At 65.0% G+C, this 134,229-nt stretch overlaps 6 protein-coding genes across 16 annotated transcripts; all 6 read left to right on the top strand.

Annotated features, from left to right (window-relative positions):
• The first annotated feature begins 15,267 nt into the window (after positions 1-15,267).
• Positions 15,268-52,948, top strand: PACS2 (phosphofurin acidic cluster sorting protein 2). 7 transcript variants are annotated; one of them, XM_080648256.1, is made up of 25 exons: positions 15,268-15,579; positions 34,881-34,968; positions 35,528-35,617; positions 37,486-37,611; positions 39,353-39,515; positions 39,991-40,064; positions 40,243-40,323; positions 40,967-41,026; positions 42,634-42,791; positions 43,474-43,564; positions 43,773-43,847; positions 44,213-44,355; positions 44,539-44,671; positions 44,992-45,096; positions 45,191-45,297; positions 45,460-45,614; positions 45,853-45,963; positions 46,384-46,492; positions 47,122-47,154; positions 49,144-49,186; positions 50,164-50,206; positions 50,471-50,606; positions 51,160-51,386; positions 51,506-51,619; positions 52,252-52,948. In XM_080648256.1, exons 1-25 carry the CDS (start codon positions 15,461-15,463, stop codon positions 52,368-52,370), a joined length of 2,703 nt encoding a protein of 900 aa, XP_080504382.1. In that variant the 5' UTR covers positions 15,268-15,460; the 3' UTR covers positions 52,371-52,948. The 7 variants fall into 7 exon arrangements, 4 of the variants coding, with proteins under 4 accessions (XP_080504382.1, XP_080504379.1, XP_080504381.1 ...); XR_013959434.1 differs by having other exon boundaries at positions 15,347-15,579; positions 40,243-40,299; positions 51,302-51,386; positions 52,252-52,945; XR_013959435.1 differs by having other exon boundaries at positions 15,347-15,579; positions 51,302-51,386; positions 52,252-52,945.
• A 2,005-nt stretch (positions 52,949-54,953) lies between these two features.
• TEX22 (testis expressed 22) lies at positions 54,954-68,048 on the top strand. The gene is made up of 4 exons (XM_080667115.1): positions 54,954-55,075; positions 55,907-56,149; positions 67,289-67,408; positions 67,733-68,048. Exons 2-4 carry the CDS (start codon positions 55,985-55,987, stop codon positions 67,907-67,909), a joined length of 462 nt encoding a protein of 153 aa, XP_080523241.1. The 5' UTR covers positions 54,954-55,075; positions 55,907-55,984; the 3' UTR covers positions 67,910-68,048.
• Positions 68,049-72,011: 3,963 nt separating this feature from the next.
• Positions 72,012-104,927, top strand: MTA1 (metastasis associated 1). 4 transcript variants are annotated; one of them, XR_013960772.1, is made up of 21 exons: positions 72,012-72,137; positions 86,637-86,704; positions 88,809-88,902; positions 90,286-90,333; positions 90,429-90,555; positions 90,641-90,704; positions 92,185-92,302; positions 93,678-93,780; positions 94,004-94,103; positions 95,022-95,210; positions 96,274-96,348; positions 96,880-96,938; positions 97,277-97,392; positions 97,624-97,775; positions 97,865-98,054; positions 99,532-99,621; positions 100,370-100,522; positions 100,664-100,710; positions 103,844-103,875; positions 104,054-104,205; positions 104,392-104,927. XR_013960772.1 is itself a non-coding variant. In XM_080671599.1 (21 exons), exons 1-21 carry the CDS (start codon positions 72,110-72,112, stop codon positions 104,540-104,542), a joined length of 2,145 nt encoding a protein of 714 aa, XP_080527725.1. In that variant the 5' UTR covers positions 72,012-72,109; the 3' UTR covers positions 104,543-104,927. The 4 variants fall into 4 exon arrangements, 3 of the variants coding, with proteins under 3 accessions (XP_080527725.1, XP_080527724.1, XP_080527726.1); XM_080671599.1 differs by having other exon boundaries at positions 100,664-100,699; XM_080671598.1 differs by having other exon boundaries at positions 100,370-100,699.
• Positions 104,928-108,383: 3,456 nt separating this feature from the next.
• Positions 108,384-113,765, top strand: CRIP2 (cysteine rich protein 2). Of its 2 annotated transcripts, XM_080676955.1 has the most exons (8): positions 108,384-108,504; positions 111,003-111,097; positions 111,231-111,288; positions 112,026-112,166; positions 112,245-112,313; positions 112,400-112,494; positions 113,093-113,150; positions 113,239-113,765. In XM_080676955.1, exons 1-8 carry the CDS (start codon positions 108,462-108,464, stop codon positions 113,304-113,306), a joined length of 627 nt encoding a protein of 208 aa, XP_080533081.1. In that variant the 5' UTR covers positions 108,384-108,461; the 3' UTR covers positions 113,307-113,765. The 2 variants fall into 2 exon arrangements, with proteins under 2 accessions (XP_080533081.1, XP_080533080.1); XM_080676954.1 differs by having other exon boundaries at positions 108,390-108,504; positions 112,026-112,313.
• Positions 113,766-121,015: 7,250 nt separating this feature from the next.
• CRIP1 (cysteine rich protein 1) lies at positions 121,016-122,961 on the top strand. The gene is made up of 5 exons (XM_080676940.1): positions 121,016-121,156; positions 122,278-122,372; positions 122,451-122,508; positions 122,661-122,707; positions 122,833-122,961. Exons 1-4 carry the CDS (start codon positions 121,117-121,119, stop codon positions 122,699-122,701), a joined length of 234 nt encoding a protein of 77 aa, XP_080533066.1. The 5' UTR covers positions 121,016-121,116; the 3' UTR covers positions 122,702-122,707; positions 122,833-122,961.
• A 4,036-nt stretch (positions 122,962-126,997) lies between these two features.
• Positions 126,998-133,061, top strand: TEDC1 (tubulin epsilon and delta complex 1; the record flags this gene model as incomplete). Its single annotated transcript, XM_080679588.1, has 8 exons — positions 126,998-127,138; positions 127,235-127,313; positions 127,765-127,967; positions 128,240-128,395; positions 129,426-129,524; positions 129,826-129,912; positions 130,423-130,596; positions 131,803-133,061. 8 exons carry the CDS (start codon positions 126,998-127,000, stop codon positions 132,136-132,138), a joined length of 1,275 nt encoding a protein of 424 aa, XP_080535714.1. The 3' UTR covers positions 132,139-133,061.
• Positions 133,062-134,229: the final 1,168 nt, after the last annotated feature.

Here is a 134,229-nt window from a genome sequence, read left to right as displayed (position 1 = left end):
GGGATCTGGAGGCGGGGTCAGGGGCGGGACCAGAGTGGTGGGCGGGGCCTGGGGCCTGAAACGGTGGGCGAGCCGTTAGTGGTGAGCGCGGCCCGTGAGTGGACCGGGAGCTGTGGGGGGCGGGGTCAGGGGCGGGACCAGATTGATGGGCGGGGCCCCGGACGGGCTTTGGGAAGCAGAGCGTCTGTGCTGGCTGGGCGGTCGCAAGGCTCTCCCGGGCTCCGGGCGCTGTTCCTGTCGCGTCCCTGCACCCCATGCGCCTCGGTCCCTGTTGTCGGTCCCCATAGGACTCCCTGTGACAGTTACATTTCGTGTCCCCCCCACCCACGCTCGCCATTCTCAGTGGTCCCAACACCCTTGACGGCCCTGGGAATAACCCTAAAAAGAAGTGTGCAGCCCTAACCGGTTTGGCTCAGTGGATAGAGCATCGGCCTGCGGACTCAAGGGTCCCGGGTTCGATTCCGGCCAAGGGCATGTACCTTGGTTGCGGGCACATCACCAGTGGGGGGTGTGCAGGAGGCAGCTGGTGGATGTTTCTCTCTCATCGATGTGTCTAATTCTCTCTCTCTCTCTCCCTTCCTCTCTGTAAAAAATCAATAAAATATATTTTTAAAAAGAGAAATGTGCAAGATTGCATTTTTTAAAAAATTTGAATTTTAACTATAGGAGCTGACGGGAGCTTAAAGTAAATCGGAAAACTGGCAAAGTTGCAAATACAGGAACCCTCCACAATTCAGTGGTCAAGTCGATTGAATCCTCATCATAGGGCAACGAGATTTTCGGATACCTTGATGAGCTGGTCCTCGAGTCATCTGGAAGCGGTGCTGCACAACACGCAAGAACATTCTCAAAGACAACGGAGGCCTGGCTGGCGTGGCTCAGTGGTTGAACCTCCACCCATGAACCAGGAGGTCAGGGCTCGAGTCTCGGCCAAGGGCACACGCCCGGGTTGCAGGCTCCGTCCCCAGTAGGGGGTGCGCAGGAGGCAGCCGATTGGTGATTGTCATCATTGATGTTTCTATCTCTCCCTTTCTCTCTCTGAAATCAGTGAAAACATATTAAATAAATAAGTAAATAAATAAATAAGGAAAACTCAAGGAGAGCACCATGCAGGGTGGCCCTGCAGCAATGCAGGCAGGGAGCTGTGGGGATCAGGGAACCACACTGGAGAGGGGGTGGGGGGTGGGGTTGGAAGGGGCTAGCGGGGGCGACAGAAGCCCACAGTGCCAAGAGGTGCCACCGAGATGAGGACGATAAGACAGGGTGTGGGGGGCCCTGACCGGTGTGGCTCAGTGGACAGAGCATCGGCCTGCGGACTCAAGGGTCCCAGGTTCGATTCCGGTCAAGGGCATGTACCTTGGTTGCGGCACATCCCCAGTGGGGGGTGTGCAGGAGGCAGCTGGTTGATGTTTCTCTCTCATCAATGTTTCTAACTCTCCATCCCTCTCCCTTCCTCTCTGTAAAAAATCAATAAAATGTATTTTTAAAAAAAGAGAGAGGGTGTGCCCTAGCTGGTGTGGCTCAGTGGATAAAGCATCGGCCTGCAGACTGAAGGGTCCCAGGTTTGATTCCGGTCAAGGGCACATGCCCGGGTTGTGGGCTCGATCCCCAGTAGGGGGCGTGCAGGAGGCAGCCGATCAATGATTCTCTCTCATCATTGATGTTCCTATCTCTCTCTCCCTCTCCCTTCCTCTCTGAAATCAATAAAAAATATATATTAAAAAAAGAGAGAGAGAGAGGGTGTGGGGGGCTGGACCAGCATCCCTCCGAGTGTGGCGTGGTCAAGCCCCCAGCTGCCTTGGGAGGTAGGGGCGCGGAGGGGAGCAGCTGGGCAGCGGGAGGGGCGGGCGGGAGTGGCCTAGGACAGAGCTGGAGGCGCCGGGAGGCTGGTGGTCAATGTCTTGGGCACCTGAAAGACCCTGTTCCACTGCCCTCTTGCTTCCATCATTCCATTGCATCGTTTCTATTGCACTTTGAAGACAATGTGCTTTTCTCCCTGGATGCTTTTAAAACTTGTGTTCTCAGCAGCTTGGCTGCATGCTCCCACGTGATGTCCTTATGCTAACTAAAGTCACGGTGTGGCTTCTGCACGGTTCTCCCCCACTCCGCCCGGACGTCACGTGCACCTGCGTTGGGTTCTTACCACACCCCCAACGCCTCGTCCTCTGACTTTTCTCCTTTCCCCTCCGTGCTTCCATCCGGGTGTTTGGTGTGTTTTTTTGTTGTTGTTTGTTTTGGTTTTTGTTTTATAAAGTTAGATAACTGTTCCTTTTTTTAAGTATTTTTTCTTATTGATTTCAGAGAGGAAGGGAGAGGGAGAGAGAGATAGGAAACATCCATGATGAGAGAGAATCATGGATCGGCTACCTCCTGACTGCCCCCTACTGGGGATGGAGCCCGCAACCCGGGCATGTGCCCTTGACCGCAATCGAACTTGGGACCCTTCAGTCCGCAGACCGATACTCTATCCACTGAGCCAAACCAGCCAGGGCTGTTTTTTTAATATTTTTTATTTTTTTTTTTTAAATATATTTTATTGATTTTTTACAGAGAGGAAAAGAGAGTTAGAAACATCAATGAGAGAGAAACATCAATGAGCTGCCTCCTGCACACTCCCTACTGGGGATGTGCCCTCAACCAAAGTACATGCCCTTGACTGGAATCGAACCCGGGACCCTTCAGTCCACAGGCCGATGCTCTATCCACTGAGCCAAACCGGCCAGGGCTTTTTTTTAAATATTTTTTATATATTCTTATTGATTTCAGAGAGTAAGGGAGAGGGAGAGAGAGATAGAAACATCCATGATGAGAGAGAATCATGGATAGGCTGCCTCCTGCATGACCCCCACTGGGGACTGAGGCCCGAACTGGAGCCTGTGCTCTGACTGGGAATCCAAGGGTGACCTCCTGGGTCATAGGTCAATGCTCAACTACAGAGCCACACCAGCCGGTCTTGTGGTTTTACTTAAACACCTTTATTGAGGCCTCAATGACACACAAAAAGTGCACAGATTAAAATGCACAATTTATAAGTTTCCCCTTTGAATTCTTCTTGGACCCAAAGGTTATTTGATAAACGCTCGTAAAGCTTATCAAATGAGCTAAGTGTCCCTCCTGTCCCTCTCACACTCACGTTGCTCACTTCGGTCATTTTTGTCTTGTCTCTTTATTTTCCAGACCAGCCTAGAGCAGCCGTGGGCAAACTACGGCCCACGGGCTGGATCCGGCCCGTTCGGCTGTTCTATCTGGCCCGCGGAGCCGAAAGAGCGGAGGGTTCTCTTGCTCTCCCCTACGCTCCTTTACTTTGAATTTATATTAGTTCACACAAACACTCCATCCATGCTTTTGTTCCGGCCCTCCGGTCCAGTTTAAGAACCCATTGTGGCCCTCAAGTCAAAAAGTTTGCCCACCCCTGGCCTAGAGCTTTATCCATTCAACTGACCTTCCTAAAGAACCATATTTGGGCCCCACGTGGTTTGGCTCAGTGGATAGAGCATCGGCCTGCGGACTGAAGGGTCCCAGGTTCGATTCTGGCCAAGGGCCCATGCCCAGGTTGCGGGCTCAATCCCCAGTAGGGGGGGCGTGCAGGAGGCAGCCGATCAATGATTCTCTCTCATCACTGATGTTTTTATTTCTCTCTCCCTCTCCATTCTTCTCTGAAATCAATAAAATACCCTATCTAATAAAGAGGGAATATGCTAATCGACCGTCACAGCATCACAAAGATGGTGGCGCCCATAGCCAATAAGGAGGGAATATGCTAATTGACTGCCACTACCTCAAAGATGGCAGTGCCGCCCTAACCGGTTTGGCTCAGTGGATGGAGCGTCAGCCTGCGGACTCAAGGGTCCCAGGTTTGATTCCGGTCAAGGGCATGTACCTTGGTTGCGGGCACATCCCCAGTAGGAGGTGTGCAGGAGGCAGCTGGTCGATGTTTCTCTCTCATCGATGTTTCTGGCTCTTTGTCCCTCTCCTTTCCTCTCTGTAAAAAATCAGTAAAATATATTTAAAAAAAAATAAAAAATAAAGATGGCGGTGCCCACAGCCACAAGACGGCAGCGCCCAGTCCCCTCAGCCCCACCAGGGCGGCAGGCACACAACACGGCCAGGCCCGCCTCCAGGGTCCCCCAGTCCCCTCAGCCTCCAGCCACCCAGGGCGGACCCAAGGCGCAGGCAAGCCTCGGATGGTGGCTGCCCAGCTTCCCAGGGCCACCTGAGGCTCAGGTAACCAGGGCTGGCTGAGGCTTGTGCTGCCGGCAGTGGCAGCAGCAGAGGTGTGATGGGGGCGTCACCTTCCCCTGATCGCCAGGTCACTTCCCGCCCCTGAGGGCTCTGGGGTGAGGGACCGCCCTCCAGTGCATTAATTTTCATGCACCGGGCCAATTATATATATATATATATATATATATATATATATATATATATATATACACACATATATATATGTATATATATATATCTGTGTGTATATATATATAGTATGTATATACATATTATATATATACATATGTATTATATATGTGTATATATATATATATATTTTTAAGAACCATATTTGGTTTAATAGTTTTCTACTTTCTTTTTTTTTTAATCCTCACCCGAGGATATTTTTCCCATTGATCTTTTAGAGAGAGAGAGAGTGGACGGGAGGGAGAAGGGGGAGAGAGAGAGAGAGAAAGAGAGCGAGAGAAACATCGATCGATATGAGAGAGACACATAAACTGGTTGGGATCAAACCTGCAACCGAGGTACGTGCCCTTGCCTGGGAATCGAACCTGTGACCCTTTGGTCCGTGTGCCGACACTCTAACCACTGAGCCAAAGCAGCCAGGGCTATGGGTTTTCCTGTTTCTCTGTTTCATTGATTTCCACTCTGATCTTATCATGTTTTTTCCTTCTGCCTGATGAGGGTGTTTGCTTTTTGATAATCCTCACCCGAAGGTATTTGTTTCCATTGATTTTCAGAGAGGCTGAAAGGGAAGGAGGGAGGGGGAGAGAAACATCGGTGCGAGAGACACACACGTCAATTGGTTGCCTACCGCACGCGCCCCACTAGGGCAAGGGATCAAACCTGGAGCCCAAGCCAAAACCGGTTTGGCTCAGTGGATAGAGCGTCGGCCTGTGGACTGAAGGGTCCCGGGTTCGATTCCGGTCAAGGGCATGTACCTTGGATGGGGGCACATCCCCAGTAGGAGGTGTGCAGGAGGCAGCTGATCGATGTTTCTCTCTCATCGATGTTTCTAACTCCCTATCCCTCTTCCTTCCTCTCTGTAAAAAAAATCAATAAAATATATTTTAAAAAAAACAAAAACAAAACCTGGAGCCCAGGCCCGTGCCCTTGACTGGGAATCAAACCCACAACCCTTCAGGGTGCGCGGTCTGACTCTAACCATGGAGCACACACCACCCAGGGCCTAATTAGGGTTTAATTTTTTTCTTCCCGTTTGTAAGGTGGGAGAGGTCAGGGCGAACCTCGCTCTTCCCAGTGTCTGGAAGGTTCCTGTGTGACGTGGTAGCTTAACGGCCGAATCCCCGCGCCTCCCGCCCCACTGACACACTCCTGTTTTTGTGTGTGTGTTTGGCCTTCTGTTCTTGGTCTCCCCTTCTGAATTTTCTCTTTTTTTAAATTTTTTATTTATTGATTGATTTCAGAGAGGAAGGGAGAGGGACAGAGAGAGAGAAACATCCATGATGAGAGAGAATCATGGATCGGCTGCCTCCCGCCCGCCCCCGACTGGGGATTGGACCCGCACCTCGGGCCTGTGACCTGACTGGGAATTGAACCCTGACTCCCGGTTCACAGGTCCACGCTCAGCCCCTGAGCCACGCCGGCCGGGCTTCCCTTTGGGAATTTCTCTTTCTCCCGGGGCTGGCAGTCTCTGCACCGGGGCTGGTTCTGACTCCTCTCTGCTCCTCCTCCCCGAACCCAAGGGGTGGCCACGTCCTGCCAGGACACCTGCCCAGTGGCCCTTGCCCACTCCCTCTCCACCTCACAGCACCAGCCAGGCCAGGCCAGAGCCGTGGGCAGATCCCGTGGCCTTCCCACCTGTGACCAGACCCCATGGGCAGACCCCGTGGCCTTCCCACCTGTGACCAGACCCCGTGGCCTTCCCACCTGTGACCAGACCCCGTAGGCAGACCCCGTGGCCTTCCCACCTGTGACCAGACCCCGTGGGCAGACCCCGTGGCCTTCCCACCTGTGACCAGACCCCATGGGCAGACCCCGTGGCCTTCCCACCTGTGACCAGACCCCGTGGCCTTCCCACCTGTGACCAGACCCCGTAGGCAGACCCCGTGGCCTTCCCACCTGTGACCAGACCCCGTGGCCTTCCCACCTGTGACCAGACCCCGTAGGCAGACCCCGTGGCCTTCCCACCTGTGACCAGACCCCGTGGCCTTCCCACCTGTGACCAGGCCCCGTGGCCTTCCCACCTGTGACCAGAATCCCTGTCCGTGCCCCTCACGGCGGACGCAAACCTTTGACAAGTGCCCCCCGTGGCTCGGTCTCCGTTGGCCCCAAAGTGCACAATGCCTCCTGATGCCGATGCAGGACCCCGCTTTCGGGAACCTCTTCCCTCCGTTGGCGGAAGGTGACCAAAATCATTTTTGCGAATTGTAAGACGTGGCTCCGCGGTTGAGCGTCGCCCCACGCACCAGGAGGTCAGGGTTTGATTTTCGGTCGGGGCACAGGCCCGGGCGGCGGGCTCCATCCCCAGGGAGGGGCGTGCGGGAGGCAGCCGGTCCATGATCCTCTCTCATTGTGGATGTTTCCATCTCTCTCCCGCTCCCTTCCTCTCTGACATCAATACCGTAAGTAAATAAATACAAATAAGGAAAACCGGGAGCCATTTCCATGTTCGTGTGGCTGGCACTGCGGGCGGGCGTTGCACGCAGCTCACGCGGCCGCTGGCGACTTCCCCGCGCGCGTCCTCTGCCGACTTCTGCTGCTCCTTCTCCCTCTTTCCAACGTTTCACGTGCACTGCCTTATTGTGACGCTGCCTCCGTTGTAGCAAACACAGAGGAGTATCAAACACAAAGGTGCCCCTTGTTCTCGGGGCGCCCACGGCTGGGGAGCGCGAGGCCCCTCCTCGGCACGTGGTCCCTGAGCCGGGCTGTCCCGCAGCGACTCACAGGGCGCACCTGCCCCGTGGGTGGGTGTCCCCCACCACCCCGGCTCCGCGCCGTCACTCCTCTTCTGCCATCGGACGTCCCTTTGGTTACATTTTGCTCCTTGAAATGCTGCCACACCTTCCCCACATGCCGGGGCGCCTTTGGGTTTCTCCTGCAGGACCCGTGCGGGGCCGAGGGCGGCTGCGGGTCCCTGAGCCTCACCCGCCAGCCGTGAGGAGCGCGGTGTTCGGCCCGGAGGCCCTCGCCAGCCTGCACTGGTCTCCGTCAGCTATTTCCTTTTCTCTTTTTATAAAAAGAGGGTTCAGTGTCCGGCTGCTGTGCTCCGTGGTTGAGGGTCAACCTATGAACCGGGGGGGGGGGGGGGGGGGGGGTCCATCCTTAGTGGGGGGCGCGCAGGAGGCAGCCGATCAGTGATTCTCTCTCATCGTTGATGTTCCTCTCTCTCTCCCTTCCTCTCTGAAATCAATTTAAAAAAAAATACTTTTTAAAAAGAGTTTTTATCGATTTCTAGAGAAAGAGGGAGGAAGGGAGAGGGAGAGCGAGAGAAACATGGATCTGTCGGCTGCCTCCTTGCACGCCCTCTCCCGGGCACTCAGCCAGAAGTCGGGGGCACGTGCCCTGACGTGGGAATCGAACCAGCAACCTTCCAGTGCCCAACCAACCGAGCCACATCGGCCACGGCTATGTCAGCAATTTCAGCCTGTGTGGCCCCTCCCCACCCCCAAATGTTTACACACGCAATACCTGTCTATTTAGTCAGGGGCCCTGATCTCCTTTCCTTCGATTGTCACCTTAAAAAATGGTAACGGCCAGCCCCGGCCGGTGTGGCCCCGTGGACGGAGCGTCGGCTCTGTCATCACTGATGTTTCTCTCTCTCTCTCTCTCTCTCTCTCTCTCTCTCTCCCTTCCTCTCGGAAATAAAGAAAAAATAAAAATATATTAAAAAGAACAAAAACGGAAGAATCGATGCTGCTCCATGTGGAACCACACAGCTACGACCCAGAAATACAGCCGGACACACTGGCTGGCCCAAAATTGGGGTGGCCTGGTGGTGCGGGGACCCGGTGGCCAGGCAGAGGCTGCTGTCTGTGAAGACCTGTCGTCGGGGACGGCTGAGCCCGGGGTGCCCGTCCATGTGGCGTCAGCGTAGGCCTCGAGCGGAACCGGCTCTCGGGTGGGGTTCGAACGTGAGCAGCTGCACCTCCAGGAGGGGCCTCGGGGCCGGGAGGGAGGAGGGCGCTGTCCCCACAGGCGAAGGAGGGTCAAACCACTCAACCTTGCTGCCTCAGCCCTGCTTTGGGGCAGAGCCTCCATTTTTCGTTCTAGAAAGGGAATCCCGTCCAGTGCTTTTTGTTTGTGTTTTTTTAAAATATATATATATATATATATTTTTTATTGCATTTTTACAGAGAGGAAGGGAGAGGGATAGAGAGTTAGAAATATCGATGAGAGAGAAACATCGATCAGCTGCCTCCTGCACGCCCCCTACTGGGGATGTGCCCGCAACCAAGGTCCATGCCCATGACCGGAATCGAACCCGGGACCCTTCAGTCCGCAGGCCGACGCTCTATCCACCGAGCCAAACCGGTTAGGGCTTGTGTTTTGTTTTTGTTTTTTAATATATTTTATATTTTTTTACAGAGAGGAAGGGAGAGGGATAGAGAGTTTAGAACATCGATGAGAGAGTAACGTCGATCAGCTGCCTCCTGCACACCCCCCACTGGGGATGTGCCCGCAACCAAGGTACATTCCCCTTGACCGGAATCGAACCCGGGACCCTTCAGTCCGCAGGCCAACGCTCTATCCACTGAGCCACACCGGTCAGGGCGCGTTCAGTGCTTTATAAAAAAACCACTTTCCTGGCCCTGAAAGGGTGTGTTTCGCAGGGGATCTGCACCCAGAGACTCCGACACTCCACGGTGCTCGCTGCAGGCTCGGTGGTCAGCCGGCGGGAGCCTGATTGCCAAGTTCTCGTGCGATGAGCCCCCTGGGTCCTGCCCTTGAGAAGCTTGTCTGTAAACAGAACAGTAAATCAAGCGACGCTTCGTTTGCCAACATCCGTTGAGCAGAGTCTCCCACCTGGGCCAGCCTCCAGCGGCCAGTGCTGGTCCCCGCGTGCGGAGCCGGAGCCGGGCGGGACGGCCCGTGGCACCCCCTCCCCCCCGCCCCCGCCCCCATGCACGCACCACAGGCCGGAAGACCTCAAGGGCACAGATCATCGTAAATGTCCTAAGATTGTGAGGAAGAGGGCTGTGTGCCTATTACCTGTATTTTTGTATTTGATGGTAATTTCTAGTTTAATTCTTTTTTTTTTTAATTTTTTAAATATATTTTATTGATATTTTACAGAGAGGAAGGGAGAGGGATAGAGAGCTAGAAACATCGATCAGCTGCCTCCTGCACACCTCCCACTGGGGTTGTGCCCGCAACCAAGGTACATGCCCTTGACCGGAATCGAACCCGGGACCCTTCAGTCCGCAGGCCGACGCTCTATCCACTGAGCCAAACCGGTTTCGGCTCTAGTTTAATTCTTAATGGTGGGTGTGAAAGGGGGGTCCTGCCTTGTGCAGATTGTCTGTGATGGTCGACTTGTGAGAGTGATGCATGTCTTAAAAGGCCATTTCCTCCCCGTTTTGCTGATCCAGAGGCCCTCCTGGCTCCAGGATGATAAACGATTTTCCCAATTTTTAGAGATTTTATAGTTTCATCCTTCATGATTAAATTTCTGCTCCATCTGGAATTTATTTATTTATTTTCTTAATATATATTTTATTGATTTTTTTTTTTTTTTACAGAGAGGAAGGGAGGGGGATAGAGAGTTAGAAACATCGATGAGAGAGAAACATCGATCAGCTGCCTCCTGCACACCCCCCACTGGGGATGTGCCCGCAACCAAGGTACATGCCCTTGACCGGGATCGAACCCGGGACCTTTCAGTCCGCAGGCCGACGCTCTATCCGCTGAGCCAAACCAGTCAGGGCTGGAATTTATTTTGGTATAAGGAGTGAAGTAAAGATTCAGCTAAAAAAAAAAAAAAAAAAAAAAAAAAGTCTAGCCCTGGCTGGTGTGGCTCAATTGGTTGGGCGTCGTCCCGTGAACCAAAAAGTTTCCAGTTCGATTCCCGGTCAGGTTAATATTTTGGGTTTTTTGTTTTTTTTTCCCATTGATTTTTAGAGAAAGTGGAAGGGAGAGGGAGAGACAGAGAGAAATACCGAGATGAGAGAGACACATCCATTGGTTGCCTCCCGCATGCCCTGGAGCCTGCAACCGAGGTACGCTGCCTGGGTGGGGGGCTCCGTCCCCGGCCGGGAGGGTGCAGGAGGCAGCTGATGATGGTTTGCTCTCACTTTGGTTTCTCTTTCTCCCTCTCCCTTCCTCTCTCCCTCAAAATCAATTTAAAAAAAAATCTCCAGCCCTAACCGGTTTGGCTCAGTGGATAGAGCGTCAGCCTGGGGACTGAAAGGTCCCAGGTTCGATTCCGGTCAAGGGCATGTACCTTGGTTGCGGGCACATCCCCAGTGGGAGGTGTGCAGGAGGCAGCTGATGGATGTTTCTCTCTCATCGATGTTTCTAGCTCTCTATCCCTCTCCCTTCCTCTCTGTAAAATATCAATAAAATATATTTAAAAAAAAAAAATCTCCAGCCCTAACCTGTTTCGCTCAATGGATAGAGCATCGGCCTGCATACTCAAGGGTCCCAGGTTCGATTCCGGTCAAGAGCATGTACCTTGGTTGTGGGCACATCCCCAGTAGGAGGTGTGCAGGAGGCAGCTGATCGATGTTTCTCTCTCATCGATGTTTCTAGCTCTCTATCCCTCTCCCTTCCTCTCTGTAAAATATCAATAAAATATATTTAAGAAAAAAAAAAAAAAGAAAGACGTGCGTGGACCGACCACTCCTGCTACATGGCGGGGGCCTCTCCAAGTCCCGCTCCCCCGTCTCCCGGCTCCCAGGTCCCGGCCTCCTGTGCTGGCCAGGCCCGCGTGAGCCGCAGCTGAGCGGAGGGGGCCCCTCCATGCTGCTCCCTCCTCCCAGTCTCTAGTCTCCCTGATACCGGCTTCCCGCCTCCGGTGGGCGGTGGCGCCTGAGTCCCGACGCCTACCGTCTTCACCTGTCCGTCTGGTTATTAACGTGCCCGCTAGTGACATCGGCCCCCGCCCCTGGGGTGGCATGCCTCACCCTTTCACCTTTCACCTTTCACCTGCCCGCTGTCCCTCACAGCAAATGGCACACCCTCTTCATTTCACACCCTCACACGCCGCCTTACCCATTCTGTCTGCCAGTCTGTGGACTCTTCCTCCAAAACCCACCCACCTGCAATCACGTGCCCGCTTCCCGGCCTCCACCTCTGTCCACGCCTCCCTCTCCTCTTATTTCTTCTTCTTCTTCTTTTTTTTTTTTTATCCTCGCCTGAGGATATTTTTTCCCCCATTGATTTTCAGAGAAAGTGGATGGGAGAGGGAGAGACAGAGAGAAATACCGAAACGAGAGAGACACATCGATTGGTTGCCTCCTGCATGCCCCGGACCAGGACCCGGAGCCTGTAACCGAGGTAGGTACGTGCCCTTTGACCAGAATCCAACCTGGGACCCTTCAATCCACAGGCCGATGCTCTATCCACTGAGCCACACCGGCTGGGGACCCGCTTCCTGCTATGGAAACAGTGTCTCTCCTCCCCCTGGGCACCTACAGCACCGGCAGGATCAGAGTCGGACCCGGACTGTGCAGGTGGGCTCCGCCCGGGGCGCCTCCACGGGGAAATCTGAGGCTTTAATTCATTTAAAAAACATGGCTGGTGCCGAAACCGGTGTGGCTCAGTGGATAGAGCGTCGGCCTGGGGACTGAGTGGTCCCAGGTTCGATTCCGGTCAAGGGCACGTACCTTGGTTGCGGGCACATCCCCAGTGGGAGGTGTGCAGGAGGCAGCTGATTGATGTTTCTCTCTCATCGATGTTTCTAGCTCTCTATCCCTCTCCCTTCCTCTCTGTAAAATATCAATAAAATATATTTAAAAAAAAAAAAAAACATGGCTGGCAAGGGGCACACGAACGCTGAGCAAAGGTGGTGCCCTTCTGGGACCCCAGGGCTCTGGAGGGCACTCCCCTCTGACTTCCGGCCCCACCACACCCAGCCACCCCGATGTCCAGGGGGGGTTCCTCTTGAACTACGCTCCTGCTTTAAAGAAACAGCCACCAGCTAACCAATGGACACAGACAACAGGGGGGTGAGGGCATGAGTGGGGAGGATGGGGGGTAAAGGGGGATAAGGACACATTAATCAAGAAATTAAAAAGAAAAGAAAAGGCCCTAACCGGTGTGGCTCAGTGGATAGAGCGTCGGCCTGCGGACTGAAGGGTCCCGGGTTCGATTCCGGTCAAGGGCATGTAACTTGGTTGCGGGCACATCCCCAGTAGGAGGTGTGCGGGAGGCAGCTGGTCGATGTTTCTCTCTCATCGATGTTTCTGACTATCCCTCTTCCTTCCTCTCTGTAAAAAATCAATAAAATATATTTAAAAAAAAAAAAAGAAAAAAAAAGAAAAGGCCCTAACGGGGTTGGCTCAGTGGATAGAGCGTCGGCCTGCGGACTGAAGGGTCCCGGGTTCGATTCCGGTCAAGGGCATGCACCTTGGTTGCGGGCACATTCCCAGTGGGAGGTGTGCAGGAGGCAGCTGATCGATGCTTCTCTCTCATCGATGTTTCTAACTACCCCTTCCTCTCTGTAAAAAATCAATAAAGTATATTTTAAAAACAGAAAAGAAAAGAAACAGCCACCAGAAGGACCAGGCCTGCTCCTCACATTGGGGGGTGTCACCCACGCCAGGCTCACTGGGGGGTGTCCTCTCGCTGTCACAGCGCGGCACCCTCCTGGGTCCCAGAGTCCACTGGAGGAGGATGCGCACGGTCCTTTCAAACCCAGAAGGTGCCCGTGCCAGTGAGAGGTTCCGGCCGAAACCACAGCCGCGGTCCCCAGCGCTGTCTGCCCGTGGGGGGCATTCGGAAAGCAGAGGCCCCCACCTCACCTCCACCGTTCGGTGTCCACACGGTCCCAGCTGCAACCAACGAACACCGCCCGGCACAGCGCCGACACCGTGTCTCCGCGTCCGCGTCCCTGCCTCGCACAGCGGTTCATCTATTTAACTTTTTTGGAAATGTGTTTTTGTTGATTTCAGAGAGAGGAAGGGAGAGGGGAGAGAGAGAGAGAGAAACATCAGGGATGAGAGACAATCACGGATCGGCTGCCTCCTACGACCCGGGCCTGGCTGGGAATGGAACCTCGTCGACCTCCTGCGTCGTGGTTCACGCTCAGCCACGGAGCCACCCCAGCCAGGCGGGACATGTTCACCACAGTGGTGACCTGGGCGGGGGGCGGGGCGCCGGGGGGAGCTCGGGGCAGACTGTGTGCCCGCCACCTCCCTGGCTCCTCTCTGTGGCAGTTGCACACCCTCCTGTGCCTCTGTTTCCCCAACCGTCAAATGGGGATGGGACCAGGCGGCTGTGGCCGGGACAGGCTCCCAAGGGTGCCTGGTGCAGAGGAGCGACCCAGCTCCAGGGGGGCCGCCTGCCAGCAGCCGGTGTCAGGCCCCCGTGTGCACGGCTTAGTCACCCTCATTTCCTCACTTGACCCCCCCCCCATTGTCCTCCTGGCCAGGGTGCGATGCTGGTGCACACAGACCCAGCGTCAGGCGGCCCATTCATCTGACCGCGCTGTCAATGGGTGTCTGTCCCCCGCTGTCACCAACGGCCGCCTGTCCTCGCCAGGGGCGGCCACCCTCTCCCTGAACACCCCCATCTCGTAGGTACAAGACCCACAGGTGCCGGGGTGGGGGGGGCAGGAGCTGCCATGTAAGACAACACCCAGTCAGCTGGCGGAGCGGAGCAGACCCCCGGTGCTGTCAGCTGCACCCCCAGAGGAGAGGGGCAGGCACACGTGGGAGACACAGCTCCTCTTGTTCTCTCCAGAGCGCGCCCTTGGCGTGGAGCAGCCGCAGCTGTTTTCCGCTCCAGATACCGAGTTCCAGCTGGAGGCCGGAGGGTGGGGTCCCTGCAGGAGCAGGAGCAGGAGCAGGAGCAGGAGCCGGCGGGGCCCCGGAGGGCAGTGGGAGCGCGCGGATTGGGTTTATTTCAGTAAAACTATTTGAGGCCACAGGACACACACCCGGGAGGGAGCGGGCAGAAGAGCAACTGTGATCCGCTGAATACAAAGAAGCGGAGGTGCCAGGAAGCTCTCCCTAAATCCCAGCCTCTGGGACTGACCGGACCCGCCCGAGGCTGGGGGCGCGGACGCCTCAGCCCCCCAAACCTAGCTGACCTTTCCTAGGCCCTTTCCGCCTGCCCGGCCCCGTGGGCCCGTGGACAGCTCTGCCCATCGCCTCCTGCTAGCCTGGTCCCCAAGTTCCCTGGGAGCCCGGGGCCAGGCGCTGCCCCTGCACCCAGCCATTTAGCCCCGGTCTTCGGTCAAAGACGCAGAAAGGGCGCCGCTGGGTAGTAAGGAGGCTTGGGCGGCCAGGGGACCCCCGGCGGGGATTCACGGAGGCTCAGTCCCACACCCCGAGCGCGGGGGGTGCCCCGGGGCTCCGGCAAGCGGAAACCCCTCCGGTGGCGAGGCTGTGCCGCTGGCGACCCAGATCCTCCGGCGGCACCGCGTCCCCAGGCCGTCCGCCAGGCCTCGTGGGGGACCGGAGGGGCGCGGGGCCCAGCAGTCTGGGGGTTCGTGGGAGAGAGACGGGACAGGAGGGCACGGGAGGACTCCGGGACGCGCCGAAGCCCGGGTTGGTGCCTGGGCACAACGACTGCGCCAGGGGGGTGTGGGGGGTCGGGGAAGCGCGCTCGGTGGGCGCCCCCGCGGGCGGACCGAGTGGTGCCCCTCGGCACCTCCGCCGCTCCCGGGGGGCGGGGCGGGGCGGGGCGTGGGGCGGGACCTTGCGCAGGCGCGGGCGCGCGCTCCCGCGGGGGCGGGTGGGGTCCTCGCGCGGCGCCGGCGGGGAGGGTGTGCGCTCACCTCACTTCCGGAGGGCGCTCGCGGGCCGTGATTGGGCCTGAGGGGGTGAGCGCGCGCCCGCCCAGCCAATCGACGGCGCCAGCGGCGCGCGGTCGTGGCCCGGGGGCGCGCGGCGCGGTCCCGCCAGCGGGGGCGCGCGAAGCGGGGCGGGGCGGCTGCACTTCGTCGCCGCCCGCGGGCCCGTCCGCCGCCCGCCCGGCCGTTCCAGCCGCCCAGCCGCCATGTGACCGCGCCACCGCCCTCCGCGCGCCCGGCCCGCCCGCCGCCCGCCGCCGCCGCGCGTCCGCGGCCCGGCCGCAGCCCCAGACCGCCGAGGAGCGGGGGGCCGGCGCCATGGCCGAGCGGGGCCGCCTGGGCCTGGCCGGCGCGCCCGCCGCACTCAACACGCCGGTGCCCATGAACCTGTTCGCCACCTGGGAGGTGGACGGCTCCAGCCCCAGCTGCGTGCCCAGGTACTCCGCCGCCCTTCCGGGCGCTTTGTTCCCGCGCGCACCTGCCGGCCACCGGGGCCCCCACCCGGGACCGGCCACCCAGGACCTCGCGCCGGGGCCCACACCCGGGGCCTTCCCCCCGGAATCTCCGTCTGGGAACTCCACCCGGGACCGGGCCACCCAGGATTCCACCGGGGACCTGGCGCGCGGGCTGTGGCGTCTGCGCCCCTTTGTGGACACACGCGTTCCCTGCGAGGTGCCCCTGAGCGCGGACGGTGCCCCAGGTCCGCGTCTCCCAGGCTGTCCGGGGCGCTCACCTGGTTGGCGCCCAGCCGGGTCCTGGCAGCAGCCTCGTGATGGGGTGCTGGAGGAGCGACCCAGGCTGCCTCCTCTCCACGGGGTACCACAGATTCCTTTTACATCCAGCCACACGGAGGGCTGAGTGGCCTGGGAGTGACCCTCAAGGCACCCTGTCCAGTGGACACCCAGCCTGGGACCTCGATTGTGTGCCTTCACCAGCACATCCTCACCCCCCGTCCTGGGGTACGGGACCCCTCGGCGCTGGTGGTGTCAGGCCCCCCCCCCCCAACTTTGCCCTGTGTTTGGTAATCTGGAGCCTCTGCTTGGACATGTCCCTGCTCTTTGCATCCTGCTGGTAGTTCCGCCATCGCCAAAGACACTTGCGTCGCCCTTGGGGAAGCCCCTTGCCCAGCGGTCACAGCTGGACCGGCCAGTGCTGTGGCCAGCCCCACTCCACTCCACTCCACTCCACTCCACTCCACTCCACTCCCAGCTTCCCCGGTTCAGCTTCAATCTCCGCTGTCTCCTCCCGATGGTGGTCCCTGCTGATGCAGCTCCAGGCTGGTGCGGAGAGACAGGTGGCTCTGGAATAGACGCGGGCTGCAGGGGCTGCAGGGAGGAGCCTTGGGGCGGCCGGGGGGACCTACTGGGGGGACCTCCAGGCCCAGGACGCGGCTGGGCCCAGGCCCTCTGCCACGGCTCCTCAACAGGTCTTGTGGAGTGAGACGTCGGGTCGCAGAGGTTCCCCCCACACCCTAGGGCGCAGGGCCCGGCTGTGCCAGTGGACAGGGTGGGCCTCGACGCCAAGCTCAGGCCTGGACTCCCCTCCTTTTCCTGCCCTGGAAGTTGCCCACAGCCGGGGGTCCTGCTGGACCCTCCCCACCCCCAGCCTCTCCTGTCCGTCCCTCTGCCTTGTCACCAGCACCCCTGGGCCTTTATGCTCCCCTCGTCCATGCTTGCCTCCTCCCGGCCACGGGTCCCCAGACTCCGTGCCGAGGGCAGCCTGCCTGGGCTGCGTCTCTCAGCAGCTTCCTGGGGGGGGGGGGGGTCCACGAAAGACCACAGTTTTAACTGGGCCTGGGGGCGGGGGGTGGGGAGGAGGGGAGTGCAGGAGAGGCGGGCGCTGCGTGGGGGGCTGTCCCCCACGGAAATGCAGTAGAAAGCCCCCCTTGGCGTGTGTGGGGGGATGTGGGGTCTGGGCTGGATGGCACGGATGTTGGGAGCTGCCATCAGGGTGGTCAGAGTTGGTGGCCGACCGCAGGGAACGCCACTCGCTGCGGCCCCTCCCTGCGGTCCAGCGTGGCCCTGCCGTCCCTCCGGGCATCGGCGTGCTCCGTGGGCCTTGTACGAAAGGGGTCCTGTTTCCTGTTCTCGGTTTTGCCCGATCTCTACGTTGCTGAGTGGCGTCCATCTGATGTCTGTCACTCTGCAGGGTGACCCTGCGCAGACAGCGGGTGCTTCTCTCCCGTCAGGGGACCCTTGGCTCGTTTCTGGTTTGGGCCAGTTACGACCGTGCCGCGGTCAGCCTCCCGCCCCCGTCCCCGTCCCCGTCCCCGTGTGCATCGCCTGTGTGTGGCAGGCCTGCCGTGAGCACATGCTGGCAGTGGGGTTTGGGGGGTGTGTGTGTGCCCAGCGTCACTCCCAGGCAGCTTCCCAGCGCGCTGTGCCAGCGCCGGCCTCCTCGGGCCTTCTCGCCAGCTCTGCCTGACTGCGTTTTGGCCAAGCCGGTAGGTGTGGAACGGTCTCGTGGTTTTGATTTGCGTCTCTCTGATCGCCAGGACAGGCCACTTGTCCATCCTCGTCAGGGAAATCCCTCCCCCTTTCTCCTGCCAGTGTTCTTTCTCCTCCCCGGCTCCGTCTCAGCAGCTTCCTTGGGGCTAGCGGGGATGTTGCCTGGATTTGTGGGGACCCCCCCTCCTCTTCCGACCAGGTGTCCTTCCGTGCACAGCCGACGCTGCTGCTGTGTCGGCCTCGTCTCTTTCCTGCTCTTCCCTCTCAGGTGGCGGTGGCGGTGGTGGTGACAGCGCTCCTCCCTGCTCACCCTGACCCCCGGGCCTCATTCGCGGGGCCCGCCCTCCCCCGCCTCCTGTCCGGGGAACCCCCACGGAGTCTGGTCACTTTGGATGGACCGTTGCACTTCCCCGCTGAGGTTCACGCGTTAATTGTCAGTTTCTGGGCTTGGACATCTGTTCACATGCTACTGTCCCCACACATTTTTAAAAAAATATATTTTTTATTGATTTCAGAGAGGAAGGGAGAGATGGGAACATCCATGATGAGAATCATTGACCAGCTGCCTCCTGCACGCCCTCGAGTGGGAATCGAGCCCACCACCCGGGCATGTGCCCTTGACCGGTTGAATCTGGGACCCTTCAGTCCACAGGCTGACGCTCTGTCCACTGAGCCAAACCAGCTAGGGCCAGGGCTACATCTAAAACACATACGAGCCGAAACCGGTGTGGCTCAGTGGATAGAGTGCCGGCTTGCGGACTGAAAGGTCCCAGGTTCGATTCCGGTCAAGGGCACGTACCTTGGTTGCGGGCACATCCCCAGTAGGAGGTGTGCAGGAGGCAGCTGATCGATGTTTCTCTCTCATCCATGTTTCTAACTCTCTATCCCTCTCCCTTCCTCTCTGTAAAATATCAATAAAATATATTTAAAAAAATAAATAAATAAAACACATACGATTTGACTGATTTTTTTTTTGAGAGAGAGAGTAAGGGAGAAAGAGAGAAAAACATTGATTTGAGAGAGAAATTACCCATCCGTTGCCTCCCCCCTGTGCCCCGACAGGGATTGAACCCGCCACGTAGGCGTGCACCCTGCCCAGCAGTCAGACCCGCACCGTGTTGGTGCACGGACGGACGGCGCTCACTAGCAGCCACGCCGGCCAGGTGTCCCCGCGCGCGTTCCCGGTGCCTCCCTGTCCGCGCTGGCCTGCTGGAGGGCGGTCACGGAGGAGCTTAGCTGGACGGGCGTGTGACAGCTGGGTGCCCCGCGGCTCCCCCCGCCCCCCCCCCCCCCCCCCGCAGCCAGAAGGTCTGCGTCTCGGCCCAGCACCCCTGCAGGTGTGTGTCTGCCCCGCCCCCAGGTCCGGGACATGGGGGGGGGGGGGGCCTGGGCTGGCGGACCGCTCCCAGGCTGGCCTCGTCCTCCTCCTGCCGCTGCGCTCCGTTTAAACCTGCGGCAGGGGCTGGGCGCCGGGGCTCAAAGCTGCTGTGACCCCTGGGGTGCCGGCTGCGCTGCGGGAATGTGTCTTCCCTCTTCTCTCCGTCACAGCGGGCCCGCGGGCAGGCGGGCGGGTGTCGGCTCCGTGAGAAGAGGTGACACCATCGCCAGGCCGCCGGCAGCTACCTTCCAGGGCCTATTCCTCTGGATCCCGGCTCTTCCGTGGCTGTGGTGGCTGCTCCTCAGGGCCTCCTTCTGTGCTTCCTGTGAGTGGGTGTTGAATGCCATCAAACACTGTTTTTTTTAAAATATATTTTATTGATATTTTTACAGAGAGGAAGGGAGGGGGATAGAGAGCCAGAAACATCAATGAGAAACATCGATCAGCTGCCTCCTGCACACCCCCCACTGGGGATGAGCCCGCAACCAAGGTATATGCCCTCAACCGGAATCGAACCCGGGACCCTTCAGTCCGCAGGCCGACGTTCTATCCCAGCCTTGGGCAAACTACGGCCCACGGGCCGGATCCGGCTGTTCTATCCAGTTCTCTTGCTCTCCCCTCCGCTCCTTTACTCTGAATTTATATTAGTTCACACAAACACTCCATCCATGCTTTTGTTCCGGCCCTCCGGTCCAGTTTAAGAACCCATTGTGGCCCTCGAGTCAAAAAGTTTGCCCACCCCTGTTCTATCCACTGAGCCAAACCGGTTAGGGCTTATACACTTTTTAAAAAATACATATTTTTTTATTGATGTCAGAGAGGAAGGGAGAGGGGGAGAGAGAGAGAGAGAGAAACATAAATGATAAGAAGGAATCATGGACCGGCTGCCTCCTGCACGCCCCACACTGGGGATCGAGCCCACGACCCGGGCCTGTGCCCTGACCGGGAATCAAACCCTGACCTCCCGGTTCACAGGTCGACGCTCCGCCGCTAGCCACGCCGGCCGGGCTCCGCCACGTTCGCCACCCAGGGGAAGCGCGCGGGACCTGCAGGGCCGCGGGCGGCTTTAGCGTCCCTCGCGTGCTTTTATGCGTAGAATCGTTCCGTTCACGTTATCTGTACGTTTTCCCGTTCTCCTTTCTTTAACCTGATGGGATATTTCCAAGTTTCTTAGTTTCCAAACGTATGGGGTTCTTTCTAGCTCCTTTTCCGTGGTTGAATTTGTGGCTTCTCTGCCCTCCATCATTCTGGAAAGTTCTCGGCCTCTCTTTCTTTGGTTGTGTCTGCCCCATTCTCCACCTCCCCACTTCCAGAACCCCGCCCGGACGTGTGTACCCTTCCCACCGGGCAGGCTTTGTCTGTCCCCGAGGCAGCGGCCAGGTCCCAGGCCCCTCTCCCGCACTGTCCGTGTCCCATGCGAGGAGGTGCTGCTGCGGGCAGCGGCTCCGTGGGGGGGCGGGGCGGGGGGGGGCGGGTCCCCCAGTCCTGCCGAAAGCTGGAGGCCGATGTGCCTGTAGTTGAGCAAAGATGCCGTGCTCAGGATGTGGGTTCGCTTGGGTTTGGGGAAGTCACTGATCTATTTTGAGGGTGTGTGTTTGGGAGAATGGTGCTGGAGCTGAGGTTGGGTTGGCTGCGTGCAGGAGCGGGTGTATGGGTGGGGGTTGCAGGGTTGGAGCCGGGGGCAGCCTTGGCAGCCCCGGGGAGGGGGGCGCTGCATCCGGGAGAGACGGAGGAAGCTGACTTAGGGGTGCACGGCCTGTGGACTGGGCCTCTGGGGGCGCCTGGCCATAGCTGCCACCCTCTGGCCCCCGCTGTGCACGTGCCTGGCCGGGCCTGCCCTCTGGTGCACGAAGCGGGACTCCTGCTGGGACCCAGGCTGTGGCAGCGCCCCCCCCCCCCCCCCCCCGCCGCCCCGGGCTGGCTTCCTCGTTGGTCCTGTCCACGGGCCCCTGGTGCGGGCGGGGAGCGTGTGCCCAGGGGGTGCCAGACGGGCCCTGCGGGGAGGCCCGAACCTGCGTGCAGGGTTTAGTTCCTCCTGCCTGGAGGGGCGTGGTCCCCGTCGGGGCGGGCTTGGGAGGTGCAGCACGGCGAGGGCGTCCCTGTCCGGACGCGCTGAGCCCCTGGAGACGGCACTGCGTGTGTCCAGGCATCTGCGGCGAACACCGGCCTCGCCCACTCTGGGGAGGCAGCCTCGGTGCCCACTCGGTGCCCGCTGCCCGAGGTTCTTGCCCGTGGAGCGCAGGCTGCAGCCGCAGGTCCTGTACGGTCGGGCAGGACGGGCCCCCGGGGGAGCGTGGTAAACGCAGAGCGCGTGGTGGGAGACGCGGGAGCGGGGGCGTCTTTCTGCCCCTGAGCCCCACGGGGTGGCGGGCACTTCCGTGTCTGCCCCTGGCACCGCGGGTGGCGGGCACTTTCGTGTCTTCCCCTGGCACCGCGGGTGGCGGGCACGACCCAGGAGGGAGACGCTGTCGCAGGTCCCCGCAGGGATGTGAGGCTGTGGCCTCTGGGGTCTGGGCAGGGCGCAGGGCTGGGGCGTCTTCTGTGTCTGCCCCTCGCCCTCCCCCCTGGCGCTTGCAGGGGAGGCGGCGGGGGGTGGGGGGGACCTGCCTGGGGTCCAGAGCAGCACGGCCAGCCGGTCCTCGAGGTTGGGTTCAGTTGGAACCCGGTCGGAGCGGTTCTGCTGGGGTCAGCCCTGCGGCCGCTCCAGGCGCCGTGAAGGTCGCCCTCCGTGGTCTGGGCAGTGGCGGGAGCGGGTCTGTGCGTCTGGCGGGACCTCGTGCCTGTCCTGGGCCCTGTCCTGGGCCCACTGGGAGAGATGCCACCACCCTGGTTCCCTCTCTCCTGGCCGCCTCCTGGAGAGCGGTCCCTGGGAAGGGCGGTGACCAGCTGCTTGCAAAGGCCTTTCTCCCTCCCGCCCGCGCCCCCCCCCCCCCCCCCCGTGCCCTGCCTGGGCACACTCAGCACTTTGGCCCCGGCTGCTGACACTCCATCCCTGTGTCACCACCGCAGAGGCCACGGGCCGGGGCCAGCTGCCACCTCAGCTGCCTCCCTGACATGGGGCCTGCCCTGGGCTCAGGTCCCCTGAACGCCGGAGCTGCTCTGCGTGGAGAAGCTGGGCCGTGCGGGCGCGCGGTGCGCGGACCCTGGAGCGAGGGCAGGGGCAGCCATGCATGTGGGCACCCCCCCTGGGAGAGGCTGGGGAGCCGCATGGGCCCTAGGAGGAGCTCACGGGCCTCGTCGCGCTCTGCCCCCCACTCCCACCTCCCTCCCTGCTCCGCCCGGCTGACCTAGGGGCTCAGGGCCACGGGGACCACAGCCGCCCGAGGGGCAGGCTCTTCAGCTGCAGGTGCTCTAGCTGCTGTGGGGGTGACGCGCTCAGGGCCCCCCCCATCACCTCGCCCTGGGGGGATGCAGAGGGCTGTTCCTCCCCTGTGGGCCCCGGCCGGGGCAGGCCTCGCCCCAGGCTCCGAGTGCTGGGCCTGCACAGGAGGAGGGCAGAGTGGGCGCGGGGGCGGCCGGGAGGTGCGGGGGCTCTAGGGGCCCCCTCCCGGCTCGGCCTGTCCAGACCCCTTTCTGGCCTCCCGTGCCCGTGCCCGGCACCTGCTTGTCATTCAGGGTTTGCTCCCTGGGGCCCTGGCCCTGTTCTCCGCGGTTAGACTGTCCCCACCACCCCCCCCAAAAGGCTGTGGGTTTGATTCCGGGTCAAGGGCAGGTCCTGGGTTGCAGGTGTGATCCCCAGTCCCAGCTGGGCGCCTGCGGGAGGCAGCCAATCGAGGCCCCTCTCTCACATGGATGGCTCTCTCTTTCCCCCTCCCTCCCCCCCTCCCCCCCCTCCCCCCTCCCCCCTCCCTCTGAACACCCGATGGGAAAAGCCTTGGCCGAGGATTAACGAAGGACTTGATCCCTGGCAGCTGTCGCCTGGAAGAAGCCCCAGAACCAGGCCTTGCTCTCCCGGCCAGCACCCGCCCGGGAGCTCTAGGGGAGGCGAGGGCCCCGGCTCCTCGGGCCGTCGGTGCTAGACCAGTGACCAGTCCCCCGGCCTGAGCTCTCCTCGGCTCCTCGCCTGGCTGGCAGGGGCCAGACGGGTCCCGGGTCCCGGTGGGTTCACAGCCTGGCAGGGCGGGGACCTGCGCCCCTGAGAGCGGGGAGAGGGGGGGCGGGGAGGGGACCCGAGGGCGGCGAGTGCCCCGTGTCAGCACGGCGCTCGGCACTGGGACAGGAGGCGCCAGCCCCACAGGCGACCTTCCCAGGGCGGACAGGCTGAGGCAGGGTGCCATCGGCTCCAGCCACCAGCACCTTGGGCAGCCCCAGGCACAGTCCTGGCTTCAGGGTGAGAGAGCCGGGACAGGAGGTGACCCTGTGCCCATGGGGGGGCGGGAAGTGGCGCTGACCCCTCCTCGGCGTGGCCCTGCTCCCGGGAAGCCTGGCACACAGGAGCTGCCTGGGTGGCCGGGGCCGGGGAGCGGCTGAGAAGAGGCCCCTCGGCCCTACGCGCCGTGGCACATGCGGTCAGAGGCTGCGGAGGCCCGACAGCCGGGCGGGTCCAGGCTTCCAGAGGGCCTGCTCTGGCCGGGCTGTGGTGACCGAGGACCCGCTACCGGGACCCCAGGAGTCTCATTGGTGCTCATGGGCCTGCCGGGCTGTGGTGACCGAGGACCCGCTACCGGGACCCCAGGAGTCTCATTGGTGCTCATGGGCCTGCCGGGCTGTGGCCAGGGAGAGGCCGTGAGGAGGGCCGGGAGGCGGTGGCTGAGCGAGATGGGGAGCAGGGCGAAGCGAGGCCAGGGCACGTGTTGTCGGGGTGCAGCCAGAGCTGCTGCCCCCCATCGCCTGTTGCTCAGCAGAATGAGCGGAGCAGGAGTGGCAGGGGTGTGAGGGCGGCACAGCGAGTGGAGGGGAGGGGCCAGGAGGGACAGGGCCCCGATGCCCCTGACCTGGGGGGCAGTGTCCAGCGTCTCAGGTGTGATGGGGGTGGGGCCGTGGCCTAGCCCCGAAGGCTTTGGTAGCAGGTCCAGGCCGCAGGCCCGGAGGGAGATCACGCGGCCGACGGGGGTGCTTTCGGGGCCCCCAGCCTGAACCTCTGCTTCCTGCGCCCGCTGCTGCCCTTCACCCAGCTCCCCAGCCGGCCTGCGCGTCTCTGCCTAATAAACCCCTCGTGGGGCGTGGGGGGTCCTCACTCACAGGAAAGCCCTGGGCCCCTAGGGGCCCTCGCCAGCCCGGGACAGTGTGGGGTTCCCTGCGGCGTTGGTGAGGTGCGCCCACGTCCGGCTGTGGCCTGGAGGCGGAGGGGCAGGGGTGACCCGGGCCTCCGAGTCACCCAGGTGCAGGATGCAGGCCTGTGGGCGGGCCTCCTGATGGCTGGGGCCGGAGGGGCGGCGGCCCCTGCGTGTGAGTGGGGGCGTTTCCCACATTGTCTGCTCCGCCCCCGGGAGCCGTCCCCACAGACACACAGCCCCCGGGAGCCGTCCCCACAGACACGCAGCCCCCGGGAGCCGTCCCCACAGACACGCAGCCCCCGGGAGCCGTCCCCACAGACACGCAGTCCCCGGGAGCCGTCCCCACAGACACGCAGCCCCCGGGAGCCGTCCCCACAGACACGCAGCACTCTGCAGGCCCGCTGCTCCGTCCGCTGGCCATGCTGCCCCTCACCCCCAGGCCTGGCTCCGCCTCCCGCTGCGCCCTGTCGCCCGTGGAGTTGGCCTCTGCTGGGCGAGAGGTGGGCGCAGAGCCCCCGGCCTCCCTCCCCCCGCCCCTTCCGAGGAGTCCCAGCCTTCCAGACCAGGCCCTGACGGCCCCTGCCTCCTGCGGGCGCGTGCTGGCCCTGGGCGCGGGGAGGGCGCCTCTGACCTGCTCCCTGATGAGCAGGAAGCAGCCGTGTCCAGATGAGGCCCAGACACCGGGGACGGCTGCGGGGCCAGCGGGCGCTGGCGGCTGCCCAGGCCCGGGGAGGTGGCCGGCGCAGCGTGCGGGCGGATGGGAGCCTGCCCAGAGCCCGAGCAGGGCCGGGGTGCTCCTCTGCCCCCCAGTCCTCTTCCCGGAGGCGGACCGGGTGTGGGGCCCCCCGGCCAGCTGCCACGCGGAGCCCGGCGCCCACTGAGACAGACACGCGATGGCACGGCCTTGTCAGCCCGGAGACAAAGGCCCCTCAGTTCTCCCTCCTACAGACACGGTCAGCACGTTTGGGACCACAGAGGCCCGGCCGTGTCCCGTGTCCCGTGACCTGTGTCCCGTGGGCTGCAGGGAAGCCGCGGGAGTCAGCGTTCTCACAGCGGCTGCGTTTTCCAGAAACCCACACACCCTGCTCCGTGCCCAGCGCTGCCCTGGGGGCCCCGTGCCTCCAGCTGGCGATGCCGGGGACCTCTTGGTGGGCTACAGAGGGTCACCACGGGGCCCCCCACATCGCTCAGAACAAAACCTGCTCCCGGCCGGTCACAGCCCCGCCACGGCCTGAAGGTGTCCCCTCACCCCGAGCCGTTGGGGGGCCAGGGCTCAGCACAGGGCTCTGCAGGCGTGGAGCAGCGCGCCGTACACGGGGAGGAGGGCCGACACCCCAGCACCCAGCACGGGCGAATCTGGAAGCCGCTCCTGGGGAGGAGGCCGGGGCAGAGGCCCCAGGCTGAGGGGTCCCGGGACGAGGCTGTGCAGTGGGCACCTGCCGGGGTGGCACCGTGAGGGCGGAGGCCACGGCCAGGGGTCCTGGCGGGTGCGGAGGCGTCCTGGAGTGGAGGTGATGGCTGCCCCCACGCCGAGTCCTACTGCCACTGACTCGCCCCGTACACGTCCCGCTGGTCCATGCCATCACGTGTATGTGCCACAACAATGACACGTCTTAAGAAAAGGGACAGGGGTGGTTCTGGATGCTAGGACACCAGCCGGCAGGCGAGCGGGGTGCTGTGTCCCTGCGGGCCTGTGTGGCCGACGGCAGGAGGGCCGGGCGGCGGCTGGGGGCCTGGGCCTGGGCCCGGGCCTGGAGGGTGGTGGGGAGCCCTCTGTGGCCTTCCGCGTGTGGTCCGTGTGCTTCTCTGAGAGCCTTGGTACTCGGGACATCAGCCTTGGTCCGCGCGGCCCCGCGGCCCCGTGTCTGTGCCCTGCGCTGCCTCTGACTTTGCTCGTGGCGATGTCCCCATTTCAGTCCTTGGAGGAGTTCGGGGCACTGTCTGCCCAAAGTCGGCCCAGCTTGTGAGTGAGCAAGTGAATGAATGAATGAGTGAATGAGCGAGCGAGGGAGTGAGTGAATGAGTGAGCGAGCGAGCGAGTGAGTGAGTGAGTGAGCGAGCGAATGAGTGAATGAGTGAGGGAGTGAATGAATGAATGAGGGAGTGAAGGAATGAGGGAGGGAGTAAATGAGGGACGGAGGGAGTGAGTAAATGAGTGAGTTAGCGAGCGAGCGAATGAGTAAGCGAGAGAGTGAATGAGTGAGTGAATGAGTGAGCGAGGGAGTGAATAAATGAATGAGTGAGTGAGCGAGGGAGTGAGTGAATGAGTGAGCGAGCGAGTGAGTGAATGAGTGAGTGAGCGAATGAGTGAATGAATGAGTGAGCGAGTGAATGAATGAGTGAGGGAGTGAATGAATGAATGAGGGAGTGAAGGAATGAGGGAGGGAGTAAATGAGGGACGGAGGGAGTGAGCGAGTGAATGAATGAGTGAGTGAATGAATGAGTGAATGAATGAGGGAGTGAATGAAGTAATGAGTGAATGAGGGAGGGAGTGGAGGAATGAGAGAGTGAATGAAGGAATGAGGGAGTGAATGAAGGAATGAATGAGTGAGGGAATGAATGAATGAGGGAGGGAGTGGAGGAATGAGGGAGTGAATGAAGGAATGAGGGAGTGAATGAAGGAATGAGAGAGTGAATGAAGGAATGAATGAGGGAGGGAGGGTGTGAAGGAATGAATGAGGGAGTGGGTGAAGGAATGAATGAGGGAGTGGGTGAAGGAATGAATGAGGGAGTGAGTGAAGGAATGAATGAGGGAGGGAGGGAGTGAATGAATGAGGGAGGGAGGGAGTGAATGAATGAATGAGGGAGTGAGTGAAGGAATGAGGGAGGAAGTGAAGGAATGAGGGAGTGAATGAAGTAATGAGTGAATGAGGGAGTGAATGAAGGAATGAGAGAGTGAATGAAGGAATGAATGAGGGAGGGAGGGTGTGAAGGAATGAATGAGGGAGTGGGTGAAGGAATGAATGAGGGAGTGGGTGAAGGAATGAATGAGGGAGTGAGTGAAGGAATGAATGAGGGAGGGAGGGAGTGAATGAATGAGGGAGGGAGGGAGTGAATGAATGAATGAGGGAGTGAGTGAAGGAATGAGGGAGGAAGTGAAGGAATGAGGGAGTGAATGAAGTAATGAGTGAATGAGGGAGTGAATGAAGGAATGAGAGAGTGAATGAAGGAATGAATGAGGGAGGGAGGGTGTGAAGGAATGAATGAGGGAGTGGGTGAAGGAATGAATGAGGGAGTGGGTGAAGGAATGAATGAGGGAGTGAGTGAAGGAATGAATGAGGGAGGGAGGGAGTGAATGAATGAGGGAGGGAGGGAGTGAATGAATGAATGAGGGAGTGAGTGAAGGAATGAGGGAGGAAGTGAAGGAATGAGGGAGTGAATGAAGTAATGAGTGAATGAGGGAGTGAATGAAGGAATGAGAGAGTGAATGAAGGAATGAATGAGGGAGGGAGGGTGTGAAGGAATGAATGAGGGAGTGGGTGAAGGAATGAATGAGGGAGTGGGTGAAGGAATGAATGAGGGAGTGAGTGAAGGAATGAATGAGGGAGGGAGGGAGTGAATGAATGAGGGAGGGAGGGAGTGAATGAATGAATGAGGGAGTGAGTGAAGGAATGAATGAGGGAGGGAGGGAGTGAATGAATGAATGAATGAGGGAGTGAATGAAGGAATGAATGAGGGAGGGAGGGAGTGAATGAAGGAATGAATGAGGGAGTGAATGAAGGAATGAGTGAGGGAGTGAATGAAGGAATGAATGAGGGAGTGAGTGAAGGAATGAGTGAGGGAGTGAATGAAGGAATGAATGAGGGAGTGAGTGAAGGAATGAGGGAGGAAGTGAAGGAATGAGGGAGTGAATGAAGTAATGAGTGAATGAGGGAGTGAATGAAGGAATGAGAGAGTGAATGAAGGAATGAATGAGGGAGGGAGGGTGTGAAGGAATGAATGAGGGAGTGGGTGAAGGAATGAATGAGGGAGTGGGTGAAGGAATGAATGAGGGAGTGAGTGAAGGAATGAATGAGGGAGGGAGGGAGTGAATGAATGAGGGAGGGAGGGAGTGAATGAATGAATGAGGGAGTGAGTGAAGGAATGAATGAGGGAGGGAGGGAGTGAATGAATGAATGAATGAGGGAGTGAATGAAGGAATGAATGAGGGAGGGAGGGAGTGAATGAAGGAATGAATGAGGGAGTGAATGAAGGAATGAGTGAGGGAGTGAATGAAGGAATGAATGAGGGAGTGAGTGAAGGAATGAATGAGGGAGTGAGTGAAGGAATGAATGAGGGAGTGAGTGAAGGAATGAATGAGGGAGTGAGTGAAGGAATGAATGAGGGAGGGAGGGAGTGAATGAATGAGGGAGGGAGGGAGTGAATGAATGAATGAATGAGGGAGTGAGTGAAGGAATGAGTGAGGGAGTGAATGAAGGAAGGAATGAATGAGGGAGTGAATGAAGGAAGGAATGATGAGGGAGTGAGTGAAGGAATGAATGAGGGAGTGAGTGAAGGAATGAGTGAGGGAGTGAATGAAGGAAGGAATGAATGAGGGAGTGAGTGAAGGAATGAATGAGGGAGTGAGTGAAGGAATGAATGAGGGAGGGAGGGAGTGAATGAATGAATGAATGAGGGAGTGAGTGAAGGAATGAATGAGGGAGTGAGTGAAGGAATGAATGAGGGAGTGAAGGAATGAGGGAGGGAGTAAATGAGGGACGGAGGGAGTGAGCGAGTGAATGAATGAGTGAGTGAATGAATGAGTGAATGAATGAGGGAGTGAATGAAGTAATGAGTGAATGAGGGAGGGAGTGGAGGAATGAGAGAGTGAATGAAGGAATGAGGGAGTGAATGAAGGAATGAATGAGTGAGGGAATGAATGAATGAGGGAGGGGAGTGGAGGAATGAGGGAGTGAATGAAGGAATGAGGGAGTGAATGAAGGAATGAGGGAGGAAGTGAAGGAATGAGGGAGTGAATGAAGTAATGAGTGAATGAGGGAGTGAATGAAGGAATGAGAGAGTGAATGAAGGAATGAATGAGGGAGGGAGGGTGTGAAGGAATGAATGAGGGAGTGGGTGAAGGAATGAATGAGGGAGTGAGTGAAGGAATGAATGAGGGAGTGAGTGAAGGAATGAATGAGGGAGGGAGGGAGTGAATGAATGAGGGAGGGAGGGAGTGAATGAATGAATGAGGGAGTGAGTGAAGGAATGAATGAGGGAGGGAGGGAGTGAATGAATGAATGAATGAGGGAGTGAATGAAGGAATGAATGAGGGAGGGAGGGAGTGAATGAAGGAATGAATGAGGGAGTGAATGAAGGAATGAGTGAGGGAGTGAATGAAGGAATGAATGAGGGAGTGAGTGAAGGAATGAATGAGGGAGTGAGTGAAGGAATGAATGAGGGAGTGAGTGAAGGAATGAATGAGGGAGTGAGTGAAGGAATGAATGAGGGAGGGAGGGAGTGAATGAATGAGGGAGGGAGGGAGTGAATGAATGAATGAATGAGGGAGTGAGTGAAGGAATGAGTGAGGGAGTGAATGAAGGAAGGAATGAATGAGGGAGTGAATGAAGGAAGGAATGATGAGGGAGTGAGTGAAGGAATGAATGAGGGAGTGAGTGAAGGAATGAGTGAGGGAGTGAATGAAGGAAGGAATGAATGAGGGAGTGAGTGAAGGAATGAATGAGGGAGTGAGTGAAGGAATGAATGAGGGAGTGAGTGAAGGAATGAATGAGGGAGGGAGGGAGTGAATGAATGAGGGAGGGAGGGAGTGAATGAATGAATGAATGAGGGAGTGAGTGAAGGAATGAATGAGGGAGTGAGTGAAGGAATGAATGAGGGAGTGAATGAATGAATGAATGAGGGAGTGAATGAAGGAATGAATGAGGGAGGGAGGGAGTGAATGAAGGAATGAATGAGGGAGTGAGTGAAGGAATGAATGAGGGAGTGAGTGAAGGAATGAATGAGGGAGTGAGTGAAGGAATGAGTGAGGGAGTGAATGAAGGAATGAATGAGGGAGTGAATGAAGGAATGAGTGAGGGAGTGAGTGAAGGAAGGAATGAGGGAGTGAGTGAAGGAATGAATGAGGGAGTGAATGAAGGAAGGAATGAATGAGGGAGGGAGTGAAGGAATGAATGAGGGAGGGAGGGCGTGGAGGCACACTGTCCCGGGCGCACAGAGGGCTGAGGGTGCAGTTAGGGGGCACCGCCCTGCTTGCTCTCTGGGTGGTGGAGCCTGTTTGGGGAGAACCCCTCTCGGGAAGTTATTTTTTAAATATGTGAGTAAGTTCTATTTTAAACCCACGCACCCTGCTCCGTGCCCAGCGCTGCCCTGGGGGCCCAGTGCCTCCAGCTGGCGATGATTCCGGAGAGGAAGGGGGAGGGAGAGAGAGAGACAGAAGCATCAATGCTGAGAGAATGATGGATCGGCTGCCTCCTGCACGCTCCGTACTGGGGACAGAGCCCACAGCCCAGGCCTGTGCCCTTGGCCGGAATCGAACCCGGGACCCTTCCGTCCACAGGCCGACGCCCTGTCCACTGAGCACACGGGCCGGGGCCACGGGTGGGTGCTACTCAGCTGGAGGGCGTGCTGCAGCCGCGTTGGCACCGGGTTGAGGTACCCGTAGGCCGTGGCCTCTCTAACTTCCGGAAAAGGACTTCTTAAAAGGCAAGACGCTGGCACCGCCTGGCACTCGGGCACCCGCCTCCCGCCGCCGAGGCGCTGGGGCTGGGGCTCTGTTTGGGGCGCTGCGGGAGCTGTGCGGTCCCTCCTGTGGTGGCCCGCGCTTCCTGGTTGGTAATGACGGAGAGCACAGCTCGTGGGCTGTGGACCGTCCCCGTGTCTTTTCTGTGACGTGTCCGCATCTTCTTTCTTTAACTCAGTGATCCTCCAACCCCAGTTCACGTTCCGTGTCGCTGTGTGTGCGTGTCAGGTGCACAGCGTGGCGGCCAGACACCCGAATGCCTTGCTCAGGGCCCACCCGGCGTGCACGTAGTCACGACAGCTTTTCAGTGTGTTTTCGCTGATTTTTAGAGAGAGGGAGGGAGAGAGAGAGACAGTGATGAGAACCCTGGCTGGTGCGGCTCAGTGGATAGAGCGTGGGCCTGTGGACTGAAGGGTCCCGGGTTCGATTCCGGTCAAGGGCATGTACCTTGGTTGCGGGCACATCCCCAGTGGGAGGTGTGCAGGAGGCAGCTGATCGATGTTTCTCTCTCATCGATGTTTCTAGCTCTCTATCCCTCTCCCTTCCTCTCTGTAAAAAATCAATAAAATATATTTAAAAAAAAAAAAAGGGAACATTGAGGGGAGAGGAGCATCATCCGTGAGCCGCCTCCTGCAGCCCCCCCCCCCCCGGGATTGAGCCGCCACTGGGCATGTGCCCTGACCAGCAATCAAACTGGCAACCCCTTGGCCCCTGGGTCCACGGTCAGCCAGCGAGCGAGCCAGGCGGGCCGGCGGCTGCCCTGTTTTACGCCGGTTCCTCTCCCCTGGCTCACACCCGGCGGCTGTTCTGGAACCACCACCAGCAGCCCAGCCCCTTCCCCTTTCTCGCCCGCCGTCCGGCCGCCGTTCTCTGTCGGTCGGTCGTTGGCTTTCCTTGTTGCGTGCTGACCGTTCTTCCTGTGTTCCGGATAAAGCCCCGTCCAACCTGCGATTTGCGCATTCCCTCCCACCCTCAGCCGTGTTTTCACGGAGCAAAGCTCTCCATTCCGGTGAAGTCGAGTTTATCCAACTTTCCATTTGCATTGCCCTGTACACCTGCCCTCCTCAGCGCCGCCGGCCTGGCCCTGGCTCACAGCACGGCGGAGGTGGAGGTGGGAGCGGGGAGCAGGGAGCGGGGAGCGGGAGCAGGAGGGCCCACCTGGCCTCACTCCTGTTCTCAGCATTTCCCTCCTTCGGCTCCTTTGCCTTTCCCAGGAATTGTAAAACCTAGGAGAATGCTTGCTGCGGGCCCACCTCCTTCCTCGGAGCTTTCGGCTCAGATCCTGCGCTGGTTCTTCCTTCTTTTTTTATATTTTTTATTGATTTTTTACAGAGAGGAAGGGAGAGGGATTGAGAGCTAGAAACATCGATGAGAGAGAAACATCGATCAGCTGCCTCCTGCACGCCCCCTCCTGGGGATGTGCCCGCAACCAAGGTACATGCCCTTGACCGGAATCGAACCCGGGGCCCTTCAGTCCGCAGGCCAACACTCTATCCACTGAGCCAAACCACTGTAAATGGAATTTTGAAAATTAACTTCCAGCCCGGCTGGCATTGGCTCAGTGGCTCAGCGTCGACCTAGGAACCAGGAGGTCAGGGTTCGATTCCCAGTCAGGGCACACGCCCGGGTTGCGGGCTCGATCCCGTGTGGGGCGTGCAGGAGGCAGCCGACGGACGATTCTCTGTCATCATGGATGGTTCTCTCTCCCTCCCTCTCTGAGATAGAAAATACGTGTTGAGCTTCCCTAATGTGCCACGGTATTTGTTTAAACTTTTTTAAAAAGCTGGCTTCCAGCTGTTCGCTGCTGGCTCGTGGCACCGTGGCTGGTCCTCATGGGCCGCACTTGTGGGGTTCGCCACGCTCACTGCTCCAGGGAATGCTCAGGGGCTCAGGGGCGGCCAGCAAGACGGGCCGCTCGCCCTCCCTCCCCCCGGGCCCTGCCTGCGCGCGGTCCGGTTCCCTCCGTCGCGTGGATGTGGCATTTTGTCGGAGGTGTTTCTGGCTCAGTCGAGGAGGTTCAGGTCTTCCTGACCCGGCCTGGCGGCGGGGGACGATGGATGATTTCTGACGTGCAGCCGGCCCTGTGTCCCTGGAGGCGCCCGCGTGGTCCCGGCCTCGCCCTGCCTCTGCTCGTGGGGGGCCCGTGGGGGGCCCGTGCCTGGGCGGTGTGTGCTGTGCTGAGCGGTGTGTGCAGCTGCTCCCTCAGCCGGGACGCCGGCTCTGTCTGTCTGTCTCCTGGAAGGTCCGACGTAGTGTCTCTGGGTCAGCTTGCCGCGTTTTCTCCTGCGGAAGGCTTCTAACTGACAGCTCCCCTTAGAGCAGGGGTGGGCAAACTCTTTGACTCAAGGGCCACAATGGGTTCTTAAACTGGGCCGGAGGGCTGGAACAAAAGCATGGATGGAGTGTTTGTGTGAACGAATATAAATTCAAAGTAAAGGAGCGGAGGGGAGAGCAAGAGAACCGGATAGAACAGCCGGATCCGGCCCGCAGGCCGTAGTTTGCCCACGGCTGCCTTAGAGGCTGTTCCGACGGCGTCTTTGTCCCGGTGAGCGTGGCCACGCCTGTGCCCTGTGCCCCGGGAATCGGGGCTGTGGCCCAGGGTCTCCGAGCCTGTGCACCAGGCGTCGCCCGCTGTGCTCACCCCGTGTGTCCGAGCGCGGTGCGGACAGCCACTCCCCTGTGGCCAGCACCGGCCGGTTTGTCTGCCCCGTCTGCGGAGGCTTGTCGGTTTCATTATCTTCCCAAAGAACCAGCTTTTGGCTGGATTTCCCCTCCTGGCCTGCCTTCCCCTTGGGTCTGACGGGCCCTTCCCTCGTGTCTCCGTGGCTGGTTGAGGCCTTCGTCCGGCGGCCCAGGCGTGCGCTGCCTGGCGCTGCCCTCCGAGCTGTCCTGGCTCGCCGCCGCCCCGCTGCCTCCGTCACTGTGCCCGAGGGTCGCCGAGGGTCCCGGGGAGCTCCCGGCCGCCGTGCCCGTGTGGATCGTGCACTCCAGCTGGTCAGGGAAGGTGCCCCGCTGGTGCCAGTGCTTTAAGCGCGCCCGCTGCGGGTGTGGCCCCGCGGGGCCTGTCCCGGTGAGCGCCAGCCCCTTTAGTCCGGCTCCTGCGGCCTGTCCCCTCTCAGCCCGACAGGAGCCTTGTGCCACTTGGGTGCCAGCAGGCGCTGTGCCCGCGGCCTGGCATGTCAGGCATCTGTCCTGCTCCTGGGCTCAGATGCCTACCGTGGGGACCGAGTGACAGACAGCTCTGGGGGCGGGGCACAGAGAGTCTGGAGTTCCTGACCGGGACGCAGACGTTGGGACTCGGTCAGGCCGACGTCCGTGTGGGCGCGCGCGAGGGGCCTGCAGCCTGGCCCTGGCAGTGGACGTGGGCTGCAGCGCCCTCACTCTCCCGTCCCGGCGGGTGCGCTGGGCACCCAGCGTGTGCGGGGCTTCCTGGGAGGTGGGCCTCCTGGGGCAGCACCCACTGGTCTCCGTGCAGACCCTGCAGTGAGGCAGGTGGGTGTGCAGGCGTGTGCCCCAGGCCCTCCCTCAGGGCGGACACCCATCCTTCTGACTTCGCGCTGCCCCGAACAGAGGGTGCAGGTGAAGTCGGTGGGTCCAGGCAGGCTCCCGGCCAGGGGGGCAGGAGGGCGGGGCCTTGGGGTGGGAGGCTGGTGCCCTCACAGCTGGGGGCACTGGCATCCGGGTCTCCTGCCTGCCCACAGACCCTCACCGAGGCACCTCTGGGACCCTTCGAAGAGGGGCGCCTGGCTGACTGCCTGGGGTGCTCACCACTTGTGGGGACTCCGAGGGGGCTCCCGGCCTGGGTGGGCCTGGGCCAGGGCTCCCGAGATATTTGATGGCCCGTCTGCCGTGGTGACTGAGCTGGAGGCCAAGGGCGGAGGGTGGTGGTCCAGTTGTGGCTGGGGCCTCTCTGGGTTCAAGGCGGGTGGGGGGCAGGTGGGAGGCGGGTGGGAGGTGCGGGCACTGCCCAGGCGGGTTGGAGGCGCGGGCGCTGCTGAGCGCACCTGTGACCTTGCAGGTTGTGCAGCCTGACCTTGAAGAAGCTGGTGGTCTTCAAGGAGCTGGAGAAGGAGCTCATCTCGGTGGTGATCGCTGTGAAGATGCAGGCGAGTGTTCCCTCCCGTCCTGGGCCCGAGAGGGCGGCTCCGCAGGCAGCAGGGGCGAGTGTGTGCGGGGAGCAGGGCGCCTCGGCTGGGCGGCTGCCTGGAAGGCAGTCCTGATGCACCGGCAGGGCTGGGATCCTCCTGGGGCGCAGCCGACACCCCCGGGCCCACACCCCGTGCCCACACCCCCAGCCCCAACCCCGGGCCTGGCCCAGCTGCTCTCCCTTCTCGCTCTGGTGCCCTGATGCCCACACAGCCCTCAGCATCCGGGCAGTTTGAGTAAGTCCCAGGGCTCAGGAGGGCCCCTGCCCGGGCTGCCTTGGTCTGAGCAGCTGTGGACGCCCCATCCCCCACTTCCCGGCCCTGAGGCAGATTCAAGGGGACTCGGGGGCCGAAGACCAGTGTTGCCGCCCGGCCCTTGGGAGCGTGGACCTGCTCCCCAGCCGGGGCTCCTGGCCGGTGTGGGGAGAGGAGGGGCGTGGCCGTGGCCGTGGCCGGGTGCTGGTGCGGCAGAGAGGTGCCTGCAGTGAGGCGCTGAGTGAGGCCCTGGCTTCCCTCCCAGGGCTCCAAGCGCGTCCTGCGGTCCCACGAGATCGTGCTGCCCCCCAGTGGACAAGTGGAGACGGACCTGGCGCTGACCTTCTCCCTGCAGGTGGGCCTCTCTCCACAGGTGACTCCTCCTGGGGGAGCGAACCAGTGAGGCCGGGGTCGTTCTCCTGTTTGGAGAAGATGGGGCACCTGGGCACTTGGTGGTGTGAGCTCAGACCCCTGTGAAGCTGGGCCGTGCGCGTGGCTCGGTTTACACCGGGACACCCCAGGATGAAACAGACGCCCCTGGACTCTGTCTGTCGCCCCGACCTGGCCCAGAGGGCATGCTCCCGCCTGCGCGCCTCTGGCCGTGGGCCCAGCTCGGGCTCGGCAGCCGCAGGTCCTCCCGCTCCAGCGGGCTGTCGGCGGCGTTGAGCCCCTTCCTGCCGGTCCATCTCGCATCCACTGCGGCTCCTCTCACGGGGCGGTGCGTGCGTGAGACAGGGCTGTGGTCTCGGGAAACCCGGAGAGCCCTGCCAGCTCCCCCTCCCCACACCCCAAAGCCGCCCCCCACCCTGGGCCTGGCTCTGATGCCCCCACAGCACAGCTGGGTTCTGTGTTGGTTATCTTTGGGGGAGGGGCGGGTTTACTGGAGTATAATTCACAACACGTACAATTCGCCCTTTTTAAGGCATGCACAGCCCTGGCCGTGGCCCCGGTGGGTAAAGCACCAGCCCACACACCAGAGGGTTGCAGGTGCGATTCCTGGCCACGGGCTTGGACCTGGGTTGAGGGTTCTCTCCCCGCCCCCGGTCAGGGCCCCTGCAGGAGGCAACCAGTTTGTGTGTCTCTTACATCAATGTTCCTCTCTCTCTTCCCCTCCCTCCTTTATACTCGCTCTAAACAACAGCGGAGCCCTAGCCGGTTCGGCTCAGTGGGTAGAGCATCAGCCTGGGGACCAAAGGGTCCTGGGTTCGATTCCGGTCAAGGGCACATGCCTGGGGTGTGGGCTCGACCCCCAGTGGGGGACTTACAGGACGCGGCCGATCCATGATTCTTTCTCATCGTGGATGTTTCTCTCTCTCTCTCCTTTTTCCTTCCTCTCTGAAATCAATAAAATGTATTCACAAAAATAAAAGTAAAAAGCAGTGGGAAACATCCTGGCTGAGGACTAACAACAACAAACAGAAGGTGCACAGTGTGAGCCCCCCACCGTCTGCAGGTCCCCGCCCACTGTGCTTCTGCTTTTTATTAAATGAGTTTGTATGGATCTCGGAGAGGAAGGGCGAGGGGGAGAGAGAGACACCGTGATGAGAGAGAACCCCGGATCGGCTGCCTCCTGCACGCCCCCCACTGGGGGTCGAGCCCACACCCTGGGCCTGTGCCCGAATCGAATCTGGACGCGCTCTATCCACCCAGCCACCCACTGTTGTTGTCTTTCGGTCGTTACTAAGGACGTGCTTTTTAAATTGATTTTTAGAGAGAGGAAGGGAGAGGGAGAGAGAAGGCGAGAAATGTTGGTGTGAGGGGAAAACACCGATGGGTTGCCTCCCGCACGTGCCCTGACCTGGGATGTGTCCTGACCAGAATCGAACCCGAGACCCTTCTTTGCAATGAGACGCTCCAACCACCTGACCCTCCCCCGCCCCGCCCGCGCCCCCGTCCGGTCCATCCCCCAGCTTGGGAGATTGATTTCCGTTTGTGAGCTTTAAGGGGACCTGTGAGCATCTCCCTCTTACACACGCACTCTGGGGCCCTGAACCCCACCCCGCTGTGGCCCACGGGGACCGGGGCCGCCGGCTGCCTGCATTGGGGGGAAGTGCTGATGGCTGTGGCCCCCCAGCGCCCTCAGCAGACCGCGCATCCGCCCACTGGTAGTTGTTTCTCGTGTTGCTGTGGGGCCGGCAGTGACCGGCGGTGACCCCATGGCCCGGGGCGGGCCTGAGCCCTGGGGGGGGGATCCTGTGGACCGCAGCTGGCCCCTCCCCACAGTACCCCCACTTCCTGAAGAGGGAAGGCAACAAGCTGCAGATCATGCTCCAGCGGAGGAAGCGCTACAAGAACCGGACCATCCTGGGCTACAAGACGCTGGCCGCCGGCGCCATCCACATGGCCGAGGTGAGGCTCCGTCCGGGCCCCGCCCCCTCCAGGGACCCGCCCCCTCCCCGGCTCCCTGTCCTCCCTCCTGCCCCTCCCCGGCTCCCTGTCCTTCCTCCTGCCCCTCCCCAGCTCCCTGTCCTCCCTCCTGCCCCTCCCCAGCTCCCTGTCCTCCCTCCGGGCCCCTCCCCAGCTCCCTGTCCTCCCTCCGGGCCCCTCCCCAGCTCCCTGTCCTCCCTCCTGCCCCTCCCCAGCTCCCTGTCCTCCCTCCAGCCCCTCCCCAGCTCCCTGTCCTCCCTCCTGCCCCTCCCCAGCTCCCTGTCCTCCCTCCGGGCCCTCCCCAGCTCCCTGTCCTCCCTCCGGGCCCTCCCCAGCTCCCTGTCCTCCCTCCTGCCCCTCCCCAGCTCCCTGTCCTCCCTCCTGCCCCTCCCCAGCTCCCTGTCCTCCCTCTGGGCCCCTCCCCAGCTCCCTGTCCTCCCTCCTGCCCCTCCCCAGCTCCCTGTCCTCCCTCCTGCCCCTCCCCAGCTCCCTGTCCTCCCTCCGGGCCCCTCCCCAGCTCCCTGTCCTCCCTCCGGGCCCTCCCCAGCTCCCTGTCCTCCCTCCGGGCCCTCCCCAGCTCCCTGTCCTCCCTCCTGCCCCTCCCCAGCTCCCTGTCCTCCCTCCTGCCCCTCCCCAGCTCCCTGTCCTCCCTCTGGGCCCCTCCCCAGCTCCCTGTCCTCCCTCCTGCCCCTCCCCAGCTCCCTGTCCTCCCTCCTGCCCCTCCCCAGCTCCCTGTCCTCCCTCCAGCCCCTCCCCAGCTCCCTGCCCTCCCTCCTGCCCCTCCCCAGCTCCCTGTCCTCCCTCCGGGCCCTCCCCAGCTCCCTGTCCTCCCTCCTGCCCCTCCCCAGCTCCCTGTCCTCCCTCCTGCCCCTCCCCAGCTCCCTGTCCTCCCTCTGGGCCCCTCCCCAGCTCCCTGTCCTCCCTCCTGCCCCTCCCCAGCTCCCTGTCCTCCCTCCTGCCCCTCCCCAGCTCCCTGTCCTCCCTCTGGGCCCCTCCCCAGCTCCCTGTCCTCCCTCCTGCCCCTCCCCAGCTCCCTGTCCTCCCTCCTGCCCCTCCCCAGCTCCCTGTCCTCCCTCCTGCCCCTCCCCAGCTCCCTGTCCTCCCTCCTGCCCCTCCCCAGCTCCCTGTCCTCCCTCTGGGCCCCTCCCCAGCTCCCTGTCCTCCCTCCTGCCCCTCCCCAGCTCCCTGTCCTCCCTCCTGCCCCTCCCCAGCTCCCTGTCCTCCCTCCGGGCCCCTCCCCAGCTCCCTGTCCTCCCTCCGGCCCCTCCCCAGCTCCCTGTCCTCCCTCCTGCCCCTCCCCAGCTCCCTGTCCTCCCTCCGGCCCCTCCCCAGCTCCCTGTCCTCCCTCCGGGCCCTCCCCAGCCCGTGTCCTCCCTCCGGGCCCTCCCCAGCTCCCTGTCCTCCCTCCGGGCCCCTCCCCAGCTCCCTGTCCTCCCTCCGGGCCCTCCCCAGCCCGTGTCCTCCCTCCGGGCCCTCCCCAGCTCCCTGTCCTCCCTCCGGGCCCTCCCCAGCTCCCTGTCCTCCCTCCTGCCCCTCCCCAGCTCCCTGTCCTCCCTCCTGCCCCTCCCCAGCTCCCTGTCCTCCCTCCGGGCCCTCCCCAGCCCGTGTCCTCCCTCCGGGCCCTCCCCAGCCCGTGTCCTCCCTCCGGGCCCTCCCCAGCCCGTGTCCTCTCTCCTCCTCTCGCCCACGCCCGTCTCTTCCTGCTGGAACGGTGCCGCCGCAGGTGATGCAGCGCCCGCCCGAGGGCGGCCAGGTGCTGAGCCTGTGCAGCAGCGTCAAGGAGGCCTCCGCCAAGGTGGCCGAGATCTGGATCTTCTCCCTGTCCAGCCAGCCCATCGACCACGAGGACAGCACCATGCAGGCCGGCCCCAAGGCCAAGTCCACGGGTGAGTGCGCTGCCCGTGGCCCCTTCCCCGCCTCCGGCCCCCTCTCCCCGCCATCCTCCGGGCTTGCGGTTGCCCTGGTCTGGCTGCGGGTCCCAGCCCTGCCCTCGGAGGCGTGGCACCGTCTGAAGCAGAAGTCACGGGGTGGATCGAGGTGCCTTCCGGGGTCTGGGCACAGGTCCTGGCTGGGCCTGTCACCACCGCCCCGTTGGGGTCATTGTCCCCCGCGGGGTGAGGGGACAGGCGGGGGCGCCCAGTCAAACCTGAGATGCCGCCTGAAACCCGTGCTGGGCCGGAAGGGCCGCGGGGGTTCCCAGGGGTGGCGGGGGCTCATGGTGGTGGAGAAGCGCAGCCCCCCCCCCCGCCTGCCCGCTCCTGCCCGGGCTGCCGTGCCCCCCCCCACCCCCCGCCCCCCGCCCCGTGGCCAGGACGCAGGCGGAATCCCGAGGCGCTGACCTTCCGTGCCCTCGTTCCGCAGACAATTACTCCGAGGAGGAGTACGAGAGCTTCTCCTCCGAGCAGGAGGCCAGCGACGACGCGGCGCACGGGCAGGTAGCGGCCACGCGGGCGGGACCCCAGCGGGCCACCACAGCTGCGGGCGGCACGGGTGGGGGCTAGGCGCCCACTCCGAGGGCGTCGCCAGGCGCCGGGGCCCCCGAGAGGCGGCTCCCCGTCAGCCGGGAGGGGGGCCCCGCCCCGCGGCCGCCTGGCCTCAGCCCTGTCCCTGCAGGACCTGGACGAGGACGACTTCGACGTGGGGAAGCCCAAGAAGCAGCGGCGCGCGATAGTAAGAGCGGCGTCCATGACCAGGGTCGGTGGATACGGCTTTACTGACGTGGGGGGCGGGGGGCAGCCGGGTGCGCGGGGGGGAGCCTCAGAGGGTCAGGTGTGAGGCGGCCATGCCGGGCCTCAGCACACACGTCTCCTAGAGACGGTGTGGAGTGGGCGTCGCCACGCGTGGCCGTGAGGGGTGTGCGTGGTGCCCGGTTAGCCAGCTCCCCTGGTAGGCGTGTCAGGTGGGGCCCCCCGCTGCCCCCCGCTGCCCAGGGGGGCCTGGCAGGGCTGTCAGCCTGCTGGCTCCGCGTGTCACAGAAGGTCCCACTGGTCCCAGTGCCGGGGCGCCCCTGCCCCACAGCTGTGGGTGGGGAGCAGCCGGGTGGGCCTCCTTGTGTGGGCTGCCCCCCACCGGGGGGGCTGAGAGCGGCCAGAACTGCGCACGCACGGCCAGCCCGAGCCGCGGGGGCCTCAGGACGGCCGTGGGCCAGCCACACCCGCCGTGGGCGCCGGGAGAGCCATGGAGGTGCCTGGGGGGTGGGGGGGGGGTGCTGAGTCTGCCCACGGCCGCGGTTTAAGTGCTTGTGAAAGCCCCCGTTGTTAGGCTTCGGAGGGTACGTTCGAGGCCCCCCCGGGGCGCGCCCTGTCCGGCCCCGTCTGATTCTCCGCTGTCCTCACAGCAACAGAACTTCAAGCAGAAGGTCGTGGCGCTGCTGCGCCGGTTCAAGGTGTCCGAGGAGGTGCGTGCGCCCCTCCGCCCCCTCCCTGCCCGGGCTCCCCGCTGGTCACACCCCGGCTCTGTCTGCGGGGCGGGTGGGGTGGGGACCCCTCGAGGCTGTAGACGAGGCCCCAGGAAACCCCCTGCTTCGTTTCTTGAATTTGAACTCAAGGACCAGACCTAGGGGCAGGGCTTACGTGTCTGAGCCCCGGGTGCGGTGTGGCCGCCACAGGGCCCAGGCCGCGCAGTCTCCCCGCCGCCCCGCCCGCCATCCTGTCTGTCACACCCCAGCGGCCTCTTCGCAGGAGTCGGCCGGCTGTCCTCAGACGCCCCTGAAAATGCGGGGGGCCCGGCGTAAACCGCAGCCGTGGGGACAAGCAGTCGGATTCGCGCCCTCTGACCTCATGACCATCCTCAGGGCTGGGCGGGGCGAGGCCGCGGGGTGTCGGGAGCCCAGGTTGGAGTCCGGGAACAGGTCCCGTTCGGGGTGGTGATTCCCTAGGGCCATTCGGGGAACAGCTCTCACAGCTCAAGGACCAGGCAGCTGGACGTCCACGTGCCCCCACGTCTGCCCCCGCCCCCACCGGCACCGAAGCCAACGCCGGGTGGATGGGAGGCCTGAAGTAGGGGCTGAAACGACGGAACCCTAGCTGAAGGCACGGTCAGGTGGTGGCTTCTCAGGTCGTGGACGCACCACCGCCAGGCAGGGGACAGCACCGGCCCGCGGCTCAGCGTCCGCGTCGTCCAGAGGCGCCGAGGTGGTGGGTGTGACCCCACGCGGGGCACATACGGGCGTCACCCGTGAATAGCGGGCAGCACAAGGGGGACGACAGGTCGATGCTTCTCCCTCACGTTTTTCAAAAACAAAGACGTGGAGCAGCCCGCGGGAGAGAACGTTTTGCAAGTCACACGTCCGTGGCGTGCGTCCAGCCCACGGCTCGGAAGGACGCTGCAGCGAGGCCACCGGCCCGAGGAACGGGGTGGCCAAGGGCTGGCCCGCACTTCCTTCAGGAACGGCGCACGGGGCCCGGCGCGGGAAGAGGTGCATGGCGTCCTGCACCAGAACGCAGACCCGGCCTCGGAGACGCCGGGTGGCCCAGCTCGTGGAGCAGGGACGAGACGTGGGGGTGCCGCAGGAGGTAGACAGGAGGTGGACCGCGTGGCTTGGGTTTGCCTGTGAGGGTGACGTGCACACGAAGACCGGCCCACGCCCCGCACATGCTGGATCGCCCCAGGCCGTCGCCGTGATGGGCTCGGCGGGTTCTCCACGCCACGGCACGCGGCTGGCCGCGAAAGGGTCCGCCGGCGGCAGACGCCCCTGAGGGCGGCCCGGGCTGTGCTGCAGGACTCGGCCGCCAGGCCTGACGCAGGGCCCAGGAGAGGCGGGCCCCGTGGGAGCCGCCTGCCCCCCAGTGTGGTCGTGGCCACGCAGCAGCACGAGCCTCTGCCAGCCTGCCCCCGGGTCAGGCACCCGCGCTGCGAAGGAGCCTCCATCCGCGGGGTGCCTGGGGTGACCGGGCGGTGGAGCGGCTGGAGGGAGGGGCGCCTGTGGCTCTGTGCCCTCTGCCCTTTTGCCCTGCGACCTCCCTCCCCAAGCCCGTGCCACCTCACGCCCTGCCCTCGCTGCAGGTCCTGGACTCGGAGCAGGACCCCACGGAGCGCGTCCCCGAGGCGGAGGAGGACCTGGACCTGCTGTACGACACCTTGGACATGGAGAACCCCAGCGACAGCGGCCCCGACTTGGAGGACGACGACAGCGTCCTCAGCACCCCCAAGCCCAAGCTCCGGTGCGCGGGGGCATGGGGGTGGGGGGCACTCGGGCCAGTGCGGGGGGACGGGGCGCGTGGGGCCCACAGGCTCCCGGGGAACAGCGGGTTGGGTCACGCTCGGAAAGCTGGATCCCGGGGGTGTTGCCTGCAGGAGGCAGCGGGGGCGGTGAGGCTGGCTGTTGGGTGCTCCCAGGGTGCTGGCAGCCAGGCAAGGCGCCCATCAGGGGAGAGCCGGGGGAATAGGGCACACTCCTGGGTGAGTGTGGCCGTCCCAGGCCCCTCCCTGCCTGCCACGCAGCGAGCAGTCCCGCCCTCGCTTGTCCACGTCCCCACGTGGCTCTGTCACCAGACGCTAAAAGTCCCGCCCATCGTTCTAGTTTGAGCTGCTCCCCCCTGAGCCGAGAACCTGTAAGGCCCCCCCCCTTCCCCGCACGCCCCTGCCTGCCGGGACCGGCCTGTGGCCTGCACGGCCGCATCTGCCAGGCCTCCTGACGGCCCTCTGCTGTCCTGTCCCTGCGAGCCGGCGGGGTGGTGGTGTGCCGCATCGGCCTGTGCGCGGGCTTTCAGGGACATGGTCCGTCTCAGCGGGGGTTCTGGACGCGGCCTTCTGGGGAGCTGCTCTGCCGGGGGGTCCCTGCAGGGGCGCTGGCTGTGCCCTCAGGTGCGGAGGGTCCTAGACAGTAACCCCGCCCCGCACTAGGCCCTACTTCGAAGGCCTGTCGCACTCCAGCTCGCAGACGGAGGTCGGGAGCGTCCACAGCGCCCGCAGCCAGAAGGAGCCTCCCAGTCCGGTAAGTGCCGGGCGGCGGCCGCGCTCCCCACGGGCCGGCGGCGGGGGGCCGCTCCGACCCCGTTGTTGCCGCTGGGTCACTGACACACCGAAGCCTCGTGTGGCCCGACTCCCCGCCCGGCCCGGTGACTGCCCTGAGCCCACGCAGCCCAGCCCGTCTCCCGGGGGCCGCGGAGCCCAGCCCCACCCGATTCCCGTCTCGCCCACAGGCCGACGTGCCCGAGAAGACGTGGGCCCCGGGGGGCAAGCAGCTCAGCGACAGCATCTCAGAGCCAGTGGCCCACGTAAGCAGACACAGGTCGCCCGTGGCTGGAGTACAGACCACAGCCCGCTGCCCAGGCCGCCGTGCGGGCTAACTCTGGACAGGGCGTGCCCTGGGGTGGCGCCTGCTGCCCTCGGTGCTCTCAGGGGGGTCCCGGGCTCAGGGCAGGTGGGCAGGTGTGGTGCTGGCCTCCCTGTGGTGCCAGGACCAGGAGCCCATCCCTGATGGGAGGTCGCTCGGCTCGGCTCGGCTCGGCTCGCTCGGCGCCCAGGAGTCGTGTGGCCGTGCCCCAGGCAGGAGCTTCCAGCCTGCAGGAGGCCTGAACACGCCCCACACGCCGGGGACCCCTGCGTGCGCGCCTCCCAGCAGCGTCCTTCCTCCCCGCAGAGCACGCCCACCCCCGGGGAGCAGCCGGCCCCGCCCCCGGACAGCCCGGAGCCCGAGACCTCCGCCCTGGACGTGTTCACCGAGAGGCTGCCGCCCAGCGGGCGCATCACCAAGACCGAGTCCCTCGTCATCCCCTCCACCAGGTGACCGACCGCGGGAGGCCGTGGCTGGGGTGCCGTGTGGGAGGGGCCCTGCCCGGGGGTGGACACTCCACAGCCACCAGCTGCGATGAGACCCCTCGGGAGGCGCACGCTGGCCCCGACACCCCCCAGCTCCAGCTGCGCCAGGTCGGTGAGCGCCTGCCCCAACCCAGCCTGCCGTCACAGGTCTGAGGCCAAGCAGGCCGGCCGCCGGGGCCGGAGCACGTCCCTGAAGGAGCGGCAGCCCGCGCGGCCACAGAGCGAGCGGGCCAACAGCCTGGACAGCGAGCGCTGCCCGGACACGCGGAGCCACCTGCAGGTGGGTGGTGCCCGCGGCCTCAGGGCAGCTCAGCCTGGCTCAGCGGCCCCATTGTCCCCTCTGCCACCTGTGCCCACCTGTCCCCATGCCCGCCTGCCCCCGTGCCCGCCTGCCCCCGTGCCCGCCTGCCCCCGTGCCCGCCTGCCCCTGTGCCCGGCCCCCGAGGCTCTGAGGGCCTGTGTGCCTTTTGCCCGGCGGCCTCTGCCCAGAGTTGGGTGCTGCCCACTTATAGGTGCCGCCGGCGGCGGGCGGGGGGAGGGGGGAGGGGGTCGCTGTGGGGGCCACCGCTCCCACCCGCTGTGGACGGGCTGTGTCTCCAGATCCCCAGGAAGACGGTGTACGACCAGCTCAACCACATCCTCGTCTCCGACGACCAGCTGCCCGAGAACATCATCCTCGTCAACACCTCCGACTGGCAGGGGCAGGTGGGCCGGTGGCCGCCCTGGGGGTGGGGGTGGGGTGGGGTGGGGTGGGGGTGGGGTGGGGGCGGCCCGAGGCCCACCGTCGCCCTGTCCCCAGTTCCTGTCGGACGTCCTGCAGCGGCACACGCTGCCCGTGGTGTGCACCTGCTCCGCGGCCGACGTGCAGGCCGCCTTCAGCACCATCGTCTCGCGGATACAGAGATAGTGAGTCCCCCCCCCCCATCGCCGCCTCGGGGTCCCTGCACCGGCCTGGCCTGGGGTCCCGGGGCTGCGGGCGAATCTGGGTGGGGGTGCCGGGCCGAGAAGGGGCCTCGGGGGGCCTGGGCTCGGGCTGAGTGTCTGTCCCTCTGTCCTGCCGGCCGCCAGCTGCAACTGCAACTCGCAGCCCCCTACGCCCGTGAAGATCGCGGTGGCGGGGGCGCAGCACTACCTCAGCGCCGTGCTGCGGCTCTTCGTGGAGCAGCTGTCCCACAAGACGCCCGACTGGCTGGGCTACATGCGCTTCCTGGTCATCCCGCTGGGTGAGGGCGCCTCCCGGAGGCCGGGCGCCGGGCTTGGGCTCTTGTCAGCGCGGGGCGCGGTGTCCGTCCCCTAAAGCAGCCGGCCCGGCCCCCGCCGCCCCGCTCACCTGTGAACCCCTGGCCCTGTCAGTCCCGGGAAGTGACGAGTCGTGGGGAGGCCCCTCGGGCGCCCAGGAGCAGCCCTGCCTCGCGGTGCACAGCGCTGTGGGCCGGGCCAGACGCCGATGCTTCCCCGCAGGCTCCCACCCCGTGGCCAGGTACCTGGGCTCCGTGGACTCGCGCTACAGCAACTTCTTCCAGGACCTGGCCTGGCGCGGCCTGTTCAACAGGCTGGAGGCCCAGAGCGCCGGTGAGGCGGGGGGCGTGCTGGCGTCCCCGAGATGAGCCCACTGCACCCACCTTCCTCAGCCCACCACCCCTGGGTGCCGGGGCAGGAGGGTATGAGCAGACGGGGCCCAGCCAGGACACTTGCTCTGCCCCCTGCGAGCCCCGAGCTTGGTGACCGGGCGCGGGGCTGGGAGGGGCTGGGCTGGGAGAGGCTGGGCTGGGACCCTGGGGGCCGGCTCTTCAGCATGTGGCAAGGGCAGCAAGGACCCGTGAGGGTGCAGGGTGCAGGGGGCTGGGTGCAGGGGGCAGGGTGCTGGGTGCAGGGGGCAGGGTGCAGGGGGCTGGGGGCTGGGTGCAGGGGGCTGGGGCCTCGGGGAACAGACATTAAGGGGGCCCTGCACATGCCTCACCGCCCCTCACGACCCCGTGTGGCCTCGTGCAGTGCAGGACACACTGGACATCGTGTCGAGGATCACGCAGTACATCGCGGGGGCCAACTGCGCCCACCAGCTGCCCATCGCGGAGGCCATGCTCACGTACAAGCAGAAGAGGTGCCTGGAGGGCCCCCTGGGGGGTGAGGGCAGGCGCGAGGGCACGCCCCCACACTGCAGACCCCTGCATCCCGGCTCCTCGGGAACAAACCCACTGGTCCACGGGCTGGGCCGGGGCTGGGGCTGGGGACTGGGCTGGGCCGGGTAAGGCCGTCCTGGCCTCCACAGCAGGACCCTCGCTGGCCCGGGAAGCTAGGCAGGCTGGCCGAGTGTGTGTGCCGTGAGCCGTAATTCCATGTGAAAAGCTGGAAGATCAGCCGTCACGGCCCGGCCAGCAGCCGGCGCCCCGGCCGGGAGAGCAGTGCTCAGTGCTCTCCCTCCCAGAGCAGGCGGTCCGCAGCGGGAGCCGGGCCTGGGTGCTGGGTGTGGGGAGCCGAGTGCACGGGCCAGAGCCTGGGGGTGAGGGGACTGAGCGGGCCCTGCTGGGCACGGGTCCTCGGGCAGCCGGGTCCGGGGCTCGTGGGGAGGTGAGCTAGCTGCCAGCTGTGCAGCCCATCACGGTAACGCCGCTCTGCGCTGTGGAGGGCGGGCGGGCGGCATGCAGTGCCTGCGGGAACCTGCTGGCGGGCCCCGGCTCCGTGCGCGTAGTAACGTGTCCGTGTCTTCTCTCCTGGCGGCTTTCTGAAAAGGAAAAAGAACTTTCATTTTGACTTTACGCTCAGGTACCACTGTCTCCGGGTCTGCCCGCTCTGCCCAGGCTGGTCTTTAGGGATGTTTAGCATGTCCGCGAGTGGGTGCGTCCGAAGGGCCCTGCCCAGCTCGCCTCCTCCTCCTGCCGCTCCCTTGGCGCCTTCCCCCGCCGGGTAGGCGCCCTCCTGGGAGAGCCCCGCGCAGGGCCACAGGGTCATCGTGTCCTGGTGCCCCCAGGAGGAGGATCTTAGCCCCCAGGACCAACCTGCTAAACACGCCTCAGGGGCTCGAGAAAGACCAGCGTGGTGCCCGCCGACCCCCCTCCCGTTCCAAGGCTGTGGCGGCTGCTTCCTGCTCGCCGTGGCGCGAGGACCCTACAGCATGCCCGCAGCCTGGGCCCAGCTTCTCGTCCCCCCGAGTCGGCTGGTCTGAGCAGCAAACCAGGGTTTTGGGGGACCCTGGCCCTCCTTCCGTGCCTGCCACCCTGCCTCTGTGTTACAGGGGTGACACTGGTGCCCGGGGGGGGGGGGGGGCTGCGAAAGCCCTGGATGGAGCCCAGGAAGGCCCCGCCTGCCGGCCACCTGCGTGCAGGGCTTGGGGGTCAGCAGGTCAGCCTCTGCTGGGACGGAGCACACCTTCCTGTCTACCCAGGAGACGGGGGGCGGTGGGCACAGCCCTCCTGGCCGTCTCCGGCCCCGAGAGCATCTGCCGGGAAGGCCCTGAGGCGATGCCTGCTGTGTGCACCCAGCAGCGCAGGTGTGGGCGCGATGCCCATCCTGACCTACGGCCTCGCTGAGCCAGAGCTGTGGCCGCCCGGGACAGATTGAGGGGTCTCCGTGGCAGCCCGTGTCACCCCTGTCCCGCCAGCCGTGTCGGGGGCTGATGTCTGCATGGCCTGGTGTGGGTGGCTTGGCTGTGAGAGTCGGTCAGCAGCATCCGTGTTGTGGGTCCAGCCATCTGCCTCCGGGTGCCGCTCGAGGGGAGGGTTGGGGAGTGGCTTGCCGAGGCGGGTGGCCTGTGGCCGGAGCCCGCTGGGCACTGGCCGGAGCCCGAGGCCGCCCGCCCGCCCGCCCGCCCGCCGTGCAGAAGCCGCCTGGCCCAGGCTTGGGCCTTGCTGTCTAAGGAGCAGCGGGGCCTTTTCTCTGCCCCGGGGACCCTTCAGAGCAGCGACGGGCAGGGTTGGTCCTTTTCGACGGGACCGACCGCCTGTCGCCGCCTTAATCCTGCGTGTTCTGGGTGTCGTGTGGGGTGACCCTGGCGGCTGGAGCGGAGGCTCTGGTCCTCAGCGCGGCGGTCGGCCCTGTACCCGGTGAAACCCCAACCCTCAGCCTCCCGGGTTTGGGGGAAGGCGACCGAAGGATCAGCTGGGACAGTGGCTAGAGCTGGACCTCAGCCAGAGGGACGCCACCCGTAGGAGGAGGAGGGAGGCACCGCCATTCCTGAGGCCCCGGGAGACACGGCCTGGCCGACCTTCCTGTGACCTTCCAAAGGCCAGGGCGGAGACCCTCCTCCAGCCACTTCTGGGCCTCACGCCTGACTCCCAAGGGCCCTTGGCCCAGCCCCGGCGGGTGACCCGGCAGCTTCTGCCAGAGGCTCCCCGCGGGCCTCCCGGGCCTGGGGGACAGCAGGGGGTGGGATCTCAGCTCCAGGAACTTGTGCAGAGCCCGGCCCACACGGAGCCGCCGCTGCCCATGGGCCGGCGGCTCACGCTGCCGCTCGGCCGGGAGCTCGGTCCCGCTGCGGGCTGCTCTTGGGCGTCCTTGTGTCGGAACGTGGCGTGGGCCCCCTCGCCAGGCCAGGCCTGGGCACAGCCCCGCCCGCCGCCCCTCTGGTTGGCACAGCTTTCCCCCTCGTCCGGGAGGAAACCTCTGCCCCAGCTGCCCCGGAGGCCCAGATGTCCCTTGGGGCTGGCCCTGGCCGGGTGGCTCAGTGGCTAGAGCGTCGGTCTGCCGACTGAAGGGCCCGGGGTTGATTCCAGTCAAGGGCACAAGCCCCTGAACAGTGGCTTTTCCTCCTCGCAGCCCCGACGAGGAGTCCTCGCAGAAGTTCATTCCCTTCGTGGGGGTGAGTAGTGCTGTGGGTGGCGGCCTTGCCCAAGGGTTCTTCCGTTCTGCTGGCTCTGTTGCTGGGGGCACTAAACTGCCAGCGGTCAGATTGTGTCCGTCTGGTTTTGCAGTAAGTGGGTTTTTCCAGAACCTCCTCCGCCAGTCTGAGCCTTCAAATCACTCCTGTCTTAAAGCTCATGACCTTACGTCCAGTGGGCGGAGAGGTGACCGCAGGCTCACACCGTCCTGGTGCAGGCGCGTCGGGCTCGGCCTGTGGCCTGTGAGCCCGGAGGTCCCCCCCTCCGCGCTGGGATGAAGGGCGGCTCCAGGCCAGCCGGCTGCCCTCCCTCTGCTGCCCTGAGGTCTCCCGGAAGCATCGCCCTGAGGGCCGGAGGCAGGACGGGCCTCCCTCGGGGCACCAGTCCAGGGCACGTGGGGGGCCTGCGGGAACGGGCTTGCCCGCTGTCAGCGCAGCCACGAGCCCCTCGGCCTGACGGGGCACGTGGGACCGGACACAGCCCGTCACCGCGGTCGCCTTAAGCAGCCCCCGCACGGTCCGCTCCCGTGTTGGCGCCCCGTTGGCCCCCATGGGGTTTTGAAGCGGCGCCTCCTGAGCCGGGTGCCCGGGGCAGCCCTGGGCTCTGTGCCTGAGCGGGTGGGGCTCCCTCGCACCGTCCTGAGCTCACTGCGTGGCCTGGCCACTCACAGGCTCCTGGTGGGCTGAGGGCAGGCGCGTGCGGGGCCGAGAGGCTCCCACAGAGGCCGTTGTGTCCTGAGCTCTGGCCGCAGCTCGTGGCCCCCCCGGGAGTGCAGGGTGCCAGCTGCGTGCTGCCGCGGCCTCCCCAGCGCCTCCGTGAGGGAGGGCCCCTGGCCACACCGTGTCACTGCCCACGGACAGGAGGAGCTGGGACCCCGCTCTACCGCTGTGGCTCCCGTGGGGCATGGGAGCCGGGCCCCGGGCCCCACACTGCTGCCAGTGTGCCTGTTGCTTTCCAGGTGGTGAAGGTGGGAATCGTGGAACCCTCCTCGACCACGTCAGGTACCCCCCACACCAGCCTCTGGGCCTGAGGGCACAGCCACGTCGGGGGGAGGCCCCTCTCGTGGTCCCTGCACTGCCTGTGCGCACCTTGGGTGGCCCCTCCACCCGACATGCCAGGGAGGCCTGGCAGCTCCCGGCACCGGCACCGTCCCCTGCCTCCGTGCACACCCAGCCCCCGGGGCCGCCCAGCCTCCCTGCCGCGTCCTGGCACCGCCCACCAGGCTGCTCGGGGCTCAGCGCTGTCCCCCTAACTCCTCCCCAAAGGAGACTCGGATGACGCGGCCCCCACGGGCTCCAGCGTGCTTTCGTCTACCCCGCCGTCCACGTCTCCCGCTGCCAAGGAGGCCTCGCCCACTCCCCCCTCCTCCCCGTCAGTGAGTGGGGGCCTGTCCTCCCCCAGGTAAAGGGGCCACCCCACCCCATCCCTGGACGTGCTGTCCGCCTGGCTCCTGTCCGCTCCCCTCACTCCCGACACCGCGCGGCTCGGGTCGGAGAGCGCCGGCGGAGTGCGGCCACTGGCTGCCCTGGTGCAGGAACTGAGGGTCCGGCGGGAGGGGCGCGGCATCACCGTGGGGGCGTGGGCTGGCGTGGACGAGGATGCCTGGTGTGGGGGTGGGCGCAGGTCCCGGGCTCGCTCAGGAGACAGACAGCTTCATGGGGGACAGAACCACGCAGAGTAAAAAAACAGGGTTCCCCGTCCACAGACGGGGTTCTGGGGACCGCGACACAGGAGAGGGTGTCACGTAGGGGTCGGCAGCCCCTGTCGGGTCTCCTGTGAGCGGAACTCACACCGGCAAACCTGGTGCGGGCCCCGAGGTCACGGCTGCCCCGGCTTCACGGGCCACCGCTGTGACGAGGCCGGGCCCCAGGAGCCGCCGGCACTTCCCGCCGCGTCCGCCACGGGTGCACCGTCCCACCGCAGCCGGACGGTGAGCCTCCCTCTGCTTCCCCAGCCAGGGCGTCGGCGCTGAGCTGATGGGGCTGCAGGTGGATTACTGGACGGCAGCCCAGCCCGCAGACAGGAAGAGAGATGCGGAGAAGAAAGACCTGCCTTCTGCCAAAAGCACGCTCAAGTGCACCTTCCGGTCTCTCCAGGTCAGCAGGCTGCCCAGCAGTGGCGAGGCCGCAGCCACGCCCACCATGTCCATGACCGTGGTCACCAAGGAGAAGAACAAGAAGGGTGAGTGGGGGGCTGTCGTAGGAGCAGGGCACCCACGGGCCCTTCCACGTGCCGCCGGGTCCCAGGCTCCCCCGGGCCCCGAGGCGGCAGCGGGCCAGCACGGTCCCTTTCCCTCCTAGTGATGTTCCTGCCCAAGAAAACCAAGGACAAGGACGTGGAGTCCAAAAGCCAGTGCATCGAGGGCATCAGCCGGCTCATCTGCACGGCCAAGCACCAGCAGAACATGCTGCGGGGTGAGCGCGGCCTCCGTCCCCCCGGCCCCGGCCCGGTTCCGTCTGCAGCAGGAGGTAGCCGCACGCCGCGGGCAGCTGAGTGCAGCTCAGACGTGCCTCCGTTGTGCTGTGAAACGCCGGCTGCTCGAGCCGGGCTGCGGTCACGCTTCTCTGAGGCACTGAGTGTGTAACGGCCTTTCCGTTCTGAGCAGTGAGTTCTCGGCCCCTCTGCTCCTCCGGAAGAGGCGTGTCTGAGCCTCTGGATGCTCTGCCTGAGATAGAAGGGGCGCGGCGGGGGGAGGGGGGGTGCTCTGTTCGCGGGCTCAGCTCGTGCTGGCGACCCTGGGGGTTGAGAACTCTGCCTTCCTGCCCTGACTGGTTCCATCGGAGGGTGTTTCTCCCCCCCACCCCACCCCCGTCTGCAGACCCTGCTGGGGCAGCAGGTGTGAGGACCAGCAGCCCCCGCGCCAGCGAGAGGTGGCCACGGGTGGCTCAGAGGGCAGGCGGCAGAAAGGCCTGGCCAGCAGGTCCTCGTCCGCCGAGAGCCTGGGGGTCGCTGGCGGGTCAGCCCACAGCTTGTCCTGGGCCCCGGCCGGAGGGGTGGGCGCGCTGCTGGCCCGTGGCAGGCTGGTCAGGCGGTCTTGTCCCTGCAGTCCTCATCGACGGCGTGGAGTGGAACGACGTGAAGTTCTTCCAGCTGGCGGCCCAGTGGTCCTCCCACGTCAAGCACTTCCCCATCTGCATCTTCGGACACTCCAAGTCCCCCTTGTAGCCCGGCCTCGCCCTGCGCGGCCCAGCCCGGGAGGCCCGCTGCTTTCCTGTTCACATTTCCGTTTACGACAGACAGACCGACCCCGGAAACACAACAGAAACCGTCTTAAGTGCGACTGTGCTACAGCCTGGAAACTAACGAGCGGCCCGCAGGGAGCCCCCGCCGCTCCGCTTATTAACCAGACGCCCCGGCGGGCGGGCGGGCACCGCGGAGCTGGAGAATCCAGGAAGGTGTGTTTCGGCCTCAGGACCCCTAACACTCCCGGTGAGAAGGGTTCTCGCCTTCTCCACCTGCCCTTCCTGGCGGCCAGGACTCTGCTTCCCCGTGGAGCCGGCTCGGCCTGCGCCCAGGACTCTGCTTCCCGGCCCCACAGACTCAGCTGGGCGGCCAGAGGCCAAGGGCTGGCCCCCCATTGGGGGCATCCTGAGCAGCACCTGGGCCCAGCTGCCAACCAGCCAAGTGGCCCGCGCCACCCACTCGAGGTTCCCCGTAAACGCCATCCCCACAGGGCAGCGGAGGGTTTACAGCAGCAGCTATTTTTAATGCTTTTAAATACATGTTACAATGTGGCTGCCAAGCAAGTCCATCGCTCTCCAGTCCCGGTCCCGGTCCCAGGCAGCCCCCGCCCCGGCCCAGCCACACCCGCCTCCATGGCCCGCTCCCTCGGGTGGCTCTTGAGAACCCTATGCCTCTGTGAGTTGTCCCTGCCCCAGACTTGGCAAGCACAGTGGCCGCCTCCTCGCCCCACCCCCAGCCCCACCTGCTGGCTGGGGGGCAGGCTGGGGGTACAGCAGCATTGGGGTGGCCGGGGGAAGTTCAGGCAAGGTGGCTGGGCAGGGTTGGAGCTGTGGGGACAGCCGGGGGCCCCCCGCAGGGGCCGGGTAGTAGCCTCTAGGCCAAGGTCCTCAGAATTTGGTCTTGGGTCCTATCCTAGTCGGCAGCCCCACCCTCCACCTTCCCACGCAGCCAGCATCCTCCCCAGGCCTGCTGCACCCCCAAAATCCCACATCCCAGGTCTTCACAGGGGGCTGTGGGCCCCGTTTCCTAAGGCTGAGAGCCACACAGCTGTGCTCAGAAAGTGCCAAATGCAGGGCCCACTGCGGGCCAGCCCGTCCCTCCTGGACGGGCCTCACCAACGGGCCCCCTCCTCCGGGTGGAAGACGGCCCATCGTTCTTACCTGTGGCCTCCCTTGCCCGCTCCCCAGGAGGCTGTGCAGGATCTGAGTGTTCACGCCAAGGGCTGTGGGGCCGCTTGGCAGATAGGACGGGCATGGCCGTGGGTGCAGCCCAGGCCTCAGGGAGCCTGTGGGCAGAATGCTGGGCAGAGGCCCCGCCCAGAGAGCACCTCCTTGCTGAAATACACCTTCCGACGGGGCCAGGACCGGGCCTCCCCCTGGAAGAACCCGGGTGAGGGTGCAGGCCACGGAGCGACAGCCCCTCGGGCAGCACCTGCCTGGGCTACACCCCGGCAAGCCAGCCTGGAGGCCTCGAGCCTCCCGCTCCTTCCCGCCACTCGAGCCAGGCCTGGTCACCGCTCAGCGGGAAGGAGGCCGGTGTGGGTGACACGCCCTTGACTTGCCTTCTGCCTCAGAGCTGGTTTTGGAGGAGGTGGCCAGGCGGGGCTGTCCCGTCCATCCTGGCCGTGGGTGGCCCCGTCCCTGGGGCATCGTCCCCCTGTGCCTCTCTGTCCACTTCACAGGGGGGCGGGCACCTGGCACCTCTACCCTGTGCCCCGGGACCTGCAGAGCTGCCCGCCTGCCACGCCATCCCTGGGCCTGGGAGGTGGTGCAGACGCCTCGGCCACCACGATCCGCCGAGACCTGGGCCGCGCGCACCTGCACGCCCATCGCCCGTTGGCCCAGCGATGGCGGCGCCCCCCTTGCCGGCCTCACGGAGCTGTTCTGAGGATGTTCTGTGCACAAGCCTTTGCCCCTCAAGGAGGGGGAAGCCAGAGCCCCTGCGACGTGGGCACGGGGCGGGCAGTGGGGGTGAGCAACGTGGGCGCCATCCAGCGGGTGCTGTGGGCAGGCGCCTCACCCACGCCTCGTGCCTGTCCCTCGGGCCCCAGCGCAGGGCCACGGCTGGGGAGGAGGCTGCTGAGCGAGGGGCGTCTCCGTGCAGAGGCCGTGGCACCCCAGAGGTGGTCGGGCCCGGCCCCAGAACGGACGCGTGGCCACACCCGCCACTCGCCCTGAAGGCCCAGCTGCGGACCGCCCGGTCCTCGCCCCCGCTCCCGGCCCCCGTGGGGCGGGAGGGAGACGGGCCTGAGGCCGCCCGGGGTCGTGTTGCTGTCTAAAGGGAAACAGGGTTCCTGTAAACTGCCTTTTGGGGAACAGGCGCCCGTCGGTTACGTCCTGGCCACGCGGACTACTGGAAGGTGCTGACGCGACACTAATAAACCCGAAGCCGCCAGGCCCCGCCTGCTGCGTGCTCCCTCCGCCCCGGGCCGCGGGACCCCAAGTTCGGGCCGCGGGGAGGGGGGCGGGGTCCGGGCCGGGAGGAGCCAAGCCGCGTGGCGCCGCCGCCGGAGGGCGGGCTCCAGGGCGCAGGCGCGCACGGGCCGGAAGCGGAAACGGCGGGGCGGGACCTGCAGCGGAAGTCGCTCGGCTGGGTCCCTTCAGGCTTCCAGAATTCCGCAGGCCCCACCCCTGACCTTCGACCTTCCCACCACCGTGCGCCCCGCCCCTCCCTCCCTCCCTCCCTCCGTAAGCCAGTGTACCCCACCCCGTACCCCAGTGTGCCCCGCCCCCACCTCCATACCCCGGTGTGCCCCGCCCCTCCCCCACCCCGTACCCCGGTGTGCCCCGCCCCCACCTCCGTACCCCAGTGTGCCCCGCCCCCACCTCCGTACCCCAGTGTGCCCCGTCCCCAACTCCGTACCCCAGTGTGCCCCGCCCCTCCCTCCATACCCCAGTGTGCCCCGCCCCTCCGTACCCCAGTGTGCCCCGTCCCCAACTCCATACCCCAGTGTGCCCCGCCCCTCCCTCCATACCCGAGTGTACCCCGCCCCTCCGTACCCCAGTGTGCCCCGCCCCTCCCCACCTCTGTACCCCAGTGTGCCCCCTCTCCTGCTGACCGCTGTAACCCCATCTGCTCTCCCCTGACCAGCACACCCCCAGTGGTCCCCTCCCAGTCTCCCTGAGTGTCCTGACCCCATCCCCCTGCTCCCACCTCCCCACCCCACTCAGCAGATTCCTCTGGGCTGGGGGTGTGGTTCTGCCACGTGGAGGTGAGGTCACAGGGGTTCGGAGGTGGCGGTGGGGGGAGCTGCGCCCCTCAGTCTCACCTGCAGGGGCCTGTGCCCGGAGCAGTCAGGTGGGAGGCCTGGGCCAGGAGCCGTCCCGGGGAGCCTGCGGGAGGCAGCAGGACGGGGTGGTGGCGGCTCCTTCCTGGGGGACCATGAGGAGCAATGGCAGCAGGAGCTGAGGGCCCAGGGTACCCCGTGGGGTCCACTGTGGAGTGTCAGCGGCCTGAGGCCTGGCCACTGGGGACAGTGAGCCCAGCAGAGCCTGACAGCCTCCATCTGCCTGGGGCAGGGAGCCGAGGGGACCCAGGCGGCCTCGGGGACCTTCCCCCAGGGCCCCAAGGTGCAGACCAGCGGGCTGCGGCTAAACATGAACAGCGGGAAGAATCTGCTTGGAGAGCCCCCCGGGAAGAAACCGGGACCCACGCTCTCCCAAGAGCACGGGCTGCCCTCGCCCCTGCCCAGCCGGCCCGACCCCCAGGGCCAGCCCAGTGCTCAGAGCGGCAACCAGCAGGCGCTGGAGACGCAGGACTGGGTAAGCAAAGGGAGCCTGCGCGCCGGGGCTCCCCGCAGGGACGCACGAACTGCTCTGGGCGGCTGCTCAGGGTGCGTGGGTGGACAGGGCTGAATGGCCCCCCGCACAGCAGGGGGGGCTGGGGCACAGAGGACTGGCTCTTCCCACAGCCCTAGTTGGGCACCAGGGTGGGCTCGCAGCCCTCCTGCCTCCATAGCTGCAGGCCGTCTGCCTGCCTCTGCTGGGCATCCGGGAGGGGGCACCCGAGACCAGGAGAGGGGCCTGCTTCAGTCCTCACAGCGCCCTCGCCCTGGAGCCACCTGTGACCCCCCCCCCCACCAGCTGCTCAGTTCCCACACAGCAGCTGCCGCCAGAGTGGGCATGTGGGCATGAGCAAAGGAAGCCAGACGCCCCGGAATTCTGTGCGGGTCCCCGTGTGTCAGGGTCAAAGCCTGGACAAGCCAGGTGCGCACAGTGCGTGTGGGTCAGAGTTGGGGACCCCGAAGAGCTGAGTTCCCAGACAAGTCAGCCCAGATGTTTGCATGGTCGAGGCTGGCGTAACAAGGCGGCGGGCGGCCTGGCCAGTGTGGTTCAGTGGGCGGAGTGTAGGCTTGCGGGCTGAAGGGTCCCGGGTTTGATTCCGGTCAAGGGCATGTACCTGAGTTTCAGGCTCCATCCCCAACTCTGGTTGGGGTGCCTGCAGGAGGCAACCAATCGATGCGTCTGTCTCCCATCGATGTTTCTCTCTCTTTCCCCCTCCCTTCCACTCTCTAAAAATCAGTGGAAAAATATCCTTGGGTGAGGATTAAAAAAAGCCCACACAAAACAAAAATGTAATTAAATGAACGGGCGGAGGGAAAGCGAGAGCGGGCTCTGCAGCTTGCCCTGAGGTCGCTGTGTGCCCTCCTGGCCAGGTCCTCCACCTGCCATAGCACCCCTCGCCCGACTTCTCAGGCCTGGCAAGCCAGGATGTCAGTGCACAAGTGTGCCACCTGTGGGCAGACGTGGGGTTTCTCTGTGGGCCAGGAGGAGCCTGGCAGCTCTTGGGCAGGGGTGACCCCTCCCCAACTGGTGTTTGCAGTTCTGAGAGGAAGGCAGGGGGCTGTGGGCATGGGCAGGTGGGGCCGAGGCCGGGAGGCAGGATAGAAAGGCCCAGGGGGAGGTGGCTCCGAGGAGAGGGGTTTGGACAGAGCCCCTGTTTGCAGGCTCCCAGAATGTGGTTTGGGGATCCAGAGTCCCTGCAATGCCTCCCACCTGCTGTTCCTGTCTCCCCTCTCATCTGACCTCTTCCTCCCCCTGCTTCCAGCGCTTGAGGGACGTCCACGCTTGCTGTGCTGTGAGGGATGCACCGGCCACGCTCCCTGCCTGTCCTGCGTGGTGTCCCTCCTGCTGGCCCCTTGTCAGGCATCCCCTCCCAGGGAGCCCCGCGCCTGACTAATATAAGTCAACCCCATCTTTTCCCTTTGTCCCTGTCCCTTCCCAGCCCAGGTCCCAAAGGAGCCGCCCTGATCTGCAAGGTTCACCCTGGGCGCCCAGTGGCCCAGCGTGAGGACACGTGCTCACGGACGGGCAGCACCCTCGAGCGGAGGCCTCCCCGCGGAGGTCTGCAGGCCTCCCGGCTCCCGCGGAGGTGGGGCCAGCTAACACTCTGCTTCTAAGGAGCCTGCTGACCTGGCCAGAGGGCTCTGAGAAGGCGAGAACCCCCAGGACAGAGAACGGGCCGCATTCTGGTGGGGGCACGGCTGGCCACAGTGGGCGGGTCAGCATTCAGCAGAAACGGGATGCTGTCCTGGCCAGCAGGCCCCCAGCCACCTGCCCTGCTGATCTCGGTCCCTCTAAATGGGACGTAGCCGGCACTGGGAGAAAGCTATGTGAAGGGGGACCAAACGCCTAGGACGGAAGAATCGGAACCACGGCTGTGCCAAGCAGGGCAGGGCATGCTGAAGGTGTCACCACCCCTGGTACCCTCGCCCTCTCGGAACAGTGGGCCCATGCAGCTGGCCAGGGAGGTGGGGGAGGATTGTGAGCCCTGGGGGAGGTGGCCGCACAGCACCCTGGGAGACCTGTGGCTGCTGGTCGGAGCAGGGCTGGGGTCCGTCCACAGACAAGGCCAGAAGCGGATGCAGGTGGCGACTCGGGAATCAGCAGCCTTCACAGGCCTAAGCAGCAGACTCTAGGGCAGGGGTGGGCAAACTTTTTGACTCGAGGGCCACAATGGGTTCTTAAACTGGACCGGAGGGCCGGAACAAAAGCATGGATGGAGTGTTTGTGTGAACTAATATAAATTCAAAGTAAAGGAGCGGAGGGGAGAGCAAGAGAACCGGAGAGAACGGCCGGATCCGGCCCGCGGGCCGCAGTTTGCCCACGGCTGCCCGAGGAGAACGTGAGCGGAGAAGGCCCGTGGGACAGCGGGGTCACCGTCCAGGAAGTAGGCTCCTCTGTCGAGTGGAGCTGGGAACCGGAGACAGAGCAGGAAGAGCCGTGGTTCCTGGGAAGAGGCTGCCCAGCTCGGAGGGTTCTCCCCGGCCCGTCAGGTTCAGCGTCATCGGTGGGGAAAACGCTAAAACTTTTCTCTTCCAGTTCTGCAAACTGCTCAAACGGAAAAGTAAGGATAGGGTCAGCCCTAGCAGATAGGAAGTCAGAGCTCCCGTTTGGAACGCAGGGGTCCTGGCCTCTGATGCATGAACAGCAGAACAGAATAGGAAATGGAGACATTGCCCCGGCCGGTTTGGTTCCGTGGATAGAGCACTGGTCTGTGGACTGAACCGTTTCAGGTTTGATTCCGGTCAGGGCACATGCCCAGGTTGCGGGCTCAGTCCCCAGTGGGGGGCGTGCAAGAGGCAGCTGATCAATGATTCTCTCTCATTATTGATGTTTTTTTGTGTGTTTTTTTTTAAAATATATTTTATTGATTTTTTATAGAGAGGAAGGGTGAGTGATAGAGAGTTAGAAACATTGATGAGAGAGAAACATCAATCAGCTGCTTCCTGCACACCTCCCACTGGGGATGTGCCCGCAACCAAGGTACATGCCCTTGACCGGAATTGAACCTGGAACCCTTGAGTCCGCAGGCCGATGTTCTATCCACTGAGCCAAACCAGTCAGGGCATCATTGACGTTTCTATCTCTCCCTCACCCTCTCCCTATCTGAAATCAATAAAAAAAAAATTATTTTTAAAAAATAATTCCTATCACCTCACACCTGTCAGAATAGCTATCATCAACAAACGACAAGTGCTGGTGAGGATGTGGAGAAAAGGAACCCTCGTGCACTGCTGGTGGGATGCAGACTGGAGCAGCCACTATGGAGAACAGTATGGAGTTTCCTCAAAAAATTAAAAATGGAACTCCCCTTTGACCCAGAGATCCCACTTCTCGGAATATATTCTAAGAAACTAGAACCACCAATCAGAAAGGACATATGCACCCCTATGTTCATAGCAGCACAATTCACCATGGCTAAGATCTGGAAACAGCCTAAGTGCCCATCAGCAGATGAGTGGATTAAAAAACGGTGGTACTGCCGAAACCGGTTTGGCTCAGTGGATAGAGCGTCGGCCTGCGGACTGAAGGGTCCCGGGTTCAATTCCGGTCAAGGGCATGTGCCTTGGTTGTGGGCACATCCCCAGTGGGAGGTGTGCAGGAGGCAGCTGATCGATGTTTCTCTCTCATCGATGTTTCTAGCTCTCTATCCCTCTCCCTTCCTCTCTGTAAAATATCAATAAAATATATTTTAAAAAACACACACGGTACAAAGGGAGAGAACCAAGGTGGTGGCATAGGTAAACACCTATACTTGCTGCCTCTCACAACCACATCAATATTATAGCTAAATGGCAGAACACCTCCCACCCACAACCGCGGAAAGCTGGCTGAGTGGAAGTTCCACAACTAGACAGGTGAAGAAAGCACCGTGAGACTGGTAAGAGGTGCGGAGGCGCAGAACAGGCTGGCACCTGGATGTGCTGCTCTTTCAATCGGGAGGGAGATACAAGCTCCTGCTTGCTCTGAACTCCAGTTCCGGGTGAGACTCTGGGGACCCAGACACATACAGGGAGAAACTGGACTGTCTGACATCGGGACAGGAATGCGAGGGCGGCTTTCTCTCAGAGGTGCTCGCAGCGATCATTGTTCCTGCATGGGGGTGCAGGATGCGGAGACCCGGGGACCTCTCTGGTGCAGGACTGACTGGCAGCCATTGCTGTTTGCTCCACCCTGGTGATTCCCAGAGACCCCACCCCACCCAAGCTGTGCCCAGCGGCTTTTGCATATGAATGGCCTGTTCTTTCTCAGCCTAAAACCTAACTGCAGCTGGGTCAGAGAGCCCCAGAGCTTCCAAAAGAAGGCCCAAGGCGCAGCAGCAGCAGCCTGCCTTGCTTCACAGCTGGGTCTCATCTGGGCACTTCCAAACCCCAAACAAAGAGGAGGAATCTGCAGATGTCTCTGTAACTCCTGCTGGGTGGCCCCAGACAGTGGCTGACCTTGCACCTCCTTGGAGACCCAAGAGCCAGTGTACCCAGTGGTCAGAGTGAGACCATACCAGATTACAACTCTTCATATCCATAAGCGACACACTCAGGGGGCAGACTCAGCGAGCACCAAAGCCCCACTGAAGCAAGTCCTGCCCCATAAGTGTGTCTCCAGCGCAGCAGTTCTTCCAGTGTAGAAACAGCTGGTCCTCACAGCCAATTGGCCTGGAGGTCAATTCCTCCCAGTGAAACCAACAACAATCAAGGCTCAACTACAACAAGACTGTGCACACAGCCCACAAAGGGGTGCACCAAGAGTGTCCACCTCAGGTGACTGGGGAGGCTGAGCCACTGGGCCCTATAGGACACTTACCACACAAGGCCACTCTATAAACTCAAGGAGACTTAGCAGCTACCCAGTACATAGAAACAAACACAGGGAAGCAGCCAAAATGCGGAGACAAAGAAACAGGTCACAAATGAAGAAATGGAGGAGAGCAAACTACTGGATATAGAGTTCAAAACCATGGTTTAAGGTTACTCAAGAATCTTCTAGAAACCTCCGAGAAATTTAGTGAGACCCTCAAATATATAAAAAAGGACCAATCAGAAATTAAGCATACACTGACTGAAATAAAGAATAATATACAGAGATTCAACAGCAGACTAGAGGATCCCAAGAATCAAGTCAAAGATTTGAAATACGAAGAAGCAAAAAACACCCAACCAGCAAAGCAAAAAGAAAAAAGAATCCAAAAATATGAAGATAGTGTAAGGAGTCTCTGGGACAACTTCAAGCGTACCAACATCCGAATTATGGGGGTGCCAGAGAAAGAGAGAGAGCAAGATATTGAAAACCTATTTGAAGAAATAATGACAGAAAACTTCCCCTACCTGGTGAAAGAAATAGACTTACATGTCCAGGAAGTGCAGAGAACCCCAAACAAGAGGAATCCAAAGAGGACCAATTATGAACAACAAATACCTATCTACCAACAAGTGAATCTAAAAACCAAGTGAATAAAAAATCTGATGAACAGAATAAACTGGTGAATATAATAGAATCAGGGGCATAGAAAGGGAGTGGACTGACAATTCTCAGGGGGGAGGGGGTGTGGGGATGCAGGAAGAGATTGGACAAGGAGCTTACACCTATGGACGAGGTCAGTGGGGAGTGGGGAAGGCCTGGAGTAGGGTGGGAACCAGGTGGAGGGGAGCTGTGGGGGGAAAAAGAGGAACAACTGTAATAATCTGAACAATAAAGATTTAAGAGGAGAAACCAAGATGGCGGCATAGGTAAACACCTAAACTGCTGCCTCGCACAACAATTTCAAAACTACAACTGAAAGACAAAACGGACACCGTCCAGAACCACAGGAAAGCTGGCTGAGTGGAAATTCTACAACTAGAAGGAAAGAGGAAAGCACATCGAGACTCAGAGGAGCTGCAAATGGCTGAGGTACGGAGACGCACACGCGTGGAGAGGACGGGCGGCTGAGTGCACGGGGGGCTGAGTGCATGGCTGGCTTTCTAAAGCGGGAGGGAAACGGAAGCTCCCGACTGCGCTGAACTCCAGTTCCTGGTGAGTTTTTTGGAACCCAGACTCATTTGGGGAGAAAGTGGACTGTCTGACAGCGGGCGAAACTCAAGAGCGGCTTTCTCTCAGAGGTGCTTGCAGCGATTACTGAGGGACACTGAGACCCAGGGGCCTCATAGGGCAGGGCTGACAGAAAGCCAAGGCTGTCTGCTCCGCCCTGAGACTCCGCCCCATCCAAGCTGAGCACAGAGGATTTTGCAAGTCTTGTCTCATAAGGGTGTCTCCAGCACAGAAGTTCTCCCAGCATAGACACAGCTGATCCTCACAGCCAACTGGCCTGGAGGTCAATTCCTCCCAGTGATACCAACAGCAATCAAGACTTAACTACAACAAGGCTGTGCACACAGTCCACAAAGGGGTGCACCAAAAGTGCCCACCTCAGGTAACTGGGGAGGCTGAGCCACTGGGCCCTATAGGACACCTAGCACACAAAGCCACACTACCAACTTAGGGAACCAGCGAAAATGCGGAGACAAAGAAACAGATCACAAATGAAAGAAATGGAGGAAAGCAAACTACTGGATATAGAGTTCAAAACCACGGTTATAAGGTTTTTCAAGAATTTCCTAGAAAAGGCTGATGAATTTAGCGAGACCCTCGAGGATATGAAAAAGGACCAACTAGAAATTAAACATACACTGACTGAAATAAAATATATTATACAGAGACCTAACAGCAGACTAGAGGAACACAAGAATCAAGTCAAAGATTTGAAAAACAAAGAAGCAAAAAACACTCAGCCGGAAAAGCAAAAAGAAAAAAGAATCCAAAAATTTGAAGATAGTGTAAGGAGCCTCTGGGACAACCTCAAGCGTACCAATATCCGAATTATGGGGGTGCCAGAGGAAGAGAGAGAGCAAGATATTGAAAACATATTTGAAGAAATAATGACCGAAAACTTCCCCCACCTGGTGAAAGAAATAGACTTACAAGCCCAGGAAGTGCAGAGAACCCCAAACAAAAGGAATCCAAAGAGGACCACACCAAGACACATCATAATTAAAATGCCAAGAGCAAAAGACAAAGAGAGAATATTAAAAGCAGCAAGAGAAAAACAGTTAGTTACCTACAAGGGAGCACCCATAGGAATGTCAGCTGATTTCTCAACAGAAACTATGCAGGCCAGACGGGAGTGGCAAGAAATATTCAAAGTGATGAATAGCAAGAACCTACAACCAAGATTACTCTACCCAGCAAAGCTATCATTCAGAATTGAAGGTCAGAGAAAGAGCTTCACAGACAAGAAGAAGCTAAAGGAGTTCATCACCACCAAACCAGAATTATATGAAATGCTGAAAGGTATTCTTTAAGAAGAGGAAGAAGAAGAAAAAGGTAAAGATAAAAATTATGAACAACAAATACATGTCATCAACAAGTGAATCTAAAAATCAAGTGAATAAAAAATCTGATGAACAGAATAAACTGGTGAATATAATAGAATCAGGGGCATAGAAAGGGAGTGGACTGACAATTCTCGGGGGGAAAGGGGCATGGGGGGGTTCATGAAGAGATTGGACAAAAATCGTACACCTATGGATGAAGACAGTGGGAGGGGGGGTAAGGGCAGACGGTGGGTGGGAACCGGGTGGAGGGGAGCTATGGGGGGAAAAAAGATGAACAAGTGTAATAATCTGAACAATAAAGGTTTGTATAAAAAAATAAAAATCAATAAAAAATAAAAATAAAAAACTGTGGTACATCTACACAATGGAATACCACGCTGCTGTAAAAAATAAAGAACTTTTACATTTGCAACAGCATGGATGGAACTGGAGAGCGTTATGCTAAGCGAAATAAGCCAGTCGGAGAAAGATAAATATCACATGATCTCACTCATTTGTGGATTATAATGAACAACAGAAACCGATGAACAAAAATAGATACAGAGACGGAGAAGCATCGAACAGACCGTCAAAGCTCAGAGGGAAGGCAGGGGGAGGGGAGGTGAAAGATCAACCAGAGGACTTGTCTGCATGCCCCTGAGCGTAACCCGTGGACACAGCGGGGGCGGGGGGGGGGTGAGGGCGTGTGCTGGGGGGTGGAATGCAGGGGGGAGAGGTCAATGGGGGGGAATGGAGACATAGGTAGTACTTTCAATAATAACGAATGTTTTAAAAATCCTTAAAAAAAAATCAAGACATTGACCCAAATACCTACAGAGGCGCAGTGTGGGGTGGGGCGGGAGACTTCGCCCTCAACTGTGTTGGGCGCGCTGCCTCTCACTGAAAACCAGGGCAGCCTCCAGTCAATGTCGATGCCCTAAAAGGACTAGAGGAAACCCTGGCGTGGGGGCGGCCCTTGTAGCCGAGCCTCAGAGTCCAGAAACCACGAAAGAAAAGGACACGTTGAAGGAACAGCGCGAAGGGCAGCAGATCTGCCGAGGGAGGAGATGCACCGAGGGAGCCGCAGCCCCTCCTCGGTGAAGGGCCAGCCTTCTCAGCCCGCGGTGCCAGGAGCCCTGGGCACCCTCCCGCACAGAGCGGGGGAGGTTGGGCGGGAAGGAGCTCGAAGCACACGGAGGACAGCAGTGGACGGGCGCAGAGTGTACAGGTCCTGGGAGAGGCGTCACGACCTTGGAGCTGGCCACGGCTTCTTGGACCTCACACCAACCACACCGGCAGCAAAAGTGAAGACAGGGAATGGGAGGGACGTCACCAAGACGAAGGCATGGCCATCCAAGGGCATTGTCCCCAGCGGGGAGCCAGCTCCTGGCGGGAGGAAATAAATATTCGCAGGTCACCCGAGGGGCTGGTGTCCAGGGTGCATGGAGAATTCCTAAAACTCAACAACAGTGAAAAATAACCCAACGCAGAAAACAGGCAAACACCGGAACACAACAACAAAACCGGCCAAGGACCGGCAGAGGTGCTTCTCCGGAGACACGTATGTGGTCGTGGTTAGTCCTGGGGCGGCACACGTCAGCCCTCAGCGAGACCCCGCTCAGACGCGCTCGGATGGCTTTGCTAATTAACCAGACCAGTGAGCACGTGCTGGTGACGCTGTGGAGACGGGGGCAGCGGGAGCGAACACGTCCGGGTGCGGGCGGCTCGGGGGCGGATGTGTGGCCCAGCAGCTCCCCGCCCGGGTGTTCGTGTGGAAGACCAGGAGTCGGAGACTCAGCAGACGTCTGCAAACCCATGTTCACAGCAGCCTCTTCACAGCACCCGGAGGTGCCAGCTGCCAGCGTCCACCTGTGCGACGTGCCCTCCACCCCACGGGCAGACGTCCTGCCCGGCTCCCACTGGATGGGCCTCGGGGACGTCAAGCTGAGGGAAGTGAGCCACACGGGACAGACACTGTGCGAGCCGCTTGCATGTGGTCTCTAGAAGGAAGCGTAAGCTCAGGTGAGAGATGGTGGCAGCCCGTGGCCAGCCGGCTGGGGGCGGGGGGGGGGCGGGGGAAGCTGGGCTGGGTTTTTGTTTGTTTATGTGTTTTGTTAATCCTCACCGAGGACTTTATAGAGGGAGGGAGGGAGGGAGGGGCTTCGTGTGTGGCTCCCCTATGGATGCATCCTCGGTTGCTTCCCGTATGTGCCCTGGCCAGAGATCGAACCCGCAGCCTGTGCGTATTGGATGGCGCTCTGACCACCTGAGCCCCCTGCCCGGCCCGGGACGTTCTGTAGCACCGCACGGCTGCCGGGGTGCGGGGCGGCGGGCGCTCCCGGGCAGTGAGGAAAGGAGTCAGTGAGGGTGCGAGGGCAGAGGTGGAGGAGGGCAGCCGTGGGCCCAGCGCACGCTGGCACGGATCGCGCTGAGGAAGGACGTCCTCCGGCCCCGGGCTCCCCAGAAGCAGGGCCCCGTCGGCGGCAGCGCGTCCCCAGGGCCCGGGAGGGGCGGGCGGGGGTGCCCAGGACGGACGGCTCAGAGACCCTGCTGAACAAACGAAGGTGCACATGACCCCAGGAAACTGTATCCGAGGAGGGGGGAACTTGGACGTTTACAAAACGCTCAGATCGACAAAAGGAGGAAGGCCACACGATTTGCCTCAGGGAGGATGAGAAGGAACGTCAGTAAACCCCCGTTGATTTCCTTAAACACAGCACAACGCTGAAAACCCGTTGTCCTTTTAAACATTAATTCATTGTTGACAATAGTGGCCCCGTTTCCCGCTGCCCCCTCCACCCATTCGTCGTCCCCCCCACCCCCCCCACCACCGCCCTGAAGCTTAACGGGAGGAAGGGACGGGCGTTCCTGCGGGGACCTCACTGGAGCGTTCCTGGCAGACTCGGGCTCAGGCAGGGATGCGAGCGTCGCCATGACGATGGGGGAGCCTGCGGGAGCGGGGAGGTGAGGTGAGGGTAAGCTCCTGAGGAGAGGAGACCCAGCGGTCCGTCCGCCTTTGCCGCTGACACGCTGTCTCCGTAGAGAAGCCCACGGGCCAGCGCCAACAGACGCCACGCAGGAAAGGGGGCGGGTGGGGCTCACCGTGACTGTACGCGAGCTGTGGTTCCCACTCAGCGACAGCACCGCGGGCGTGCGGGGGAGGGTCCCCCACGGGTGGCAGCAGCAGGCCCTGCCCTGGGGGTTAATGTTTGAAACCCGCCAGGTCCCCCCGTAACTAACCCGGTGCAGTTCCATTCGTGTTAGATTTATTGGTTTTTAAGTACACTTTTACTGATTTCAGGGAAGGAGGGAGGGGGGGGGGGAGAGAGAAACATCAATGCTGAGCGAGAACCATGGATCAGCTGTCTCCTGCGCGCCCCACTGGGGACTGAGCCCACAACCCGCCTGTGCCCTTGACTGGACTCGAACCCGGGACCCTTCAGTCCGCAGGCTGGTGCTCTACCCGCTGAGCCACACCGGCCAGGGCTGGGCCTGCCTTTCTTGAGGCCACAGCAGTTTGGCGGCTGCTCCCAGGCCCCTGTGTGCTGGGGGCCCAGTGCCGCCTCCGCACAGCCCCCAAGGCCTGGCCCCCCGGTACGGCTTCCCGCCCGGCCCCTGTGCACAGCCCCGCGGGCAGGGTTGGCGGTCCTGCCCCGGGTGCTGTGCAGAGCTGTGAGGCCCTGGCCTCCCTCTTGGGAGCCCTCCCACCCCCCACCCCCGCGGAGGGCACAGAGGGTCTGCGGGTCCAGGGACCTCTCCTCTGTCCGCTCAGGTGTGCGAACCCCCGGAGAGCAGGCGCCCCACCCGCCACTGGAGCCTCAGCATCGAGGAGCGCAGGCAGCGGGCCCTGCAGGACACCATGCAGAACCGCCCCGGCTCCCACAGCGGCCAGGTGCGCGGGGAGGGGAGCGGGGGTCATGGGACGCCCCGGACCCTGCGGCCCTGACCCTGGCCCCGGACCCTGCGGCCCTGACCCTGCGCCCCTGACCCTGCACCCCTGACCCTGCGCCCCTGACCCTGCACCCCTGACCCTGCATCCCTGACCCTGCACCCCTGACCCTGCGGCCCCTGACCCTGCATCCCTGACCCTGCACCCCTGACCCTGCGGCCCCTGACCCTGCGGCCCTGACCCTGCGCCCCTGACCCTGCGGCCCCTGACCCTGCACCCCTGACCCTGCGGCCCCTGACCCTGCGCCCCTGACCCTGGCCCCCGTAGGACATCCTGCAGAGCGTGGCACGGCTGGTGTCTGAGGACGTGGACAGGGACGTGCTCATCTTCCACCCGCCCCGGTCGGCCGAGTCCACCCACGCCTTCCACGCCTTCCTGACCCGCAGCTCGCCTTTTTGGCACAACATGACCTCGGCCTGGACCTCTGGGTGCCCGCCCTCCTGAGCCCACCAGGCCTTTTGGGGGGGGGGGGGCTCCACACCCCCAGGGGCCGGGCCAGCCTCTGCCCCTGCTCCGCCCTGCCTACTGCTGGGCTCACTGGTTCTGTCTGGTTCCCCTGACATTAAATGTGTTCCCGGACTGCATTCCTCAGCCCCTGGGGAGGCCACGGGGATGGGGGGGTAAGGGAGGTGTTCTGAGGGGGGCGGGGGCAGAGGTTTGGGCAGGGCCTTGGAGGGCATGATGGCCCTCCTGCTCAGAGACCCCGATGATAGAGGGGTGGGTGTCGAGGGCCAGGCTGTGTGGGGCGGGATGATGCGCTGTGCCCGCATCCACGCCAGCAGGTCCGAGCGGGTGACAGCGCTGTTCCGTGGCCGAGTGGCTCTAAGGCTCCGTGGGGGTCACTGGAGACCTTGGGGTCCACTGGCTCACTGCCCTGCGCCCTCCACGTGGTCTCGGGCCTCTGCATGAGGCCACCCCCAGGAGCTGGCTGTCAGGTGGCCCGGCACCCCCCACCCCCGCAGTGGCAAAGCCGTGGGGTTCAGGGGTGAGGCCTGAGCTGGGAGCTCTCGCTGCCTCCCGAGGCCGCAGCGTGTGGAGAAGGAGTGCCACTTCGTGGGGAGCCCACGTCCTCTCCGTCCTCCACAGAGAGCCGCTTCCTCGCTCACTCCCCGTGGCTCCCAGATCCAGGTTCCCCCGGGCCGGGCCGGGCAGTGTGGGCAGGGCTGCCTTCCTTCCGGGGGTGCCAGGGGACAGTCCGCTCCGGCCTTCCCAGCCTCTGGAACTGCCCGCATCCCTGGGCTCGGGCCCCTCTGCCATCTCCCAGGTCAGCAGCGTGGCGTCAACGCCCTTCCGCCTCACTTCTCTCTCCTGCCTCCTCTGCCTTCTAGGGACCGTGGGCTTACCTGGCTGCTGGGCACGGGTACTATTTTAGGGTCTTCGGGGAGCAGCCTTCACCCCCTTGCCATGAGAGCGAGCACAGTCCCGGCTTGGGGGAGTCGCGGGCGTCTGTGGGGAGGGACTGTCTCCCACAGGCTCCTGGTGCCCGGGGGTGGAGGGAGGTGTGCCGCTCACCCCACAGGGCGCCCACAGACCCCAGTGCCCCCCGTGCCCAGGGGAACCCGAGGGCTCTGCGGCGGACGGACGGACGGACGGCACCAGTCGGGTTAGGACGTCACCCCAGTCACCGATGGCGCAGCCGCTGCCTTGGGGTCTGCACTCGCCCCTCCAAACCGCCGCGGCCCTGCTGCTTCCACCTGCAGCCCCCGCTCGGGCGCCCGGCCCCCCACCCCCGGCGGGGAGGACGGCCTCCCGGGTGGTGCCCGGCGCTCTGGCACCTGTCTGTGCCCGTGCGGCAGGCCTGTGTGGAGCAAGGGTCGGAGGCCGCTCGAGACACCCAAGCAGAAAGGGGAGCCCCTCAGCCCAGGCCCAGCCAGCAGCACTGCCCCCTGAAAAAATGACGCCTTTGGCTTTGCAAGAACACCCACTATTCAACAGTCCACAAGGAAGTGTGTTTTTAAAGTGCCTTTTTATTGATTTCAGAGGAAAGGAGAGGGGGAGAGAGACAGAAGCATCAGTGAGGAGAGAGAATCATGGATCGGCTGCCTCCTGCATGCCCCCCATTGGGGACCGAGCCCGCCACCCGGGCATGTGCCCGACCAGGAATCAAACCTGTGACCTCCTGGTTCATAGGTCGATGCCCAACCACCGAGCCAGGCCGGCCGGGCACCAGGAAAGTTTTTAACACGTTGCCCACGATGTCGTCACCAAGATAGCCGCTGGCTATTTCTAGAGGCCGCGGCAGGGGTGGGGACTCCTGGAGATACTGCTTCCAAATGACAGTTCTGAGGGGCAGGACTGCTGGAACGAGGCGAATGCTGCTGTACCCCAAGTTTAAAAGACCCTCCAAGACGACGTTCAGAAATCACAAAACCACGAAGGGACACGTGTCCCTTGGTTTGAGCAGCGAGGAGCGGGACGTCCTTCCCCCGTGTGTCCCCGCCTGAACCCCCGGTCCCTGCGCCCTGGAGGCCCCTGTGCCAGCTCACAGCGCCCCCTCTGGCCCTCAGGGGTGGTGGTGGCTGCAGCCTCAGTGGCTGGATTTAAGGTCGGCATATATATTTATATGTACACACATATATACACCATTTTTTTATTGTTCGAAGTATTCCATGTGTCTCCTTTTTCCCGATGGACCACGTCGCCCCTCCCACCGCCCAGTGGCCGTGTCGGTTGGTTGTGCTATGGCTTTTCTGTTTGTGAAGACCTTCACTGGGGCGGGGGGGGGGGGGGGGTCCGGGTTACAGGTGGTTTCTGGAGGCCTTCCTGCTCCCAGGGGGCTTGGCCGGCAAGGTCCTCGGCTCCCGCTCAGGCTCCAAGGGGGGCCGGTACCTGCAGGGGAGGTGCCCGCAGGCTCTTCGGGCCCCTGGGAGCCCTGGATCTGCCTCGCAGGGCGTCTGCGCCCCCTGCGCCTCTCCTCGGGCACCACCTCTGTCCTCCACCCTCTGCACGGGCCCATCCTTCCGAACAAAGGCCAGCGCGGCCCTCAGCGCCTCCAGTGGCAAAGCCGGTGTCCCCGGGCCTGGGGTCCGGGTGGGTGTGGGCCTGGCCTGGGCCCCCCTCCTCTTCCTGACCTGCAGGGCGATCACTGTGCCGGGGCCATGTGTCCGCACCACCCACTCCCCCGGCCTCCTGCTGCCCCGTGCCCGCTGCGAGGTCGCCCAGCCCTCACTCCCGCCTCGTCCGCCCGCTGACCTGCGGCTGTGGCCAGGCCTTCCCCAGTCATGCCACCCGGACCGGACCGGACCGGACCGGGCCTGCCCCGCAGCGGCTGAGCCGGAGGAGCTGGGCAGGCCTGGCGTCCGGGGGGGGGAGTGACCCAGGCGGGAGCTGGGCCCTGCGCTGTCCCCTGGGGTTGACCACGCATCGCGCTGTTCCGTGAGGGGCCCACCTTCTCCCTCCTGGGGAGACTTGGAACTCGGGGGGCTTCCGGCAGACACCCGGCCCCTCCGTGAACGTGGGCCTTGGCCGCCTCCCTGGGCGGAGGGAAACCGGGGGCTCCCTCCCCAGCGGGCGGGTGCAGGGCGCAGCCTCCTGTCTCGGGAGGCACGGGGCGCTGGTGCCCACAGCTGCTGGCACCTGTAGGTCGGGGTGTGGGTGTTGTAGGAGACGGAGACGCAGGCCACACAGTGGGACGGAGGGGAGCACCCCCCGCCCCTCACCCCTCACTATCCCCCTGCGCTTCTACCTAAGCCCCCTACCCCCGCGGCACCCCTCTGCTGACCCTGGGCGGCATCAGCGCCCTGCTGGGACCCCCTCCTCGCCAGTGCCTCCAGGGACCTGTGCTGGGGCCACCCCGGGCGCCCTGCACTCAGCTGGGGTCCCCGAGCTCCACTCCCGGCCGAGGCCCACTCCTTGTTCCTCAAACTGGACACTGTCCCGCCAGCTCCTGCACCCTGTCCCTCGCTCCCAGCAGTGCGGGGGCGCCACCCCTGTCTCCAGCTTCCCCCTGGGAGCCTCAGAACCGGGGCACAGGGGGACCTGGGCATACGTGGGGGGGGGGAACCTGAGCACGGGGCGGGGGGGACCGACCAGGCACACGGGGACCTGGGCACACGGGGGGAGGGGGATCTGGGCACACGGGGGGAGGGGACCTGGGCACACGGGGGGAGGGGGATCTGGGCACACGGGGGGAGGGGGATCTGGGCACACAGGGGGAGGGGGACCGACGGGGCACAGGGGGGGCACCTGAGCACAGGGGGACCTGGGCCTACGTGGGGGGGGGAACCTGAGCAAAGGGGGGGGGACCGACCGGGCACAGGGGGACCTGGGCACACGGGGGGGGGCAGACCGGGCACAGGGGGACCTGGGCACACGGGGGGGAGGGACAGACCGGGCACAGGGGGGGCGGGCACAGGGGGGGCGGGTACGGGGGGCCCGGGCCCAGGGAGCGGTCTGGACCCGCGAGAGGTGGGGGAGGCCCAGAGCCCGGAGGCGGCGGGAACGAGGCCCCTCCCCCGCGCGCGCCCCGCCTCTTCCTCTCCCGCCCGCGGCCTCGGTCCCTGCGCGGCCTCCGCGGCGGCGGCGGCGGCAGCGGCCCCTTTAAACCGCCCGCCCGCCCCGCGCCCCCGCCCGCCGCCCGCCGCCCGCGCCTCCATTTTCCCGGCCCCGCCGCCCGCGCTGCCCGCGGCCCCGCCGCCGCCGGACATGGCCGCCAACATGTACAGGGTCGGAGGTAAGGCCGTCCCTCCCTCCGTGCCCGGCCCGCGCCCCTCCCCCACCCGCCCCGCGCCCCGCACCCCGGCCCCGCACCCGCCGCCGCGTCGCCTCCACCCCACCGCGCGGGGTGCGGGCCGGCGGGGCGCGCGGCCCACCTGTTGGGGCGCCTGCGTGGCCGGGCCCGGGAGCGGCGGGGGCGGCGGCCGAGCATCCTCGGGGCGGCGCGGGCCGGGCCTGGGCCCCCGATGGCCGGGCGCCCCCCGCGGGAGCACGTGGCCCGCGGCGCCCGCCGCCTCCTGGGGCCGCGAGGCTGGGGTCCCCACGGCCGCGGCGCTGGCGGGTGCGGGGGCAGCGGCCTCGCCATGGGCCCCGCCTGGGCCCGTCCCTCCCGGGGCCGCCGCCGGGCCGGGGCTCCCCCAGCAGGCCCCACGGGGTCCCCGGCCACGGGCCCCTGAGGCACCCCGAACTTTCACTGCTTTTTTCCGGCGCCCCAGCCCCGCGGGGAGCGCTTTGCAGAGCCGGGGAGCGGCCGAGGCCCCGGCCCCCGCGGCCGGGCGGGGTGCGGAGGGGGCCGGCTCCCCGCTGCTGGGGCCCCAGGACCCGCTCCGGTCTGGCCCCGCCGTGCATGTGGGCTTGGGGCGCCGGGTGCCCAGTGCCCACGGGTTCTGAACGGGTCCCCATCGGCCTCGCGGGGACGTGGGGTACCCTGTGCCCCCCACGCCCTCAGTGCCCACTGCTGGTGGGGTGTCGGGCGGGGAACAGCACCAGCCTCGCTGGTTCTCCGCATCAGCTCCCGGCCCCAGGCTGCCCCTCACTGGCCGCCCACCCCTGGGTGTGGGGTTCACCCTCCCGGCAGTGGGTGAACGTGGCACCTGCCGGCTGTTGCCCTGCCATCCCGCCCTCTGGCTGAGGGGTGGCACTGGGATGGGGGCCTGCACCCCTCTTAGGAGCAGAGGCCTGTTCCCCCCACTTTGGGGGGAGGCAGTCATCCCCAGGGGTGCTCCTCACCACACCCCAGGGAACCCCATCACAGCCACCGATGACCCTGGTGCCCAGACCGGGCCCTCGCACCTTCCCCCGCCCTGGCAGCCCCTGGCCCCTCGGCCTCAGGGCTCCTCCCTGTCCATGCCCCGCCCCCCCCCCCCCCCACCTCCCTGGGACCCCTGCAGCCTGGCCTGAGGCCCCCGTGGCTCCTGCTGATGTGACAAGGCCCTGGGGCCCCATCCCACACCCTGCAGCCCGCCTGCCACCCCAGGCCTGGCCCTGGGTGTGGAGCAAATGAAGGAGCAAATGAAGGAGCATGCCAGTCCCCGGGGAGATGCTGGGGCCCTAAGCTGCCCTGAGCCTGCCTGGGGGGGTGGGGGTGGGGCAGGGGCGACTCAGGGTCTCCCCTCTGCCTGGGGGCTGCAGCCCTGGCCTGTAGGTCTGTCTGGCTGAGAACTCGGGGGCGGGGGGGGGGGCCTGACCACCCCCCCAGATCTTCCCCTGCCTCGGTTTCCCGTGGTGGCCTGTCCAGGCCCAGGTCTGCATGTCCCCCCTCTGAGGTGTCCTGGGGTCCCCTCCCTCCCTCCCGAGTGGCGCTCTGCAGGTGTGGCGCCAGCCCCTCGGAGCGCCCTGTCGCTCCCCGTGGGAGACACTGCATGTAGCCGGGTTTCCGAGCTGGAGCCGAGGCGCCTGAGGCTGGTCCCCCGGTCCCGGCAGGGCTGGAGGTCACGGCGGGCAGGGCGCCGGCAGGTGACTGTCCTGTTGGAAGTGCATCTTGCGTGGGGAGGGGCGTCTGGAAGCCGGCCCCTCTGTCCCCGCGTGGATTCTGGCCTGGGGTTTGGCTGGCGCTGGCAGCCTGGCCTGTCCTGGGGGAGCTCCGCAGGGACCCCCCCTCTTGTCTCCACTTGGGACCCTAAGAACAGAACCTTTTCCGAAGGAGCCGGATCCTACAAGGGAAGCACGGGACACACCAGCTGCCTTTGAGTTTCCGATAAACAACTCCTTGGCATAACACCCTAAACATTGCACGGGCGGTAATGAACCCTAAAACCTCCCGGCAGAAACCAGGGACCTGGGGCGAGGCCTGGGTGGGCGAAGGTGTGGTGGCAGCTTCGTGCCCGCGGGTCCGCCTGGGAGGGGAGGGCGCCCCACGGTGGACTGTTCTTTTAAAAATACGCTTGGCGCCGAAACCGGTGTGGCTCAGTGGATAGAGCGTCGGCCTGCGGACTGAGGGGTCCCGGGTTCGATTCCGGTCAAGGGCATGTACCTTGGTTGCGGGCACATCCCCAGTGGGAGGTGTGCAGGAGGCGGCTGATCGATGTTTCTAACTCTCTATCCCTCTCCCTTCCTCTCTGTAAAATATCAATAAAAAATATTAAAATAAAATAAAATAAAAATGCGCTTGGAGAAGGTGCTGGGAAGACCCTCCCCCGGGCAGCGGGGTGCTGGGCGCCCCACGGTGGACTGTGCCCCGTGGCTCCCCTGACGTCACCGGCCCTGCCCGCCTCTCAGACACGGCTTTCGTTTGGTCATTTGCGTTAAACTTTGGACCAGGTGAGGCGCTTGTGGACGTGAGTCCCGGCTTAGAACTGGCTGCAGGGGAGGCCCCGGCCCCGGAGCCGCCGCCGCCACGGAGCCGCCTGGGCCTTGGCGGGGAAGAGTGGCCGTTCAGCTCCTGGATTAAAAAAAGAAGCTGCCGTCGGGGGTGGGGCGTGTGTCCCTGGGCGGGACCCTTAGGGTCCAGGTATCCCTGCTCCCTGCACGCCTGCAGGGCCTTCCTGGGTGCCCTGACGGGATGGGTGGGCGCCCCAGGAGTATGGGGGGGGACCCACGTCAGGTGGAATGGCACAGCCTTCGTAGGCTCGGATGCTGCTGCGTTTTCACAGTGGCTGGGGCTGCGGTGGGGGGGGAGGGGCTCTGGCTGGGGGCGGCTGCCCATGTTGGGGTGTGGCCTTTGTGGGGGGGGGGCCTGGTGGGTGGCTGCCAGGGCTGGGTCCTGGGCTGGGCTCCTCAGATGCCCACAGGATGCTGCCCGTTCTCCCCATGCTCGCCAGGGCCCCCTGCCCTCCCCGGTTTCGGGCCAGGGGGGCCTCGATCCTCCTCATGGGACTGGTGCTGTGTCCGGCCCCGGTGTGGGACCCGCCTGCCTCAGGAGGTGAGCCTTCTGAGGGGCCCGGCTCCCCTGCTTAAAACTGCATCGCAGCCCTCACCGGTGTGGCTCAGTGGATAGAGCGTCGGCCTGCGGACTGAAGGGTCCCGGGTTCGATTCCGGTCAAGGGCATGTACCTTGGTTGCGGGCACAACCCCAGTGGGGGGTGTGCAGGAGGCAGCTGATCGATGTTTCTCTCTCATCGATGTTTCTAACTCTCTATCCCTCTCCCTTGCTCTCTGTAAAAAATCAATAAAATACATTTTTAAAAAAACAAATAACTGCATCGCGGCTTCGGAGCTGGGAGGTGCAGTCCGCGGCCTCAGAGGGCCTGTGACACGGCGGCCCGGCTCCGTGGAGTGCCCTGCCCCGCGGTCCGCTCCTTCCTGTGGACGAGTCCGTGCGGCCTGGACCCCGGTCTGCTCGGCAGCAGAGGGACGTTTGGGTGCCGTCGGAGCTCGGCAGTGCCGTGGCCTCGCGGGAGCATCCAGGGCAGCCGTGGGCAAACTACGGCCCGCGGGCCGGATCCGGCTGTTCCATCCGGTTCTCTTGCTCTCCCCTCCGCTCCTTTACTTTGATTTTATATCAGTTCACACAAACACTCCATCCATGCTTTTGTTCCGGCCCTCCGGTCCAGTTTAAGAACCCATGGTGGCCCTCGAGTCAAAAAGTTTGCCCACCCCTGATCCAGGGGCACGTGTCACGTTCCGGAGGCCGAGCATCCCGGCTGCGGCCGACTCCTGTCCGGTGGGGATCCGGTTCCCGGGTCAGGGAGCGCTTTTTTTATTTATCTTTTTTTATTGATGTCAGAGAGGAAGGGAGGAGGGAGAGAGAGAAACATCCATGATGAGAGGATCTCTGGTCGGCTGCCTCCTGCACGCCCCCCCCCCCCCCCCCCCCGGGGATGATGCCCACAATGCAGGCCTGTGCCCCGACGGGATCAAACCCGGACCTCCCGGTTCCTAGGTCGATGCTCAACCCCTGAGCCACACGGCTGGGCCAGGTGCAAGGAGCGCTTTTTTTTTTTTTTAATATATTATTATTGATATTTTTACAGAGAGGAAAGGAGAGGGATAGAGAGCCAGAAACATCGATGAGAGAGAAACATCGATGAGCTGCCTCCTGCACACCTCCCACTGGGGATGTGCCCGCAACCAAGGTACATGCCCTTGACCGGAATCGAACCCGGGACCTTTCAGTCTGCAGGCCGACGCTCTATCCACTGAGCCACACCGGTCAGGGTGCAGGGAGCGCTTTGACGTGAGGGACTGGTGACCCCGCTTGGGCGCCACCTCCTGGCCCGACCCAGCGTCGGTGCAGCTTCGGGTGACCGCGGAACGCCGTGCTCCGTCCTCGCGTGGACACGGGATCTGGCTTCCCGTGGGGTGCGGTGGTTTGTCTGAGGAGCTGAGAGGTTCCCTCCCGGCCTGGCCTTCTCGGGCAGCGCGGGGGCGCCAGCCCCGTCACGGCTGGACCTGGTCCGTTTCTGTCTGCGCAGCCTTCTCCCAGGTCCCTGGCCATCCCACCGGCCACTCCCATCGCCATGGTGATAAGGGGTGTTCTCTGTTGTTATTTCTCATTATTTTTTTTTTTTAATATATTTTATTGATTTTTTACAGAGAGGAAGGGAGAGGGATAGAGAGTCAGAAACATCGATGAGAGAGAAACATCGATGAGCTGCCTCCTGCACACCTCCTACTGGGGATGTGCCCGCAACCAAGGTACGTGCCCTTGACCGGAATCGAACCTGGGACCCTTCAGTCCGCAGGCCGACGCTCTATCCACTGAGCCACACCGGTTTCGGCTCTCATTATTTTTTAAGCCCTCACCGAGGATATGTTGTTTTTGGAGAGCACGCGGGGAGAGGAACATCAGTGTGACAGAGAGAGGTTGCTTGGTTACCTCTCGTCCATGTCTGAACCCACAGCTTAGGCGAGTGCCCCGACCAGGGATCCCCCCTGCAGCCTTGGGCACACGGACACGTACGACGCTCCAGCAGACTGGCCCACCCAGCCAGGGCTCGTGTGTTGTTGTTTTTTGAAAAAAAAAAAAAAAAAAAGTTTATTGATTTCAGAGAGAGCTAGAAACGTCAATGAGAAGAGAGAACCATGGATCAGCTGCCTCCTGCACGCCCCACACTGGGGATCGAGCCCACGGGGCATGGGCCCTGGCTGGGAATCGAACCGGGACCTCCTGGTTCGTAGGTCGACGCTCAGCCACGGAGCCACACCGGCCGGCAGGGCTCACGTGTGTTTATTTGCCGGCCATTGTGTCCTTGGTCAGTCGTCGGCACAAATCTCTGGCCTGTTTTTTTAAAATGGGGTAATTTTCTTTTTTTGTTTTTTTTTTATATTTTATTAATTTTTTACAGAGAGGAAGAGAGAGGAGAGGGATAGCTAGAAACATCGATGAGAGAGAAACATCGATCAGCTGCCTCCTGCACACCCCCCACTGGGGATGTGCCCCCAACCAAGGTACATGCCCTTGACCGGAATCGAACCTGGGACCCTTCAGTCCGCAGGCCGACGCTCTATCCACTGAGCCAAACCGGTTTTGGCAAAATGGGATAATTTTCTTTCTTTCCTTCTTCCCTCCCTTCCTTTCTACAGTTTGCCGTAGATGTTCTTTTGTATCAGTTCCAGGTGTACAGCATAGTGGTTAGACGGCCACCTATATATCTATGTATATAAAAGCTGAATATGCAAATTGTCCCCACGGGAGTTCGACCGCTCGCTATGACGTGTGCTGACCACCAGGGGTCGGCGCGGAACTAAGGAGGGCCCTGGCCGGCAGCTGGAAGGCCCCGATCGGTCCTGATTGCCGGCCAGGCCTAGGGACCCTGCCTGTGCATGGATTTCGTGCACGGGGCCTCTAGCCTATCTGTATACAAGGCTAATATGCTAAGCGTCCCTCCTACCGTCCGACCGGTTGCTGTGACGTGCAGTGACCTGGCAGCGGCGGTTCTCGGTGAGGCACCCCGAAACCAGAGAGGAGGGAGCCCAACTCCTCGCGGGGGCCCCGCGATTCCAACTTCGGCCGTGGGTTATGTTGTTGCTGGGGCCCTGTCGGCCCCGAATCTGGTTGACTGCACATTTGGGTTTGCGTTCCACGTCCTGTACGACCGCAGCTTTGCAGAGTGCCCTCTCACACTCCGGGACCCCTCGGGGGATGTCGGAGAGCCGCTTTCGGCCCGATCCCCGCAGGCCAGGCCGAGGGACCCCAGCGGACGCCAGGGAGGGACCGCGGGAGGCTGGCTCTGGGGTGTGTCCGGCCCGTCTCGTCCAGTCCCGCCCCGCCGGCCACCTTCTTATTAATTTCCTTCCAGCGTGTACGAATCCGTGCGCCGGCTCACTAGTTCAGTTCATAACGTGACCCCCGGATTTCCGGTGCCCACCTGGCATGCGCGCAGCCATTACAGGGTCACTGACTGCCTCACACCCGTCGTCACCCCAGTGTGCACTTCTCCATCCCTCTCCCACCCAGTCCCATCAGCCTGTTCCGTTTATGACTCTCTGATTTTTTTGTTTGTGGATTTTGCTCATTAGATTCCACATGTGAGTAAGATCCTGCAGTGTTTTTCTTTCTCTCATTTATTTCACTTAGCAGAATACGCTCTAGACCCGGGGTCCCCAACCTTTTTTTTGGCCACGCCCCCACCTAAGCATCTCTAAAATCCTGGTGCCCCTGTGACATAGAAATCTTACTCTTCGCCAAAACCGGTTTGGCTCAGCGGATAGAGCGTCGGCCTGCGGACTGAGGGGTCCCGGGTTCGATTCTGGTCAAGGGCACGTACCTTGGTTGTGGGCACATCCCCAGTGGGGGGTGTGCAGGAGGCAGCTGATCCATGTTTCTCTCTCATCGATGTTTCTAGCTCTCTATCCCTCTCCCTTCCTCTCTGTAAAAAAGCAATAAAATATATTTAAAAAAAAAATAAAATAGCCAATAAAGTTTCAAAACATAGAATAGGGAACTCCAGTGCATGAATATGTCACAGTATATGTTTACATACTGTAGACGAGGCCCTAGACCAGCCGTGGGCAAACTACGGCCCGCGGGCCGGATCCGGCTGTTCTATCCGGTTCTCTTGCTCTCCCCTCCGCTCCTTTACTTTGAATTTACATTAGTTCACACAAACACTCCATCCATGCTTTTGTTCCGGCCCTCCGGTCCAGTTTAAGAACCCATGGTGGCCCTCGAGTCAAAAAGTTTGCCCACCCCTGCCTTAGACCCAGAGGAAATTCAAAAGATTGACTGTTAATAACTCGTTCTCGAATGGCCCCCCTCAGAAATCACAGGGCCCCCCCTCTGGGGTGTGTGCCCCACGCTGGGACCCACTGCTCTAGGTCATTCATGTCGCAAGTAATAAGATTTCCTTCTCTCTCTCTTTTTTTTTTAAAAGATGGAATTGTTTACTTTTTAAAATATCTTTTTTTGTTCTTGTTGTTGTTTTTATTTTATTGATTTTTTACAGAGAGGAAGGGAGAGGGATAGAGAGCTAGAAACATCGATGAGAGAGAAACATCAATCAGCTGCCTCCTGCACACCTCCCACTGGGGATGTGCCTGCAACCAAGGTACATGCCCTTGACCGGAATCGAACCCGGGACCCTTCCGTCTGCAGGCCGATGCTCTATCCACTGAGCCACACCGGTCAGGGTTAAAATATCTTTTTAGTGATTTTTTTTTTTTTTGGAGGGGAGGGGAAGGGAGAGGGATGGAGAAATAGAAACATGGTTGAGAGAGAAACATCACGGATGGGCTGCCTCCCACTCGCCCCACACGGGATCAAGCCCGCAGCCCAGCGTGTGCCTGATCAGGAGCTGAACCGCGACCTCCTGGCTCACCGGTTGGTGCTCAGCCACGGCCCCCCCCCCCCCCCCCGCCCCGGCTGCGCTGGGCTGTTTCTCGGCCGCGTCGTATTCCGCCGTGGGCTGTACGACATCTCTCTTACCCACGGGGCACCGACGGGCACTCGGGCTGCTTCCAAGTCTCAGCTGTTGTAAATAACACTGCGGTGGGCATGGGGGGCCATATATTCTTCCCAGTTAGTGTTTGGGTTTCTCTGGATAAATTCCCAGACGTGGAATTGCTGGGTCATGAAGCAGTTCCACATTTAATTTCCTGAGTAACGGCAGCACCGTCTGCATTCCGCCAGCAGGGCACGGGGGTCCCTTCTCCCCGCATCTCGCCAGCAGGGCACGGGGGTCCCCTTCTCCCCGCATCTCACCAGCAGGGCACGGGGGTCCCCATCTCCCCGCATCTCACCAGCAGGGCACGGGGGTCCCCATCTCCCCGCATCTCACCAGCAGTGCACGGGGGTCCCTTCTCCCCGCATCTCACCAGCAGGGCACGGGGGTCTCTTCTCCCCGCATCTCACCAGCAGGGCACGGGGGTCCCTTCTCCCCGCATCTCGCCAGCAGGGCACGGGGGTCCCTTCTCCCCGCATCTCACCGGCAGTGCACGGGGTCCCTTCTCCCCGCATCTCGCCAGCAGGGCACGGGGATCCCTTCTCCCTGCATCTCACCGGCAGTGCACGGGGGTCCCCTTCTCCCTGCATCTCGCCAGCGCTTGTTTGTGCTGTTCTGTGGCGGTTGAGTTGTGAGGGGCCCTTTTATGTACTTTTTTAAATAACTTGCAGTTTGCGAGTCTGCAGAAGGTGCCTGACCCAAGGTCACAAAGGTCTTACCTGTTTTCTTGGAGAATTTCTATGGTTTGGGGTTTAGCTTTTTTTTTTTTTAAGGAATGTAGATTTTAAGAAAATATATATATTTTTTTTGATTTCAAACAAAGAGAGAAACATCAGTGATGGGAGAGACATCCATCGGCCGCCTCCTGCGCGCCCCCCACTGGGGATCGAGCCCGGAACCCGGCCTGTGCCCTGAAGGGAAATGGGACCGTGACCTCCTGGTTCATAGATCGACGCTCTGAAGTTAATTTAAAAAATATATATATGTGTTTTAAAAAGAAGCAGGGCCGGGCTGGTATAGCTCAGGGGTTGAGCACAGACCCATGACCCAGGAGGTCCCGGTTGGATCCCCGGTCAGGGCCCAGGCCTGGGTTGTGGGCTCCATCCCCAGTGGGGGGCGTGCAGGAGGCGGCCGATCCATGATTCCCTCTCATCACGATGTTTCTCTCTCTCTCCCTCTCCCTTCCTCTCTGAAATCAATAAAAAAATTTTTTAAAGCTTAAAGAGAAAGAAAAGTAGAGGCTGGGCTGGGATGCTGTGTGAGAGGCGGTGGCAGCGGAGCCTCTGCCCCAAGAGATGTGGGGGGGAGGGCGTTGAGGGGGGGCTGAGGCCGTGGGCACAGCTGCCCTTAAACTGGGTGGCAGTGAGGCTGCAGAGAGTCGGGGTCCCTGCTCCCTGGCCGAGCGAGGGAGCCGGCCGCTGACGGTGACTTGGCCTCGGCGAGGCGGTGGTGCCCGAGTCTGCAGCTCCTGCGGAGGGGGCCGTGGGCCGTCCGCACCCACCGCCTGAGAGCCCGGGAGCGGGACGCCGTCTGGTTAGTGCCCGCGGGGCGCGGCTCCCCCAGGAGGGGGGCACTGGCGTCGGCGGTGAGAAGAGGACCTGTGCCCCGGGGTGGCGGCATCGTGAAGCGGAGGGCGGGGCACTGTGCGTCCCGGGGTGGCGTCCGCCTCGCACCCCGGGACCCACCCCGCGGCTCGGGGTGTCTGGCCTTCACGCTCCGGCCCCTCCCACCACCTGGGTCCTGTCTGCAGCTCACAGGCCGGCATCCTGGGCCTTCTCTTGTCACAGACCCGCGTGCATTCACGTCCCGTCCGTGCACACGCGCACACAGGTGCACACACACACAGGTGCACACACACACAGGTGCACACACACACACACACAGGTGCACATGGCGCAGCGCCTGCAGGCCCTGTTTCTGGGGGGCTGGGGGGGGGGGGACCTCTGCCCGTCCCCGTCCCGGTCGGTCCCCGTGGGGAAGTCCCAGTGACAGTGAGCTCCCTCACTCGCAGCCTGGAAACAGGCCCCGGCCGGCGGCCCACACGGCAAGGGCCACGGATTCGGTTCCTGTCAAAGGCTGGAGTTTGGGTTGCAGGATGGATCCCTGGGCCAGATGGGGCGTGTGTGGGAGGCAACCAATGGTGTGTGTCTCCCACACCCATATTCCCCTCCCTCCCTCCCTCCCTCCCTCCGACTCTCCCTCCCTCCCACTCTCCCTCCCTACCTTCTCCCTCCCTCCCTCCCTCCCATTCCCCCTCTCTCCCTCCCACTCTCCCTCCCTCCCACTTTCTCTCCCTCCCTGCCTCCCACTCTCCCACTCTCCCTCCCTCCCACTCTCCCTCCCTCCCTCCCACTCTCCCTCCCACTCTCCCTCCCTCCCTCCCACTCTCCCTCCCTCCCTCCCACTCTCCCTCCCTCCCTCCCAATTTCTCTCCCTCCCTCCCTCCCTCCCACTCTCCCTCCCACTCTCCCACTCTCCCTCCCTCCCACTCTCCCTCCCTCCCTCTCTCCCTCCCACTCTCCCTCCCTCCCTCCCACCTACTCTCCCTCCCTCCCACTCTCCCTCCTTCCCACTCTCCCTCCCTCCCTCCCACCCAATCACCCTTTCTCCCTCCCACTCTCCCTCCCTCTCTTCCTCCCTCCCTCCCTCCCTCCCACTCTTCCCCCTCCCTCTCTCTAAAAGTCAGTGGGAGCTGGCCAGGGTGGCTCGGGCTGGGCGTCGACCGCAGGTTGGATTCCTGGTCGGGCCCAGGCCCAGGCTGTGGGCTCCATCCCCAGTGGGGGCGTGTGGGAGGCAGCTGATCAATGTTCCTCTCTCATCATTGATGTCTCTCTCTCTCTCTCTCTCTCTCTCTCTCTTTCTCTCTCTCTAAAAATCAATAAAACCTATTTTACTTTCTATTACTATTTTTAATCCTCACCCGAGGATATTTTCCCACTGATTTGTAGAGAGAGTGGAAGGGCCCTAACTGGTTTGGCTCAGTGGATAGAGCGTCGGCCTGCGGACTGAGGGGTCCCGGGTTCGATTCCGGCCAAGGGCATGTGCCTGGGTTGCGGGCACATCCCCGGTGGGGGGTGTGCAGGAGGCGGCTGATCGATGTCTCTCTCTCATCGATGTTTCTAACTTTCTATCCCTCTCTCTTCCTCTCTGTAAAAAAATCAATAAAATATATTAAAAAAAAAAAAAAAAAAAAGAGAGAGAGTGGAAGGGAGGGAAAGAAATATTGATGTGAAACACACTGATTAGGTGCCTCCTGACCGGGGCCTGGGCCTGGGCCTGGGCCTGGGAGAAGCCTGCAACCAAGGTGTGTGCCCCTGACTGGACTCGAACCCGGGACCCTTGGGTCCCCGGGCTGACGCTCTGTCCACTGAGCCGCACCAGCCAGGGCATTTTTCTTTTATTTTTCTAAGTATGTTTTTATTGACCTCAGAGAGGAAGGGAGTGGTGGAGAGAAATGGAAATATCGATGATGAGAGAGAATCATGGATTGGCCGCCTCTTGCACACCTTCCACCGGGGCCCGAACCTGCAACCCGGCCGTGTGCCCTCGACCAGAATCGAACCCGGGACCCTCTCTTATCCACTGAGCCACACCAGCCAGGGCAATCAAAACCCATTTTTAAAAAGTCAATGGGAAAAATAGCCTCAGGCGAGGATTAATAAAATAAAAAAAAGAGTTTAGTGTGGGGCGGAGCAGGGTGTAAGGCAGGGGTGGGCAAAATGGGTTCTTAAACTGGACCGGAGGGCCGGAACAAAAGCATGGATGGAGTGTTTGTGTGAACTAATATAAATTCAAAGTAAAGGAGCGGAGGGGAGAGCAAGAGAACCCTCCGCTCTTACGGCTCCGCGGGCCGGATAGAACAGCCGAACGGGCCGGATCCGGCCCTCGGGCCGTAGTTTGCCCACGGCTGGTGTAAGGGGCCACAGGGGGGGAAGTGGGGAGCATCTGTAATACCCTCGGCAATACAGTGAATGTAAATAAATAAAAGGATTATTCTCAGAGCCTCTTGTCCGAATAAAATTCTGCTTGGCTCGCACAAAAAAAGCTGGAGTCTCAGAAAGAGGACGGGGGAGAACGTCGATGTGGGAGCTGTCTCCTGCTTGTCCCTCGAACCGGCAACCCTCGGCGTGCGCCGCCGCCCAGCCCGCTGAGCCCGGCGCCAGGGCGGACTCTGGGTCTTGAGTGACCCGTGGACCTTCGTGGAGCTGATGGGGGTGTTCCGTGTCCCTGGAGCAGCTGTGGCCGGCACTGCAGACGCCTTCTGTCTCACGAGCCCGCTGAACGCACACGCGTGGACCGCCTGTTGGGGAGATGCCAGCTTCCACGTGGGGTCGGCGTGGGGTCGGCGGCTCAGCGACGGAGGCAGCCTGCGGGCCCGGGAGCATCGCCCTGCCCGCTGTGGGCGTTTGCCGGTGCCTCTCACCGGGTTCGAGTTTCCCGTAATCCCGTTGGCTTAGGAGTTTCGATCCGGAGCCCTGGCCAGTGTGGCTCGGGGGGGAGGGCACTGGCCCGCGTGCTGAAGGGCCACGGGTTTGAACCCCGATCTGAAGGGTCACGGGTTTGAACCCCGATCGAGGGGACGCACCTGGGCTGCAGGTCGATCCCCGGCCCCGGTGGGGGCGGGTATAGAGACAACCAGTCGACGTGTCTCTCTCACATCGATGTTTCTCTCCCTCTCCTCCTCCCTCCCTTCCTCTCTGAAAACCGATGGACGGAACATCCTTGGGCAGGGAGTAACCAAATACACTTTTATTGTTTATTTTTGTCGTTCGTCCTCACCTGAGAATGTTTCTCCACTGACGTTTTTAGAGGGAGTAGAAGGTGTGGGGAGAGCCATCAATGTGAGCTGCCAACCGAGATACAGGCCCAGAATCGAACCCAGGACCCTCCCGTCAGTCCACAGGCTGATGCTCTGTCCGCCAAACCAAACTGGCTAGGCCCGTGGTCGGCAAACGGCGGCTCGCGAGCCACATGCGGCTCTTTGGCCCCTTGAGTGTGGCTCTTCCACGAAATACCACGGCCTGGGCGAGTCTATGTTGAAGAAGTGGCGTTAGAAGAAGTTTAAGTTTAAAAAATGTGGCTCTCCAAAGGAATGTCCGTCGTTGTGCTGTTGATAGTTGGCTCTGCGGACGAATGAGTTTGCCGACCACTGGGCTAGGGCAAAAAAAAAAAAAAAAAAGTTTTTACCGGGAACTAGAGGCCCGGTGCATGGATTCGTGCACCCGTGGGGTCCCTCTGCCTGGCCTGCAGGGATCGGGCCGAAACCGGCTCTCCGACATCGCCCGAGGGGGTCCCAGATTGGGAGAGGGCCCTTCTCAGTCCCCATGGGCCCAGCAGCAAGCTAACCTACTGGTTGGAGCGTCCGCCCCCTGGTGGTCAGTGCGTGTCATAGCGACTGGCTTTTATTAAATAGGACCGTTATATAGGATTATTATACAGGACGTGGGTGGGCGTTCTTACCTCCTGCCGCTGCTGGGCTGGTGTCTGTGCTCTGTTGACGTGGTTCTCCGTGTTGGAGCAGCTGGGGTCCCGTTGGGGGCTGGGCGGGCCTGTGAGCCACCCACGGGCAGCGGGTTCGGCGGGCAGCCTGCTGGGGACTGTCCCCTCTGCTTCCCGGAATGTTGAGCTGGTGTTGGTGGGGTCCACCCTCTGGGCCGAGGGTGTGCGGGCCGCCTGGACTTCCTGCGGGAGGGGGCCGTGCGCCTCGGAAGCGATGGGCCCGTTCCGTCCGAGTGGCCCCGTCCGGAGCCATGGCCTCAATGGGCTCGCCGCTGGTCTGGCGGCTGGTCAGGGTCCCCGCTTGTGGGGAACGCGGCCTGTTCCGGTTTGGGGCACGTGTGGTGAGCCTCTCGCTCGGCTGTTGGCTGGGAGCCGTCCGCGGGGACCCCGGCCTTCCCGATGCAGGGGCCTCGTGGTTCCGGGGGGCCCTCCCCTCCTCCCTCCCCTCCTGTTCCAGATCTGAGGGCGCGAGACGTGTGGGGGTTAGCACTCCTCCGGGTCCCGGAGTGGGGGGCCGTGACGTGGGGGTGGGGCCTGTGACGTGGTGGGGGGCTGCGATGTGGGGGTGGGGCCTGTGACGTGGTGGGGGGCTGTGATGTGGGGGGGCCATGACATAGGGGTGGGGGACCGTGATGTGGTAGGGGGCTGTGGTGGGACTGTGACCATGGGGCCATGGTGGGGGGGGGTGACGTGGGGGTGCGGGCTGTGACGTGGGGGGGTAACATGGGGTGGGGGCCGTGATGGGGGGGTAACGTGGGGGTGGGGGCTGTGATGTGGGGGGGTAATGTGGGGGTGGGGGCTGTGATGTGGGGGGGTAATGTGGGGGTGGGGGTGAGGGCCGTGATGTGGGGGGGCGGGCCGTGATGTGGGGGGCGTGACCGTGGCCGTGCGGCAGGTGACCTCTGTGCCTTTTGCAGACTACGTCTACTTCGAGAACTCCTCCAGCAACCCCTACCTGATCCGGAGGATTGAGGAGCTCAACAAGGTAATGTGTGCGCACACGTGTATATTGTGTCTGCTGTGTGTGTTCACGTGTGTGGGAATGCGTGTGCGTGGCCCGGCCCTGTGGGGGGCAGTGGGCACCCTTCCTGGCCCCAGCTCGGAGCCGTGTTTGCGGGGACGGTCGGGCGGGGTGGCCTGGCCACTGTCTGCTCAGAAGTTCTGGGGTCTCCGTCCCCGGGGTCATCTGCCCGTCCCCCCAAACCACGTCCCGAGAGGCACAGGTGCCCGGTCAGGGACAGGCAGGGCCTCCGGGTCCCGAGGTGACAGCATCAGAGACGGGGTCTGGGACACACGGGCCGTGTGCACACGGGCGGGGCCCGCGACGAGGGGCACCGGTGAGACGACAGCGTGGGGGCGGAGCAGAACGGAGAGCTCTCCCCAGGGAGGGTTCCTTCAGGAAACCGGGCCTGCCGGCCGTGTGGGGTCTCCCGCATGGGCTGGTCCCGGCACCCCCTGGCGGCCGCTCTCGGCCTGTCCGGCCCGGTGGCTGACGGGGTGGACGGCCAGCAGGGCCCCCCGTGACCTGTCAAAGGAATTGTCGCTTTTTCTCCCTGGAACTTGGGTTGGACACGCGTGGCGTTTTCATTGTTGTCCTGAGGGAGTCGGATCTTCACAGGCGGGAAGCTGGCTGTTTGGAGAGGAGAGGAGAGGAGAGGAGAGGAAGGGGGGCTGTGGCTCGGGAGCCGAGAGATGAGGTTGGGGCTCGGGCCAGGCCCTGGGGACGGGGAGGGCCAGGCTGGCGCCAGGCAGCTCACAGACCCCTCTGGACAGACGGACGGACGGATGGACGCGCCAGGAGCGGCCCTGAGAGAGGGCCCGGGGAGGAGAGGGGAGGAGAGGGCCACGGGCGGGCGGCCACCTCCCAGGAGGCCCGTGTCGCAGCCCTGCTGCCAGCAGCAGGAGCCGAGCCGTCCTGAAGCGGGAGCCAGCCGTCCTGAAGCGGGAGCCGAGCTGCAGGGCACTGTTAGGCGGGGGAGGTGGGGAGCGTCTCCGGGAAGCGCAGCGAAGGCTAAAAGCCGAAGAGACGGGCGGCCGACCCCGTGGGGCCCGGGGCCCCCCCTCGGCCTGCTCCCCAGTCTCACTGGGCAGCGTGGGGCGGCCTCAGGACCGGCCCCATGGCGCGCTGCCGCCCGCGCTGGCTCCGGGGCTCAGGGTGCAGGTGAGGGGCCCCCCGCCGTCCCGCTCTCCAGGTGCCTCGTGGGAGCCCGGCTCCGGGGGGCCGAGCAGACAGATGGAGGGTCAGCTCGGAGCCGTCAGGGCCGAGGTGCAGGGACCTGCAGGGCAGCTTCCAGATCTGGGGCTCCTCCCAGCGGGACAGGCTGGCTGTCCGAGCGGAGGACAGGCAGGCCCTGCAGGTGCCCGGGCGCAGCCGGGGACGGGGGACACGGGGCACATGGAGCCGAGCGCGTCACATGGAGGGAGCGCAGGTGGGGTCCCCCCCCATCCCCCCGCTGCTCTGCGCGTCCCAGACCTTGGCATTGGCACGTGCTGGCGCAGCAGCCGGGGTCACGCTCATCGATAGGCGCCCCCCCCCCCCCTGCCGCTGAGGGGGCCCAGCCTGTGGGTGAAACAACTGGCAGCTCCACGCCTCCTCGCGGGGATGTGTTCACTGTGGGAAATGCTGCCACGGGAGACCTGCGGGGTGGGGGCTGAGGAGGGGGCCTGTGTTGTCAGGAAAACGTCCCACGCTCCTGTCGGTTGGAAGAGCTCTGCCCTCCTGTGAGGTCGCCGGCCCGGCCCTGCCTCGTCCTCGTGCTCCCTGGGCCGATGCCGCTCAGCAGCTCTGCCGGGCGGGGGCTCCGCAGCCAGAGGGCAGAGCAGCTTCGGCGGATCTCCGGTCGTGGCTGACCTTCCTGGTGGCCAGGGGTCCGTCGGGCTCTGGCCCCACGCAAGGCCTGAGGGAGGGACTCAGAAGCCGGGTCCCCAGGACGGGGAGGGAGACCGGGAGGGGGAGGCAGAGGCAGGGGAGGCTGGGGGAGGAGGGGCGGGGTCCGTGGAGGGAGGAGGGGGCGGACCTGGGGCTTCCGGGAGCCCCTCCACGCAGGCCAGAGCTGGCCGGTGACGCGCCCCCGCTGTTGCTGTTGCAGACGGCCAACGGGAACGTGGAGGCCAAGGTGGTGTGCTTCTACCGGAGGCGGGACATCTCCAGCACGCTCATCGCCCTGGCAGACAAGCATGCCAGTGAGTCCCCCTCCCGGCCTCGCCCCCCTGCCCCCCCACCCTGGGGACGGCCCCTCTCCTTCGGCAGCCACAGCCTGGGGTGCTGAGCGGCTGTCACCCCGGGTCCCCACAGTGCTGTGGCCCAGGCGGCAGCGTGGGTCTCTCTGTGCGTGCCCTTCCCTGCCCTCTCTAGAGGTGGGTCCTGTCTGTGCTTGTCCCCCAGGAGGGAGGAGTGTCACTGCCTGCGGTGTGCAGGCGGGGTGGGTCCTGGGTGCAGGCGGGGGTGGGGGTGGGTCCTGGGTGTGGGTGGGGGTGGGTCCTGGGTGCGGGTGGGTGTGGGGGTGGGTCCTGGGTGCAGTGGGTCCTGGGTGCAGGCGGGGGTGGGGGTGGGTCCTGGGTGCGGGTGGGTGTGGGGGTGGGTCCTGGGTGCAGTGGGTCCTGGGTGCAGGCGGGGGTGGGGGTGGGTCCTGGGTGCGGGCGGGGGTGGGGCCGCTCATGTTTATACCCCTGGGAGCTCTCGCTCGCCTGCGGGTGTTTAGAAACAGGCCTCTGTTCACACTCACCCCCTGAGGAGCTCTGGCTCCAGGGACTTACCCGGCTCAGGCCTGGCCACGACCTCGGGCAGCGGGCTGGGCCGCCTGCTTTGTTCAGAGGCAGGGCCGCCCCGTGGCCTCCGTGTCTCGGGCCCAGACGTGCTGCTGGGCGGGTTTCCCGGGCCTGTTCTTGGTGCCTGCAGGCCACCGTCTCCCGGGGACCGGACGTCACCGTCCCTGGTCCCCGACACGTGGGGCGGGGCCGCCTGGCCGTGCGGCCTGCACGCGTGTCGCGAGTCCATCGTGTCCTTGGGCTGCACACGGTTACGGCCGGGACCCTGCCCGCAGCCTGGGTGGGGGGAGGCCCTGGGCTGGGCGGGCAGCGCCGGCCTCGTCGGGAGCGGCCGTGCCCGGGCCATCGGGTGCCCTGGCGGCGTCCCCGTGAGCAGGCGCCGTACCCAGTGGGAGCTTGTGGGGCCCAGGATGGGCAGGGTGTGCGGAGGCCCGAGTGTGGGCACTGCCTGCCACCCACCGAGGAGGCTCTGGGATTCCCTGCGGCCACCACTGGGGGGCAGCAGAGGCCAGGGCTGGTGGTGGCTCCTGGCCGAAGGGCAGGGGACCTAGGTCAAAGCCAGAACCACCGCCAGCCGGGGACGAGGGGGGGGGGGGCAACAGCTGGAAACTCCTCTCCACACCCCCCTCCTTCGGACGGAGCAGCCCAGCGCGGGGTGGGGAGGGCCCGCAGGCAGCCCTGGGGCGGCCGAGTTCCGCGTGCCCCTGCCTGGGAGTGTGTGCTGGGTGCCCACGCGGAGGCCTCCCTGTGCCCACAGCCCGTGGGCACGCTAACCCCGCCCACCTGTCTGTCCTCCAGCCCTGTCTGTCTGCTACAAAGCCGGGTCCGGGGCTGATGGCGAGGAAGGTAGGGCCCTGGCTGGGGGGGGGGCGGGCGGGGCTGGGGGCTGCGGCCCTGCGGGGCGGGACCCGGCGTGGGACCCGCTGACGCCCGGCCTGCAGGGGAGATGGAGGAGGAGATGGAGAACCCCGAGATGGTGGACCTGCCCGAGAAGCTCAGGCACCAGCTGCGGCATCGGGAGCTGTTCCTCTCGCGGCAGCTGGAGTCGCTGCCCGCCACCCACATCAGGTAGCGGGGTGGCCGGGGGGGTGGGGGGGGCGGCCGGGGCGGGGGGGCCGGCGGGCAGCCCCTCCCTGACGCCCTGTCTCCGCAGGGGGAAGTGCAGCGTCACTCTGCTCAACGAGACCGAGTCGCTCAAGTCCTACCTGGAGCGGGAGGTGAGCGGCGACGGTGGGGGAGGGGGCTGCTTCTCCCCGGCTCGGGCCCAGCCCTCCCCCGCCTGGACCTGCAGCTCCCCTGGCCCGGGTCCCCCCCACCCCCACCACTGCTGCACCTCCATCCTGAGGGCCTGGGGTGGGCAGGGTGGGCCTGTGTCTGTCCCCGGACCCGGACCGTGCGAGCCACCCACAGCACAGCGTGCCCAGAGCCCCGTGGGGCCGGTGGCGGGAGGGCCTCTAAGTTCATAAAAACCAAACACGTCAGCGCAGCTGCGGGCCCGGCCCCGCCCCTCGGACAAGAGCCGGGCGCTTGCGATGGAGGCCGCCCCACCCCCCAGCGGGGACACAGCGTGTCTCCAGGCAGCGCACACCCGAGCCGCCCTGGCAGAGCGGGTGCCGAGGCCCCGGGGTCAGGGGGCGAGCAGAGGGCAGGTCACGTGCAGGGCACCCCTCTCCGGGCACGCCCACCCCCCCGGAGCCGTCGCGTGGGCTCCCTGGACGCGGGTGATGGCTGGCGGGAGACAGCAGTCCTGGGGGGCAGCCACAGAGCACAGAGGCCGTGCTGGGGCCTGGCGGGTCGCAGTCGGGAGCCTGGGGAGCCGCCAGCAGGCACAGCGCCGAGCCAGGTCCTGATCCCGAGGAGCAGCCGGCAGGCGGCCAGGAGCCGGTCCACAGGGCGGTGGGGGTGGGGCGCCCACTGCGGTCCGGAAAGACCCCTCCGTGCAGCCCCGGGCAGAGGGCGGGAGGCCTTGGTGAGCAAAACGCGCCGTGCTCCTGCGCCTGTGCCGCCACACGGTGCCCTGAGGTGCGTGTGCGGGGCCTGGCCGCGTGGAGGCGCCGGGATTCAGGAAGTGCTCGTTCTCCCTCGAGGAGAAGACGGGGACCCTGGGGCCCTGGGGCCGGCAGCCTTCCCTGCCCACGGCCGGGCCCCCCAGGCGAGGGTCACTCACGTGTCCGCTCTGGTCCTGGGGGCGGGGGCCTTGGGGGGCGGGGGCCTTGGGGGGCGGGGGCCTTGGGGGACGGGGGCCTTGGGGGCGGGGGCCTTGGGGGGCGGGGGCCTTGGGGGGCGGGGGCCTTGGGGGGCGGGGGCCTTGGGGGACGGGGGCCTTGGGGGACGGGGGCCTGCGGCGAACAGGACTCGGCCCAGAAGGGAAGCTCAGCATGGGTGCTCCGGCCTCTGGGAGGCACGAGGCCGAGGGGCTGGTTAATTTAGGGGGACAGCAGGGACAGGGGCAGCCCTCGGGGAGGGGGGGAGGCTGCAGGGTGGGCAGTGTGCGAGGAGCCGGGCCTGGGCCACCCACTTGTGGCTCAGAACAGTCCAGCCACGGGGCGTGGGCACAGCAGTGTGGACGGCGGGGGCCGCGTGTGCACGGGGCAGCCAGCCTCCACTCCGTGGCTGGCGTCGGTGGGCCGTGGCCGTGGCCGCGGGGCTGGGCGAGGCCCTGGGCCCGGTGCTCACCGGCCCGGCGCTGTCTTCCAGGACTTCTTCTTCTACTCGCTCGTCTACGACCCGCAGCAGAAGACGCTGCTGGCCGACAAGGGGGAGATCCGCGTGGGCAACCGGTACCAGGCGGACATCACGGACCTGCTGAGGGAAGGTAGGGCGCCAGCGGGGCTCGGCGAGCGCCGACCTGGGAACCAAGAGGCCACTGGTTTGATTCCCCGTCGGGGCACGTGCCTGGGTTGCGGGCTTGCTCCCCAGTGTGGGGCGTGCAGGAGGCGGCCGATCAGTGGTTCTCTCGTCATTGATGTTTCTACCTCTCTCTCCCTCTCCCTTCCGCTCTCTCTAAAAACATCATAAAAACACGGAAGGGAAGTGCTGGCCGCCCGCAGGCAGCCTGGTCCCGTCCTGCAGGGCCAGGCAGTGCCGGCCGGCGGGGTCCTGCCCAGCTGGGGCCCCTTGGGAGCCGGAACAGGCCGAGCTCTGGGAAGACCGCCTCCCGCCGCCGCCCTGGCCGGGCACTGGCCCCCGTTCCCCCGTCTCTGAAAATGGCTGCTGCTGTGGCGCCATCACCCCCTCCTGCCACCCGCACCCCCTCCTGCCACCCGCACCCCCTCCTGCCACCCCCACCCCCTCCTGCCACCCCCACCTGCCTGGCGTTTCTGCCAGAGGGACGTTCCTTGTCAGCGGTGCCACGGGACTGTGGGCTAAACCAGGCTGCGCTGCGGGGACCCCTGCTCGTATGGGTGTCTCCCACCCTGGGGCCAGGTGCACGGCCGCCTGCCGGGTCCTGCCTGCCCGTCCCCTGCCCAGGGGTTCTCAGGACGCGCTTGTGCTGCGTGACCCCGGGGTCGCTGCCTGCCCTCGGCCGGCTCCTCCCGATGGACGTTCCAGCGAAGGTGCCCTTGGCGTCCACGGGGAGCCGCCCCAGCCCTTCCCCGCGGTCTGCGTCACCGCTTCCTCCGAGTGACATTGTGAATGCCACGGCCGCTCGCCTCCTCGTGGGCGTGATGTCCCATTCCTGTGTGGTCCTGCCTGCTGCACGCTTGCATGTGTCTCACACATGCACACCTACACTTACATGTGCACGTATGCCACACAAGCATGTGCTCAGGCACACACACACACACAGAGACGGCTCACACGCATACCCACAGACACGTGCGCACATGTTCACATGCATATGTGGACATGCACATGCTCTACACATGCACATGATTGCACACACATTCACGCGTGCATGCACACACCCTTCCTGAGGGTTGGTTTGTCGTCCTGCCATGTGGTCGGATGTAGGAGTCGCTCAGCCAGGTTGACGGCAGGCCGTGTGGTGGCGGCCCCCTCCCTTCTGTGCTCACACACGTGTCTGTGTCCTGTGTGAGGCCAGGCCGTGCCACCTCCCGTCACATGGTCCCCCAGCACCGCAGGCCCGTCCCCCACACACACACACACCTCGGGGGCAGGCAGACGGCGGCCCAGGAGGCGTCGGCAGCCCGGGCTCGCAGCAGCGGCCTCAGCGCTTCTTCCCGCAGGTGAGGAGGACGGCCGCGACCAGTCCAAGCTGGAGACCAAGGTGTGGGAGGCGCACAACCCGCTCGTGGACAAGCAGATCGACCAGTTCCTGGTGGTGGCCCGGTGAGCGCCGCCCGGCCCAGGGCGGGGGGTGGGGTCTGTCCCGCGGGGCCCCGCGTGAGGGCGTCGTAGGCGGATGCCGCGCCTTCCTGTCCCCGGGCCGCTCCTGTGCCAGCCTCGGTGCCCACGTGGTCCCGGCACCTTCCTGTCCCCGGGCCGCTCCTGTGCCAGCCTCGGTGCCCGGCGCCATCCTGCCGGCGGCCGGGTCAGCTCTCTCCTCCCCCAGCTCCGTGGGCACCTTCGCCCGGGCCCTCGACTGCAGCAGCTCCGTCCGGCAGCCCAGCCTGCACATGAGCGCCGCGGCCGCCTCGCGGGACATCACCCTGGTGCGTGGGCTCTGGCGGGCGGCTGAGGCAGGCACCACCGCCCAGGCGCCTGGCAGGTCCTGCACCCGCCGTGGGCGGGGCCACCGCCTGGGGCCTGCGCGTCCTCACACCTCCTTCACTCACACACACACACACACACACACACACACAGACACGCACTCACACATATACACTCACGCAACACACGTACTTGCACACACATACACTCAGACACACACACACATACACTCAGACACACACACACATACACTCAGACACACACTCACATGCACACACACACATATACTTGCACACAGACACACACTCACACATGCACACACACACATACTTGCACACACGCACATGCACACTCACACACATACACACTTGCACAGACACGCACTCACACATATACTCGCACACACATACACTCAGACACATACACTCACACACACACACATGCACACACACACACACCCTGCCTCCAGTACACACGGCAGCTCTCTGCCCCCCATGGCTGTAGCCCCTGCCCTGCCAGGCGCTCTCTCCCGGGGGTCATTGCACCAGCTGGGGGTGGGAGGGGTGTGGCAGCGAGAAATAGGTCCATGGCCCACTGGGGCTCCCCATGCTGGGTGTGACCCCCAGGCCCAGGCTCCCCCAGAGTGAGCCTGCCTGTCAGCGGTTGAGCCCCTCGGGCTCAGCTCCCCCAGGGCCCCTCACTCCCCCCACCCACATCACAGCCCCCTCGCTCCCCCTCCCCTCCCCCCCCAGCCCCCCAGGGCCCCTCACTCCCCCCACCCACATCACGGCCCCCCTCGCTCCTCCTCCCCTCACCCCCAGCCCCCCAGAGCTCTTCTTGTCTCCTGCGGGTGGGTGGGGTCCCTGTGTCCCGGGGCGGGCACGGGTGCGGGAGGGTGGTGACCCTGCGTCTCGCCGCAGTTCCACGCCATGGACACGCTGCACAGGAGTGTGTACGATGTCGCCAAGGCCATCTCAGCGCTGGTGCCGCAGGGCGGGCCCGTGCTGTGCCGGGACGAGATGGAGGAGTGGTCGGCCTCGGAGGCCAGCCTGTTCGAGGAGGCCCTGGAGAAGTACGGGAAGGACTTCACGGACATCCAGCAGGACTTTGTGAGCGCTCAGCCCCGCACGCGCCGTCCCTGCTCAGTCACGGCTCCTCGCGCGCCCCGGGGCCGGGGCCAGGGCGTCACGGGTCCTCACCATCTCTCTTTTTTTTTATATATATATTTTTATTGATGTCAGAGAGGAAGGGAGAGGGAGAGAGAGAAACATCGGTGATGAGAGAGAATCATGGATCGGCTGCCTCCTGCACGCCCCCCACTGGGGATCGAGCCCACAACCCGGGCCTGTGCCCTGACCGGGGATCGAACCCTGACCTCCTGGTTCCTAGGCCAACGCTCAGCCCCTGAGCCACGCCGGCCGGGCTGCTTGTTTTTAACCAGCTGACCTCTCCTTGCCGTGTCCTCCGCGTGTGTCCCGTGAAAGTGTGTATGTACCAGGGCGCACGGGCCAGCTCCCTCGGGCCCCTCCCCGCCCATCTCCTGAAACACTTGCCCTCCTCACAGAGGAGAACGAGGGGCCGGGGCCGCGCACGGCTGTGTGTGTGCCGAGGGGGCGGGTGGCAGGTGGCCCGTCCCGAGGGCCCAGAGGCCGGGGAACCACCGAGGGTGCAGCTGGGGGCGGCCGGCTCGCACGGGCAGAGGCCTCCACCAGAGCAGGGTGTGCGGGGCGAGCAGCAGCCACGGGGCCGGGCCGTCGCACCCCGTCCCAGAGACCCGCCATCTCCTGTGACAGGTCAGGTGGCGCCGCAGGCGGGTCAGCCTCGCTCAGTGAGGCGGCGGTCGGAGCCGAGTCAGGGCCCAGGCCTGGCGCCCCGTGTGGTCACGGTGCCTGGCCCTGTGGTGGCGCAATGAGCCCGGGCACCAGGCATTCCCAGAGGCGGCCCCGGCGTGCGTGAGCTGGGCACGGGCACGCGGCGTGTTCGGGGGGTGTGTTGGCGAAGCCGCACGCTTACCAGCAGGACGTGGCCCTGACGTGCTCCGGCCAGGAGCTGGCCCGGGAGGGGCTCGGGCAGAGCCTCTGACCTGGAGGAGAAGTGTGCTTAGAAATGGGGGGTTGCTCAAGGCGGTGTCCTGGGCACACGGGGCCTCCTCACGTGCCCTTCTCTCCCCAGCTGCCCTGGAAGTCACTTACCAGCATCATCGAGTATTACTACATGTGGAAGACCACCGACAGATACGTGCAGCAGGTGAGCTGGGGGGACCACCGACACACACGTGCACAGGTGGGCTGGGGAACCACGGACACACGTGCACAGGTGGGCTGGGGGGACCACGGACACACGTGCACAGGTGGGTTGGGGGGACCATGGACACACACGTGCACAGGTGGGCTGGGGGGACCACGGACACACGTGCACAGGTGGGCTGGGGGGACCACGGACACACGTGCACAGGTGGGTTGGGGGGACCATGGACACACACGTGCACAGGTGGGCTGGGGAACCACGGACACACGTGCACAGGTGGGCTGGGGGGACCACGGACACACGTGCACAGGTGGGTTGGGGGGACCATGGACACACACGTGCACAGGTGGGCTGGGGGGACCACGGACGTGAGCATCCCAGGGCACCGTGGTTCCGTGTGGCAGACCCGGGTGGGCTTGAAGGTGGCCTCCCACCAGGCGGGCAGTCGGGGCGACACCGGCGCTCCCCTCCCCCTGGGGCAGCACCTCCCTGGCCGCCTGCTGGCCTCACGGACCCTCTGCTTTGTTTCAGAAACGCTTGAAAGCCGCTGAAGCAGAGAGCAAGTTAAAGCAAGTTTATATCCCCAACTAGTAAGTGCTCTGCCCCTCCCTCCCCCCCGCTGCCGGGTGGGCACAGGGGGGGCCAGTCGAGGGCCCAGGCACCTGGCGGGGGTGGCCCCGGCCCTGGCTCTCCCTCGGCCTCCCAGGGGCCACGCGGCCCAGGCCGGGTCCGACTCCGGGCCAAGCCGAGTGCCGGGCCGGCAGTCAGAGCTGGAGTGGAGACGAGGGCCCGAGCCTCCCCGGGAGCCACTCCAGGACGCGGGCGAGAAAGCTCACACCCGGACCAGAGGCCGGGCGGCGCCTGGGAGCCCTGCCCCCGAGGAGCCGCGCCTGACGGCGTGCCGCGCCCCTCTCTCCCTCCCCGCAAGTAACAAGCCAAACCCGAACCAGATCAGCGTGAACAACGTCAAGGCGGGCGTGGTGAACGGCGCGGGGGCTCCAGGCCAGGCCCCCGGGGCCGGCCGGGCCTGCGAGAGCTGTTACAGTAAGTCCCGGCCGGCTCGCCCAGCCTCAGCGGGCCGCCCGCCCCGCCCCGTCGGAGCCCGAGCCCGGCCTGGGGGCGGGGGCTGCACGCCAGCGGGGAGCCCTCCTCTCCTCCCGGGGACGCGGGGGACACGCAGGCGCGGTGCGGCGGGCGGGCGGCCGCTGTGTGGTGCCCTCTGCCGTCACTGGTTCTGCTTAAGGATCCGTCTATCTCCAACTTTGTTGTCCGTAGCCACCCAGTCTTACCAGTGGTATTCTTGGGGTCCCCCTAACATGCAGTGTCGCCTCTGCGCGTCTTGCTGGACGTATTGGAAGAAATACGGTGGCTTGAAAATGCCAACCCGCTTAGATGGGGAAAGGCCAGGACCAAACCGCAGTAACATGGTAAGTGGGCGCCGCCCCGCCCCGCGCGTGGCCCGGCGGCCGGCCCGCGGTCATGGCGCTGTGTCGGGGCGGCGCGCCCCCTTCCGCAGAGCCCCCATGGCCTCCCAGCCCGGAGCAGCGGGAGCCCCAAGTTCGCCATGAAGACGCGGCAGGCCTTCTACCTGCACACCACCAAGCTCACGCGCATCGCCCGGCGCCTGTGCCGAGAGATCCTGCGCCCCTGGCACGCCGCCCGGCACCCCTGCCTGCCCATCAACAGCGCAGCCATCAAGGCCGAGTGTGAGTGCGCACCCGCCCAGCTCACCCTGTGGGAGGGGGTGTGTGCAGGAGGGGGTGTGAGTGCAGGAGGGAGTGTGTGTGCAGGAGGGAGTGTGTGTGCAGGAGGGAGTGTGTGTGCAGGAGGGGGTGTGTGTGCAGGAGGGGGTGTGAGTGCGGGAGGGAGGTGTGTGCGCAGGAGGGAGTGTGCGCAGGAGGGGGTGTGTGCAGGGTGTGTGTGTGCAGGAGGGAGTGTGTGTGCAGGAGGGAGTGTGTGTGCAGGAGGGAGTGTGTGTGCAGGAGGGGGTGTGTGTGCAGGAGGGAGTGTGTGTGCAGGAGGGAGTGTGTGTGCGCAGGAGGGGGGTGTGTGCACAGGAGGGGGTGTGTGCGCAGGAGGGGGTGTGTGCGCAGGAGGGGGTGTGTGCGCAGGAGGGGGGTGTGTGCGCAGGAGGGGGTGTGTGCGCAGGAGGGGGGTGTGTGCGCAGGAGGGGGGTGTGTGCGCAGGAGGGAGTGTGTGCGCAGGAGGGGGTGTGTGCGCAGGAGGGGGGTGTGTGCGCAGGAGGGGGGTGTGTGCGCAGGAGGGGGGTGTGTGCGCAGGAGGGGGTGTGTGCGCAGGAGGGAGTGTGTGCGCAGGAGGGGGTGTGTGCGCAGGAGGGGGTGTGTGCGCAGGAGGGAGTGTGTGTGCGCAGGAGGGGGGGTGTGTGCGCAGGAGGGGGGTGTGTGCGCAGGAGGGGGGTGTGTGCGCAGGAGGGGGGTGTGTGCGCAGGAGGGGGTGTGTGCGCAGGAGGGGTGTGTGCGCAGGAGGGGGGTGTGTGCGCAGGAGGGGGGTGTGTGCGCAGGAGGGGGTGTGTGCGCAGGAGGGGGTGTGTGCGCAGGAGGGGGGTGTGTGTGCAGGAGGGAGGTGTGTGCAGGAGGGGGGTGTGTGCAGGAGGGAGGTGTGTGCAGGAGGGGGGTGTGTGCAGGAGGGGTGTGTGTGCAGGAGGGAGGTGTGCAGGGTGTGTGTGTGTGCAGGAGGGGGGTGTGCAGGGTGTGTGTGTGCAGGAGGGGGGTGTGCAGGGTGTGTGTGTGCAGGGGGTGTGTGCAGGGGGTGTGTGCAGAGGTGTGTGTATGTGCAGGAGGGGGTGTGCAGGGTGTGTGTGTGTACAGAGTGTGTGTGTGCAGGGTGTGTGTGTGTGCAGGAGGGGTTGTGCAGGGTGTGTGTGTTCAGGAGGGGGGTGTGCAGGGTGTGTGTGTGCAGGGGTGTGTGTGTGTGCAGGAGGGGGGTGTGCAGGGTGTGTGTGTGCAGGAGGGAGTGTGTGCAGGGGTGTGTGTGTGTGCAGGGGGTGTGTAGGAGGGGGGTGTGCAGGGTGTGTGTGTTCAGGAGGGGGGTGTGCAGGGTATGTGTGTGTGCAGGAGGGGGGTGTGCAGGGTGTGTGTGTGTGCAGGAGGGGTGTGAGCCGGGGAGTGCTGTCCCTGGTTCACACACACACCCCGCATGGTGCCCACACGCGTGGCCCCGTAGGCACGGCACGGCTGCCGGAAGCCTCGCAGAGCCCGCTGGTGCTGAAGCAGGCTGCGCGGAAGCCCCTGGAAGCCGTCCTTCGGTATCTCGGTGAGCCTGCCCTCCCCCCTCCCCTCCCCCCCTCCCCTCCCCTCCCCTCCCCTCCCCTCCCCTCTCCCTTAGCTGCTCCTATGGTGCCGGAGCCAGGATGGCTCTTCGGTGGCCGCCTAGGGGAGGAGGGTCCCCGAGGGCAGGCGTGCTGCGGGGGGGGGGGGTGTCTTCGTGGCCTAGGGACCCCGGGGACCCCAGCAGGCGCCTCCGTCAGCCTCGTGCCCACGGGGCCGGGCCAGGGGCCTCGGGGACGGGGGGGGGGGGGGGGGGTTGCGCTTGGCCGGCTCGGGCGGCCCCTGAGCCCGTGGAGGTGACTCTCCGCCTGTGAAGGACATTCCAGACGGTGAGCTAAGTGTGCCCACTCAGCCCCAAGTGGCTTGGCACCGTTGGCTCTCTGGGGTCGTGGCCCTGCGCCCGGCCGCGCCCATCCTGTGGGAGGAGGCGGCTCCTGAGAGTCGGCAGTGGTGGGGGGCGGGGTGACACCTTGGGGCCGTTAATTCCTCCCCTGGCCGGCGGCCAGCTCGCTGCCAGCAGCCCCGGTGGCCTGGACGGGGAGGCCTCTGACGGGCCTGCCGTCTCCGCGCTCCGTCCGCAGCCTGTGCCCCTGGCCCGTCGGCTGGGCTGCGGTGCGGGACCCGCCTGGGCGCTGGGTGTGGTGGCGCCCTCCAGAGGTCGCCCGAGGTCGACACGGGGCCCGGGCCTGCCCGGCCGACCCGCACCTCAAAGCGCTCCCATGTCGCTCCCCCAGAGACCCACCCCCGCCCCCCCAAGCCCGACCCCGGGAAGAGCGTGTCCGGGGTGCTCAGCGGCCTCCCCCCCGCCAAGCCGGCCCCCGTCATCAACAACGGCTCGCCCACCATCCTGGGCAAGAGGAGCTACGAGCAGCACAACGGCGTGGACGGTGAGTCCCGCGGGCGGCAGCGGGCCTGGGGCGCGGCCAGTGCAGCCGCCGCCCGGCCCCGTGCCCCGTGCCCCGGCCTGTGCCCGCCCGCGCCGCTGACCGTGTTCTCTCTCCTCTCTCCCTGCCGTCGGGCGCTGCCAGGCAACATGAAGAAGCGCCTCTTGATGCCCAGTAGGGGTAAGGCCTGGGTGGCCGCTGCGCGGAGCTGTGTGTGTGCTCGCGTGGTGGCGTGGCCGGGGGCTCGGGGCACGTCCGTGGGGCAGTCCGTGGGGGCCAGGCCGCGGCCCCCCCCCCCCCGCCCCCGCTGCACTTGCCATTTGGCAAAGAGCTCGGTGCTTCCGGGGCTTCCACGGCCCCAGGGGCCCACTCCGGGCCCGGGGCCTCTGCCCTCAGGCCCTCCCCCCGCCCGGCCAGCGCCTGGCCCGGGACTGTCCTCGCGCGCGTGGCCCCGGTGCCCCGCTGCCCGCCGCGCTGTCTGCATCGCGCTGTGACTGCCGCATGCCCGCAGCCTCCGCTCTCGTGGTCGCCGTGTTCTGCCTGCAGCTCGCGTGCGCCCTGCCTGGGGGGGTGATGGACGGAGCTGTGGGTGTGGTCGGCGTGGCTGGGGAGGGCTGCCAGGCCCAGGCGGGCACCGGGGCTCAGCGCCCTTGGGGGAAGGGGCTGAGCTTGGGGATGGGGACGAGGCCGCCGTGGGGTCCTCTCCGTGCGTGGGGTCGGCAGTGGCTTCAGGAGGGGCTCTCGGAGGTCCAGGCCCTGCCCCACAGGCTCCAGGCCCTGCCTCTGCCCTTAGTCGGAGGAGGGCGTCGAGGGCTGTGGGGCCGTCAGCCTGGGCTGGGGACCCCTGCACTGGGAAGTGGGCCAGCCCAGGTCGGGTCGGCCCGCAGCAGCAGCCACACGGGGTGGACGGAGCCACGAGGAAAGGGAGGATTCGGGGAACGTGCCCTGAGCTCCTGCCAGCCCCTTGGATGGGCGGTCGGTGGCACCCTGGCACTTGGGGCGGGCTTGTCTGGAGGGCGGCCAGGGCACCGGGCTCAGCACCTCGGGGCGTGGGGAGTGGGCCTGGCCGGGCCGGCGTGGGGGCCGCCAGCCAGCCGTCTCCTGGGCACGCCTCTCCCCGCCGCTCCGGGGAGCCCCAGCGGGCCTGCCCTGTGGGCTCACGCCCTGCCCCCCGGTGCCCCCGTGGCCCGATGGACACCGGGAACCCCCGGTGCGGCCTGCAGCGTGGACGCAGGGGCCGTCAGCAGGCGCCTGGGGCTTCGGGCTGTTCTATGAAAGCGATTAACAAGCAGGCGCATGGAGTCCGTGTGCACTTGGGGGTTTTTCCAAAATTGGGTGCTTCCGTGTCGTCTGTCAAGCGTGTGGTCCTGAGCGCTGGGCAGGACCGGGCCCACCTGGGACCTTAACTCACTAACTCATGCCCCTCACTCTGCGCCCGCCTCCCCGCCTCCCCGGGCACGCGCCCACGCTAACGCTCAGTGTGTCTTCTTCTCTCCGCAACCCGTCCCTTTCGGTAGGCACTTACCTGGGTAAGTAGTGCTGGGGCCGGGCCCTCACACGGGCACGCTCACACAGACATTCATACACACGGGCACGCTCACACACAGACATTCATACACACGGGCACGCTCACACACGGGCACACTCACACACAGACATTCATACACACGGGCACGCTTACACACATTCATACACACGGGCACGCTCACACATTCATACACACGGGCACGCTCACACACAGACATTCATACACACGGGCACGCTCACACACAGACATTCATACACACGGGCACGCTCACACAGACATTCATACACACGGGCATGCTCAGACACAGACATTCATACACACGGGCACGCTCACACAGACATTCATACACACGGGCATGCTCAGACACAGACATTCATACACACGGGCACGCTCACACACAGACATTCATACACACGGGCATGCTCACACACAGGCACGCTCACACACAGACATTCATACACATGGGCACGCTCACACACAGACATTCATACACACGGGCACGCTCACACACACACATTCATACACACGGGCACGCTCACACACGGGCACACTCACACACAGACATTCATACACATGGGCATGCTCACACACAGGCATGCTCACACACAGACATTCATACACACGGGCACACTCACACACAGACATTCATACACGGGCACACTCACACACAGACATTCATACACACGGGCACGCTCACACACAGACATTCATACACACGGGCACGCTCACACACAGACATTCATACACACGGGCACGCGCACACACACACATTCATACACACGGGCACACTCACACACAGACATTCATACACGGGCACACTCACACACAGACATTCATACACACGGGCACGCTCACACACAGACATTCATACACACGGGCACGCTCACACACAGGCATGCTCACACACGGGCATGCTCACACACAGGCATGCTCACACACAGACATTCATACACACGGGCACACTCACACACAGACATTCATACACGGGCACACTCACACACAGACATTCATACACACGGGCACGCTCACACACAGACATTCATACACACGGGCACGCTCACACACAGACATTCATACACACGGGCACGCGCACACACACACATTCATACACATGGACACTCATACACATGGACATGCTCACACACGGGCACACACACACGGACACACTCAGACATAGCACTCCTACACATGGACATGCTCACACACAGACATTCACACATGGGCACACACATACATGGACATGCTCACACATACAAACACGCTCAACACATGGGCAAAGAGAGGCAGTGTTGGCCCTGATTTTGCTCAGGTTCTCATGTGTTTGGAGCCTGGGGCCTCGGGTGCAGCCGGGCCGGGCGGGAGTGACCTGGGAGGGCGCCTGACTCCTGGCGGAAGCTTGTGGCTGCAGCCCCCCAGCCTGGGGTCAGTGAGGGCAGCCGGCCACCTGGGGTCTGGGCGTGGTGGCCGAGGAGCGGCCATCTGTGAGGGGCTCTGTGCCCTGTGCGGGCAGCTGTGCTGGGCGGGCCGGTCACGGCAGCCGGGCCGCCTCTGCCGGCTGAGTCAGCGGCGCGGCCTGCGTGTGGGCCTGGGCCGTGGTTCTGAGGCTGACGCCCTCGGAGCCTGGGAGCTGGGGGGCCGCTGGCTGGGCCAGACCCAGGGCAGCTGAGGCGCAGGCCCCCTGGGGGTGGAATGTGGGGGGGGGCCCCGGTGGCATCTCCTGCCTCCCCAGGCAGGCCGAGGGTGCTCCGGGTGTGCGTGTGGCCACGTGCCTCATGTTCTGTCCCCCCTCTTGTCAGGCCTGACGAACCACGGACAGACCAGGCACATGGTAAGAGGGAGGGCACACGTGTGCGCACACAGCCCTGGGGCTTTGGGGGGGAGGTCCAGCGGGACCGGCGGAGGGCAGGCAGGGGGTGCCCTGGGCCCTCAGAGTACCCCCTGCCCCTTGGAGTATTGGGGTGCAGCGTGGAGGCCCGGGGACGCCCCTCACACCTCCCCTCGCCCAGGGACCAAGCCGGAACCTCCTGCTCAACGGGAAGTCGTACCCCACCAAAGTGCGCCTCATCCGGGGGGGCTCCCTGCCCCCCGTGAAGCGGCGGCGGATGAACTGGATCGACGCCCCTGACGACGTGTTCTACATGGCCACCGAGGAGACCAGGTGGGGCCCCGGCCACGCGGGGGGCGGGGGGCGGGGGGGCGGCGTGCGTCCTCCTCACGCGGGGGGCGGGGGGCGGGGGGGCGGCGTGCGTCCTCCTCACGCGGGGGGCGGCGGCGGGGGGGGCGGCGGCGGGGGCGGGGGCGGGGCGGCGTGCGTCCTCCTCACGCGGGCGCCCTGCACCCACAGGAAGATCCGCAAGCTGCTCTCGTCCTCGGAGACCAAGCGAGCCGCCCGCAGGCCCTACAAGCCCATCGCCCTGCGCCAGAGCCAGGCCCTGCCGCCGCGGCCGCCGCCCCCCGCGCCCGTCAACGACGAGCCCATCGTCATCGAGGACTAGCCGCAGGGCCCCCCAGCCCGCCACCCGCCGGCACCCCCACGGCCCACCCCGCCTGCGCCCGCCGCCCGCCCGCCCGCCCGCCCGCCCGCGGTTTCGGTAGTGCCCGCCCGCCCTCCCCGCAGAGGAGCCGCCGGCCGCGGGCTTAGCTTCGTGTTCCTTTTCGGCCGGAGTGGAGCGAGGGGCCGCCCAGCGCCTGCACCGCGCTCACGGCGGCCGGAGTCCTGTTGTGTTCTGTTGAAGGTGCCGTTTTAAATTTTATTTTTATTACTTTTTTTGTAGATGAACTTAAGCTCTGTACCTTACGCCCGGAACGTCAGGGCCGGCGCAGCCGGCGGCCGAGCGGCCTGGCGGGTCGACCCTTGTCTTTTCAAGTAATTTTCATATTAAAAAAAAACAAAGGAAAAAACTCATAAAAAAGAAAAAAAACCAGGAGACCTTCTTACGTCTTTTGTCTCTATTCCGCCCCGGCCGAGCCCCCGCCCCCCAGCACCGCGGAGGAGCCGCCAGGAGGGACAGAGGCTGCGTGGGGACCTGCTGGCCGGCGGGTGCCCTGGGGGTGCTCTAGGCCCAGGCAGGGGACCCCCCGGAGGAGTCCCGGGAGCAGCGTGTGGCCCTTGGCTGTCCTGGCCTCCTTCCCGCCCTCCCTCCCCTCTGCCCACACCTGCCTCCTTCAGGGCCTGGCCCAGCCACCACCCTCGGGAGGGGCTCGGGGCCCTCATGGTCAAGTGGACACTGTCTGAGGCAGGGTGGGTGCCCAGGGCCCCAGCCACCGTGGCTGTGGGGCAGCCAGCACAGCTGGGGAGGCCGGCCCCCCATCCTGCTCCTGGCAGGGCCCTGCCCAGCTGTCCAGGCTTCTGTCCAGCACGGCAGGGCCGGGGCAACCCCAGCAGGTGTGGAGTTTCCACGTGAGAATTTGCTCAGATTTCAGCAAGGGTGTTCTCAGAAACCCGACCTCGGGCATCCCCACACCCACCCACACGCCCCGGAGGGGCTGAGGGAGGGACACCTCAGTGGGGGGGGCCTCCTCATCCTGCCTGAGCCCCGCCCCCCGCTCCCCGGCCTCACCTCTCGGCAGGGCTGGAAATAGAGGCCTCTGCTCGCTGCGGGGAGATAAGGCCTCCCTCTGACAACCTGCGAGGGAAGCAGGGTGACAGGCCGGGGTGTCGCAGGATGGGCTCAGCACCCCTGCCAACTCCAACCTGCAGCCCTGCCCCCACAGCCCCCGCTGCCCAGGACGGAGACCAGGAGGTGACCTTGAGAGCTTCCCTGGGGCGGGGTGGGAGGCTTAGCCCAGGGCCTGCCCTCCTGCCCCTCCAGCCCCCTTCCCCGAGGCTCCGGCTTGCTCCCTGCCCGCTGCTGTCCAGGCCGGAGCGAGGTGGCCTCCACCCTTCCTGCGGGCAGGCAGGCCCTGAGGAGTAGCCCCCACCCCCGTCCCTGGCCCAGGAATGGGGGGAGAGCACACACTGGGGAGCAACGGCCGGGCGCGCCATCCTTGGAGGCCCAGCACCGGGCTGCTGCCCCGTTCCCTCCCCCACCCCCCACCCCCACCCCCACTCGGGGCAAGGGCCATCTCAGGCAGGCTAGCGTGGTCCCCACAAGGGCTCTGCCTGCCTGGAGACCTGCCGAGCCCCCCACCCCCTCGGGGAGCCCAGCCTGGGTCCCTCAGCTGGAGCTGAGACCAGGATCCTGTTATCTGCGAAGGTTGCCAGGACGACGGGGCACAGGAAGACTGGTGATCAGCCGATGCCGTGCCACTGTGGCCCCAGGGGAGGGATCTGCCCCCACGCCTGGCCGCCTGGCCGCCTGGCCCCGCCACCTCAGGGCCCTGCCTGCTCTCCCGGAACCTCCCTTGTTCCTGTCCCACCCTGTCACCCTCAGTGGCCTCAGGTGCACGCTGCTGCTCCGTGTCCCATTGATCAGTGACCCTGCCCAGCAGGTCCAGAACAGCCCTGGTGCATGAGGGAGCCTGTGGCTGGGGGCAGGGCGCCTGTCCCTCGCTCTCCAGGGCATCTGGCCAGGGCTGGATGCCATTCCTTGGACCCACCCCGTTCTCTCGCTGCAGGCAGGGCTGGGCCCGGGGCCTCCCCCAAGACACCTGTGCTGCCGGCCAGGCCGCCCGCCGTCAGTCCTGCGGGTCGGTCCTGCGACTGTCAGGTGGGGTGGAAGGAGGGAGGGGAGCCTGGCCAGGGGCTCCCGAGCGGAGAGGGCATGGTAACTGCGCCACTTGGGCGCCGGGCCATGAATTAAATTATTCAGAGACACCTGAACCGGCCTGAGCAAGGAGCAGGCTGAGAATGAGTGACCTGGGGGAGCCCCACAGCTGGCCACCCTGTCCGGGAAGGGGAGCCCGAGGCCTCCTGTCTGCCTCCACCTGGGCTGGCTTGGGGCCAGAGCCGGGCGCTGGAGGGGGGCTGGTCAGGCTGGTCAGTCAGGCTTGGGGGAATCTTGGGTTTCAGTGGCTGTAGGGTGTGAGGGCGGGTGGGGGTGGGGGGGCAGCCACCCCAAGGAGCTGGGCCAGGGCAGGGCGCCAGGAACCCTGGGTTCGGGAGGTTGGGGACACGGGCTGCTCGTCCACTCCACTCGGCAAACACTGGTGAGGGATGGCGCCAGGCCCCGCCCGAGTCCTCCCGCAGAGGAAAGTGGGTGGGCACAGAGCCATGACCACCGATGGGTGCTGGTCCTGGCATCTGGGCCTGGGAGGGGTCTGTCCATCTGATAGGTTGAGGCTCAGCTGGGGCTGGAGGCCCAGAGAAGGGCCTATGGTGAGGGGAACCCCAGAGAGGAGGACGGAGGGTCCTCCAGGTACCCCCCCAGGGTGGGAGTGTGCAGCGGGGTTAGAGCCGGATCCTGCTGGCTCCGGTGGAGGCGGGGAAGGTGGGAGTGGCCAGGCAGCCCCTGGAGGGGGAGGACTGCAGGGCCCTAGGCGCCCCCTCCCCCCCGCCGCCCTCCACGAGGACGCTTGAGGCCAAGAGGCTGGAGGTGGGAGGCTCTGGGCCCTGCTGGCGGGTCCAGAAGAGGGATGCGCGGGCCGGGCTCCAGCGGAGTGGGGGCGAATTCACGGGGGGCGCCCCTCCCCGCGCTCCCCATCTTCCCCACACCCCCCGCCTCTTCTCCGTTCCTACCACCCCCTGGAGGGCATAGAACACCTTCCGCACCCAGCCAGCCCCGCAAGCCCGGCTGCCGGCCGCCCCCTCCCCGCCCCTTCCAGCAGCTTCTCTCACGCTGTTTTTGGAAGTGGCGGGCGCCCTGCCCTCCACGCTGCGCCCTCGGCACCGCGGACAGTGTGGGGCGGGGAGGAGGTGGGGGGGGCGGGACCGGCCTTGGGCCGAGTGGCCGACCCGCCAGGAATCCGGCTCGCATCCCGCCGCGCGGCCGTTGCTATAGAAACCGAGCAACAAAGGGATGAGGGGCGCGCGACAGGGTGGGGGCGGGGTCCTCATGGGGATCCGGGCGCCTGGGCCGGGCGTGGCGGGCGGGCCTGCCGTCGGGGCGTCCGTCTGCTTGATCAGGGGACGCCCTTCCGGACCCGGGCCCCGCTGGCCAGGACTCCCCCCCGAACCGAGGGGGCCGCGCACTCCCTGCCCAGTCCCGCCCCGCCCCGCAGCCCCGACGTTGTCATGGAAACAGGCAAGGCGCGGTCAGACCAGAGCAGAGGCCGCCTAGTGCGCGGGGCCGGGGGGCACCAGGCAGGTCCAGCCGCCCCCGACCCGTCGCCTGGCAGGTGCACCCCCGCCCCGGCAGCGCCCCCACTCCAGGCTGCGGAGCCCGGGGAGGCGGGATCCCGACGCCACGCCCCGGCCTCGGAGCCAATGGGCGCGCGGACAGCCCGGTGGGCGGGGCGGGCGGGGCGGCCAAGGCGGCGGCGACGCGGAGACGGGCGCGGGCCGAGGGCGCGAGCCGACCGGGTGCACCGACGACCATGGCCTCCAAGTGCCCCAAGTGCGACAAGACCGTGTACTTTGGTGAGTGCCCGGCCCGGCCAGCGCCCCGCCGCCCGCCCCGTCAGCCCTCGGCCGCAGACCGCGCAACCCCGCGGAGCCCCGCGTGCGCCCGGCCGCCGCCCTGGGATGCGCGGCCCCAATCGGATTCGCCGCGCGGCCGGTTCGGGTGCGGCCGGAGGGTGGAGCTGAGCCGGGGTGGGGGCGGCCACGCCCGAACCCAGAAACGGCCGGTGGGGGTGGGGCGGGCGCGCGTGGGCCCCCCCCACCCCCCCGGGATGAGGCTGGATTTGGGGGAGCGTCCTGGGTCCTCGGGCGCTTCGCGGTCTCGGGGAGGCGCCGAGCGGAGCGCGGGCCGCGCAGGGTCTGGTGCTCCGAGCGCCTCCTCCCTCGCTCTCCTGACTTTCTGGGACCTCTCCCGCGTCCCCGCTTCGCCTGCCCGCGGACACATGGCCCGGCCGACGTGGCCCCAAGGGACCCCCCCCCCAACCCTCACTCCGATCTCAGCCCACGCTGGGCCGGGACAGATCCGGGCTCGCTCTGGACTCGGTCCACGCGGGGGCGACCTTGGCCTCTTCCTCCCGCGTGTCCCAACCTGCTTCTTTCCTTGGTGCGAGTTCCCCCGGCGCTTCCCCACGGGTGGAGTGGGTGATGAGCGAGTTCCCATGAGCATGAGAGGGCTCCCCCCCCCTCCGGGTCCGAACAGCCCTGGACAGACTCCTGGCGCTCACCCACAGACGGGCTCGCTTCACCCCTCTCCCATCCCAGCTCTGCCTTCGCCAGACGGGCGAGTCCCTGCCCACCGCCCCTCCCACCCGCCTGCAAAGAGGGGAGACCCGGCCAGAAGGCAGGATGGCCAGAAGGGTGGGGACAAACAAGGGCCCCTTCCCTGGTCTCCGGAGCAGTGTGGTCAGGGGCCAGGGTGGGGGACAGGCTGAGCGAAGGAAGCTGCCTGGCCTCCCTGCTGACGCGGCCCAGGGGCCCGAGGAGGCGGCCAGCGGTTGTTTGCTGTTCCCAGAGGGAGGGACCGGATTTGGCCTGGAGAGCTTCTGGCCTGGCCGGGAGCCTAGGGGCTTCCGGCCGCCCGCCCGCCTCCCGGGAGCCCTCCCGCCCTCCCACCCTCCGTCCCATCCCTGCAGGGCTCCTGCCTGGGCGGGTGCAGGGCGGGAGACAGTCCGCGGGTCCTGCTGCCCACGACCTTGCCCCCAGCTGTCCTCCTGCTGGGCGGACAGTCCTGTGGACGGGGAGGAAAAATGCGCTGCCAGCCTGGGCGGCCCGGCTCCTAGCAGGAAACAAAGGCGCTCAGACCCGCTGGCGGCTGTCCTGGCCGGGAGGCGCTGGCCGGGCGGAGGGAGGGGGCTGGGGGGGGGCCCGGATCCTGCCCACCGCCCAGCAGGCTGCACCCCAGCACCCCCTCCTCAGTAGCCAACACCTGAGTGTGAGCAGAATGGGACAGGGCCGGACCTGCAGAGGGACCTGGGGATCCTGTGCCTTTGTGTCCCCAACAATGGTGCCGCTGGGTGGGGTGCTCCTTCCTTTCCAAGAGGCCCCGCGAATTCTGTCTTCCCAGCTCGGCCAGTGATGGGCGGCTGTGGACCTGCCCGTGGGTCTAAGCGTCATGCCCTGCCCTGGGTGGCCACGTCCCAGAACCCTGGGGTGCAGGCTGGCGGTGGTGGCCCTGACCTGGCCAGGAGAACCGGGCGAGGACGCTGCTGGCACGGGTCCGAACAGCGCTGGGCACCTGAGCCCCCGCCTTGCCCTGGTTGGGGGATATGAGGGACCCCCCACTCCCCGGCTGCTGGGCCCTAGGGGAGGCCTGGCCCGGACATCACCCGTCACCTCTGTGTGAGGCGGACAGAGCTGTTGGTCCTCGGCCAGATTCCGCCCGGGGCCCAGGGCCCAGCCTGCCCCCCCCCCCCCGGCCTCCCCGCTGTGGGTCAGGCCCTTCCCGGAATTCCGGCTGGTCTCTGGCCTTTCTTCCTGTCCGCTCCTCGGCCCTTTTCCTGCTGTGCGCCCCGGAGAGCCCCCCCCACTTCCCTCCATGAGGAGATGGCCGAGAAGCCCCAGGACCATGGTAGGGGGATGGGGACAGTGCCCGGCCGACCCTCAGCAGCTGGTCCCAGACCCTGGGCTCCAGAGCGGCAGCTGGAGGCAGTGGGGTGGGGACGCTCGGGGCCAAATGCAGACAGGCAGGCGTCCTGCCCCTCGGGGTTCCTACTGGGGGCGGGGGGAACGGGCCTCCCCATGGGGGTGTCTGGAGGCTCAGGGCCACTCCCCTTGACCGGGGGAGGGGGGGCCTCTGCCAGTTCCATCGGAGCCTGACTGGGGGTTTAGGGGGTGGTCAGGGATGTGTGTGAGGAAGGTGAGTGTGCAGGAGGGGCAGGTGTGATGTTGGGTTTACTGACGACACTCCAGCTCCCAGCCCTGGGGCAGTGCGGGCCACCCAGACCAGGGGGACAGACAGCACGGGCCCTGCGGCGTAGAGGGGTGCGTGGCGGGCTCTGACCTCCTCTCTCCGCCAGCCGAGAAGGTGAGCTCGCTGGGCAAGGACTGGCACAAGTTCTGCCTCAAGTGTGAACGCTGCAGCAAGACGCTGACGCCAGGGGGCCACGCTGAGGTGAGCCTCCCTCGGGGGCTGGGCTGGGGCCACATGGCTCTCCCCACCCTCAGGTGGCGGGGGGGGGGGGGAGGGGGGGGTCCGTGGGCCCAGGCACCGGCCCTCACCCCGTGCCCCATGCCCCTCCACCTAGCACGACGGGAAGCCGTTCTGCCACAAACCCTGTTATGCCACGCTGTTCGGACCCAAAGGTGAGCCGGGTGGCCGCGCAGCTGGCTCTGCTGTGGCTGCCGGGAGGGGGTGGGGGGCGGGGGGCGGGGGGCTGTCTCTCCGTGCCCTTTCCCAGGACTTGTCCCAGCTCACGCTGCCCCCTGGAGAGGGTCCTGGCCCCACAGGATGGGCCGTGGAGAGCCATTTTCTTTTCTTCTTTTTTTTTTTAAATATATTTTATTGCTTTTTTACAGGGCGGAAGGGAGAGGGATAGAGAGTTAGAAACATCGATGAGAAACATCGATCAGCTGCCTCCTGCACACCTCCCACTGGGGATGTGCCCGCAGCCAAGGTCCATGCCCTTGACCGGAATTGAACCCGGGACCTTTCAGTCCGCAGGCCGACGCTCTATCCACTGAGCCAAACCAGTTAGGGCATTTTCTTTCTTTTTAAAACAAGATTATTATTGATGTCAGAGAGGAATGGGGAGAGAGAGAGAGAGAGAAACATCCATGATGAGAGAGAATCATGGACCGGCTGCCTCCCGCACGCCCCACACCAGGGATGGAGCCCGCAGCCCGGGCCTGTGCCCTTGACCGGGAATCAAACTGTGACCTCCTGGTTCAGAGGTCGGTGCTCGACCACGGAGCCACACCAGTCGGGCTGAGGGCCATTTTCTGAGAAGCTGGGTGCGGTGTGAGGCCTGGTGGTGGGGGGCGAGGGCACTGGCTACCCTCCCTCCCACCGCACCTGCCTCCCCCCCCCCCCCCCCCCGCAGGTGTGAACATTGGAGGCGCCGGCTCCTACATATATGAGAAGCCGGCCGTAGAGAGCCAGCCGGTCACTGGCCCCATCGAGGTCCCCGTGGCCCGAGCCGAAGAGCGGAAGGCGAGTGGCCCCCCGAAGGGGCCCAGCAAAGGTGGGCTGGGCTCCGTGTCCAGGGGGGAGGCTCCGGCTCCCCAGCCCCTTGGCTGCCCTGACTCCCCTCCCCCCACAGCCTCCAGCGTCACCACCTTCACTGGGGAACCCAACATGTGTCCTCGCTGCAACAAGAGGGTCTACTTCGGTGAGTGAGCGCGCCCGCCCGCCCCGACCTGGACCTGGGCAGGTGCCGCCCGGGGGGGCCTCGCGTCACCCTCTCTCCCTCCGCAGCCGAGAAGGTGACGTCTCTGGGCAAGGACTGGCACCGGCCGTGCCTGCGCTGCGAGCGCTGTGGGAAGACGCTGACCCCCGGCGGGCACGCGGAGGTGAGGGGCTCGCTCAGGGGGCCGGGCTGGACGGGAGGGGTCTGGCAGGGGCGCGCAGGTGGGGATGGGGCGGGGGGGGGGGGGGGGGCGCGGGCTGAACAGGAGGGGCCTGGCAGGGGCGCGCAGGTGGGGATGTGGGGGGGGGCGCGGGCTGGATGGGAGGGGCCTGGCAGGGGCGCGGGGGTGGGGATGTGGTGGGGGTGGGGGTGGGGGCCCAGGCTTCGGGGAGGAGCCGAGAAGGAGCGAGTGGGTGGGGATGTGTGGGGGGCCGGGCTGGACGGGAGGGTCCTGGCAGGGGCGCGCGGGTGGGGATGTGGGGGTGGGGGCCCAGGCTTGGGGAGGAGCCGAGAAGGAGCGCGGTGGGGACCCGCGGCTCCGACCCGAGGGCCGAGCGCCTGGCGGTGGGGGCTGCCCCCTGGTGGCCAGAGCAGAGGCTCGGTGGCATCGCGCTGTGCCCCGCCCCGGGCCCCGCCACCAAGCCAGGGGACTGGTCCTGGCATTGGGAGCTTTGCGGCTCTCCGGGAGGAAGCCCCCAGAGTGGGTGGGGACAGGGGAGTCTGGGGACCCCCCCCCCACCTCACCCCCCTCCTGCCCCCAGCACGATGGCCAGCCCTACTGCCACAAGCCCTGCTATGGAATCCTCTTCGGACCCAAGGGTGAGTGTGGCCCGGCGGGTGGGGAGCCTGGGGCCCCCTCCCCGCCCCTCCGCACCCCCGCCACCCCCCCTGTGGCTGTTCTCCGCAGGAGTGAACACTGGAGCTGTGGGCAGCTACATCTACGACAGGGACCCCGAGGGCGAAGTTCAGCCCTAGGCCCCTGCCCGCCCATGGGGGGCGTGCCCAGCCGCCCAGTCCTGCCTCCGGGGGTCCGGGCCCACGTCCAGGGCCTGCGTGTTGGGGAGGAGGTTGCCAATGGGCTTCTCCAGAAGAGACCGCCCACCCTTTCTCTCGCGTGCCCGCCTGCGCCCGCACCGCGACCCGCTTTTGTGTTGTTCTCGGGCCTCCCTGCCCGTGTGACCCCCACGTGTCTTCATGTCTGTGTCTCCTGGCCCCACGTGTCCCCGCGGGCCTGGGCGAGCCTTCCTCTCCCCGTCCTGCTGCCCACGCCTCCCACTGTTATTTATCGCCCTTTGCGAGTGGCCACAGCCGCACCCCAGGGTGTCCCGGGACGAGGCCTCTGCTGTCTCCCACGCTGCCTTCCAAGCACTGCCCACCACCCTCACGTGGCTCACACGCAACGCAGACTTTGGCTCAATAAAATGTTTGAGGATCGCTGGACCCAGCGCGCAGTGCTTCTGGCCGTGGGAGGGACAGGGGCCCACGTCTCCATCCCCCCGCCCCACAAGGGCTCCCAGCAGGCCTGGCTTGCTTTCGGGGTAGCAGGTCCTAGTTCCCAAGGTTGGTGGTGGGAGGGAGGCTGTGGTGCCAACACAGGGTGGTGGGGGGTGTGGGGGGGTGGGGTCCAGAAGTGGAGAGGAACCTTGTATGCTGAGGTCCCCTCCCTGGAGCCTATGGGACTGAGCCTGGACCCCTGGAAATGCCAGCAGTGGGCATTGGTCAGGAGATGCCTGGGTCCATCATCAGAGACCCCAAGATGCTGGAGGGGTCAGCCTTGGTAAAGTGGCAGGGGGCATGCCACGTGGGGGGGGCGGAGCGAGACAGCTGAGCAGAGGAGGGGTGGGTGGTGCAGGGTGGGTGGCTGAGGGGGGCCTTCAGCCCAGGACTGAGCCTGGAAGCCAGCGTCCCTGAGTCTGTGGCTGCAGTGGTGGCCGAGACCTCGCCAGGCCCATGGGGACACGCGGGGGCTGCAATGCTCTCCCCATCTCAACCTGACCCCTTGGGAGCTCCGAGGAGCCCCCTCCTGGCGGCACATTTCCCTTTATCTGCAGCTCCCGGGCACCCCGCCAGAGGGCGCGCCTTCCCTTCCACTGGGCGCCCTGGGGTAGAAACCGCGCCGACCTCCCCGCCCCCGGCCGGTCCCCTCCCCGGGCCCCAGGTGCCTCTCCCTCCCCGGAGGCCTGGGCGTCTGGGCCTGGTCCCCTCCGAGCCTCAGACGGCCGGCCCCTCCGGTGCCCCGCACCCTGGCCCTGCACACAGGCCCTCCCCCGCCCACCTTCCAGCTCGCGGCTCAGGCAGGGCTGAATCTGACGCCGGGCCCTTTGTCCGACGGGCAGCCATCCGTGTCCCTGGGGGCGGAGCGACCGGCTCCGATGTCCGGTAAGGCCAGGCCGCCCTCCCGGCCCGTCCCCCCCCCCACCCCCGGGCGCCCCGGTTCCCCCCACCTGGCCAGCGCCAGGAGGGCGGGCCGGCCTGCGGGACGGGGCGGGGGAGGGAGCAGGGAACCCAGGCCCCACCAGGGAGGGTGTCGGACAGGTAGGGACGCGGACGCGCGCTCGGACGGGCTGGCACCGCCCCTCGCCCCGTCCCAGCCTCCCCATCCCAGCCTCCCCAGGGAGAGCTGACTTCCCGGAGCGCCCCCGCCGCTGCCCGGGGGCGGGCTCCCGGTGTCCGATGGGAAATTCCTGTCCTGGCGGGCGGGGTGGGCGCCGCGAGGGCGCAGCCCGGGGCCTCCCTCGGGAGCCTGCAGTGGAAACTATGCGGGAGGAGACGCGGTGCCGGGCGCGCAGGGCCCCAAGCTGGGGGTGGGGGTGGGGGTGAGGAGTAGGGGGGGGCGGGACCTACTTGCATGGAAGGCCCCGCCCAGCCCCGCGGGGGTGGGAGTGCTGTGGTCGCCTGGACGCGAAGCACCCCCGCTCCACGGTCTGGCCGGGGAGGGCGCGCCCCGTTGTTTCCTGCGGGCGGAGGGTGACGCGCTGCCGTGTTTGTTTCCAAGGGGTTGTTATGGAAACCGGGGCGGGGCCGCTACCGTGGGGCTTGGCGCGGCGTCTCTGGCGCGTGGGTGGGGGACGCGGAGCCCCCCCCCCCCCAACAAGACAGGTGCTTCCTCCTCGGCTCCGGAAGCCCCGGACGCATCCGCAAGATGCAGGGCCGTGGCCTGGCCGGTTTGGCTCAGTGGGTAGAGCGCGGGCCTGCGGACTGGAGGCTCTGGGGTTCCATTCCCGCAGAGGGCACAAGTCCAGATTGTGGGCCGCTCCCGATGAATGATGCTCTCTCATCATTGACGTTGCTGTCTCTCCCCTCCCTCCCTCCCCGAAATAAACAAAAAAATATTTAAAAAAATAAAAGATGCACGACCCCTGACCCCTGCTCAACTAGTGAGCCGGCCCTGAAATGCCATCCGATCACCACCTTGCTGGATCCCCCAAACCCCAGGGCTGCGCACAACGCCTGACCTTCACCCTACTGCTCCCCAACCGCCCCCGCCCCCCACTGGTCCAGCTTTCCCATGGCTCCTGGCCAGGCCCCTCGAGGTCCCTGCCGCACCCCCCTACCTCTGACCTGGGCCCCCAACTGCCCCAGTTCCCTGAGGCCCCCAATTCTCTGGGCAGACCTCCCCTGCTCCCTGTGGACCCCATGCAGCTCAGACTGGACTCCCTGAACTTCTTAGGAAGGGGGTGGGGAGCGTGGCCACCTCCCTCCTGGGTCTGAGCACCAGCTCGCTGCCCTTCAGCTGTGGCTGGGGGCTGAGTGCCAGTGCCCCTGGGGGCGAGGCCAGGCAAGGGCTGATGGTCCCAGGGCCAGGTGTGGGCCGCACATTTTCCCAGGGCCGGCCTGGCTGTGGGGTGGGCTCAGGGCCCCCAGCAGCCCCAGCAGCTGTCCTGGCGAGGGTGGAATTCGAGGCAGTTTTGCATGGGTTTCTGGCTCCGGGACACAGATTCCTGGAACCATGCTCAGCTGCGGTGTGGGGAGGGCCCTGGGGAGGGCCGGGGTGCCCGCTGGCCTCTCTGTGGACCCCAGGCTGGCAGAGGGGGCTCACGGCTGCCAGGCGCGCCAGACACTCCCCAGAGGAGCCTTTCCTCCCATGTGGGCCAGGGTGAGGCCTGCGGGGGCCCCAGCAGAACCTTTCTGGGAAAGGGCATCTGTCGTCCCTCCCCCAGGCCTCAGGGCCAAGAGGGGCGTCGGGCCCAGCAGGCCTACCCTGGGACCAGACCTTGGGGCAGACAGGGGTTCCCCGGAGACAAGCTGCTGAAAATAGGCCCTGGGAATGTCTGAGTCCCTTTCTTGGCTAAGCCTGGGGGCGGGGGCAGTGCAGGGCAGGGGCGCTGCTCTGGTCTCCAGGCTCTGCGATCCTCCTGGGCACGTGTTGACTGCTCAGGGCCCCGGTGTGTGTGCAAGAGCAGGGGACATTCTTACACCTGTCCACACCCCTGGCTCATTTGGGTGGGCGGGCCGAGCTGCAGACCTGGAGGCCAGGGCGGGGCGCTGGGCGTGGCTTCAGGGGTGAGGCCAGAGCACGTGCCACCAGCCCTGAGGAGCAGAACTTTCCCGTGGGGTGGGCGGCTGCTGGGTGGATTCCTCAGAGGTCACTGGGCCCAGCCCTGCCACCGTGCCTCCGGGAGGCGCTTCCCCACCCGGCCTCAGAGGCATGTGAGGATGGGGGAGGGGTGCAGAGGGAAGGGTGAGCCGGTGGCGGCCTCGGCTCTGTACCCAGGACCTGCGTCGGCCCCCCCAAGGTCTCAGGGCCCTAGGTGCCCGCCCCCCTGCTGTGCACGGGAGCAGCCAGGCATGCCGCTGGGTGCTTAGTGTCCTGTCCTGGCCACCCTGTCCTTCATGCTGCAGACAAGGCCTGGGGCCTGCTGGCCGGTGCTGGGAGCACGAGGGGGGGGGGCGGGGGCGGGCAAGGTTGAGGGCTGCACCTTGGGGTATATGAGGGGGTTCAGTTCCTCCATTGGTTCCTGCAGCACGGGCCAATAGCACCCACAAAAGAGTGGAGTCAGGAGTGGAGGGCCTGACAAGGCCCTGAACTGGCCCCCTGGTCCTGAGGCAGGTGGACCGGGTCAGCACCATGCCCCACGGCATCCTGGGCCGGTGCCCTGATGTAAGCAGGAGGCCTTGCACCTGGTAGGGCCCAGGTCTGGGGGATGCTGAGGGGCCAAGCCTCCGACGGGCATGGAGTCTGGGGGAGGCAGGGGCTGTCCACCCACGGCCCCCCGGGAGCTGGTATGGGGTCCCCACTCCATGGGACAGGTTGGGGGCTCAGGGGAATTGGGGGGGCACACCAGCCTGTGGCTGAAGCTTAGAGAGGGCTCCTGTGTGTGTCCCTGAGTGTGTGTGTGTGTGTCCCTGAGTATGTGTGTTCCTGAGTGTGTGTGTGTTCCTGAGTGTGTGTGTTCCTGAGTGTGTGTGTGTCCCTGAGTGTGTGTGTCCCTGAGTGTGTGTGTTCCTGAGTGTGTGTGTTCCTGAGTGTGTGTGTGTGTCCCTGAGTGTGAGTGTGTGTGTCCCTGAGTGTGTGTGTGTGTCCCTGAGTGTGTGTGTCCCTGAGTGTGTTCCTAGTGTGTGTGTCCCTGAGTGTGTTCCTAGTGTGTGTGTCCCTGAGTGTGTGTGTGTGTCCCTGAGTGTGTGTGTGTCCCTGAGTGTGTGTGTGTGTCCCTGAGTGTGTGTGTGTCCCTGAGTGTGTGTGTGTGTCCCTGAGTGTGTGTGTGTGTGTCCCTGAGTATGTGTGTTCCTGAGTGTGTGTGTGTCCCTGAGTGTGTGTGTGTGTCCCTGAGTGTGTGTGTGTGTGTCCCTGAGTATGTGTGTTCCTGAGTGTGTGTGTGTCCCTGAGTGTGTGTGTCCCTGAGTGTGTGTGTTCCTGAGTGTGTGTGTGTCCCTGAGTGTGTGTGTGTGTCCCTGAGTGTGTGTGTCCCTGAGTGTGTGAGTGTGTGTGTGTCCCTGAGTGTGTGTGTCCCTGAGTGTGTTCCTAGTGTGTGTGTCCCTGAGTGTGTGTGTGTGTGTCCCTGAGTGTGTTCCTAGTGTGTGTGTCCCTGAGTGTGTGTGTGTGTCCCTGAGTGTATGTGTGTCCCTGAGTGTGTGTGTGTGTCCCTGAGTGTGTGTGTGTGTCCCTGAGTGTGAGTGTGTGTCCCTGAGTGTGTGTCCCTGAGTGTGTGTGTCCCTGAGTGTGTGTGTGTGTCCCTGAGTGTGAGTGTGTGTCCCTGAGTGTGTGTCCCTGAGTGTGTGTGTCCCTGAGTGTGTGTGTGTGTCCCTGAGTGTGTGTCCCTGAGTGTGTGTGTGTGTCCCTGAGTGTGAGTGTGTGTCCCTGAGTGTGTGTGTGTGTTCCTGAGTGTGTGTGTCCCTGAGTGAGTGTGTGTGTGTGTGTGTGTGTGTGAATCCAGTGTTGGAAAAACCACGCTGCGTACCAACCAGAGGGCGAGGCCCATGGCCCTCCTCCCCTCCCCCCCTCCCTGTTTCCCGCCCGATGACCATGGCAACAGGCAATAACAGCAAGACTCATCACCCAGGTTTTCAAGGGGGGGCTCCCACACAGGGCGAGGCTGGAGTTGCAGTGGGAGGAGGGGGAGGGGAGGATGGATGCTGGTGCACTGCCCCCCCACTGCCCTGAGCTGGGGTGTGGGCAGAAATAGGGGAAGCCAAGTGGTCTGAGAGGAGCCTGTGCTCCCCCCACACAGGTGTGCCCACAGGCTAGGACACACACACACACACACACACACACACACACTCACACACACACACACCCAGGGCCCTGCCAGTCCGCGCACCCGTCACTGGCTGACCCTCTGGAGGGAGCCCCCCGGTGCCGGAGGCCTCCGCCCAGCACACCCAGGAGGGGCAGCTCCCTGGGACCTGCAGGTGGTGCCTGGGACAGAAGCCCCATCTCCACCCCCCCCCCCCAGCCCCATCACCACGGGCCTCCTCCTCCTCCCTCCTGCTGGCTCTGGGGCTGGAGCCAGGAGATGAGAGGAGTCAGGCCCACCCTGCCGCTCGGGGCCCGCTGCTCGGCCACGGCCTGGGCGACACCAAGGGCCGCGGGAGCTCGGGGCGCGGCTGGCCAGTGGCCTTCGCTCCAGGAACCACAGGGAGGTGCCGGCAGACAGGGCCGTGCCACTGTGTGACAGGAGCAGGCCGGGGTGGGCGGGAGACTGGGGGATCCCCCCAGTGCAGAGCATGCACCCCACTCCCGGGGGCAGTGGACAGCCAGCCACTGAGGGGCTCCAGGACCCGGGGCTGGCGGAGCCCCAGTGGGGGCAGAACTGTGGCCTCAGAAAGGGGGTCCCGGGGAGGAGGGAGCCAGCAGAGAGAGGTGGGGGTGCAGGCCATGGGGGCATGGGGTCTAGGGTGGCACCCTCACAGACAGAAGACTCTGGGGTGTGGCCTCCATCACCTATGAACCTGCGAGCTCCCACCCTCACACAAGCTGGTCTCGGGGGGCCGGTGGGGGTGTGGGGGTGTGGAGATGGAGGCACCCAGGCTTTCCTGTATCCTAGCACCCGCTGCAGCAGGCAGGTGGGCTTCAGGGAGAGGGCGGTAGGGTCACTGGGTGCTGCCGGGGCTGAGTGTCTGCGGGGAGGCCAGGAGGCTGAGCCCTGTGGGAAAGTGGTACCCTCCCCGGGGGACCGGCCTCGGGGCGCAGGGATGATGCACTTTTCAGATGGGCGTGTTGAGGGGAGGTGAGGGCCGGAAAAGCTGGGGCGGGCGGGAGGGGGCTGGTGAAGGCAAGAACCTGGGTGTGGCCGGGCGGGGGGGGGGGGGGGCGCTTGGGAGCGGGGATGGGGCAGCCCCTTCCCCAGCACAGAGAGGGAGGGGGTTCAGATGTTCAGGGAGGGTCCCCCCTGTCTCCTGGCCGTGGAAGGATGCCTGGGGAACCTGAAGCCCAGCACCAGCCCCTGGACCCACCCCATTCCCTGGGCGGGTGGGTCCCGAGGTCTCTGTCTCTGCCTGGCACCGGGAGGCGTGGGCCAGCGTGTCCAGGGCAGCGAACTTGGACGGCACCGCCCCTAGGCGCTTCCCCAGAGAGGAGGACCCCTCCCGCCCGCGGGCTGGACTCTGGAGACAGCCTAGGTGGGGCGCCCACTGTCCCCCGGCCCCGTCTCCCAAAAGGAGGGGCCAGCCCCTCTGCAGTTCCTTTTTCCCCCGCATCCTTATGGGGATGTCCCCGTGCGCCCCGTGGGTTTCCCAGGTGTGGGTGTCCCGCGGAGGGGCCGGCCCGGTGCGGTGAAGGCCTGGGGTGGGGAGTTCCTGGGAGGCTCCCAGGCGGGTGCCCTGGTGGTTCCCAGCCCTCACCCCCGGGCACCGGGAAGGAGTGGGTGTGGCCGCACCTGTTTGCATCTCAACCGGCGAGCCCTCCCCTCCCCGCCCCGCCCGTCTCCTGGGGGGTCCTGGGGGCTCCGGCCGGTGCCCGGGCAAGGCCTGGGGGCGGGGGCGCCTTCCTGCTTCCGGGGAGCCCCGAGGGCACATCCTGGACTCCACAGCCCTGGGCAGGGGTGGGGCCCCCGGAGTCGCCCCCCCCTCCGTGAGTCCCCACGGTCTCCCGCGCACCCGAGCCTAGCGGTCCGGTCCGCCAGGCCCGGCGCCTGCCCGGAGGCGGGGGGTGGACCCTGGCTGACCTTTCTCCACCTCCCCGATGTGGAGCCGAGGTCCTTGGGTCCAGTCCCAGAATTGGGGGGCGGGGCGCCAGGGGCGGACCTCCAAGAGGCGGGGTCCCAGGTTCCCTGAAAGGCGAGCGCCCCGCGGGACCCACCCAGTCCAGCGCGCCTCTCCGTTCCCGCCTGCCGTCCGCGCCGCCGCCATGCCCAAGTGCCCCAAGTGCGAGAAGGAGGTGTACTTCGGTGAGCGCCCCCCGCACCCCGCACCCCGCACCCCATGCCCAAGTGCGAGAAGGAGGTGCACTTCGGTGCGCGCCCCCCCGACCCCGACCCCCGACCCCCGACCCCGACCCCCATGCCCAAGTGCGAGAAGGAGGTGCACTTCGGTGCGCGCCCCCGCCCCCCGCCCCCGGCCCATCGCGGTGCCCCGAGCCGCCGTGCGGAAGCCTGGACTTGGGCGACCTGGTCAGGGCCGCTCAGGGGTGGGGCGCCCGGGACCCCGGAAACCGCCCGGGGAGCAGACGCTGCAGCCCCGTCCGCGGCCGCCTGGTGTGCCATCCGGACCCCCGCGTGGGGCGATCCCCCGTCTCCCCGCCTCTGGGTCTCCCCATCTTTAGGTTGGGTTTCTCCTGCCTCCTCCTCCTCCTGGGCGCCGCCTGGGCGGGGACCCCAACGGCTGGGGGAGCCGGAAGGATCGCGGGGTCCGGCCGCCCCTCCCAGCCCAGCGCTGAGTGAAAACAGACCCGGAAACCCGCGCCCCGGGCGCTGTCCCAGGCGCTGCGGTCCCGGGCGCCCGCCCCGCGCCGCGTCCCACCCTCGAGAGGCGCAGGAGGAAGTGGGAAGTGGCGCCCGGGCCACGCAGAGGGCGCCCTGCAGGCCCCACCCCGGGGCGGGTGCGGAGTGTGAGGGCTCAGCCCGGCAGCCAGGCCTCCTGACCCCCAGCCGCCGCCCTCCGCGCAGGGCCAGCGCCCTCGCATCTACTCGGCTGGACTGACCCAGGGGACAGGAGGGCCAAAGGCCAGCGGAGCCCGGCCGGTGTGGCTCCATGGCTAGAGCATCGGTCTGCGGACTGAAGGGTCCCAGGTTCGGTCCGGGTCCAGGGCACATGCCCGGGCTTCGGGCTGGATCCCCGATGGGGGCGTGCAGGAGGCAGCTGATCAATAATTCTGATCCTTGATGCTTCTCTCTCTCTCTCTCCTTCTCCCTTCCTCTCTGAAATCAATAAAAATATTTAAAAACAAACAAAACGCACCAAGGCCGTCTGAGACTTTGGGTGGGCCCCTGGGCCCAGGGAGCGGGAGAAGGGGTGTGCCCTGCGTCCCCGGAGCAGCGTCTCAGGGGGGCCTGTCTGTGCCTTTCTGCAGCGGAGCGGGTGACGTCCCTGGGGAAGGACTGGCACCGGCCCTGCCTCAAGTGTGAGAAGTGTGGGAAGACTCTGACCTCGGGGGGCCATGCCGAGGTAGGCGGGGCCTGAGGGGCAGCAGGGGTTGGGGGTAGGGTGGGGGAGTACAGCCCCTCATGCCCTCTCTCTCTGCAGCACGAAGGCAAGCCCTATTGCAACCATCCCTGCTACGCAGCCATGTTCGGACCCAAAGGTATGCCCCCCAGGCCTGACCGGCCCCCCCAGGCCTGACCCGGCCCCCCAGGCCTGACCGGGCCCCCCAGGGCAGGACCCAGCACCCCCAGGGCAGGACCCAGCCGCCACGGCCTCTGGCCACCACTCACGTGCACGCCGTTTTCTTTGCAGGCTTTGGTCGAGGAGGCGCTGAGAGTCACACCTTCAAGTAGACCCAGGTACACCCCCACCCTGATCCCCAGACCAGCTGGCCCTGAGGATGGCCCCTCACCCCCCCCCCCCCCGCCGCCGCCCCCAGTCCCGAGCGAAGCCTGCACCTACCTCTGTCCCTGTCTCTCCGCAGGTTGTGGAGACCCCACCCCTGGCTGCCCCCTGGATCTGGACGGCTGCCCGTCTAGGCTGATGCCCAGCCTTAACTCCTGGGGCTCTCCACAGACCCCATGCCCTCAATAAACCCAACGCTGGGAAGGCCTGCCTGCGTGTGCCTGTTGTTGGGAGTGGTGGAGGGGAGCGGGTCCTGACGCTGCACCCTGGGCCCTGGGGGCTCTGTGGGGGCCACCGCAGGCTGCAGCTCCCTTTGCAGGGAAGGGGCTGGACACCCCAGACACCCCATGGGGCTCAGCTCTCCAGCTCTCAGGCCCAAAGGTGCCCCAGCCCCATTGGGCTAGGGCGGTGGTCGGCAAACTCATTCGTCAGCAGAGCCAAATATCAACAGGACGACGATTGAAATTCCTTTGGAGAGCCACATTTTTTAAACTTAAACTTCTTCTAACGCCACTTCTTCAAAATAGACTCGCCCAGGCCGTGGTATTTTGTGGAAGAGCCACACTCAAGGGGCCAAAGAGCCGCATGTGGCTCGCGAGCCGCCGTTTGCCGACCACGGGGCTAAGGGAAGGCGCTGGTCAGCCAACAGGTCAGCCGGAGCACCAGGCCCCCGGGGCGGGAGTGGGAGGCCGGTGCAGGGTGAGTCAGCTGAGCTCATGCTGGTTCCGGTTTTGAGCTTTGGGGAGCTGTGGTAGGGTGTCCTCGCCCGCCCTCCCTTCTTCTTGCTGCCCCAACCCTGTTCCCATCCTCACCCCATCTCACCCCCCTGGACATCACTGCCCCTCATGGGCCCCCACCTTGTGCCGGGGGACTCCCCAATGGCCCGCTGCCCGAAGGGGGCATTTGAGGACAGGCTGTGCCGTGATGATGGGGGCTTTCTGGAAACTCACATGTTAGATCGCCGCGCCGCAGCTTCGGACTTGGCCAACCCCAGAACCCCCCCTCCCTCCCCCACCCCGCCACTCCCCCTTCGGCCCGCAGCCGAGTCTCTGCTGACCGAAAGAGCCAGAGGGGTGATCTCAGCAGCAGCGGCCCCAGCACTGCCCCAGGGCCTTGGTGGGGCTCCTGCAGGCCTGGCCGGACAGGCTGGGGGGTGGACAGGCTGGGGGCCGGACAGGCTGGGAGCCGGACAGGCTGGGAGCCGGACAGGCTGGGGGGTGGAGAGGCTGGGGGCCGGACAGGCTGGGGGCCGACAGGCTGGGGGGTGGAGAGGCTGGGAGGTGGACAGGCTGGGGGCCGGACAGGCTGGGGGGTGGACAGGCTGGGGGGTGGACAGGCTGGGGGCGGACAGGCTGGGGGCCGACAGGCTGGGGGGCGGACAGGCTGGGGGTGGACAGGCTGGGGGGTGGACAGGCTGGGGGCCGGACAGGCTGGGGGGTGGACAGGCTGGGGGCCGGACAGGCTGGGGGGTGGACAGGCTGGGGGTGGACAGGCTGAGGGGTGGACAGGCTGGGGGCTGGACAGGCTGGGGGCCGGAGAGGCTGGGGGTGGCGGGGCAGGGCTGAGAGGCAGCTTGCAGTGTGGGGTGAGACAGACAGACTGGTGATTTGCCCTGGCCAGCAGCTCGGTTGCTTGGAGAGCTGTCCCAAACATCCAGAGGTTCTGGGTTTGATTCCCAGTCAGGGTATGTACCTAGGTTGTGGGCTCCATCTGTCGGGGCACGTATGGGAGGCAACTGATAGATGTTTTTCTCCCCATCCCTCTGAAGATCGATAAAAAATAGAGCCCTAGCCGGGTTGCTCAGTGGTTAGAGCGTCGGCCTGTGACCCAAGGGTCCGGGGTTGGATTCTGGTCAAGGCCGCGTACCTCGGTGGCAGGCTCCTCCCCGGCCTGGGCCCTGGTTGGGGCTCGTGCAGGAGGCAGCCCATCGATGTGCTTTTCTCACATCGATGTTTCTGTCTTCCCCTCTCTCTAAAAACCAATGAAAAAATATCCTCGGGTGAGGATTAACAACAAAAAATATTCTTGGGCCCTAACCGGTGTGGCTCAGTGGATAGAGCGTCGGCCTGCGGACTGAAAGGTCCCAGGTTCGATTCCGATCAAGGGCATGTACCTTGGTTGCGCGCACATCCCCAGTGGGAGGTGTGCAGGAGGCAGCTGATCGATGTTTCTCTCTCATCGATGTTTCTAGCTCTCTATTCCTCTCCCTTCCTCTCTGTAAAAAATCAATAAAATATATTTAAAAAATAAAATAAAAAGAAATATTCTTGGGTGAGGACTTAAGGAAAAAAAAAAAAGGAAGAGCGAGTGATTCACTGAATCCAGGAGGTGGGAGCTGGGGAGCTCTGGTACCGATGAGACGGCTGGGGCAGCTTGAGGCTAGGTTCTCCGTGGACGGGTGGGCTGGGCTGGGGACACAGCGGGCAGCAGGTGCACAGGAAAGTGTGCCCCGAGCTGACGGGACACCCAGTGCTGGATGGCAGCAGAGATCCCCCCACTCTGGGGGCAACTTGGGGTGAGTGTGAAGAGAGCTGGCCTGAGGGAGAGCGGGTCAGCCAGGCCTTGGGCTGCTGTGGAGGGAGAAGGCAGGGCCAGGCTGGACGCCTGTGCTGGTCTCAGCCGGAGCTGGAGCTGGAGCTGGAGCTGGGAGGAGACTGATGGTGGGGCCAGAGCCGAGGCAGCATGCCCTGAGGTGGTAAATGGGGCTGGGGCGTGCAGCGGGGGCGGGGCGGGGTCCCAGGGCACCTGAGGTGGAGGCTGGGGGAAGGAGGAGGTCAGTTATGGGGGCACACGGATGACGGTGACGAGCTGCTTGTGCCTGACAGGAAGGAGAGCAAAGGGGAGGACTAGGAGGAAGATGGGGTCAGGCGTGTCTGCACTCTTTGTGGGTTTGGCTGGGGCTGGGGAGGGCTGGGGTGAAGACTGACTTCCTTCTCTCTCTCTCTCTTTCCCCCCTCCTTCTCTTCCTCCTCCCCCCTCTCCTCCTCTCCCTCCTCCCCCCTCTCCCTCCTTCCCCCCTCCTCACCCCTCTCCTTCTCTCCCTCCTCCCCCCTCCCTCCTTCCCCCCTCTCCTCCTCTCCCTCCTCCCCCCTCCCTCCTCCCCCACGCTCTGATTCTTTACAGCTTTGAGGTGTAATTTACATGCCATAAACGGCACCTGTACACATTCAATGGTTTGCAACCAGTTCACAGACTTCTGCAGCCACAGTCCATTCTAGACTGGTCAGGGCACCCACAAAAGTTCCCTCGGGCCCAGTCCCGGGCGGGCCCTCCAGGCCACAGCTACCCGCTTTCTGCCTCTGCACACGCGCGTTTCTGGACACCTGACAGTGCCCGGACGGTCGGGCTGGGCCTGCGCCCACGCAGCAGCACGAGTGGCGCGAGGCTGCGGCCACCACTGCCTCCCGGGATGGCTCACCGCCCAGCCGGCAGCCCGGCCTGTTTCGTGTTGGGCTGTCGGTGAACAAAGCCACCGTGACTTCCGTGCACACGGTTCCCAGGTTCCCGGGCTGGCACCGTCGGGTAAACAGGCAGAGCCGCCAATCCGCTCTCCAAGGCTCCGTCAAAGACTCTCCAGTGGCGGGAGGGAGACGCTGGCGGTCAGGACAGAGGGGCGCTGGGGTGGGCTGGCCGGACAGAATGGACCGGGTCGGGAAGTCTGTACATGTGGATTTGGGGGGGAGAGTCTCTGTCCTCCCGGCGGAGCCCTAACCCCCCTCCCCGCCCCGCCCCGAGCGCGGCGGCTGAGCTGTCGGGGGAGAGGGGTGGCGGACCCAGGACCCGATCTTGGCCCCCCGCCACCCGGTCCCGGTGCGCGCTGCGGGGCCCGAGCGCCCCTGGCGGTCAGGCCAGAGAGGGCGTCGCAGAGGTCGGTGCTGCCCACTTGCGCGACCCTCGCGGCGGCCGGGGTGCCCCGAGCGCGGCCACAGACCCTTCCGCGGCGGCCAGGCTGATGGGTGGGGTCTGGACTAGCGCAGTCGGGTGCGGCCGCTATTGGGCCGCACAGAGCGGACCGGGAGCTGTGAACGCCGATTGGCTCAGGCTGGGCCGGAAGTGCCTCCGCAGCGGGCTGGACGGACGGCACTCACCCGCCGGGGGCACCACTCATTGGGCCGGGGCCGGGGGCGTGGCTAGGCCCGCGCGGGGATTGGGCGCGGGAGCGGCAGAGGCGGCACCGGCGCGGGGATTGGACGCGGGCACCCGCCGGCGGCGGAGCGCGGTCGTTCAAGGCCCGTGCCGGCTGCATGGGGCGGCGGCGGCGCCGGGTGGACCAGGCGGACGCGCCTGGGGCTCTGCCTGAGGCCATCGCCGCGCTGAGCCGCACGCTGCCCGCCGGGCCCAGCCCCGAGACCTTCCGCCGCGCCAAGTTCGACCGTCCGGAAGCGGTGAGGCCCGCGGGGCAGGCGGCCAGGCCCGGTGGGGCCCCGGGCGGGCCCTGGGAGGCCGCCGGGCCTGCTGACCGCCTCCCTCTATCCCCGCAGGCGCCCGCACTCTGGCGGCTGCTCTTCCGCGTGCTCTCGCTGCTGCGGGCTGACAGCGCGTTGGCCCCGCGCGCCCTGGGTAAGCCCCGCCCCTCCAGCCCCGCCCATCACGATAAGCCACGCCCCTCCAGCCCCGCCCGGGTGGGCTCGGCACCACCCACAAATCACTGGCCCCGCCCATTATGGTAAGCCACGCCCCCAGAGACACCGTCCCCGTGGATCTGACCACGCTCATCCCGTGGAAGCCCCGTCTGGGTAGGACCCGCTTTCGGGGAAGCTTTCACGCCCCTTAGGCGTTGGCCCCGCCCACCCTCGCAAGCCCCGCCCCATCAGTCTCACTTAGTCCCGCCTCATAGACTTGGCCCCTCCCACCCATACGCCCCGCCCCTCCCACTTCATCCAGGTTTAGTAAGCCCCCACCCCTCCAGGGCCTGATTTTGGGAGTCGTCGGGGGGAGGGGGGGGTCCCTTAGGGGCCGGGGTGCTGTCGCTTGCAGTGGGCGGCCCCCTGAGCTGGCCTTCTGCCCGCAGAGGCCCAGGCCCGCTGGGTGAAGGCGGCGCTGCTCGCCCAGGGCTACCCCCGGCTCGGGCTGGCTCGGCTCCCCGACGACGGCTCCCAGGGCAGCCGCGAGCTGCTCCTGGCCCTCTCCTGGCTCCTGGCCCGCGAGCCCCTGCTCGAGCGGCTGCTGGCCCAGACCCGCGTGCGGCTGGGCGACGAGATGCCTGTGTTCGAGGTGAGAGTGGGGTGAGGGTGAGCCCATCCCACCCGTGGCCCACACCTGGGGTTCGGCCTGCACCCGACCTCAGGACAGCCCTGCGCGTGGGGGTCATGGCTGTCATCCTGGCCCCTGGGCCCGCCTCTCCGCCCCTCCCCCAGGGCAGGGTGCGTGTGCCCACAGGCTCTGGCCCTGGCTCTTCTCCTGGCACCTGGGGTCCCCACGGCTCTCAGTCTCAGGGACCCCCTTTCTCTTTCCCCTTCTGGGCCTGACCTTGGCTCCCTCTCCAGTGGGGGGCCCTGGCCAGCCCTGGCCTGCCTGCCCCGCGGGTGGAAGCGGATGGCCCTGTGGACGTGCGCCACCTGCAGTGGCTGATGGGAAAGCTGCGATTTCGGTGGCGAAACCTGATGGCGAGTCAGCAGGAGCAGTGCGCGCTCCTGGGCAAGGTAGGGCCCCGGACGACTGTCCACGTGGGCGGGCGGTTACCCCCACTCCAGGCTGCCTGGCTCCTCTCCCTGCCCGTGGCCTGTCCCTCCAGGCCCTGCATGGCCGGGGCTTGGCCTTTGGCTGCATGAGGACCTCCCAGGCCTGGCTGGGGGCTCACCGGTTGGCCACTGCCCCCCAGGAGCCTGAGCCTAGGGCTCCAGGTGCTCCAGGAGGGGGCCGAGGGCCGTTTTCTGTCCACAGAGGTCCCCAGCAGCCTCAGGTTCGGTGTCACTGAGCAATGGGACGGGCTCGGGGCCTGGGGGAGTCACTGCCTCGGCACCTCCCCCTCTCACTGTATCCTGGGTGTGGGCGGCTAGGCCGTGGGCAGCTCCTGTCGGCTCTTGAAGGCTGATAGGGCTCAGCCAGTGGGCACAGGTGTCCCCCCACAGGTCCAGTGCCCGGTCTGGGCTGAGAGGTGGCTGGGCAGGTGGCCCTGGGCTCCCTCCTTGGTGCGGGGACCCCTCCGGCCTGCATCGCCACCCCCAGCGAGGGGTCTTTGGCTTGGCCGGCCTCCCCCGGAGCCCCGCACTCCCTCTTGCCTGGCCTCGGCTCCAGCCACTCCTGCAGCTGGGGACACGGCCACCTGTTACCCTGCGTGCCACCTTCAGGCCTCGCCTGGCTGGAGAGCCCTCTCTGCCCCCCAGGCCCAGACAGGTTGCTCCGTGTCCCGCCATCGGCCCCACTGGACCACGGAGCCTGTCCACAGGCTGTTTTCTCGCCACGCGGTCCTGGCACTTGGCGAACTGAGCGGGGAAGGTAGCAGAGGTGCCCTCTGCACCCCACTGTCCCCGGAGCTGGGTGGGATGAGGAGGCTGTGGGGGGAACTGCTCAGGGCCCCTCCCTCTGCAGGCTCGGGGCCTGTGCGGTCCCCCGCGGCTGAGGACGGTCCTGCCCTGGCCGATCGGCAGGTGCGCCCTCTGCGCCCTGCGTCCCCTCGTCTGTAAGCCGCGCTGAAGGGCCTGCTCAGCCTGGCTCTGCTGCTCGTTCCAGATCCACACGTTCACCCGTGGCTGCCACAGCGACCGCAGCCTTGGCCACCTGTCTGTCGCCGAGACGGAGCTGCTCAGGGACCCGGAGGGCGGCCGGCAGGTAAGGGCTGGTGGTTGCGGTGGGAGGGACTTCCAGGCTCTCCCTCTTGCCGGTGTGGGGACAAGGGCAGGTCCTCTGGCCTCTCCCACCCCTGGCCCACCCAGCGGGCAGGCAGGCAGGCAGGGCAGGACTGCAGACCGGCTGCTGTGTGTGCGCAGGGGGCGACGGGCGGGGCCGGGGAGGTGCTGGCCTCGAGGAAGACCCCCGCGTCCCAGCTGATGGTGTTGGCACCTTGGCTCACGTCCTGGCGATGGGGGTGCCTGGGGGCTCTGACGCGGCCGCTCTCTGGTTTGCGCTGCAGCTGCTGCGGAGGCTGGAGAGCGAGAACGCCCGCCTGGAGGCTGCGCTGGAGTGGCGGCGGCGGGAGCTGGTCTTCTGGCAGTGGATGGTCAGGACCCCCGACCCGCCGCCCACCCCTCCCTCCCTCCCGCCCTCCCTCCCCTCCTTCCTCCCCTCCCCACCTTCCCTCCCTCCCTCACCTTCTGCCCTCCCCCTCCCTCCCTCCTTCCCTCCTTCCTTCCCTCCCTCACCTTCTGCCCGCCCTCCCTCCCTCCCTCCCTCCCTCCCTCCCTCCCTCCTTCCCTGCCTCCCTCCCTCCTTCCCTGCCTCCCTCCCTGGTCTGAACCACAGCCACCCAGGGCGTGGGGAGTGGGAGGCCACACGCCAGCCAGGCCTGCGGTGCTGCGTCCGGGGCTCCTTCCACGTGCCCAGTGGTCCCCTCGCCACCAGCTCTGGGGGAGGCGGACGCCCACTGACCACCTGGCAGACCACGCTGTGGGAGCTGCCCGGCTGCTGTATAGCCAGGGCCCCACCCACCCCCCCCTGGCTGGGTGCTGGGTTTGGGCTGTGCGTGTGGAGCCAAGGCCTGCACCGCCCTCACTCACGTCTCCCTCCGCAGGACACGGTCCTGGGGGCCTGCCCCCCAGAGGCCTCGCCGCCCGCGTTTCCGCCCGGCCTCCGAGGGCGCGGGCGCAGGGCCGAAGCGTGGGACCCGGTGGCGTGCGAGCTGCAGGCCCTGCAGCAGGAGCTCCAGGCGGCAGTGGGCGCCCGGCGGGCGGCCTGGGCGGCCAGGGTGAGGGCGCAGGGCTGCCGGCAGGCGGTCACAGACCACGTGGGGTTCACCCGAGTGTGGCTGGCGTGCTCAGGGGTCAGACTCCAACGGAGGAGGAGGGTGTGAGGCGGGCCCCTCCCGGCTCCCATCCCAGGGGCCTGCTGCTGGGCAGGGAGAGGTCTGGAACGGTGGGCGTGGTCCCCCCCAAGTCTTCGGTATGGCTTGAAGGGCTCACCTCGCGGGCCTGGTGGGCCTGGTCGTCTTGCTGCTGTTCAGGTCCCCAAACCCCCCCCCCCACAAGGCGGTGACAGCTGATGTCTGCAGGGTTTTGTTTTTTTTAAACATTTTTATTGATTTTAGAGAGGAAGGGAGCGGTAGAGAGAGAGAAACATCCATGATGAGAGAGAATCATGGATCGGCTGCCTCCGGCACGCCCCCCACTGGGGATCGAGCCCACAGCCCAGGCCTGTGCCCTGACGGGGTATCGAACCCGCGATCCTTCAGTCCGCAGCTGCTGTGCAGGCCGACGCTCTGTCCACTGGGCCACACCGGCCAGGGCTGCAGGGGGCTTTATACAAGGAAAGGCCAGCCCTTGTCCCGGCTCAGGGCCCTTGATACCTTCCTGTTGTGAACCCCCAGGGGTCAGGGCCAGGGGGACCCCCGGGGACATGGGTAAGGCCTCCCCCGCCAGCACTGGTGGCCTCGGCCGGCTGTACCCTCAGTCCCGTGTCCCCCGGTCCAGTCCCATCCCCCACTCCCCAGCTGGAGTCAGGACTGGGCGGCTGGGCTGCCCTGGAGTGGCAGGGGGGGCTGAGGCGGGTGTCCCAGGGGTGCGTGTCCTGGGGGGGGGTCTGAACGCTGGGCTCTAAATGGACCCCACATTGTGCCCCCTGAGCCCAGCCTGGAGAGCGAGGTGGGCCTGCAGCGGGTGGTCCTGAGGGCGCGGGTCCTGCGGGATTGGGGGTCAGGCTGCTGCCCTGCTGCTGGGAGCCCACAGCTGCTGCTCGGGGTGCAGGGCGGGGGGAGGGGACGCAGTGCCCGGAAGGGCCGGCCTTTGAGCGGGTGTGGGGTTGGCCTTGCTTCCCTGGGAGCTGTGGGGTCAGGGCGCTTGGGGGCTGTGGGCCGTGGGGGCGTGCCAGGCCCAGTGAGTGCGGGGGGCCCTGGAGCCAGCGTCCCGGGGCCTGTGGCTGCTCGTGGCTCACGGGTCACCGGCGTCTCCCGTTGCAGGTCGGAGGCCAGGGGCCCGAGTGGAGTGCCGCGCGGCAGGCCGCACAGGAGGCCGCACGGGAGGCCGTGGGCCGGGAGCTGGCGGCCCTGCGGCAGGCCTGGGAGCGAGGCGGGGGCCGGGCCCAGCCCCACGGGCCCCACCGGCTGGTGAGGACTGAGGCTGGGGGGCCAGGGGGCCCGGGCCTGCGGGCTGCTGAGGTGATTGGGGCGCTGAGGAGCCGGGAGGCCTGCCTGGAGGCGACGCTGCACCAGCTCCAGGCGCAGTGCCGGCAGCAGCTGGCCAGGCTGGCGGGCGCCCTGCCCGGCCTCATCTGGATCCCGCCGCCCAGACGCTGAGGGCCTGCTGGGCCTGGGCCTGGCCTTAGCGGGGCAGAGTCCACGCTGGGTGGCCCGAGGGTCCACAGAGAAGCAGCCCCCTGGGCTCCGGGCCCCGGCCCGTCCCTGCGTGGACAGAGCTCAGCCCCTCGGCCGCCAGTAGTGGGAGCGGCACGGGCACCCCCCTCGGGTCAGGCACGTCCAGCGCGCTTGGCCGTGGGCTTTGTGGGTCCAGCGAGGACTCAGAAGTACAGGCGGAGACCTCCCTGCAGGGCCCAGCTAACGGCCGTCCCTCTGCCACCCTTTCAGGTCCCTGTCTGGGGACAGGAGTGGGGAGGGACCCTGGGCCGAGGGGGCCAGCGGAGCCAGGTGTTGGAGCGACCGGTGTGGCCTGCAGCCCGGGTGGTGCCAGGGCCGTGGGGGGGCATTGCCCTGGGCGCCCCCTGGCTGTCCGCTGTCCCTCATCCTGGCTGCTGTGCCACCTGGGCTGGGCCCACGCCTGGTGTCTGCGGGGTGCATGGAAGCCGGGGCGGGGCAGTGCCCGGGTGAGGGGAAGGCCACCGTGGACAGAGGGGGCTTTGTGGCCAAGGCTGCTGGGCGGACGGGGCTGGGCCCTGACAAAGAGCCATCTGTGTGCAGGGGACGTGCCCCCGCGGCTAGAACCCCCTCCCAGGAGACGCAGGCACCTCAGCCCTGTCCCCTCAGCAGGCCCCCCACTTCCCACGGCAGGAGACGGGCGGGGGTGGGCCACCTCCTGCTGCTGCCACTGGCCAGCTCAGGGCCAAGGCCACTCCGAGGCCCTGGGTCTCCGGCTCCACGTCCCCCACCCCTCAGTTTCTCATCAGTTTCTCCTGCCTGCCTGGGGTGGGGGGTTCGGGAGAGGGGGTGGGGAGAGGTTGGGGGGTGATGCTGGACCCACCACACACGGGCACTAGCTCCTCAGCCAGGCCCTGCCCGGACCAGGTGGTGGCCAGCAGGGCCTTTCAGGAGCCCACCCCGGCCTTGGCCTTTGGGGCTGGACCCCAGGGAGCGCCTGGGCCTGTGCCCGCCCCCCTGGCCTGGAACTCTCCCCCTGATCCCTCAGCACGCCCCCCCCAACCCAGCCCCTCTCAGGTCTCGGCATCCCTGCCGGCTCAGCCGTGGCCCTGGCACACCGCCCTGACCCTCCGCCCGCACCCCTGAAGGTGTGAGGTCACTGGTGCCCTGAGCCATTCCTGACCCCAGAGCAGGGCCCTTCTCACCTGGAGACCCCTGCCCCGTGGGGACGGCCATCGGCCGGGACGGCCTGGGCCCGCGCGGCCTTGGCTTCTAGGGACCCAAACCCAAATCGCTGTTACGAGACTCACTTCCCAAATGACCTGTGGTTAATACACTCCGTCAGCGGCACCCGTGTCCTGTGACTTCAGTGGCTCATCGAGCCTGGTCCCGGGACGCGGTCCCCCAGCACCCGCTCCTCCGTCCGGAGCCCAATGGCCCTGCCCGCTGAGGTCTGAGCGGCTCCCCACGCCGACACCAGGTGGTCCCCGCAGGCTGCCGTTTCTGACTCCCGCCTCCCCCACCTCTAAGGGCCCACGTGACCGCATTGCCCCCCCCCCCCCCGAGCCCGGCAACCTCTGACCCCTGCTGCGTGTCACGTGACAGACCTGCACCCGGCCCACCGCCCCAGAGCTGACACCTGTCCCACCCCCCAGGGCACGCACCCTGCCCCAGCAGCCGGCCGAGACCAGCATGGGTGGGGGCTGGTCTGCACGGGGATGTGAGGGCCGCGCCTGGGACCCGCCGGGACAGCCCTGCAGGAATAGGACCGGTCTGTGAGGAGTGGCTTCCTGAGGCCCCTCAGCCAGGAGGCCCTGCCTCTCAGGCCCCAGAGACAGTGCTGACCAGCCGGGGCGGGAGGGTTGATTCGTGGCGTTTGTAGCTGATAGAACCGTGAATCACCGTGAGAAACAAACCACAAGATGAGCAAAATCCCGGAGCGGGCACCTTGGAGAAGAAACAGGAAATCAGATAACTGCGTCAAGATGTTTACCTTCCGTAACCAGGGGCAACCAGGGGGGGGCAGTGCCCTGATGGCACCGGAACCCAGGGGTGGGCGCACCTGGGCTTGTGCGG

The sequence above is a fragment of the Plecotus auritus genome, assembly GCF_963455305.1.
Source record: "Plecotus auritus genome assembly, chromosome: 1".
Taxonomy (NCBI): Eukaryota; Metazoa; Chordata; class Mammalia; order Chiroptera; family Vespertilionidae; genus Plecotus; species Plecotus auritus.
The sequence above is the reverse complement of the archived record's forward strand: the minus strand, read 5'-3'. Positions and strand labels throughout refer to the sequence as shown.

Coding starts and splice junctions, on each gene's coding strand:
- PACS2 (XM_080648256.1), top strand. CDS start 15,461: ATGGCCGAGCGGGGCCGCCTGGGCCTGGCCGGCGCGCCCGCCGCACTC. Junction 15,580..34,880: donor AGCCCCAGCTGCGTGCCCAG/GTACTCCGCCGC, acceptor GTGACCTTGCAG/GTTGTGCAGCCTGACCTTGA. Junction 46,493..47,121: donor CTCACGTACAAGCAGAAGAG/GTGCCTGGAGGG, acceptor CTTTCTGAAAAG/GAAAAAGAACTTTCATTTTG.
- TEX22 (XM_080667115.1), top strand. CDS start 55,985: ATGAACAGCGGGAAGAATCTGCTTGGAGAGCCCCCCGGGAAGAAACCG. Junction 56,150..67,288: donor CGCTGGAGACGCAGGACTGG/GTAAGCAAAGGG, acceptor CTGTCCGCTCAG/GTGTGCGAACCCCCGGAGAG. Junction 67,409..67,732: donor CCGGCTCCCACAGCGGCCAG/GTGCGCGGGGAG, acceptor TGGCCCCCGTAG/GACATCCTGCAGAGCGTGGC.
- MTA1 (XM_080671598.1), top strand. CDS start 72,110: ATGGCCGCCAACATGTACAGGGTCGGAG. Junction 97,393..97,623: donor GGCCTGCGAGAGCTGTTACA/GTAAGTCCCGGC, acceptor TGTTGTCCGTAG/CCACCCAGTCTTACCAGTGG. Junction 103,876..104,053: donor ACGGACAGACCAGGCACATG/GTAAGAGGGAGG, acceptor CCCCTCGCCCAG/GGACCAAGCCGGAACCTCCT.
- CRIP2 (XM_080676954.1), top strand. CDS start 108,462: ATGGCCTCCAAGTGCCCCAAGTGCGACAAGACCGTGTACTTTG. Junction 108,505..111,002: donor CGACAAGACCGTGTACTTTG/GTGAGTGCCCGG, acceptor TCTCTCCGCCAG/CCGAGAAGGTGAGCTCGCTG. Junction 112,495..113,092: donor CCCCCGGCGGGCACGCGGAG/GTGAGGGGCTCG, acceptor TCCTGCCCCCAG/CACGATGGCCAGCCCTACTG.
- CRIP1 (XM_080676940.1), top strand. CDS start 121,117: ATGCCCAAGTGCCCCAAGTGCGAGAAGGAGGTGTACTTCG. Junction 121,157..122,277: donor CGAGAAGGAGGTGTACTTCG/GTGAGCGCCCCC, acceptor GCCTTTCTGCAG/CGGAGCGGGTGACGTCCCTG. Junction 122,509..122,660: donor AGCCATGTTCGGACCCAAAG/GTATGCCCCCCA, acceptor TTTTCTTTGCAG/GCTTTGGTCGAGGAGGCGCT.